The 124,760-nt window shown below is 42.7% G+C and overlaps 1 protein-coding gene across 1 annotated transcript; it reads left to right on the top strand.

The window, feature by feature from the left end:
- Window positions 1-31,116: 31,116 nt before the first annotated feature.
- Window positions 31,117-120,437, top strand: Nol10 (nucleolar protein 10). The gene is made up of 21 exons (XM_026394503.2): window positions 31,117-31,269; window positions 34,536-34,581; window positions 36,312-36,410; window positions 38,661-38,738; window positions 40,988-41,025; window positions 42,595-42,731; window positions 44,286-44,351; window positions 46,050-46,110; window positions 47,723-47,808; window positions 52,219-52,297; window positions 53,892-54,041; window positions 56,792-56,858; window positions 61,329-61,381; window positions 91,876-92,002; window positions 94,948-95,027; window positions 95,222-95,320; window positions 96,837-96,926; window positions 104,564-104,737; window positions 104,969-105,216; window positions 114,148-114,250; window positions 117,290-120,437. The coding sequence occupies exons 1-21, from the start codon at window positions 31,204-31,206 to the stop codon at window positions 117,407-117,409; spliced, it is 2,067 nt and encodes a 688-aa protein (XP_026250288.2). The 5' UTR covers window positions 31,117-31,203; the 3' UTR covers window positions 117,410-120,437.
- The last annotated feature ends 4,323 nt before the right edge of the window (window positions 120,438-124,760 follow it).

Below are 124,760 nucleotides of genomic sequence, written 5' to 3'. Positions count from 1 at the left end.
CACACACCTGGGAGAGGAGCGACTTTTCCCGTCGGTGTGGGCGCGAGCTTGTCACTTGTTACCCAGGAGAAACCCACCTCCCGAATTGCGCTGTGTGTGGAGAGGATATAAAGCTACTAGGATTGGGCTGGAGGGTTTGCCGGCGTGCACTCGGGTTCAGTCCCCAACACCCCAATAAATTAATGAATAAAATTGCGTTCAATTTCAGTACAACTAGTGAGGTCTAACTAGCCCAGTCCTATTTATTTTAGAATTTAGTCCCCAGCACCATACAGACATGCCTAGCTACATACATACAGAAAATAAAGCTGCTGACTTCGAGGGATGAATCCTGCGCTGCCTGAAACCAGGACAGGACTCTCAGGAGCTAACTAGGAATGTTAAAAACAAGACAAAACCTGAGGATTCGTCTTCTCTGGGTTCAAGGAGGAAACTTTAGAGTTGGCAATGTTTTCAGTGGTTTCTGGGAAAGATAATCTCAGGGCTACAACGGAGGGGTGTAGCTCCGTGGCCTCAGGCCCTGCCTTTGATCTGCAGCACTGCAAAAAGGAAAGAAAATAACAACCCCCTGGGGTTGTTCTTTGAGGGGTACTCTGAAGAAGGCACTCCTGGCTTCCTAAGAATGGACTTCCCCTACTATATAAAACTAGCCATAGCCATCTATCCTAGTGAATGCTTTCCAGTCCCTGGGGAAAGTGACATCATCTGAGACTTAAGCTGGAACCCCAAATGGTAGGATGGAAAGCCCAGATTCAAGACACAAAGGTGGCTTTGCGGTCACCACAGTGCTGTTGTGGCTGTGGAACTCCCAGCACCTGCACTGCATATCATTGTTATTGGGACACTAATGTGCATTAGTCAGTCCTTGCAACATCTTCCGAGGGAGGACACCTGAAACCCAGGGATGAGGAAACCCCACTTGCACAGGGGTTGAGTGGCTATTCCAGGGAAGGAGTGGCCTGGTTGGACATTAGAGTTGGGGTGGTGGCAGTCTTGGACTTTGAGTCATGCCATTCTTAGCCAGGGAAAACAGAATGGTAGATCTGGGGCCCCACATCGTCTATAAACAAGTGTAGAGGTGCCTGTGAGGCTGTGCGAACTGCCCAGTGTCAACTGGTCAATGGAAGAGCTGCGTGGAACTGGGGCCAGCCATCCCAGGATTGGGTGCTTCTGCTGCTCCCAGTGAACCTGCAGGAGCGAGGCATCACTCAGAGAGAACTTGAGCTGTCCCTTTGGTCAATATTTTTCTACCCTCCAACGTTCAAAATCATTGACTTGACTTGGATTCTCAGAGATTGGCAACACATTTAATGGTGTCTCCAATATTACTTATGGCATTGTGTGTGTGTGTGTGTGCGCGCGCGCATGCTGGGGATTAAACCCCAAAATATTCTATTTGTATGTTGAATTCTGCCTCCACTACTATTAAAAAAAAAAAATCAGATGCAAATAACTCCTGGACGTCTGCTGAAGAAAACAATAAAACAATAAGCTCCTTGTCTTCCTTCAAATCTTCTTTCTCAAAATCTGAAATTTTTCTGTTCTTTCACATCTTAAATTTCCTATTAAATATCTGAATTTATAATAGGTGATGTCCATAGCTGCAGAGGTAACTTGGCTTTTTCCATATAATCTTTCTTCCTGAGTATAAAGATAATTCTATGCTTATTATGAAGAAATTGGAAAATGAAAAAGTATAAAGAATAAAAATAGCCTGTAATTTTTATGATATGAGAATAACTGAAACTGGTAATCAAATTATTTTTGTTAATTTTAATGCATATTTGATTATACAGGTGTGGACTTTTTGCATGATTGACATTATTATATATTGTACAATATTGTATATTATATAAGTTTGGCAACCTGTGGTTGGTTGCTTTTTAAAGACTAAAAATTATCAAATGTATATTATCATTAAGGATAATTTAGAGTTATCAGCAATTTATCACAGCCCTGAACTTGAATCAGATTTCAAAGCCAAATAAAGATATCTTTTTGAACAATTTACATCTTGAGAAGGAGAGAGAATATCTTGTCCAAGAGATTTGAGGTTTTGTTACATTTTGTTTTCAAGTACTGAGGATTGATATAGCTTTACCACTATGCTATATCCTCAGACCCTTTTACTTTTTATTTTGAGACAGAGTCTCCTTAAGTTGCTGAAGCTGTCCTTGAACTTGTGATGGTCCTGCCTCAGCCTCCTGAGTAGCCAGGATTACAGGCGTGCGCCACTCGATGTTCTGAAATTTAACCACCTATGTGTTTAGATGAGAGTTGTACACGGACGGGAGATTTCCCCAAGCTTCCTTATAAAGCGAGATCAGACTGTGACACAGAGAAATCAGGAGAAATCCACCAAGATATGTGGCACTTGCTCCCATGGTACAGCAGGAGACTGGAGCATGTCATTTCCACGCTGTGATGCAGGCACTTCTCTTCTGTACTTTGGCCTAGAGTGGCAGTAAACTATCCATTTTCTATCCCCTTCTCACACATCTCAGTCTTTGACATCTGCTTGCTAAAAGCCTAAAATGTCACTGCTTTTAAAATACTCCCCAGGGCATAAAAAGATGAAGAACCAGGCATAATGAATACTCTCCCTGGGAATAAGGAATGGGGAACAAATCCGCCTTGAGTCATCTCTGTCTCCTTAGGAGCTTGACTCTGGTTAGATATTCCTCCAAAGTTTCTGCAGTTGGCACGGGTCATGCATTGAGCCTGCTGAAGTCTGCGCAAGAGCGAACAGTCCTGTCAGGTTTGGGAACCAGAAGGACCAGGCTGGCCCAGTCGCTCTGCTGCTCTCCAGCCGCTCCCAAATGGTGTCCCCTGTCAGACAGCAGCATCGGAGGGTGCTCTTTCGAAAAGCTCACAACTAAGGGCTTGTGGAATTTCCAAATGCATTTCCAAATGCAGCTTCAAGGGCTCGTGGCATTGTCTAGGTTTTGCTAAGAACCCAGAGAAGTTTTTCTAGAGGGACAGCTCTACGCAGGGGGGAAAATGTAAGTGGAATTGTCCCACGAGAGTTGATACGGCATTCTAGGGACAGATTAGGCTTTGGAATCAGACAATCGGATAAGCTGCTTACCCTAGCTGAGTTTCAGGTTTCCCATCTGAAAAAGAACACAATTGCGCCCACTTTGTAGGCCTGCTAAGAGGGGAAGAGAGGACAGCACTTTGCAAGGGCCCCTGAGTCCAAGTTCCCCTCTCCTCTCACTCTCCCACCTGTTCAGACACGCATTAGGGCTTCACAGATTATGTGTGATGTGCTATGGTTATGCCTTGAAAAGCATCCTGTTTTTCAAGGGGCCAAAGTACTTTGTTCTTTGTTTTCTTTCTGCCCAAAATGCTTATGGTTTTAGGAGAGGGACCATGACGGTAGTTTTTTGTTTGTTTGTTTTTGTTTTTAGCTTTGCAGTAAGGATTGAACCCAGGGGTGCTTAACCACTGAGCCACATCCCCAGCCCAATCTATCTATCTATCTATTTATTTATTCAGAAACAGGGTCTCACTAAGTTGCTTAGATCCTTGCTAAATTGCTGAGACAGACCTTGAACTTGCAATCCTCCTGCCTCAGTCTCCTGAGAAGGTGGGATTACAGGCATTGGCACCATGCCCTGCTTGGTTGTCACTTTTTCATTGGAGAAAGTAAGGCCAGGGAAAATGTAGACAGTTAAAGGAAAACTTCCTTATTCTCTCATTTAACAAGTTTTTTTTTTTTTCCCTCCCTTTCCCTAGTATCTGAAAGGCACAGAGGGGCATACAAAGACAAATCCATTTCCAGACTAGAGTTGAGCAAAGTAAATCTGGTAAACAGGAGAGTGAGCAGCTCCCAACTCACTAAGGTCTGAGTACAAAACACCAGCAGAACGTGATACCTGCATAAGAATGAGGAATAAACATTCACGAAATGCCACGATCCTCATTTCACAGATGAGGAAACAAGCTTAGGGAGATTAAGGGATCTGATCAGGAACACAGTTGGTGGTAGGCCTGGGACTTCAACTTCAAGTGCCTGCTGCCCTAAAGGTCTAAATCACTCCTCTCAGCCCTGCCCAATGCTGGTCACTACCTCTCTGCCTGCAGGTGGGTTCCTGGGCCTCCCAGTCATTCACTGAGGGAATGTACATGAGTCTCTTAGCTTGGGTGGACTTTTCAGTAAGCTGTAAAGTGCAGACAATAAAAAAGTTTCTGTCTTACGTTTTCCTAGGAATTAAATTCAGCAATAAGCAAAGGGGTGCTTTTAGTAAGAGCTACTTTTAAAGGTTCTATCCTTATCTGCTTCTTTCCTCCTCTTATTCATTTCCAAATTCCTGTTTCTCCTGCCTGGAGTCTTCAGGGAGGTACTGATTCTGCGCTGCTGTAAACATATGGCACTCTTGTCACTAATGAAGTTGCTTCAAACACACCTTTGATGTCATTAACCTGGAAGGTTAACCAGGCTGGGGGTGCCAGTGAGGGGATTATCACCTCAAGATCAGAGTCTTGAGCTGCAGAAAGCTGCAAAAAAACGGAAGTCAAGTGTAACCAGGGTTTTGGAAGAGTCTACGGGCTCCAGCGAAGAGTTACCCGCACTCCCTGCTCATTGAGTTTGAGCTCAGGCTTTGGAGTCAGAAGAAGGATCTGACCTCAAATCTCAGCGTTGCCACTTATTAGTTACTCAATCTCTCAGCGCCCCTCTACCCTCATCTATAAAAATGGGGACTTCAAGATCTGGTTAGAGCCAGGCCTGATGGTGCACACCTGTAGTTCCAGTGACTGCTGACGTAGTGGGATCAGAAGTTCAAGGCCACCCTGGGCAATTTAGCAATTTAGTGAGAACCTACCACAAAAAAAAAAAAAAAAAAAAAGGTGGAGGCTGGGGATGTGGCTCAGTAGTAAAGCACCCCCTGAGTTCAATCTTCAGAGTCAAAAAGAAAAAAGTCTGGTTAGAAGTTGCAATGAGCCCTGGGTTATATCCCCAGCACTGCAAAAAGAGAAAGAGTTAAATGGATTAAGTCTTGGAGTGGGATGTAGCTCAGTAGTTACCTAGCATGAGCAAGGCCCAGGGTTCAGTCCCCAGCGTTGAAGAAGTAAAGATTTGTGATGAAAATGGCATGAGAGAATGCACGCACAGCGGCTCAACGTGCCCAACCTGGGTGCGCACAGTGGGGCAACCACCACTTCACTCCAGGCTTCAGGAAGCTGAGAACCACCACGATTCGTTCAGTGTCAGGTTCTTAGTGCTGAGTGCTCAGGGCACAGTTTGGCTCATTGAATCTAAAACCAGAAGCTATTTAGTTATTTTAAAATTTTGGTGTCTCTCCTCCTAGTTTTAAATTTTGTTTATTAATATTATTTGGGGGGATATTGAGGATTAAACCCAGGGGCACTTTACCGCTGAGCTACATCCCCAATCCTTTTTATCTTTTTATTTTGAGAGAGGGTCTTGCTAAATTATACAGGCTGACCTTGGTCTTGTGATCCTCCTGCCTCAGCCTCCAGAGTCACTGGGATCACAGGCATGTACCACCCCATCTGCTTTGAAAGCAAGGCGTTTAAATGCTTGAGACTCTGAGAAACTAAGTGAGAGTGTTTTGTCCTTTTTAGATCTATCATGTTTTAGAAATTTCAAATGGTTTGAAAGGGTCATGAAGGTATATAACACAGTAGATCAGCATCAATTGTCTATTTATGGTTGGGTAACATTCACACTCAATTATGTTTCTAAGGCTGAAAATTGGAAATAACCTTTGTCCAACAAAAGGGGATTGAATAAATAAGGATATAATCATGATGTCATTAAAAATGCTTTAGGGCTGGGGCTATAGCACAGTGGTAGAGTGCTTGCCTAGCACATGCCAGGACCTGGATTTGAGTCTCAGCAACACACACACACACACACACACACACACACACACACACACACACGTTTTAGAAAAAATATCAAAAAACACAGCCCCGTGAGGTAGCACACACCTGTAATCCCAACTACTCAGTAGGCTGAGGCAGGAAGATCACCAAGTTCAATGCCAGCCTAGGCAACCTATCAAGACCCTAAAGGACTGGGAATGTAGTTCAGTGGTATAGTGTCCATGGGTTCAATTTCCAATGCCAGAAAACACACACACACACACACACACACACCAATTATCATAAAATATTGAGTGGAAATACAAAATCAAGATTTCGATTTTGTAAGAAATTCTATGTATAATGATGCTGCTGTGGTTGGAATATGTCTTGTCCCTTTTGAAACTCTAATTGAGCTGAATCCTCATTACGAGGCATCAGGAGAGTGGAAACAATGGTATTTAGAGGCGAGGCTTTGGGGACATATTGACACTGAAGGCTTTATAAGAAGTTACCAATGGGGGTCTGCAGAGGAGATTTTCTTCCTGTTGACTGGTAACTTTTTATTTTAATATCATTTCAATCTCATAGAGAAGTTGTAAGACTAGTATAAAGAACTCCCATTGATGTATAGATATATGATGGGACCACGTGCACAGAGTGAAAGATGTAGGTATATATTTATGGGTATATATGTGTGTGAACATCAAATAGTACAATTACCATGTGTATTAGATTCTATGTTACATTATTATCATTTTGAACCTTTCAAGAGTGAGTTGAAGGCATCATGAGCCTTTGCTACCTCCAGGTCTGGCATTGGAACCACCTGTGTCTCCAAGGTGTCCTGTTTCCATTTAGTGGACACTGATGTTTAGGAAACACCGCCTGGACCACTGGTGCATTCAGAGCTGCTGGTAAATCATTGCTCAGGGCCCTCGACAGGGGCGTCTCCACCCCGCGCCTGCCAGCACCAGTCCTGGCTCCTTCTTGTTCCTTCCAGGCCTTTCTCCTCACTCCACCCTCACCAACCACCCCACCCAGCTGTGAATCTGCAGTGCAGAGTCCAGTTGGGCCATTAGAACCTTCTGGGATGGCGGGACGGTTTTACATCTGCACCACCCAATAAGAAAGCCCTTTGCCTCCCGTGGCTATGGGCACGTCAGGGAGGCTAGTGAAGCTGGGTGAGAGTGGAGTGCAAGGCTTCACTTTAACTTTTTTTTAAAGATTTATCTTTTAGTTGTAGTTGAACGATACCTTTATTTTATTTATTTATTTTTAGTCCACACACGCACTAAGCGAGCGCTCTACACTGAGCCACAACCCAGCCCTAACTTTTATGTGCTGGCCACTGCACTAGACTAGGCAGCTTGGCCATGCCGCCCACCACCCCTCTTTTCACCATGACCTACAGAACCCCCAAACCACTTCTTCTCCCTTCAAATCCCCCACCTCGTGCCATCCCTACCCATGTCTTATGCTTGATGATGTCACCGCACACTGAAAGGACTCTGGCCACACCCTCGCCTCTTGTCTCTTTATATGTGTATCTTGTCAGGACAAAAAAATGGAAAAATGGAACTGTTCTTATTGCCAGAAGAGAGGGAGCACTCCAGACCCCTTGCCATCTGTGAGAGCATTTGCTGGAGAGAGTGTTTTTGTAGATTCTATGACTATCTCTTTTAAAATCTTTTAAAAAGCCAGCTAGACCTGCCACCAACACTCCAGTCCACAGATGTTTCATTCAAAGGCCTGGGGCTACTGCTTAGAAATGTAAGCTTCAGGAAGACAGTGCCCTGTTCCTTCTAGCCCCTGAGGGTCACAGAGGAGGAGAACTTTCATTCATTCTTCAGATAAAGGCAATTAACCAACACAGATGGCCACTGTGGACCAGTGAAAACATGTATAATACATAAAAATGAAGCCCTCCTTCCTGAGGACAGGTCTGGTCTTCCCTGAAAACATGCATGTAATAGATTCTCTCAGCTTGACTATCCAGAGGGTACATTTCTGTCAGCAGCTGACCACCTGTGATGTGAGTTACAGTCTGGTTTCATGATGATTAAATGGAGGCAAGCATTGTTGGTGCACACCTATAATCCTAGTGATTTGGGAGACTGAGGCAGGAGGATCACAAGATGGAAGCTGACCCGGGCAACTTAGCAAGACCCTGACTCAATATTAAAAAATAGATAAAAATAAGAAGGGCTGGGGTTCAGCTCAGTGATAGAGCACCCCTGGTTTCAATCCCCCAGTATTGATCAATCAATCAATACATATATAAATAAACAAACAAAATTAAACCGCTTTCTTTTTCTGTAGGGAGGGTTTTCTGGGCGAGTAGAATATTCTTTTGAATTTTTTCCCAATACAACCACACCCATTTCTACCTTCTCTAGTACTCTACATTTCCAACCCACCAGGATCAAAATCCATCCATCCTCCTCTGTCTGTCCATCACCCCTCATGCCTTCCCTCCACTCCTCATGCCGCATGGTCCTTGAGACTCTCTTACCTGAGCTTGCTTTGTTTTACTGGATGGCAAACATCCAACTCTAGTAAAACCCGACTCTCTTCTGCCCCATGCCTGCCCCATGCAGCTGCAGGGCTGCGTAAAGCATAACTCTGTACTGACAGCTCATAAGCTCTGTTTATGACTCAGAACCTAAATTTAGCCTTCAATGCAGTCCAGTAACCAGGTTGTTCAGCATTTCCCTGGTCCATTCCCTCTCCTGCCCTCTCAGTCTGCTCTTTGTCTCCTCAACCATCCAGTGACTCTCCTCCCAGCTTCCCCTCAGCAGAGGACTTTGCTTCTCAATTCCCCAAGAAAACTATGTCATAGGAACACCTCCACAAATTCCCATTACCATTTACAAAAATTAACTCAAAGTGAATGACAGGCCTAAATGTAAGAGGTGAAATGATGCAAATCTAGAAGAAAATATAGGAGCAAATCTTCATGATCTTGTATAGAGAACAATTCTTGGCTATGACCTCAAAACCCACAAACAACAAAGGAAAATAGATAACATGCACTTTAACAAAAAAAAAAAAAAAAAAACTTTTGTGAGCTGGGCCTGGTAGCATGTGCATGTAATCCCAGCAATTCAGGAGGCTGCGGCAGGAGGATTGCAAGTTCAAGGCCAGACTCAACAATTTAGTGAGACCCTCTCAAAAACAAACAACCTTGGTAGCCAGGCTCGATGGTGTACATCTGTAATCTCAGCTACTTCAGAGGCTGAGGCAGGAAGATCACAAGTTCAAGGTCAGCTTGGCAATTGCCAGAACCTGTCTCAAAAACTGAAAAGGACTGAGAATGTAGCTCGGTGGTCAAGCATTTGCCCTGTATGTGTAAAGTCCTGAGTTCAATCTCCAGTATCACAAAAAAAAAAAAAACTTAAAAAGTTTGTGCTTCCAAGGATGCCATTAATAAAGTGAGAAGCCAGTCCACAGAATGGGAAAAGTATTTGCAAATCATAGATCCAGAAATTTGTTGTGCATGTGCTAGGAATTATACCCAAGGCTCACATGCTAAAGAAGGGCTCTGTGAGAGGCCTGCCCCAGGCAGCAAATTCCTCATAATAGCCTAAAGTGAACACAACCTGAACGCCCACCAGCAGATGAAGAGATAAATAAAACGTAGCATATCCCTTTAATAAAATATTACCCAGCAATAAAAAGGAATAAAATATCAATATATTCTTCTACATGGGAACCCGGAAAACAGCAGTAGAGGAAGCCAGGAAGCCATAGTGTATGCTCCCCTTTACATGAAAACACTGGAATAGGCAAGTCCACAGAGACAGAATGCAGAGTGCTGCCTGTGGGGGAACATGGAGGGTGACTGCTAGTAAGTACACGGTTTCTTTTTCTTTTTTTTTTTTTGAGTTTTGAAAATGTTCTAAAATCAGAACATTTGCATACTCTGTGAATAGACTTCACAAGCATTAAATTGTACAGCTGAATTAATAAATCGTACAGTATGTGAATTATATCTCACTAAAGGTATTTTAGAAAGAAAGTACAGCCGGGTGTGGTGGCACACCCCAGTAATCCCAGAGACTGGGGGCCAACCTCAGCAATGACCCTGTCTCAAAATCAAAAATAAAGAAGGACTAGAGATGTAGCTCAGAAATAAAGCACCTCTGGGTTCAATCACCAGTACAAAGAGAGACAGACAGACAGACAGACAGACAGAGAGACAGAGAGAGAGAAAGAGAGAGAGAGAGAGAGAGACAGAGAGAGAGAGAGAGAGAGAGAGAGAGAGAGAGAGAGAGAGAGATACAAAGAGACGGAGAGACAGAGACAGAAAGAGGCTGGGGCTATAGCTTAATGGAAGATCACTTGCCTAAAATTCATGAGGCCCTGGGTTTGCTCTCTAGCACCGTTTTTTTTGTTTTGTTTTTTTAATAACAATTAAAACAACAACAAATGCCATCTACTGAAAAACATAACCTAACAGCAAAGGAAGCAAGCCAGAACAAGCATGGCCTAATTTTTCTTTCTTTCTTTTTTTGGTACTGGGGATTGATCCCAGGGGCACATAACACCTGAGCCACATCCCAGCCCTATTTTATTTAGAGACGGGATCTCAGTGAGTTGCTTAGGGCCTCACCACTGCTGAGGCTGGCTTTGAACTCGTGATCCTCCTGCCTCAGCTTCCCAAGCCACTGGGATTACAGGCGTGGGCCATGGCGCCTGGCTAGGTGGGCCATGGCGCCTGGCTAGGGCATGACCTACCTTTAACACCATATTTCTGGGCATGTCCCATCATCGAGGCTGTTGGTGTGGAGGCCACAGTCCTGCTGCCTCATCTGCCTCCACCCATGCTCCCTGAGCTACTGGACGGAAGAGTCACCCAGTCTCCTCTGTATTCAGGCTCAGCACTGCGTGTGACACATAGTAGGTAGCCAGCATCTGCTTGACGATGAGTGGGTTTTCATAATTACTTTGAAAAACACGATATTTAATAATTTAATAAATACATGAAATGTTCTTATATTTAAAATGTTCAGTATGTAAATATATTGCTTATTGTCCTAATAATGTATCTTCAACTCACCAGCAACTGGAAAACGTTGCTGACACTGAGGTTCTAAGAAGACACTGGTTACAGCTTTCGAGGTCAGAAATGCTGGAATCTCCACACACTTGGCCTCTATTTTGGTGACACGAGCAGCCAGCATTTCTGGGGAGTGAGCCACCATGTGGGTGGCTAGAGTCACTGTGCCTCAGCACCTGGACCCCCAGCCCAGCTTCTGGTGCCCTCCCTGGGCCCTCAGCCTGCAGCCAGTTATGATGACAATCCAGCTCACCCAGTCCTGTCGTGGAATCATCTCCGTGCCCCAGGGTGGGCCCAGTGTCCCACACAAAATGAGTCCTTGGGCAAGGCTTGCACTGTGGGCTGTCCCACCTGGCCTGACGGAGGGAACCCGCGCTTCCCACGGGCCAGTGGGAGGAAACCTGCAGGCAGAGCCAAGAACAGGGTGGTGCGGATGTGTTGGATCCTGTCACCCCTGTCCTTTTAGCCCACTGAAAGCTTCCTGCCAGCTTAGGGAGAGGCCCCGCCCCCTTCACTCCAGCACCTTGGGAGGACAACCCAGGCAGAGGAGGCTCCAACTCCCCCTTTCCTTAAAGAGATCTCCAACATCCGTTTTAGAACTGCTGCAGCCACCTGTGGACATCTGTGCCCCTGAGAGAGACCTCCGGCCTCCGGGTGCATTTGTTCTATGGAATAGCACGCTGATGGGTGGGTGTGATACAAAGTAACAAGTGGACAGCATCTTGGCTTTTTAGCATCATTTTTCAGGGGCATCCATTTGTAAATTGTATAATAATGGAGAACTTTATATACAAATATGAGAAAGGAACCTACACAAAAGCCATGGAACATGGGTCTGGGCCTTTACGACGGTGGTAAAGAGCTTGCCGAGCCTGGGCAAGGCCCTGGGTTTGAGCCTCAGAACTGCAAAAGAGCAACCACCATGGTGATAATAAAGCCGAGGAACCCTGGCCCCCACTTCCCACAGGTCTGCTGCTTCCTGGGAGCGGCACACAGTGAACAAAATGGAACTTCGAGATGTTTGAAAGCAGGGGTGAGATCTCTTCGGGGAATGTGTTTGTGGGTCTGGGTGGGGCCACAGCTGGAACTGACCAAAGGTGGTTTCTTCAGCCTGTGTCTTGCCCTCCTGCAGGTCGACCCTGCCTCCCCACACGCTGCTCTCTCACTTTCGTTCTTCCCAGAGTGCTGTGTCCTCCCTCCATCCCAGATCCCTAGGACTCCCTGGGCCATCTCCCAGCTAGGCCAACTCTCTGCTCCAGCCACTGGCCTCCACCTCCTGCCCTGCCCTGTGCCCAGGGACACCTCTGCACCAGACGTGCTTCCTCCAGGCCTGCCAGAAGCCCCGGCTTCCTAAGGGTCCTGCCCTCCTGCCAAACCCCTCTGCCCCTGCTAGAGTGGGATGAAAGAAAGCTGTGGATGTGACGTCAGGTCCCCGGATGTGATTCGCCATCAGGAGGGGATCGGGGGCTGCTGGGCTCATCCTGGGCTGAAGCTAATCTACACTGTTTCCTGAATGAATTTATGAATGGTGAGTGAAGGAAGGAAGGGTTGTCATCTGCTCTCTCCTGGCTCAGTGCAGACCCGGGGGTCTGACTGGTGCAGTATGTCTCTAGCCCAAGAAAGGGTGCTTAGTGTCCTGTGGACAATACCCAACCCCTGCCTCTGGGCTCCATCTCCAAGGACCTTTCATTTTTTTGGGGGGCAGATTTCTCAGAGATGCCTAACCACTGAGCCACATCCCTAGCCCTTTTATTTTTAAATTTTGAGACAGGGTCTCACGAAGTTTTTGAGAGCCTTGCTAAATTGCTGAGGCTGGCCTCAAACTTGCAATCCTCCTGCCTCAGCCTCTGGAGGCTCTGGGATTACAGGTGTGTGTCACACACCCCGAGGACCTTTCCTTTGTCCTCTTGGCTGCCTACTCCGGTGGCCACGCCCTGCACCTCGTCATTGCCTGAAACTGCTCCACCTCTGAAATCTTGAATTCCAGTGTCCAACTCTTACCACAACCTGCTGTGCTTCCCACCCGCTTGCCTACTTCCTTCTCACATGTTTGTGCACACGCCTCTGCTCTCCCTGGCTGTTCCCTCCTCCGGCTCTTTTCTGGCCAAGACTGAGCCCCTGGAGTGGTTTGCACCTCCCTCTGCCCAGCGTGTTGGACTGCCATGTCCCTTTCTCCCCTGCCAATCATGCCTTCCCTGAGGTCAGTGGAGGAGGGCCTCTTCGCCTGCACTCTCTGGCCCATCGGAGCTGGGAAGGGCCCCACAGCAGCGCTGACAGCAGCAATCTTGTCCCTTTCCTCGGCCACTCACCTTCCACACCATCTCCAATACGCACTGAACAAGTGCCAACCCCAGCTCAGGAGGGTCTAAAGCTGTGGGAACCGATCTTCAGAAAGACAGGCCAGTCCCTGATATCAGGGGACTTCCCTGCTAGTCGGGGGGACAGTAAATAGGTAAATGATTCTTGCCAAAAAACAAAATTGAGCCAGGTGCAGTGGCCCACACCTGTAATCCCAGCAGCTCAGGAGGCTGAGGCAGGAGGATCGTGAGTTCAAAACCAGCCTCAGCAAAAGTAAGGTGCTAAGCTACTCAGTGAGACCCCGTCTCTAGATAAAACACAAAATAGGGCTGGGGATGTGGCTAAGTGGTTGAATGGCCCTGAGTTCAATCCCTGGCACCCCCCTAAAAAGAAGACAAAGTTAGGGGGTGTAGTTCAGTAGTGGAGTGTGTGCTCCGAATGTGCCAGGCCTCGGGTTCAATCCCCAGCACCAAAAATACAAAACAAGGTGGTTTAATGTTCCAATGAAAAAAAGAACAAAATAATAGCAGTTTAGTGTGTTGGTCTTAATTGGCTTTGTTTTCCATTCGAGAACCAGGTGACCCAGGTGACACCTCATTCCGTGAAATAGAGTCAGAGTTCCCAGGGGCCCTGCTGAGGAGGTTTACTCTATAGACCAAGGCTGACAAAGCAGAAACAGAGCAAAAGCCATTGATCCTTGAAAAGTGACTTTCTGTATAAGGTGGGGACAGAACAATAGAAAAAGAGCTGATTGGATAACATCTGATTTCTTCAGGTTGTTTTTTGTAAGGCTCAAAGGCAAAGAAAACTTCCTTATCAGCCATTGAAAGGGGCCTGTAGGGGAAGGCTGGCTGTTCTCACTTCCCGGCTTGCTTGTCCTATGAACAGCTTAGTTCCAACTTGGTGACAGCAACCTTAGCTTGAGAGACCCCGTTTTGATTTTTAGCCTGGTCTGTTGGTGCCCAGTGCAGAGTTTAGTCCAAAACAAGGCCTCTCGGGATTGGGGTGTAGCTCTGTGGGGGCTTGAGCTGTGCGAGGCCCTGGGTGTGATTCCGGGCCCTGCAACAGGGAAACAAGTACCAAAAGAGAACAAGGGCCTCCTCTAGTTTGTTTCTAACTTTACCAAAATGATTTGGCTCATAGCATGCATGAGTTTCTAGAGCTCCTTCTCTGAGCTTCTGCCATCGTCACCGTCGGTGATCTCGCCTCCCACTGCGAGAAGTGTGACGCCTGTCCCAAGTCATTGCTCTCTAATTCCACGGTCTATGCACTTACCTCCCCACGCACCCCACCTGTTGTGCTTTAGATGAGGTGTCCCCCAGAAGCTCATGTGGGAGCCAACGCAAGGTTTGGAGGAGAAACGATTAGGTTCTATCCTTAACCCCATCAGTGGATTAATCCCTGGTGGGATTCACTGCGTGGTAATTGGAGGCAGGGGGTGTGGCTGGAGGAAGTGGTTCATTGGGGGTGGGGCTATGGGGTATATATTTGTATCTGGAGCGTGGAGACCTCTCCCTCTGCTTCCTGATCACCACGTGAGCTGCTTCCCTCTGCCACATTCTTCTGCCTCGCCTGGAGCTCCAAGGAATGGAGCCTGCTGCCCATGGATCGAGACCTCTGAAACCGAGGGCCCTCCCATAACCCTTTCCTCCTCCACACTTGTTCCGGTGGGTCTTTCAGTCAGAGCAGTGAAAAGGCCGATGAAAACACCACTCTGAACTTTCTTTACCCCCAAGCATGTGGGGTTTCCCTCCTCACACCAACCCGTTCTCAACCCTGCACCAACTGGTGTCCTAGGATTCAGCCCAGCTCTGATGCCAACTGCCTGGAGTTACCGCAGACCCCACAGCAGAAGGGCACAGTTCACAGACTGCCCCAGGCAGATGCCAGCCAGAGACCCCAGGTTTCCCCCTGTTTCTAAGGAAGTGGTTATGGGCTGAAGGTTCCTGTCAGCCCGTCCTCAGCCTGGATAGTGTGCTAGCATGGTTCACAGAACTCGGGCGGCGGGGAGATTACTTTCTATTACCGTTTTACTGTAAAGAACGGAAGACATATGTGGGGGGAGATGAGCTGCACAATTTCTATGCCCTCTCAGGGCACACCACCCTTCCAGAACCTCTCTGTGCCCCCTTCCCATACTACCCTCCAGGAACCTCTCTGTGCCCACTCCCCAGGAAGCCCTCTGCACCCCTTCCTGCAGGGGTTTCACGGAGCCTTCCTGAGAGGGCATGATGCATTACATCAATGACCACAGGCAGTGAGCTCAACCTGCAGACCTCACCCCTCCCAGAGGGAGGAGGGCACCAACCACAGTGCTGGTCTCTTTGGTGACAGGCCCATCCTGAAGCTGTTGAGGGTTCCCCAAGAGTCACCTTATTAGCCTACAAAAAGACAGCCTCCTCGCTCTGGGGATTCCAAGATCTTACAAGCTCTTGAGTCAGGAACCAAAGGCTAAGAGCAAACATAACCAAAGATGCTCCTATCAACGAGCTCAAGGAAGTCAGGCATCTGTGCCAGGAGCCAACGGCCACAGGCCAGGTATCCACATTGCTCATAGTCTCACCTCTGTATCACTTCTTTCATTAATTTATCTAACTATTTATTTATTTATTTTGGTAGAGTGCTGGGGGCCGCACACTTGTAGTGGGAGTGCCCTTGTCACTGAGCTGCGTCCCCCCTCTTTTTCTCATCTCCAAGGATGCCTGGCTGCTCTTTTCAGGCCCTCTCGTTTCTCCCACCAGTTACCTGCTTGCTCCCTTGTCTTGAAGGCCCCTGCTAGCCTCCAACCAATCTCCCCCCTTCCCTTCCCATCTCATCCCCTTGAGAGGGAGGCCTGGGTCACTGTCTCCACCCACCCCACCATGCCCAGGCCGACAGACCAGGCCACCAACCTCCTGAAGCTGCTGGTCAGGTATGGAAGACAGCAAAGAGGCCAGGGGGCAGGAGACCAAGAAGGACAAAGACTGTGTTCCTCTACAGTGCCATGAGGATGAGGGGCGGCAAGGCCACAACAACCAGGTTCTCTCCGGAGGAGCGACAGGGCCCGGGGATTCAGAATGATCCAGACAGAAGGGGGGCGGAGGGAGGCACATGTGGGGCTGGAGGACGGAGGCTGCAGGGCTGGGAAGCCTGCTTTGGGGAGCCTGGCTCAGCCCGCCGCCCACCCGGCCTCCTTGGAAACAATGCCCTTTCTGTGTGTGAGCCCAAAGAGGTGGGCGGCCGCTGTCGGTCCACCTGCTCCCTTCTGTGACTCGCGCGACCCCAGATCTGCTCGGGCTCCTGTGTCTGTGGTGACCACCAGGGTCCTCGTGGATGGTGGATGCTCTTTCCTTTTACATGTTGTCCCCAGGGTCCCTGCTGCCCTCCTACTCCGCACTAGAGGCTTAGACCTTTTGGAGGGGGGTGGCTAAGATGCCTTTGATCTTCTTCTGATCTCTCATCCCCCCACAAAAAACAGTGCATACTATACCCGTATGTGATTTTTTCATACAACATATTCAAGGAAGATTGGGGTCCCCCAAACCCATGTCATGGACTCCAGATTAAGAAGCCCTGTGTTCTGGGTGCACGCTGCAGGGAGATTCCCCCTGCTCCCACAGTACTGTGTATAACTTCCAGAAGCTGGAGGCGTGAAGAGGCAGCGCACAGATGTTCAGGGCAGTGAAACTACTCCTTGTAACACTGTGGTGCGGGGAGGTGCTGCTGCACGTTTGTCAGAAGCCACAGAATGCATCAGCCCAGGGGCAATCCTAACGTAAGGTATGGACTTCAGGTGGTCACGACAAGTCAGTGTTAGTCATCCATTGTGACAAAGGTGGCGCATGGTGGAAGTCAACGGTGGGGGAGGCAAAGGCATAGGAATTGCCTGTACCACCTTCTCCATTTTGCTGTGAACTCTTTTTCTTTTTTGCAGTACTAGAAATTGAACCCAGAGTACATGTTAGGGAAGTGCTCTACAACCCCAACCCCAGCCTTTTATATATATATATATATATATATATATATATATATATATATATATATATATATATATAGTTTTTATTATTTTTTTTTTCATACCAGGGATTGAACTCAGGGGCACTCAACCACTGAGCCACATCCCCAGCCTTATTTCATATTTTATTTAGAGACAGGATCTGTTATTTGCTTAAGGGCCTTGCTAAGTTGCTGAGGCTGGCTTTGAACACGCAATCCTTCTGTCTAAGTATCCCGAGCCTCTGGGATTACAGGCGTGTGCCACTGTGCCTGGCTATATTTTAAAATTTTTAGACAGGTTCTCACTAAGTTGCTGAGGCTGGCCTCAAACTTGTGATCCTCCTGCTTCATTCTCCCTAGTAGCTGGGATTACAGGCGTGTACCACTGCACCTGGCTGAGCCATCGTCACTCTTGTCAAGAATGGAGCACTAGAGAGGCCGGAAGCTCCTCTGCCCTCTTCCAGCCACTCCCCTCCCCCAGTCCCCATCCTGATCTCTCACCATGGATTCGTTCTGCCTGTCCCAAGAGAATCTCACAGCGTCTCTCTTCATGACCTGGCTTCTTCCGTCCAGCATCATGCCTGGGAGATTCCTTGGTCTTGGGTGTGACAATCACTTACATTTTCACCACTGTGTGGGATTCACTGTCTGATATACCATACTGTATTTTGGTGGGCTTCTGTTTCCAGTTTTGGGCCATGGTAAGTCACGCTGCTGTGAACATGCTCGTATTTGCCTTTTGGAGAACATACATACACATTTCTGGTAAGTGTGTATCTAGGAGTGAAATGCTAGGTCGTCTGGCACACATGTGCTCGACTTATGAAGATCATTCCTAGGTCTTCCAAAGTGACTGTGCTCAGTCACATACCCACCAGCACTGGGTAAGTACCTCTGCCTTGTATCAGTACTTGGTATTGCTGGCATTTTTAACTTTAGCTGTTTAGGTATGTGTGTAATGTCAGCTCAAGTTGGTTTAGTTTGTATGTTCCTGATGACTAATCATATGGAGGACATTTTCATGTGCTTATTGGTTATAATGGTATATTTATACTGGATTCTTTTTCTGATTATTTAGTTCTAGGAGTTCTTTGTATATCCTGAACACTGGTCCTTCCTCAGATGTATGTTTTGGGAATGTTTTCTCCCAGTCTCTGTGTATCTCCCCCACTTGTTTTCTTACCCCTCCCACTGGATGACCACTTGTGAGGTGACGGCAGGGTGTTCAACCAGGTGTGGGCCCCTCCAAGCAGGGCCTTGACACGCTGGTATTGCCTCTGTTTCCCTGGAGCTGACAGCTCAGAAGGCCCCAGGCAAGTCACCCGGGAAGCGAGTTGTTTTCTTCTGGAATCAATGGCTTTTGTCTTTTGCTACAACCTGATCATGACAAATGCTCTGAGAGAGGTGAATGTTCCCTAGCGTTACAGTCCAGTTACCCAGCTGTGAAAACCCATGACGACGAGGGAGACGCAACCTCAGTCACCAATTTCCTCACAAAGGTCAAGTCTATAAAAAGCATTCGGGCACTGTGAACTGTGTTCGCTCCTGGTGGCCAGTTTGTATACTGTACGGTACAGTTAGCCTGTGCTTATTCTCAGTAGATATCTGACAATATTCTTATTCAGAGGATTCTATACCTTAAACAACCCCAAATGTCTTCCCCCATGCAGACAGAAAGGTGCAGATGTTTGCATTTGGTTTTATTTTTACAGCTGATAGATTTGTGATTAAGGTGGAAAGTGGAACGAGGGAGTGTCCTCTGTTGGTGGCTGGGCTGGGTGTTCACTGTGGTCTGGTTTGGGGCCCGGGTCCTAGGAGGATCTTCACGACCAAGTCTCAAGGGTCTTCTAGGCTGATTATTGTCACGCTCCTTGGCCTTGTTTCTCTTTCTCTGAAACTCCGTGGACCTTGGGCTGTGTTCACTGCAGCCTTTCATTCCTAAAGTGTGCCAAAGTCCAATGTTTGGTCCACTGAATGTTGGGCTGATGAAAGGAAGAGAAAGAACAAAAATCAGGAGGGAAAGAAGTAGATTCCTAAAGTTGTTCTCTGTTGTCCTGTGAAAATGAGAGAACTAAGCTTGGCCAGGTGGTACAGGATGCAGTCCCAGCTACCAGGACTTGGAGCTACCTGGTTAACACTCTCAGACCATATCTCCATAATGAAAGAAGTGCCAGGCACGGTGGCGCACACCCTGTCCCCAGCAACTTGCCAAGCAAAGACAGGCGGATCACAAGTTTGAGGCCAGCCCAAGCAACTGAGAGAGGTCCTTTCTCAAAAGAAAAACAAGGGCAGGGAGCACTGAGAATGCAGCTCAATTATAGAGCATCCCTGGGTTCAAAGGAACAAACAGGCAAACAAGCAAAACAACAGCAGAGTTTTCCCTACTGTGTGTGGAGGAGATCCGGAGCCCCAGTCGGCTGGCCTGAAAGAACACCATGTGGGAAGGCTGGGAGAATGAACTCTGGGAGCTGCGGCACGTGGCCCCAGCTGACAGCTGGCCAGGAAGTGGGACCTTCGTCCTGCAATTGTGAAAGAATAAATTCTGCCAACAACAAAAATGAGCTGGGAAGCTTATTTTTCTCCAGATAAGAACTCACCTGGCCAGCACCTAGGCTTCTCTGCATCTGTCCCCTTAGAAGAGAATCCAGCGGTGCTGTGCCAGTCCTCTGGCCTCTGGAACTGTGAGCTAGCCAATGGGTGTTGTTTTTGGCCACCAAGTTTGTGGTCACCAGTTACATGGCAATAGAAAACTAGTCCAGTGGCTCATGGTATTTTGTTTTGTTTTTGCAGTGCTGGGGTTTGAACTCAGGGCCTCACACATGCTAGGCAGTACTTTACCATTGAGCCATGTGCCCAGCTCCTGCACATGGTATTTTTAAGGAATAGGAAACATTTAGGTTCCCAGCAAAGCTAAGTGATGATTCAGGGAAATGGAGGTGGGTGGGCTTGGAATCCAAGGTGGGCAAGCCTTGACCAGTTCTTTAGACATCCCAGTTCTCCAGGGATAATCAGATACAGCAGACAGAGGGACAGGGATCTGAGCAGCACAGAAAAGACTGAGATCAGCAAGAGTCGGAAGGACAGGAACCAGGTCTTTGGTGATCCCTTAGATCAGCATCTGCCTTGCATTCATCCAATAAATATGTCTATTTGTTCTGTTCTCAGCATTGCACTTGTAGTGCTCAGATAGACCAGGTGCCTGTTCTCACAGGGCTTAGAGCATAGAGGAAAGCACCAGGGTCAAAGAGCAATGTCATTTCCAATCAATAGTGCAAAGAAGACAATAGAACCTACCGACAAGATAGAGGCTGCTGGGCAGTGGGAGGGGACACTTTGGGTCTCAGAAGGCATCTCTGAGGGGGTGACATTTCAGCCGGGATCCGGATGGTGCAGAGTGGCCAGCCATGGAAAAGTTGGAGTCAAAGCCTGCTGGGCAGAGAGAACAGCAAGTGCTAAGGTCCTCAGGCATGGAAACTCGTAAACGGAGAAGGGAGCCTCCCAGGTGAGGCCAGCAAGACAGGCCGAAGCGAGGCTGTGCTGGGTCTTGCCAACACAGAAAAGAATTTAGATTCAAAGGCAGGTGCTCTGGGTTTTGCCCAAGGAAGCAATACCTGGTGCACTATTTTTTTCTTCTTGGTGCTAGGGATGGAACCTAGTTCCTCACACGTGCTGGGCACGTGCTCTACAACTGAGCCACATCCCCAGCATCATGCACTATTTTTAAAAGCTTCCTCTGAGGGGGCTGGGGTGAGAACTGACTGCCCCTGGGAGGAGTCAACACTGGCTGACCAACCAGCAGGCTCTGGAAGCAGCCAGGCCACAGGTGGGATAGCTTGGATGGAGCGTGACAGTGGTGATGCAGCAATACAGAAAGTCTGCTTTGGAGATAAAGTGGGTCAGACTCTCTGGTGGACCTGATGTGGAGGGTGAACAAGTGAATATGTTTGATGATCCCATTAAATGGTATAAAGGATATCAGGAAGGGGGAAGATTCAGGGTCTGTTAAGGGTGAAGTTGGAAGACCCCATAAGCTTCTTGTAATGCTGCCTGGAAAGAAAGCAGTTTCTAGCCAGGCGTGGTGACACACCCCTGTAATCCCAGAGGCTCAGAAAGCTGAGGTAGGAGGAACTCAAGTTCAAAGCCAGCCCCTGAGCAACTTAGCAAGGACCTGAGCAACTTAGTGATACTCTGTTTCAAAATAAAAGATTAAAAGCGGCTGTGGATGTTCTCAGTATTTAAGCACCCCTGGGTTTAATCCCTGGTACAAAAATAAATACATAAATGAATGAATGAATGAATAAGTAAATCAAGCAAACAAGCAGGTTCTAGAAGAAACAAAGGAGATCCCTGGGCTGGGTGACACCATCAATGACAACCTAACTGGCCTCGGTGTGAAGTGTTCCTTGGTGTGGTGTGGGCCTCTGAAGTTGGCTAGGGCTTGTTTCTTATTTGGGTCCCAATCCCTTGAAGAATCTAATGAGAACTTCATCTGTTCTCTAGGAAAAATGCACATGTATGGCTTTAGAACAGGAAATCAATCCCTGAGCCTGCAGCTCCTGGGGCAGTATGCTAAACAAGGAAGGGGACCAAAAGCACTCACTCACACTGACCACAGGCCCAGAGTGTATGGTAGTGGACACTGTCACCTGTGACTGCCCAGCATTTGAACCCCTCTTGCCCAACGTCCACAGAAGAATCTCAGGAAACGCTGCAAACACGGCTCTTGCTTCTCAGTTGCCCTGCAGCTGGCCGAGGAACAGACAGGAGCACTCTTCTGAAGCTGGGGCTGGGCAGCAAGCTGTGGAGCCAGGGCCTTTGGGGATGACAGCGGTGTCCTCAGGGTGGATTCCTGCCAGGCCCTACAGCCCCGCCTCCCTCATTTCTTCATGGATTCTAAGCCTGCTTCTGGGCCTTCCCGAAGGATCTGTGGGACACTCTACTTGCCTTCCACACCTTCTTTTCCTTTTGAATCAACCCGCGTGAGTGGTCTGCGATGGATAGCAAAAGGGCGAGAGAAAGAAGAGGAGAAGGCAGGGGGGGGGAGGAAGGAGGGCCCACGTCACCCAGTCAGCCTTTGAAATCTGCCTCTCTGGGGCACAGTAGGACACGTTTGTTTCTGTTTTTCTTTGTGAGCTTTCAAACCTATGGAAAAAATTGAGCAAATGGTATTTCTCATAAACTCCTTATAAAGATCCAACGATTTTAACGTCTTTGGGTAAGTTTCGAATTTGCCAACCCATGTCTCATTTTCCTCATGTGTAAAATTGGAAAATTAAAACCACCTCCCTCAAGATTGGGCCGAAGGTTAAATGAGGTAACTTGTATAACATTTGACTCAGAATGCCTCTGTGCACACAGTACACCCTGATTATTTTATTAGTGTCATTAATTCTCTTAATAGACACTTATGGAGCATCTACAGGGTGAGGCATTGTCAAAGTTTCAGAAGTCTGATGACAGATCTTGTGGTTTGGGAATCCACAGGCTATGGATAAGTAAGTAAAAGATCACAATATAAGATAGTATTCTTCAAACTTGAACCTAGTGCAGTCTTGTAAGTGGACAGCTCAGACTCTCAGTGGTGACTTAGTTCTTTCTTTAAACTTATTTTGAAATAATTTTAGATGTAGATAAAATCTGGTAAAAATACTAAAGAGAGTTCCTGTTTGTCCTCCTTCCTGTTCCCCCTACTGTAAACATAGTGGGTAAGATGGCATTATTTATCTAAACTAAGAAATTTTCTGTCACTTCCTGTCCATGGGCTGTGTGTAGACTGTTTCACATAGTAGCCTCCTGAGGGGACAGGTCTGGCACTGGGAACTCCCTGTAGCACCCTCTCAGGGATTGATCACCTGATGCCGGTGAACCTCCTTCTCAAGCTCTGGCAAAGATCTCACACAGCACCCATGATGGGTGTGACCTGCCAAGACGTCAATCAACCTGCTGACTTCAAGACATCCCCAAGAAAGACTCCACCCTTGAAACCTTATCCCTGCCTTTGATGTACCCCCTTAAATAAGCCACCGGAGCCATTTTTTCTTTGTCTAGTTCTAGAACCCATGTGGACTAGATCTATTGGGGGCTTTGCCTTTTGTAAATATATTTCTGAGTATTTGTATTTTGTTATTCTTTAATTATTGAGATTTAAAGTTTTAGGGTAGCTTGGATTCCCCTGGGCAAGAAGAACCCCCAATGAGATGCTGGCATCCACCCCACGATAATTTTCTGGGCATGGTGGCACAAGCCTGCGATCCCAGGCCTGTAATCCGGAGGCTGAGGCAGGAGGACTGCAAATTCAAGGCCAGCCTGGGCTATTTAGCAGGACTCTATCTCAAAATAAAGTGTCCCTGATTTCAATCCCCAATATCAAAACAAAAGTAAAACAACTAAGAAATTAACATTGGTAGAATTCTACTAACTAAAGTATACATTGTGTTGCACGTTTACCAATTTTCCTGCTAATGTCTTTTCTCTGTTCTGAGATCCAATACAGGACACTGTGTTGCATTTAAGACTTATTTGTTTGAATTTTGCACACCTGTAATCCCAGTGACTCAGGAGGATGATGCAGGAGGATCACAGGTTTGAGACCACCCTCAGCAACTTAGTGAGGCCCAAGCACCTTAGTAAGATCCTGTGTCAAAATAAAAAATTTTGTGACTCAGTGGTGAAGTGTCACTGGGTTCAACCCCCAGTACCACAAAAAAGACTTAATTGTTTGCAATTTGCTACTTAAAGATGTACAAATATGGATTAGGGTGTAGCTCAGTGGTAGAGCAGTGCTTAGCAGACATGTGTCCCTAGGTTCTATTCTCAGCACGCACACACAAATCAATAAAAATGAACTTCATTAGACAACTTATTATGCATTTAGCACTTGCATTATTTTCTGGGAAATCTTTATTACTTGTTTTAAAGCAAAATTGTAAAACTCCAAACCAATATAATTCAAATTAACCAATATAATTCAAATTGATGAAAGATTCACTTTTCTATTTTCAGTACTGGGGGTTGAACCCAGGGTTTCGCACATGCTGGGCAAGGGCTCCTTGGTGGAAGTACCCCAGCCCGGGCTCATATTGTTTTGATGAAAGACAGAGGCCTCTTTGCTAAATGGATAAGTAGCACTGCTATGACAAGAGACCTTTTGCTTTCTCTCTCCCTGTGACGTCCTTTGACTTTCTCTTGGCTCAGACTTATCCCTGTGATATTAATTCCTACCCATCCCCGTTTCCCATTGAACCAAGACAATAAAAGTAGTGGCACGTGGCATCAGTGACCTGGAACTTTAAATATGAACTTGGCACCGAAATCAAGCAGCAGCACTTCTTAGAACAAGGCTAAGCAGAGAATCAGACTCGCACATCTCAATTGCTAAAAGGATCATCAAAATAAAAAAAGACCCCTGAAGGTTATTTTGGGAACACACCTGTAAAACTCTGGTGGGAGAAACAGTGCAGCGAGATCATACATGGGAAGAACTTGGGCCTAGGGAGTCCTGGAGGTGACATGCCTGAGCATTACCCAGGTGGGTAGAGCGGGGAGTTTTCTCTGTCTCTTGCTGTGTTATGAGACGGGCTCTTGCTACCTAGGTGGGTCTTGAACTCTTGGACTCAAGAGACCCTCCTGCCTCAACCTCCCTAGTAGCCAGGGAGGGTTTTAGAGGTAGCCAGATGAGCAGGAGGAAAGGCATGAAGGGTATGAGGGAGGGTCTCATGGTTCCCCGACCCCCATTCTTCTTCTCCTTTTTTTTTTTTTTTTGGTACTAGAGACCAGGGGCACTGACCACTGTGCTACATCTCCAGTCTTTTTTTTTTTTTTCTTTTTTTGAAACAGGGTCTTGCTAAGTTGCTGAGGCTGACCTCAAACACGCCATCCTCCTGCTATGGCCTCCCGAGTTGCTGGGATTACAGGTGTGAGCCACAATGCCCAGCTCTCATGGTTTCCAAGCTCTAACTCTGATTTGGGGAGAGTGTAGTGAGTGGCAGGGGGTAGGTGGCAGCTTGGGACACAGGCTGGGCAAGGAAGAAGGGGCCATGTGCCGAAGGGTCTGGAGCCACCAAGATCCTCATGTGTGTTCCTTTGTCTGCAGGAGAACTGAATTGTGCCACCATCAGATGTGCTTGATGGAGACACCCGAAGTCCAGAAAAAAGGATTGCACAGGCCTCCCATGGCAGTGGGAGCAGACGAGACTGAATCTGATACCTGAATGAGTACACAGGACCTGGCCTCCCACTGGCCCCTCGTAGAGGAAGCCAATGTGATTTAAAGGTTTCTGGAATGGCAGCTAACACCAGGACATTCTAGGTTAGTTGGAATCTATGAACTAGTAAGTTTTTCTTCATGTTTTTGTTCCTTACTAGCCAAGACTTGCATAGTGCTTAATATAACACACTTTTTATTTGTACTGTGTTTTGCTAAATCTAAAAATCCAGAGGCGCAGTGATGGTGCCTGTAGTCCCAGTTGCTCAGGAAGGTAAGTCAGGACGATCACTTGAGCCTGGAGTTCAGCCTGGGCAACAAAGTAAGATGGTTCTCTTAAAAAATAATGCCAAAATAACCACTAATTATAATATGGACCCTTACTTCATATACCACCAGAGGAAAAAATACTGCCAATTAAACACACTGGCACACAGGGCACATCCTGATTTGTGGATTGTTAAAAACAGCCTGGAGCTGGGGCTGGGGCTCAGGGGTAGCTCACTTGCCTGGCATGTGTGAGGCACTGGGTTCCATTCTCAGCAGCACAAACAAACAAATAAAATGAAGGTCAATCAACAACTAAAAAATATTTTAAAAAACCAGCCTGGACTCAATGATTAATGGCAAAAACTTATAGATCTTCACAACAACCCTCTGAAGAGGGTATTGTTAGCATCCTCATCTAAGAAATGAGGATGGAGAGGCAGAGAGGGTTGGGTTAATTTGCTGTCCACAGGTAACAGGAGGCAGAGCCAGTGCTCAGACCCAGGCAGTGTGGTGCACCTTGCCCCAAGAGTAGCATCTAGTACAGCATTCCAGTCAAGTTCATTGGTGCCTGGGGACTGGATGCTGTGTTAGACATGATACGAGACACCCTGCATCCTGCATTACAGCCGTATCCTCGATGGAAGCAGCCCAGGAGAGAAGTAGGTCAAACCCTCAGGCCAGTGATTGAGGAGAGGAAGTTGCTCTGGCTCTGAGGACCCAGCACGACTCACTTCATCTTGGAGAAAACGCTGTGTCCCTGGAGTGTGTTTCCCAACACTTAACTGTACTGCTTTGGGAGAGACAAGGGTGGAAGTGGCTGTATTTGACACAGTAAGGAACCATGGGCCCCGAGCATGCCGTTTTCAATATCACTGAGGCCGAAATGCATGGAGTGTGAAGCAGGTCAGGATAAGGAGTGTTATGGCTTGAACCCCAAGGTGATGATATTGGGGGTGGTTCTTTGGAGCTTACTGGGCCCCTTCTAAAATGGGCCCAAGGGAGCTCATTGTCCCCTCCGCCCTGTGAAGTCATGGAGAGAAGACGTCTAGGAAGGAAGCAGGACCTCACCAGACACCAGAACCAAGGCATCATGGTCTTCGATGCCCAGCCTCAGCAACGGAGAAGCTACTGTTGTCTGAAGCCGTGCAGTTTAAGGAATATATATATTATAATATATATAATATATAATATTATAGCAACCGGAATGGACTAAGATAGGGAGACAACTGGTTCATTTTTTTAAACAAATATATATTTTTTAATATTGATTTTTTAGTTCTCGGCAGACACAACATCTTCATTTGTATGTGGTGCTGAGGATCGAACCTGGGCCGCACGCATGCCAGGCGAGTGCGCTACCGCTTGAGCCACATCCCCAGCCCAACTGGTTCATTTTTATCCATAAGTATTTACTGAGAATGCCCCCTATACCAGGCACTGGGCACACAGACCCAATCCTGTCGTCAGCTCTGTATGAAGGAGGGAGGTCACACAAGTACATTGTGACCCACAAAGACAACTGACACAGGTTTGCTTCAAAATCACTAGGATAATCCAAGGGTGAGGTGGGATGTGGTGGGGCATGCCTGCAGTCCCAGTGACTGGTGGGGTTAAAGGGGTGGGGGCAGGTGGGGGCGGAGGCAGGAGGATGGCAAATTTGAGACCAGCTTGGGAAACTTGGTGAGACCCAGTCTCAAAATAAAGATAAAAAGGGCTGGGGCGTCTAGCCCACTGGTAGAGTGCCTCTGGATTCAATCTCTAGTACCAAGGGGGAAAAAAAAAATCCAAGGATGAGAGAGTAATGAGGGAACATCTGAAACAAGATGGGTCTGTGTGGATTGCAGAAGCCCGGGTGGGGGGACATGTGAGCGCAGGACATCACTGTATATTCCTATAGAAACCAACAGGATGGGGAAAGGGAATAAGAGCGTGACAACACATTCAGAAAGAGCCCACCTGAAGAGCAATAAAGATTTGTGGGCTCTTTAAAAATGACAGTTTTATTAGCCTCGAGGTGATTTGTTGGCCTGAGGAAACCCCAGTGCCTGATGGCAACTATCCAGTGTGGACATTTAATAGAGTGCTACATTTGAGCTCACTATTAGTGCACTTGCAGGCTGTATTCTGGTAATAAAAATTTATCAGGAAAATCGTAATTGATGTAAAGGTATTTATAGAGTGAAGCATAAGAAAACAAGTCAATAATTTAGCAGGTGAGTTTTGAGGAGCTGGTGGGGCCTGGGTAGGAAGAGCTGGGAGGCATTTTAGAGTCTAGATCAGCAAGTATTCAAAACCAGAATAATGACACCAACACTAATGAAGTGGCAGGCCCATCTAGGGATTTGGAAATAGGATTGAATTGAGGGAGGCAAAGTGGTCTGGGGCCCTTGATTATCAAAATCAGAAGATATACCTAGAAATCTCACCTGCAACACTTCCAAGTGTTTTACATTCCAGTGGGCTTTTACTACACATTCTTGTGTAATAAAATATTGTGTGTGTGTGTGTGTTTGTGTGTGTGCGTGTGTGTAAAATCATTCAAGATTTCTTTAAAGCCATCCTGCATATTTTGGAAAATATGCATTTTCTATCGTTATGCCCTGTTTGACAAGCTGATTTTATCATTTCTACAAAGCCTGCGGTCTGTGAAGGTACACTGCCTCCTTAGGGAGGAGGGCAGGCCTGAGGACTTCCTTAAAGAAAGGCTCAGGCAGAAGGTAGAATTTGGATGAAAACTTCAAAGATAGTTGTACCATAAAAAAACAAAAACAACCAAACCTTGAGTGACATGGAGAGAGCATCTAGGCTGAGAATCTGTATGGTCAGTGGTTGCTGAAAAAAGCAGATGGTCAGCCCCGTATTGACCACCAGGCAGTTGCCTAGCCCAGAGGTCCTCACCCTGTTAGGTACCGATACAATATGGCATGTTCTAAAATTGACCATGGTGATGGTCGCACAACTCTGTGAGGCTACAAGAGCTCCTTACATCGTACACTTTTGTGTTTCTGGGGACCGAACCTACAATGCCAGGCAAGAGCTGTATCACACAGCTGCATCCCCAGCACTGTGTGCTTTAGATGACTTTTATGTTAAAAAAGGAAATGCTAATGGCATTTGGATAAATTTTATTTAGTTATGTGCATTTATTTTCAGCTTTATTTTACAAATGCTTCCATGATTATTATGTGCCATGCACTTGATTCCAAGCACTTTACAAAAGAATATATTTCATCCTCATAGTAACTTCTGCAGATACTATTGTTATTTCCATTTTACTCAGGCACATAGGCACACAGAGGTTAAGGTACTTAAGGTCATTCAGCTAAAAATCGCAGTTGGGATTTGAACCCTGCCAGACTAGTTCCAGAGTCTGATCTTCAATGTTCTATTATAATAATTTCACACTTAGTGGGCTGGGACTGTGGCTCAGTAGTAGAGTACTTGCCTGGCATGTATGAGGCACTGGGTTTGATTCTCAGCACTGCATAAGAATAAATAAAATACAGGTCCATTAACAACCAAAAATAAAAATAAAAAAAATAATTTCACACTTAGGTCTTTAAGGAACAACCAAATTGTTCTTTATAGCAGCTGCACTTTACATTCCTTTTTAAATATATATTTTTAGTTGTTGATAGACCTTTAATTTATTTATATGTGGTGCTGAGAATCAACCCAATGCTTCACACATACCAGGCAAGTGCGCTACCACTGAGCCACAGCCTCAGCCCAAGCAATTTACATTTTTACTAGCAATGAGGGTCCACATTTTTATTTTGCTGTTTTTTCCAGTGATATTTTTAACTGTAAGTGAGGGTCTTGGATTTGAGGAAAAAGGACAGAGCTTAGAAATTTATCCCTATTTATGATGCTAAATGTAAATATTTGATAATGCTTAATATAGGCCAGACACTGTCAGGTACTGGGTAGTGGTGGCTAGGCAGGGTAGAGAATGTGGATAAATGATATACAGTTCATGAAAAATGCTCAGCCTAATTCAGATGCAAGGGGGATGAAATGATATATTTGGGGTTTTAGGAAGTATGGCAGTGAAAGGATTTTCAAAGAAAGGATGTAGGGAGATCAGTTGGAAATGTGCTAATTCAAAAATGATGGATATTTGAACTTGGGCAGGAGGGGTGAAAATGGAATTGAGTTTTGAAGGAATATTTCAGAATTAAAAATGACACAGTTTAGATACTGACTGTGGGGACCAGAGATTGGAGTGGGTTGAGGGTGGTTGTGAAGACACTGCTAATACAATTAACCAAGAGAGTACAATAGAAGGTCAAGATGAGCTCAACTAAGGAAGGTAGTTGTAGACAGGCTAGGTGTGGAGCTGGTAAGCCATCCTGGTGATATTCAAATAGGCAGGAACTGGGATGTGGATATCAGAGAAGGCTCTAGTTTTGAGAAAATAAATGACTTTTAAAACCCCCCTTTGGATTTGAGGCACTATGTACTAAGTTATTATAAGCAATGACTATATAGAGTAGTAGAGCTACCATGCATTTTGGGACACTGAACCTTGAATCCACTCATTTCTCCAATCTATGGTTTGGAAGATGCCAACACTGCTTAGTAAGGGAAGTGGAGAATGTTCCGCTTTCAAAAGGACTAGTGTTAACCTGCACTTGCCCTGCAGGTTTCGTGTAAGAATTCTCAAGTCCTCCTATTAGACAACAGCAGAGGCAGTTTTCTGTGTATTAAAAGTCCGCATAGGAAGTTTGTGAAAACTTTCAGAAAAGGAGAAATATGGTATTGAGGAGTTGTGCTGTCACGCCGGCCTCAAAAGACATCAGGTTCAAACCCACTTTTCCCTCAATCATCATCATCTCCTTCTCTTTTTTTCTTTTTACTATTTTCCTTTTCTGTGTGCTTTCTTCTTTTACTTCCTTCATCAGAGGAATGTTAAGTACAGACAAAAACAACATTTAACACGCCTTTTCCCCCTTCCTGCTACTGGGGATCACGCAGGCCTCTGCCACCCTCCTTTTGGAGACAGGCCTGGTCAGGAACCTCGCTCCTACTGCCTCGGCCTCCCAGGGAGCTGGGAGCACAGGCGGGCGCCACTGCAGCTTTGAGAGCCAGCTACTCCCTACGGACAGAAACGCGGGAGGAGTGAAAACGGAACGGCGACAACAAGAAACCAACGCCCACTCCGAATCCGCAGCCCGGTGGGCTTCGCTCGCTGACCCCACCCGCCCCTGCCCAGGACCGCGACATCTCGGCCTGGCTAGCGGCAGCGACCAAAAGGCCACTTCCTGCACCTCGGGAAACTGAGAGGTGAAAAAGCAGAGTCTGGCCGTGCCAGCAACAGCGCAGCCGCCCGCCCGCGCCTCTTCGCCCGGCCTCGCAGGTTCTCTCCACTACACCGCCGCGGTGATTTACGTCTCCCACTTCCGGGAAGTGAGCGTCCCGGAGCCCGGAAGTGCGTCATCGCCCCGCGCCGGCCGCCGCACGCCGTGCGCCAGATCGCGTCGCGCTCGGGTTCTCTTGGGGTGCTGCTCAGGTGTCGGAGGAGCTGGGACTGCGGCAGGTGCCGTCGCTTCTTGGTGCAGCCATGCAGGTCTCCAGCCTCAACGAGGTGAAGATTTACAGTCTCAGCTGCGGCAAGTCCCTTCCCGAGGTGAGTCCGTCCACGCCCCTCACTCCGGAGTTCCTGGGGGCACTCCTCGCCCACCAGCCGCCGCTCTCCTTGGCCCTGGCCTTGGCCTGGCTTAGCGGGGCCTCTACTGGCCCCCGATTCGTGGAGGCCCAGGGGCGAGTGGCTGTGAGCTGGGGGTCTCGTCGGCCCTGGTAAATAAGGGCGCTACTGCCACCGCACCAGAACCTGGACCGGGAGGTGATCAGGGTCGAAGAGCTTTGCTGGAATTTTTGTGAGGTTCACCAGAACAGAGGTCGCGTCCCTTGGGCTTGTGTGCATGTCCACAGCCATTCCCACGCCGAGCAGGAAAACGTGGACAGATGGGTTGACAGAACTCTCTTCCCCTATTTGAATGTTCTCCCGGTTTTCATATCCGTTCGTTTTTGTTGAGCTCCTATTATGAGCGAGGTCCTAGGGTCACAACGGTGGACAAGGGAGATCCAGACTTTGCACCTGTAGCATTTATGGACAGTGTATTCGAATCTTGCTGAACTTGATTCCATGGTGTTAAAACCTCGAAGTCAGAAAGGCCTGGACAAATCGGTAGTACTAGTTCAGTCTTTTCATGTTTGAAGTTCAGCGAAGCTCTCGCCAGGGGAAAGATGATTTATCCAGGGTCACACAGTAGGCTTTGAAGCTTGGTTTTTAGTTCTTATAAGTGGTAGTTAAGCCTCTGTTCAAGCACTTCCAGGGAGAGAAAACTTTGTGGAAGCTCATTTCCTTTCGCAGGTGTCCATTCTTTGGAAGGTGAAAATTTACAGCCTTAGCTCAAAATTCTCAAGACTCTGCACTTGTTAGAAAGTGGTTTCAAAATGTACCACTTGACAGCATGCCACTATTGGGTGGAGTCTGGCCTTTGGAAAACAAAATAAAGGTAGCTCTACTTCAACGTAGATCTTCTTCAGTGTACCTGTCATCACTGAGAAATTTGGAACCAATGGTTTAACTGATTCCTCATCTTCCAGTTGTTCATAACACAGGTGATCTTTCTCATTTTGTTTTTTCATTTTGCTCATTTGTTGAGAGTTAGTATGTGCAGAGAGTTCCATTTTTGTTTGTTTGTTTGTTTGCTTGCTTTTCTGTCCTGGGAATTGAACTTAGGACCTTACCCATGCTGGGCAAGTGGCAAGTCCTCTATTATTGGGCCACATCTCTAGCCAAGGCAGCTCTAAGTGTTTGGGTACATGGTGAACGTGTTAGATAAAGTTCCCTGTTGGGGAAAAGGATAATGAACAAATGAGCAAATGAGAAAACAATTTCAGATGATAAAAAGTGCTTTTAGTGATGAATGGTTGGGAGTGGGGAAGTCTTATTTTTGATATGAAAGTTTGAAGTTCTAATAAGTAGCAAGTGGAACCTTGAGTAGTATATAATAGTGTACATTCTAGCTCTACCTCCTTCAAATGTAAGAGTAAATAGGGTCTTCCCCTGACCCCTTTCCAGCAAGAGAGAGGCACCTATGCAGTGAGAGTGAGGCCACCAGCCTTCCCAGAGCTTGCTTGCTTTTGGGGTGCAGAAGGGGGTGGGGTTAGGTTTCTGATTACATTATTTGGTAAGGTGCTTTTTTTTTTTTGTACTGGGGATGCTTTACCAGCCCTTTTTATTTTTTGTTTTGAGACAAGGTTTTTTCTAAGTCACCCACACTTGGAACTTGTGCCTCTTTCCTCAGCCTCCTGAGTACCTAGGATGGCAGGCATGCACTACCACACGTAGTACAATTCTTTATTAGTTATAACTTTATAGAATATTGAGAGGATGGCTTAATTTAGTGAAAGCTTTTGGTTCTTTCATGAACTTTAGAAACATTTTTAGGCTTCTTTTTTTTGTCCCATGATGACTCCTTTTCCTGTGTGCTGTCAGCTTTTATATAGAAACTCCTGAATGAACTTTTCTTCCTTCCCATCTTCACTGTGTGGAGAATTCCTGGCCTTCCAGGTCCCAGACCCCCATGTAGAAGTATATCTCAGTCTTCACCTCTTTGCCCCACACTCATTTGCTCAAAAGGATGAGCCCTATGATTCTATGAATGTTTGCCTTTGTAAGCAAAACTTCTAAGAAAATTGTATTCTAGTATATGGTGGGGGGGGCACCTTGGTAATATACCTTTGTTCTGCTTGTGATAAATTGATGTAAAAGAACACATTGAATGCCCCAAAATGTACTCAACAGAACCTTTAATTACAATATTACTGCCTAAAGTAAAATCAGAGTAATACAATCACTGGCATAAATCTGTGTCAGTCCACTAAGAAGATGGGAGGGAGCTCTGGCTCAAAATCAGGCTCTTCAAAGTATTATCTTGTTCCTCATGTAGACACTGCCTCAGGTGTCACTTAGGGACTTGAGTGGTGAATCTGCATAACCAGAGAGTCCTGAAGATTATTATGTCATAGAATAGGGGATATACATTGACTTGTGCTTTTAGAGGAGACATATGTTCATTTTTCTTTTGCTTTTCTTTCACTCCTTTATGGGAGGGTTTCTTCACCATTATTGACATATGGACATTTTGAGCTGGTCAGTTCTTGGTTCCTGGAGCCTGTCTTATGCATTTATCATAGGATGTTTGGCATTGTTCTGGTCTTGACCTGCTGCATGCCAGGAGGATGAACCCCCACCCCAGTTGTGACAACTGTATTTTCAGGAATTGCCAAATGCCCTTTGGGGAACAGAACTGCCCTGGTCAGGAGCCATTGCTTTAGGATAATCATAATTGACAAGTGCTTCCTCTTGTCACCCAGTTAGGCAACAGAATTGTGCTGCTTGCTAGGCTGGGGTATAGAACAAAACTTGGTATCAGTGAGTATGACTGTAAAATTACCATTTATTTATTATCCAGTCAGCTATTTGGCCAGTTATTTATCTGCTTTATTCTTTATGAAAAAAGAGATATTTCAGACTTTCTACTTTTATGTAAAATTTTCACTTAAATAGATGCAGTTATTCCATATATGAGTTACATATTTGAGGCTTACTATTTTCCCTTACATTGTTTAGATGAGTTAGTTTTCTTTCATGTGAAACATAGGAGTTTGAGAAACTCATTGTGTAATGTATGTAAGCATATACAAGAAAAAATCCACAACATCTCTTCACAGTAGTAGTATTAGGATCACAGAATATTTTCATCTTATGTAGGAGTATATATTCCTATCAGGTTTGAATTTTCTAATGTATTACTACTTTTGTAAGCAGAAAACAATTTAGGTGAATTTGTTTTAAAATACAATCTCTTTATTTTCTTTAAGTGGTTGTCTGATAGGAAAAAGAGAGCACTGCAGAAGAAAGATGTTGGTGAGTATTGTCTCTTTCTGCTTCAGTGATGTTAGTGATCCGTATTATAAAGCTCTGGCTCGCCTGTTGTAAGTAAGGAGTTACAAAATGCAAAGGGACTACTGTAGTGGAAAATAAACACTTTTGCCTTTTTCTTTTTAAGAAGCTTTTTGTTGTGATTGATATGTTCCTGGGAGGTGTGGGATTTGATTTTATTCTACTTAAAAACTAATAAATTAACCTCTTACTTCCTGGGTCAGAGGTAGAGACTTTATTACTTAGAGCACAGCAAATGCAGTGAGTGTCAGCATACTCATGATAATTTCCACCAGAGTCCCACGGGGATATTCAGCACCATGCAGATGGGTGCTCCCTAGACAGTGGATTTGCGTTGCAGCTGAGGTGCCCTGAGTTGGGAAGACCACTGCTTTTATAGCAGGCAGTAAGGAAGCCTGCTCTTTGTCTAAAAGGGACATATGATTGCATCTGTCAGGGTTTCCAGCTGTATAAATAACCCTGAAAAAATGGTCTAGATATAAGAGAAGCAGTGCCTTGCAGTCTTGCCACAATCAGCAAGATGTATGAGAACTCGAGGCCCAAGGAGGACCTCTTTGAACATTCCAACATTTTTTTTTTTTGAGGGGTACTAGAGATTGAATTCAGGGGCACTTGACCACTGAGCTGCATCTCCAGCCCTATTTTGTATTTTATTTAGAGACCATCTCACTGAGTTGCTTAGTGCAACTAAGCTTTTGCTGATCCTCCTGCCTCCTGAGTCACTGTGTGCCACTGTGCTCAGCAACATTCCAACAGTTGTTTTGTTCTCCAGTGTATCAGAATCTTTTTTAAGTTAAATCTATTTGTCTGTTTTTGAAATAAGGCATTTTTCTTTCTGAATGAAAGAATTATACACATAGAGTGTATGAACATAAACAGAAGATTTTGATTCTTTTGTAATATAATTTTTTCCCTACATTTTTTTATTGGTACATCATAATTATATGTATTAATGGGAATATTTTGATTCTTTAACTTAATGACAGCAGGGAAAAATCAGAATGTAAGATTTCTGATTATGAAATGAGAAATTGGTGGACAGATTTTCTTTACATTTTTCTTTACATTTTTCTCTATTACATTTTGTCATGGATAAAAAATTTATCTTTCCTTGTTTTTTCTTTCTTTCTTTCTTTTTTTTTTGGTACTAGGAATTGAACCCAGGGGTGCTTAACCACGGAACCACATTCACAGCCCTTTTAATTTTTTATTTTGAGACAGGGTCTCTCTGAGTTGCTAGGGCCTTGCTGAGTTGCTGAGGCTGGCTTTGCACTTGTGAGCCTCTTACCTTATCCTCCTAAACCTGGGATTACAGGTGTGTGCCACTATACCTGGCTTCCCTTATATTTCATTTAAAACTGAGTGTATAAAAATCAAAGATTGATGGGATGTGGGGTAAAGATCACAAGGTAAGAGTAGGTTTTATATAATACTAAAGTTAGAAAATTAAAATTTTAATTCAAAAGATAACAAAAATAACTGCTCTAATACTTACAGATTTTGATTTTATCTAATTCTCCCATTCCCTTGTTCTCTTGTGTAACAAAATGGATTCATGGGACTGGGGTTGTGGCTCAGTGGTAGAACTCTTGCCTAGCATATCTGAGGCACTGGGTTCGATTCTTAGCACCACATAAAAAATAAAGTTATGTTAAAAAAAAAAAAATCTGGTTATTTTTTGTCTCTCTTTGTAGATGTCCGTAGGAGAATTGAACTGATTCAGGATTTTGAAATGCCTACTGTGTGTACCACTATTAAGGTGTCAAAAGATGGACAGTATATTTTAGCAACTGGTAAGCATCTTTTTGGTTATGATTTACATACATTTCATAGCATGAAATGCTGTGGTGGAAAGGTCACTTTTTTTACCCTAACATTTTATTGTAAAAAAGTTCAGACATAAAGAAATATTGAAAAAAATTGTACTGTGAGCACCCAGTTATTTACTGCCTAGATTCTGCAATTAATAGTAGACTATAGTAATAAATAAATAAATCGTTTGCTATTTGCTGTCTCACCTATTTATTTCTCTTTCTGTGCATCCATCAATCCATCTTGTTTTTGTTGTTGTTGTTGTATTGGGGATTGAACCCAGGGGTTCTGTACCCTGCTCATCTCGCCCTTTTTCTGAGACAGGGTCTTGCTAAGTTACCCAGATTGGCCTTGAATTTGTGATTTTCCTGTCAGCCTCCCAATTAACAGGTTACAGGTGTGTGCCACTGTGCCTGGCTCTATCTTGTTTTTTGTTGCATTTCAGAGCAAGTAGTAAGTATTGGCTTACTTCACCTGTATGTACCTTAGCGTGTATGTCATTAACTAGAAATACATGGAGGTTTTGTATGTGTGCGTGCTTGGTATAGTCCAGGAGGTTGAGCTCAAGGCCTTGTTATGCTAGGCAGGTGCTCTAACACTGAGCTGCATTTCCAGCCTTGCATATGTCTTAGGTTTACAATTTGTTGAGCTTTGACAAATGGACATAACCTGTGTAACCCAGAATTGTTCTTGGGAATGAGGGGAAAAAAACAGGAAATAGAAGGACTGCTTTTATTTATGTTTATCTTTTTTGTCACATATTTTGTGATGGTGAAAGTAAAACATGTAAACCTTGTAAATGATAAAAAAAATAAAAAGCAAAAACAAAACCAAAACAAACAACATGGGAATGAAGGCCCCGCATATATTCATTCTTCCATATGGCCCTTCAGACACTCAAATGTACAGATCTTTTTAAATGGTCATCATATAACAGTGGGCTCCAAGTATATTTACTGTTTTTTCAACTTCTGTTTATTTATTTATTTTTTGACGGTATTAAGGATGGAACCCAGGCCCTTGTGCATGGTAGGCATACACTTTGCCAGCTGAGCTGTATCATTAGCCCTGAACTTTTCTTTTTTAAAATGAAATCTTAGGCTTTCTTGTGGTATTGAGGATTTAACCTAGGGACTCTCTACTGCCAAGGTATTCCCCCTTCCTTTGTGTGTGTGTGTGTGTGTGTGTGTGTGTGTGTGTGTGTGTGTTTTACTGGGGATTGAACCCAAGGCCTTCTGTGTGCAAGGCAAACACTCTACCAACTGAACTATGTCCCTGAAATCTTAGGTGTTGATTCATGCCAAAAAACAAAACTGTCTCATTTTCTTTTTTAAGATTTTTTGTTTCAAAAACCATCTTTTTTCCTCTCATTGCCAATATGATAAATTTATACAGAACACAAACTTACAGAAATACATAGCATAAAATGTGAAAGTCGTCAGAATTGCACTGCTCAGAGATAGACCATTCATTATGAAGTCAGTACTTATTCCTCCACCTTTTTCTGCACAGAGTACTACCACCACCAGCGTTCAGTTCTACAGAATGGAGTGCCTCTTCTGTGGCACTCCCTTCTGTTTTCTCCCTCTGCAGGACGTGTTATTTTCCACCCCAGGGGTTACGGGTCTGTTCCTCTCTATATGAGGTGCATAATGTTCCTTTGCGTAGATTTGCCACCGTTTGTTTAAGCATTTTCCTGTCAGGTGACATTTTATTTGCTTTCAGTTTCTAGCCATTATAAATAGTGCACCAGCAACTGCTCTTCCTATCTTTGGTACATTCTTGAGGATGTTTCTTTAGATTCAGTTTGTGTAAGTTGAAATGTAGTTTCAAGGTGCATAGACATGACATATCCTACAGGTATTGCCCGATTGTCCTCTGAAGAAGTTGTGACAGTTACACTGTTCAGCAGCAGTATGTCAGACCACTCCCACCAGCACAGATCTTTTTCATCTTTGCCATTGGGGTAGACAAAAACGGCTTCATGGTCTCAGTCTACTTTCATTAGCTCTTCCTGAGGCCTTTTATATGGAATTCATTTTCCATGACTTGCTTGTTTGTCCTTTGCTCATTTCCTTCTTGGAGTGCTTTTAAGTTAGTTCCTTTTGTTTGATTTGGTCACAATGAATACTGCCTACCTCTGAACAAAAGGTATCCTCACTAGTTCTACAGGATACTGACTATGAAAAGTCTATCTTTAGGTTTTACATCACTTTAATTTTTTTTTATAGGAACATATAAACCCCGGGTTCGGTGTTATGACACCTACCAGTTATCCTTGAAGTTTGAAAGGTGTTTAGATTCCGAAGGTGAGTAAGATAATAACTTTGAGTTTGTAAAAATAACTTTTGATATTTGTCTACTTTTCTGCCTTTCAAAATGGAAATTGGTGTTGTGCTAGTTAGTTTTTGTCACTGTGACCAAAGTACTTGAGAAGAACAATTTAGAAGAGGGAAAGTTCATTTTGGTTCCTGGTTCAGTGGTTGGCCATTGCTCTGGGCCCAGGGCAAGTCAGGACCTCACTGTGGAAGAGCATGGTGAAGTGCTGCCTACCTCATGGGGACCAGAAAGCAGAGAGAAAGTAGGGAAGGGGCCTCAGGGAAGATGCACCCTTCCAGGGCACACCCGCAGCGACTCACCTTCTCCAGCCACGCCCAGTTAGTCCATTAGAACTAGCTTGGGCCCATCAACCCACAACTCTCATAATCCAATCATTTCACCTCTGACATAGTCCCGCATTCACACAGGAACTTTTGGGGGACATCTCATATCTAAACCACAACAGTTGTATATTAGTTTTCTATTGTTATGTATCAAATTAGTACAAACACGGTGGTTTAAAGATCCATTTAGCAGCTTGCTGTTCTGTAAGTCAGTAAGTCCTTCCAGGCTCTGCTGTGTCCTGTGTTCAGGGCTGAATCAGGGTGCCGGCCAGCTATGCTCTTGTTTGTAGGACTGAACATAAGACTGTGCTTCCAGACTCACTCAGGTTGTTGGCAGACTTCAGTTTGTTGTGGTTGTAGGACTGGGGATCCCATTTCTTGCTGTCAGCTGGCTATGTTGGCTTGTTAAAGCTGCCTGCATGCCTTGTCCCGTGGTCACCTCCACATTTAAGCCAGCAGCAGCTCATTAGATCCTTCTAGTGCTTTGCATCTTTCTGACTTTCCCTTCACTACAAGCAAAAGGAAACTGTTTCTATAGGCTCATATGATTATAAATCTCCCATTTGATATATAAGGTAACATTTCAGAGGAGTGGTGTCTCAGCAAGTCACAGGGTCCTCCCACACTCGCAGAGGAGCAAGGATTGTACTAGAGTAAAGGTCACTGAGAGTCATTCTCAGGTTCTGTCAAGCATGGAAGGCACATTAAAATGGGGAAGTTCAACTTTTATTAGCTGGCCCTGTGTTGGGGGTTAAGGGAAAAGGAGTTAATGGGAGGTTACTAAGGGCCTCACTAAGTTGCTGAAGCTGGCCTTGAATTTGTGATCCTCCTGCCTCAGCCTCCCTAGTTGCTGGGATTACAGGTGTGTACCACCACACCCTAGGGAGTTTCCTTAGAATTACAAGCGCATTCTAACTTGTCTCACCCTTTGCCTTTTGAAAACTAGAACTTCTGTGTGCCACTAGTACAGTGGTTTTCATTCTTTACTTTTATTTAGCAGATAAACTATGAATAGGTAAAGAGTTACTGTTACCCTTTTTAAAAATATTTTTAGTTGTAGATAGGCACACTACCTTTATAGTCGGGAGCTGAGCGCCCCCTAGCTTTGAGCGATGGAAATGTGGAGACTGGCTTCCCTAACTGGGAAGCAGGAGGATCCCCATCTCCCCTCAGCAGAGGAGCAAAGCTTTGGAAGTGGGTGTTACCTGTGGAGTGGGCTGCCTTCTTGTTCCTTTGTAATATTACCCCTTAATCTTTTTTGGGATAGAGTGTTCCATGGAACCTCCCCTTGTGTGCCCCCTATGTAAGAATAAAGAATCCAGGTGGCTCTCTGTCTTTCCAAAGGACCCCTAAGGTCGAGAGCTGTCACTGGATCCAAAAAAAGGGTATTTTCTGTCTGTGTGTAATTATTTTCGTGCCAACTTAAATTCACCTTGAGTGACCCTGACTGATTTAAATAAAATAAAAGTGTCGTGGCACTTTATTTATTTATTTTTATGTGGTGCTGAGGATTGAACTCAGTGCCTCACATGCTAGGCAAGTGCTCTACCATAAGCTACAACCCCAGCTCTATTATCATTTTTTAATCAATATTTAAAATGTTTTTAAATGTATATTTGAAAGTCTTAAAAATTATTTTGAACATCTGGGTAAAATACTGACAAAATTTAGAAGTCATATTTTGTGGATTTGCTTCGTTCTATAAAAATCTAGATGGTTTATATTGAATTTTCCATTTGTCATTTTGGGGGCAACGTGGCAGTTTTATTCTTGTATGGGTTAAACAGTATTTCTGTATAATTTCTGCGTTGAATTAGAATCTTTGCCTCAAGATTTTTTTTTTTAAAAGAATGTTGATTGATAATTGCATTTTTCCCTTATTTCTTCTTTTTCAGTTGTCACCTTTGAAATTTTATCAGATGACTATTCAAAGGTATGTTTGACAGCATGGATTTGTGCTGGTTATATTAAAGGAATGAGTGAGTGGAATTTATAAGGATAAGGATATTCAATTTTCAGTTGTTAAAGAAGATTGTGTATTAGTAGATAACCTATCTTTTTTCTCTTAATATACTTGTAGTTTGGTGCATGTGTGATGTGTAGTATTTTTTAGGACAACTGAGGTAGAGATGACTTTTGGCCTGTCTAATTTAGCTTTCCATTGATAAGACTTTATCTCCACTTTTAAGAATTGGAAGCAGTCATTTTTTATAGACCATCTTATGTACTAGATTTGTAATTCTGATTTTTGAACTTAGGTTTGTTGCCAGGTTGTTTTTGCTCTCGGAATCATAAGAGTACATTAGCACTGTTGTACATTTCATTTTCTTGACCCAGCAAGTGGTTGTGGTGTCTTCTGGTATAATTCAGAACACAACTAAACAGATTTATTTGTTTGCTTTTCTTTATGCTGTTGATCCATCTTTCAATTCTTATGGTCATTTTCTACAATTAGAAAATGTTAATAAAGCCTTTATTCAATTTAAAGTGAAAAATTTTTATGAAACATCATGATGTCCCATTAATATCTATAATTTTTATGTACCAGCTAAAATAAATTTATTAAAATAAAAGCATTATTTAGTTATGTTAAATGGCATTGTGAGGAAGGGCTGGGGGTGCAGTTCAATAGTAGAGCATTTTCCTACTGTGTGCAAGGCCCTGAATTCAATCCCAGCACCATTAAAAAAAAAAAAAAGTCGACTTGAAGGAAAATTGAATTTTCTTAGCTGACATGCTTCATGCTAGGGGAGCGCTCTACCGCTGAGCCACAATCCTGGCCCCTGACATGGTTCGTGTATTGTCTTTAGTTCTGAGAACTGAGTTTTCGGTTTATCCTTTTATCTGTGGTAGCTTTTTTCATGTATTTTGGGGACATACAATTTTAAAATATATATTTTTTAATATTGACAAATTTGCAATTAAATGCTATCTGTAGGGTTTTCAGTTACCTTTGTAGTACATTAAAATTAAATTAAATGAGTTTATCAAACTGTGTGACTGTGTGGGATTATTAGAATGTGTTCTTCAGTGAAGCAGAAAGGTGCTCTTGCGACTAGTGTACATCACTCCACATTAGGATGTGCTGGAGCCATGTCAGCGAAAGGCATTTGTCTTAGTTCTGTTGGTTAGAAGGAAAGGCTCTCAGAGACGATGTTGAGGTGCAGGAAGGCATCAGGAAACAGAGATTCTTTTTCTTAAGTTTTTTTTTTTGATAGATATTTTTAGTTGTTAATGGGCCTTTTTTTTTTTTTTTTTTTTACTTATGTGTGGTGCTGAAGATCAAACCCAGTCCCTTTTACATGCAAAGCAAGTCCTCTGCCACTGAGTTATAGCCCCAGCCCAGGGTTGTGATTCTTAATTCCACTGGAGTGTGGGGGATGTCTGTGTGTTTAGAGAGAATAAGTGTGAGAGCGATCAGTTTTTTTTTTCTTGCTTTGGTGATGATGAAATAAAAACTTTATGTAGAAACCTAAGTAAAGTGATTTTCTTTTATTTTCAGATTGTCTTCTTACATAATGATAGATATATTGAATTTCATTCACAATCAGGTTTTTACTACAAAACCAGAATACCAAAGTTCGGGAGAGATTTCTCTTATCACTATCCATCCTGTGATTTGTACTTTGTTGGTGCAAGGTATTGGATCTACTCACTCTTTTTCTTTTTCCTTTTCACTTCACAAACAATTTCTCTTAATAAATTTCCTGTATAGTTTCTCTGTTTAAATAGCCTTAACAGATAAAGTGATACATGGTTATTATTTTAAAGAAAAAAATCTTTGTGGGGTGTGGTGGGTGCATGCCAGTAATCATCCTAGCTGCTTGGGAGGTTGAGGCAGGAGGATTACATGTTCAAAGTGGGCCTCAGCAATTTAGCGAGGCCCTAAGTACCTTAGTGAGACACTGTCTCAAAATAAAAAGGGCTGGGGATGTGACTCAGTGGTTAAGCACCCCTGGGTTCAATCCCCAGTACCAAAAAAAGAAAAAAGAAACCAAGGAATAAGCCAAAAATAAGTCTACTAGTTACACACTGGTGCGTTTTGTGTATAAGAGGTATCGTAACATTTTAATACCTGTTGTTCTGCTTAATAAAATATTCTAACATTAAAAGTATTTATGGTAGTTTTATGTTACAGTGGTTAAAGCAGGAAATGCTGTTAGGAAATATAAGCCTGTTCACTATAGCCCAGTTGCCACAATGTACAAGATACATATTTGTTTATTTTACTCTGTTTCCCAGATTTCTCTTTATTTTTCCAAACTTGTAGTTCTGCTTTAAGTTTTATTCAGTATCAGTAATGTATTTCTCTCTGAACCATTTTGTAATTGAGGTCATGTGTGGTTATGGACTCTAGTTAAAAAACATTGGGAGCAGCTTTACGCAAGAATAATACATACATGATCCCTGCTTTTAAGTTGCTTTATGTTTCAAGGAGACTAAATCATTTAGGATGTCGCCCTTGACTTCTGTTGCCTATTCTCTAAATACAGAGAGCTATATCTGCAACCTAGTAGGATAATTTCGTTGGTGAGGTCCATTTCTTAGCCCTGTTATATAGTATTCTAAAACTTCTTATCCTTAAGTGTCACCTTTTTATAAATATAAAAGAAAATTCAGGGGCTGAGGTTGTAACTCAGCAATAGAGTACTGGCCTAACATATGTAAGGCCTTGAGTTCAGTCCTCAGCACCACATATAAATAAATAAAATAAAGGTATTATGTCCAACTAAAAAGATATTAAAAAAAGAAAATTCCTATCCCTTATAGAAAATTTTGAAAATGTAAAAAAAGTATGAAAAAGAAAATTCATCCATAAACCCAGAGGAAACCTTTGCTAGTATTTTGTTGTATTTCCTTCTAATCTTTTATTTTATATTAGATATATATACCTTTGAATCTTGCATTTTCTGTGTTATTTGTAAATAGTCTAATTACTTTATGATATTTCCTCAACAAATAGTTTAACTTACCTTTATACATTACGGGTTTGTAAATAAGATGAATATATTTTAGATCTGAAGTAAATCTTTTTATCAGTTTTGCAAAGGAAAGTGATGAGTTATGATGATGATAATTAATCATGCATATATTTTATAAGTGATATATGTATGTAGTTCTGAAATTTACATTTATTTAAATAAAAGTTTATTGTAGTTTGCCATATTTTTAGCTTTCTTCATTTCTTTGCAGCTCTGAAGTTTACAGATTAAATTTAGAACAAGGACGATATCTGAATCCTCTACAAACTAATGCTGCGTGAGTATTGTTTGAAGTGATGCTGTATTTATTTTGACCAGGAGATGGTGCTAGGTGCTCAAGTTTTTAATCAGATAACCTGTATTATATTTAAGTAGAACTTTGTTCCACTTAGTTTAATTTTTTTTTTCTTAAACAAAACCTTCACTAAGAGACCTGGTGATTTCTTTAAAAATTTCAGTTCTCAATTTAAAACTTCCCCAGCCCTAAGCTGAGTCCTATTTCCTTTGAAAGGACTCAGCTTAGGGCTGGGGATAAGGCTCATTGGCTTCCTACTTGGGTCACATGCATGAAGCCCTGAATTAATCCCCCGAGCTCAACAACAACAAAACAGAAACACTCAGCTTAATGTTTTTATTTGCAGTGTTAAGTTTTCATTTATGATTTGGTTTTGTTCTACATTTTCTCACTTGGAAAATTTTGATTATTGTATAATTTTTTAAATTTTTATTTTTTATGTTATTAGCAGACATTTGAGATTTTAAAATTTTTCCTTTTATCATACACTATAAGCTACACTTACATTTTATTCAAAGAGAAATTCTTTAGGAATGAACTTATTGTTATCATCTTATTGAATAATAAATAACCATGAGAATGAAAACACCACATGCCAGGCATTATTCTGCCATTTTACTTATATCGGCTCATTTTAAACTGACATCAGATATTGTAGTAGGTCCCAGTGTCTTCACTTTACAGAGAGAGCAGCCTAGTATCAGAGGAGTTAGTGGTTTGCCCAAGGCCAGATAGTGAGTTCAGGATAGGAGCTGGATTGTTTCTCATTTGTGTGAAGGAAGAACCTGTTGAATTTGTCTTATTGCTTTGAGAATATTTTTAAAGATTAGAAGAGTATACAGTGATTTATGAAAACAAGTAAACTTGTTCCATGTTGGCCTGAATTGCTTTTCTTTCTTGAACCTAGGGCTCTCTACCAGTAAGCTACATATCCAGCCCTTTTTATTTTTTATTTTGAGACAGGCTTGCTAAATTTTCCAGGCTGTCTTTGAACCAGCTATCCTGATGCTTCAACCTCCCAAGTTGCTGGGATTATAGGCATTGCTGGAATTATAGTCTTGTGCCACCATGCCTGGTGTGCTTTTATTTTCTTTTTTAAAAAAGCTTATAGCTGCACAATACATTATTGCATAACAAAACGTTACCTGCTCTTTAGTTTCATGATTTCCTGTTTATTATAATAAAAGCTGGTGTATTGTGTGTCTTCATACTATGTATATTGCTGAACACTTTGCAGTCACTTTCATTTAGTCCTCACAACAATCCAGTGAGGTAGGTGAAATATCTACTTGATAGAGAATGAAAATGAGGCTTAGATCAGCATACTCGGGTCTCAAGATTGCTGTAGTGATAGCCTGTGTTCCTGAGACTTGCCTTGGAAGAAAGCAGAATGACCCTTTCTTTTCTAGATGGTGGAATAGTGTTTCAGAAGGAAAGCCTGTCTTGTCTGTCACCGGGTAAGCAGGGTGTTACCTGTTACCTTGGGGACTGGAAGCTCTGGTGGCTGCTAGCCCAGGCTTAACTCCTTCATTTTTCACTTGCAGGTGATGAGAGAATATGCACATCTTCTGTCTCCGTGGAATTTGTATTAAATGTTTATTTAGAAAGTTTATTGAATACCTCTTTTCTCAAAAATAGATGCTAACTAGTATTTTCTTCCTTATTGCTTTACTGTTTTAGGGAGAACAATGTTTGTGACATAAATTCAGTGCATGGCTTGTTTGCCACAGGAACAGTTGAGGTAAGCATGTGCTGACCTTATTTCTTTTTCCATTTCTCCTTTTTTTTTTCTGTTCTAGTCATACATGACAGAGGAATGCATTTCAATTCATTGTAAACAAATGGAGCATAACTTTTCATTTCTCGTTATACACAGTGTAGAGTTGCACGATATGTGTGGTCATACATGTACCTAGGGTAGTGATGTTCATCTCATTCAACCTTCTTTCCTGCCCCCATATCCCTGCTCTTTGCCCAATCACTGACTTTATTTCTTTTAGTATTTGTTTCACATTTGATTGTGAATGGAATTTTTATTTAAAGACAGTTGCTTGATTCCTCAGAGCAGAATGATAATGAGGTAATGGCCCTGGTTTGCTGTTTGCATATTACATTGACCTTTGTACACAGAGACATGGCTACTCCACAACTGTTGACTGTTCTGGTCATGCATGCATCAGAGTGGGTGCCACAGAGACTGTTCTGGGTACTTGAGGGAAGGTGTAGATAGCTAAGTCCAACCTGCCACTGCCCTGGGATTGCTGGCCCAAGAGGAGCACTGCAGACAGCTACGCTGTTTTTTATGGGAGGCAATATTTTTTGGAATCTCAACTCTCATTTATTAGATGGCTTCATGTCTGTGAATTAGTTGTTTTTCCTAAGACTTGAGTTTCTTCATTGCTGAGACAGTAATACAGTCACAAGCTGCTTAATGACATTTGTGTCAATGATGGACTCTATGGGCTATGTCCCAGCGATGCTGTAGCTGTCTTTGTGTTAGCATAAACTATAATGTTTATATAAGGATAAAATTCCCCAGTGATGTGGGTCTCAGATTGTATCCCCATCATTAAGCAATATGTGACTGTACTTACCTTAGCAACTCTTCAGAAGTCTGGATGACATTCATATGAAATAACCTATATAAAAACAACATAAACTAGAAAAGTATATAGAATGGTGTCATGTGTTATCTAGTAGCATTCAACAAATATCGAACACACACTGTACTTTTAAACTACAGTAACTTTGAATCAGGGTGCTTCATGTTTGTCAAGAATTTTTCTAGATATCTGGGCATGGTGGTGCACACCTGTAATCTCAGTGACTTGGGAGACTGAGGCAGGAGGATTGCAAGTTTGAGGCCAGCCTGAGCAACTTAGCAGTAAATAGGACTTGGATGTAACTCAGTGGCAGAGTGCTCCTAGTTTCAATTCAATTCCCTGTACTGGGGGGGGGGGATATATACATACATATATATATATATATGTATGTATGTATGTATATATCCCCCCTCCCCCCAGATTTGCATTTTTTCATTGGGATAATGAGAAATACTCAAGAGTTTAAAAAGATGCACATATATCAGAGGTATATAACAAAAAATGTATACTTCTATACCTTCCAGATACTAAATCCCATAATCTAGAGATAACTTATGACCAGTTTTTTCCTTAATTAAAAAAGGAAATCAGCTCATGAAATAATATTTAAACAGTACTAAAAAGGGCATAAAGTAAAAAGTTAAATTTTTATTTCCCATGAGATAATCAGTGTTAATAAATCTTATTTTGAATGTGTTTAAAATTCTTGTAGTAGTAACTTTCATTTAAAATTGGCTTTCATTTGTGTAGGGTCGAGTGGAGTGCTGGGACCCAAGAACTCGAAATAGAGTCGGCCTGTTAGACTGTGCGTTAAATAGTGTCACAGCAGATTCAGAGTGAGTAGAAGTTAATTTGATATAATTAATAAGAACCTTCTGATTTAAGCAAATGTATCAATATGAAATTACAATAAATTGCTACAGGATTAAACTCTTTAGGGAAAAATTGTAGTGACTGTAATTGTTTTACATAAAAATGCTCTCATGTAAAAGCTGACTAAGTGGCTGATTCAGATACAATTTCTTTTTTGCTCCTTTCTTTCCTTCTGCCTTCCATTCCCTTTCCTTTTTTTTTTTTCTTTCTTTCTTTTCAGTTCTAGGGATTGAATCCAGGGCCTTGCACATAGTAGGCAAGTGTCCTGAGTGTCCTCGGGCCTTTAAAAAATTTTTTGAGGGTGTTGTTCAAGTTGTCCATGCTGATCTCGATCATGTGATCCTCAGCTTTTGGAGTAGCTGAGATTCCAGGCATGCACCACTGTGCCTAGCCAAATAGAATTCCTTTCTCAATACTACACAGACGTCTTAGTTCTGTGGAATTTGTTAGCGTATTATAGAGATTTATATTCTGATTCTACTGTATGACCAAGGACGTACTACTCCAGTTAACAGGCAAAAAGATGTGCTTTGAATGCTAAGGTGAAGGAAAGCAAGTTTTAATTTTTTCTTGCTCGTATTTGTCTAATTCCTACGCTAAACACATTTAGAAGAGGAGTACATAGTTGGAGTTAAAAACCTCTAACACAAAAGAATAGAGACTTGAATTAAATAAGAAGAAAAAGCCCTTGTTTCTTCCCACTCATCAGAGTGGCAGTGGTGTCGTCCTGTGCATGTGTGAACTCGTGTAGAGAATACTCTTGGGCAAATCCTTAACACGGGATTTGTTGCCACAGTCAGTTGAGAAATTGCCTTTTCTCTGGGTTCTAGTGCCTTTACCAGTTCATCCTCATTTCAGTTCAGTAAGATTTTAGATATGTTTTATAGTCATATAATATGGAATGTGGGTGTTTGATGACTCCAGAATATAAAGACTGTGAACTCTCTGAATTATTACAAAATTTTGTGCACTTTCCTTTTTTGGGGTGGAAAGGGAGTGAAGAACTTATATATTTATTTATTTTTTATATCAGTTCATGTGAAACACCTTTGACCTAGGGGGAAAAAAATTTAAGAATCACAAAGTTAGGAAGATGTATCTTTCTAATATGTATTTCTTCTCTATGTGAGAAATAAAGAATAAATTTTTTCACCTTTTTTATTATTAGATTTAAAGTGAGCATAGAAACATTTTTTTTTGGTCCTGATTTTTATTGAGTCTTATTAAAGTAAACAAACAACTTCATTAATTTTGGTGTGGTATACAAAATATTAAGTAATTTTAAATTGGAAAATTCATTCCTATATTTACTAATAGAATAAATCAGTGTAAAATGCACATTAATATTTTATCATACAGGCATGAAAGAAAGCAAATCAGAAACCTGCTTATTTTTGGAAGGTAAAAAAATTGATTATAGGGGCTGGGGATGTGGCTCAAGCGGTAGCGCGCTCGCCTGGCATGCGTGCAGCCCGGGTTCGATCCTCAGCACCACATACCAACAAAGATGTTGTGTCCGCCAATAACTAAAAAATAAATATTAAAAAAAAATTCTCTCTCTCTCTCCCTCTATCACTCTCTCTTTAAAAAAAAAAAAATTGATTATAACTTAAAGATCTTTACCTACTCCCTAGAAAGCAGAGACTAATTTTCTCTCACTCTTAAACATTGACTGTTCCTTGAGGTAGAATAGAGGCTTGGGTTCTGGAATAAGTTCTGATTGTTACATCTAGGAAAAAGTATATAGAAAGACAGGTTGTTGTAATCTGTCTTAAGACTGTTCCTTCTTTTAATGTAGTGACTGCAATGGAGGTAACATTATAGAAAATCTAAGGAAGAGATGTGAAAAAAAAACAATCTTGCTGGGCAGTGGTGGTGGTGCACATGTGTAATCCCAGCGAATCAGGAGGCTGAGGCAGGAAGATTACAAGTTTGGCCAACCTGGGAGACTTGGCGAGACCCTGTCTCAAAATAAAATTATAAGGGGTGGGGGATGGGTTGGGGGATATAACTCTGGGGTGGAACACTTGCCTAGCATGTGCAAGACCCTGGGGTTCAATTCCTGTAACAAATATATTTTGTTAACTGTGGTCTTTAGAAACAAGAGGGTATTTATTCTATTTATTTAAAAAAATAGAATATTGATTCACAAACATTTTTTACTGGCTTCTTTTGTCTTAGAGGTAGGGTATTTTTAGCTGTCATGATGGAATTTTTTTTAATGTTATTTTAAAATTTATTCTTAGTGAAAAAAATTATTAAAAAGTTCTAGAAATACAAAAAGGAAAGTAAAAATGACCTGTGTATGTGTAGGAAGATATCTTTAAGTAACCAGACCACTGTTGCTATCAGCTGGGTGTTTATAATTTGGTAATTATTTTCTGAGGGAAAATATCTAGAATCTGAAATATGCTGAGTTTAACAGCATATTTTTAAGCCATTTGATATGTTGCTAAATTGTCTTTACAGAAAACCTAGTATCCATTTAAATGTCTGCTCACTTGCTCACTCTCCCATCTCCTCAGCCCAGGGCGTCCACCATAGCGCAGTTACTAACATCTCTCTCTTTTTTTAGAGATGGGTTTTTATATGTTGCCCAGGTTGGCCTCAAATTTCTAGGCTCTAACAATCCTCTTGCCTCAGTCTCCTTAGTAGCCGGGACTACAGGTATGGCTGCCACAGCTTGCTTTCTTGTTACTAATTTTAAAGTGTTAGAAAGAGCCAGAGGATATTGATGAAATAAAGCTTGGTAGAAATAATAGCAAATACATATTACTGGGCATTATTCTAAGTTCTTTCTATATAGAACAATAGTTTTTTGATCTAGTTGCTGTTATTGAATTTATAGATGAAAAGCATCCATCAATGGCATGTTTACTGTTCAGCCTTTTAAGAATTGTTTCAGAAGCATACTTAACAGGGAAGGATGCTTCAAGTATATGGTGCAGTGGGAAAGTAAATCACAGTTGCCTGTAGAATTTTTTCACATTTGTGTAAGAAGAACGATGAACATGTGTACAGCCAGAAGAAAAAATCTGGAGGTATACGAAAATGTTAAAAGTAGTTTTCTTACTGATTCAGTTTTAGGTGTTTTTATTTTTGTTTTTTAATTGCTTGATTTTATTTTTTTCCTACAAACCTTGTAAGCCACCACTTCCATTATTTAACAAGTTCTGGAAGGTAGAGTCCATACAGAAAGAAAGAAAAAAGCGTAAATATGCATGGGGCGGCAGGAGATCATTATTTGCAGGAGAAATTGTTGTCTGCCTGAGAAGCCCAACAGAATCAACTGAAAACCTGTGAGAATTAATTAATATGAAAGATAAATAAATTGGTTACAAAGTAAGTGAACAAAGATCAGTGACTTTGGTGTTCATCAGCAATATCCTGTTTTATATAATGGACCAAAGTTCTCATTCACCACAAAAATTGCAAAATACAATAATTCTGTAGTACTTTTTATGAAGACAATGGCAAAATTTTAATAAGAAACAAAGTTTGAGTAAGTAGAAAAAAAAGTATCAGTGTGCTAAAGAATTTTCCAAGGTTCACTTTGAAGAGGAGGCAAAGCCTCAGGCTTCCTTCTGATAGCCACTTCCGTGGCGGTTCCAGGCTGAGGCTCTGGGTGGCAGAAGAGGCAAAGCTGTTGCTCAGTGCCACAGCCTGATGGACCTGGGCCAAGGACACTCAGACATGGAAAGCAGGAATCCTTGTCCATTTCTGAGTCGTGTCCGTCACTATTTGCACTTGGATAATTGCTTTTTGTGCAGAAATTCCCAGTTGGTGGGTAAGAAGCGCATTCTAGAGATGTCTTTGATACTCTTAGAGATCCTAGGGTCCTTATTTGGAGATAATCTTTTGTTTTACCTGGATGTAGCAAATTATGAAATGAAAATGTGTATACCCAAGTCCAAAAATAAAATTGTTTTCTCCTTAAGTAAAAAACAGATTTTTTTCTGAGAATACCTTATCATGGTTTAATTAAAATGGAAGGTTAATATAGATTGCATTTGTATGTAAAATGTATTTCAAATTTTGATTATAAAAGTGTGGCTGCACTTACCCTCCAAACAAAAGGCTAGAAATTCCCCATTAGAATTTTTTTTGGTACTGGGATTGAACTTGGAGGTACTCTTATCACTGAATTCCATCCCCATCCCTTTTTATTTTTTGAGAAAGGGTCTGGGTAAGTTTCTAACGCTGGCCTTGAAGTTGCTATCCTCTTGCCTCAGCCTCCTGAGTTGCTGGGGTTATAGGTGTGCACCACTGTGCCCAGCTCCCTATTAGAGTTGAAGTGAAGTTTAGCAATGACTTTGTTACTTAGAAAGAGGTTTGACAGTATATTCATGGAACATGAATATTTTGCCTTTCAGGATAAACAGTTTACCAACCATCTCTGCTTTGAAATTTAATGGTGCTTTGACCATGGCAGTTGGAACATCTACAGGGCAGGTAAATAATGTTTAAGTTGAAATGTCATATGGAAGTTTGTCTTTCAGAAGCATGTGTCAGGAGAATCATACTGTGGGAACACAGAATGGGACATTAAAGTTTGGCCTGAGTGGTGAGGATACTCCAGAATGCTGGATTCTTCTAATACCTGAGGAAAGCTTGACTTAACCAAGCATGATGCACATGTTTGTAATTCCAGCTACTCAGGAGACTGAGGCAGGATGATCACAAGTTTAAGGCCAGCCTGGGTAACTTAGTGAGACCCCATCTCAAAAACTTAAAAGGGATGTGGGATTTTGTGCATGTATAATTTTGTCAAAATGAACCCAGCTAGCATGTACAAACAATGCTCTAATTTTAAAAAAAAGGTGTGTGTGTGGGGGAGGAGGCTGGTGGGGTGTGGCTCACTGGTAGAATACTTGTCTACCATGCATGAGACCCCGAGTTTAATCCCTAATACTACAAAACAAAACAAAAGAAGAAATATTTCCCCTGTGCGTTGTCTGAGTACTGTGGAGTTAGAGATAACAGTGGGGTGGGCACAGGCACTTCCCCCCATATTCTTCTGTTGGTGCGTTGTAATTGTACATAATGGTGGAATTTGCTGTCCCATGCATGTCTGTCAGAACCTGCACACAATGTAACACTGTAATTTGGCCGGGAGGGCCCAGGGGTTTTCTTGGTAGGGGTTTGGAATGGCATTTTCCAGAGAGTGTGGAACAGAGATCTGTGGTCAAGAAATGGAAATATAGAATTTTGCCCTGCTCCTATTCTTGGAAATTCATAGTGGGTTTAAACACATGTCAAAGGACCTGAGAATTCCTGCAAACAGGAAATGTGGTCAGGAGATACTTTCAAGATTTGTGTATGCAAGGGACCTTTTGGTCACATAGCACTGTTAGCCATATCCCTTGCAGTGAGACCCTCAGAACCTCCATCAGCAGGGCTACTCTGAGGTCTGTCTTTCCTTGAAGGCAGAGCCCACATGCTTGGAAGTTTTCTTTAAGTCCACAAGAGACCTGAAACCCACCTTTAATAGATACTGCCTCTATCATCCTGTGCTAGAGGGGGCCTGTCACCCAGGACTGAGATTCTACCTTCCCTAGGCCCCCTTGCCTCTAACAACAGGGGTTAGAAGAGATTTCCCTGCTACCGAAGTTGTGCCATGCTGCCACTGTCGGCCTTAACCTCCCAGGCCTGTTTCATTATGTCTTTCATTCACACATCAATTGCGATAGCAGCAGTTGGACATAGTAGGCCCTCAGTGTGTATATTTGTTGAATTAACAAATGAAAAAAATAATTATGGACTTCCAGTTATTTCTTTCTTAGTATAGATCAGAAGTTTTCAAGCTTAGTGTATGTAAAAAATGTCTCTCAGTTTTGAATTCATAAACTATACATTCTAAGGGTAATTTAAAAGACTTCACTAGATTATTGCTGGTAATGTTAGGACTCTGAGTAAGGGTGTTGATTGTGTTCATGAAACGGTAATGAAACAAACAAATGGCTATCATTCTAACTTCCATATGTTTCTTTCTAAGGTAAATGGTTTAGTTTGTTGCAACAAAAGTAACTTGTTTTTTTTCTTTCAGGTTTTATTATATGATCTTCGCTCTGATAAGCCACTGCTAGTTAAAGATCACCAGTATGGTCTACCCATTAAGTCAGTTCATTTCCAAGAGTCATTAGATCTGATTTTGTCTGCAGACTCTCGAATTATCAAAATGTGGAATAAGAACTCAGTATGTATTTTTTTGTTGGAATTACTCCCGTTTTTATTTGTGTGTGTTCCCAATGCTCTTGTGCTCCCATTGCCTCTTTTGAATGATGTGGGTTCCTGAGCAGGAGATTATGAGGATCCACATGGGAGCCCTAGGAGGAGGCCAGGTGCTTATGTGATGTCTGTGCTTAAGAGGAGCAGTCGTGCTTGCACCTTCTCCTGAGGTTTTCCAGGGTTGCTAGTCCTGGGGTGCATTTTTGATGTTGAGTTAGGTGGATAGAAAATCATTGTTTTAAAAAGTCTATACCTGAGATCCTAAGCCTTTGTCACCACCCAAGGAAGGATCTTCATGGACCATGAGTTATCTTTCCATGTCAGTGTTATTGTAAATCCCAGTTTTATACGTTTCCCACCTTGAACAGGTGGATTTTTAGAGGCGGCACCTTTATAACGATTTTTAACAATATTTTTCTTAAAAAATAATATTTTCTCTTGAATATTTTGATATCCCTTCCCTTGGTTCTTAGTGTTATTTAAAAAATAATAAAATTCAGTATAACTGGCTTTAACCCCCTTCTGCTTTTTTCATTGTATTTATTTATTTAATTTTACTTAAAAAATTATTTTTAGTTATAGGTGGACACAATATCTTTGTTTTATTTTTATATGGTGCTGAGGACCAAACCCAGAGCCTCACACATGTGAGGCAAGCACTTTCCCTCTGAGCCACAGTCCCAGCCCCTGCTTTTTTCATTTTAAATAGTAGAAGGTAAGTTTATCAAGTAAGTCAGGGAAAAAATGTATTCAGTCTATTAGTTTTTTTTTTGCATTTAATTAATTAGAAACCTATAATCTTAAATTTGTTTTTTAAAATAACATAATAACCGCAAAATAGCATCCGTAGTTTAAAAAACAAATTATCCCTGAGATGAGGGTGGGTGGAAGGCCCACGGCCTCTGCATTAATCACCCAGAGGTAGCTGCTGGTCTCACAGGAAGCTGCAGAGCTCAGCTCTGTCATCTTGTTCCCTTGTCTCTAGTTTTCAGACCATTACTTTGGTTTTTAAGTTCCACTTTTTGACTCCTGAAGTGTTGAACTTACTTACCTTTTTTCCCCCTCTGCATTTGCTCTGGAAGTTTAGAGCTGTTCTTAGGGGGTTTGCTTCTTGAGCCCTAGTTCTGTGAGTTCCTTGTGACTCTTGAAGTGACTCAGGGACAATTACCCTGATAAGTGCCCAGGAATCAGTTGAGCTGTGTGCACTGTGGGCTTTGAGTTTGCAGGAGGTTTGCTTTCTCAGGAAGATTCAGCGTGTCTTAGATCAGGATTTTCTCTGCTGCTTTTTTGGCAGTCCAAACTTCTTCAGTGTTAAAAACACTATTCTTGCAGTAGGGTGGCATCCCAGGGGCTCAGGATGCTAAGGCAGGAGGATTGCAAGTTCAAGGTCAACCTCAGCAACTTAGCCAGACTCTGTCTCAAAAATAAAAAACAAAAAGGGCTGGGACTGTCTCTCAGTGGTAAAGAGCCCCTGAATGAATGAATGAATGAAATAAAACACTTTTTTAATTACTATAAATGCATATGTTTTTATTTTAAAAAATCCATACATACTGATGCTGAGGAAGTTACTTTGGCCTGGCTTCTGTCCTACCTAAAGGCAGCAGCTTATCAATTTAGATATTAGCGTGTGTTCCCCAGACTCTTCAGCTGCGTCGAGTTTCCCACAGTGTGGATTTCTGTAACTTTGGTACCCCTTCTTTTTCTGTTATAGTTTCCTTTCCCTTCCTTTCTTTCCACTTCCTTTTTATCTTAGGAACCTGGAAAGGAAGAGAGAGAGAGCTGTGTGAGTGTCACTGTTGGCTGCTGCTGTTCACGGAGCTTGAAGTGACCCCCTTGCCTGGCTGCAGTGCCACTCCCTCCCACCCTGGGGACTCGTGTGGCCAGATATTGGTCTTCTAGTAAAAACTAATAGCTGCAAGAGCTGGCAGAGCTCTTCAGCATCGCAACTTAAAACTTCAAACCGTCACACTGTAATTGCTACAGTAAATTTTACTTTGGCATTTTTTGTTTCTTGTGACTAAATACTTCCTCTTGACTAACTCCCAGGTTGCTTGGCTTTGCGTGACTTGCCTGCCTTGTTTATCTTTCTCATCACCCTTCTCCACACCCACCTTCTTCTGTCAGTTTTTTTTTTTACTTTCCTCCTTTTTTAAATATAGCACACTACCTCACATTTAAAATAGGAATATTTTGGCCTTATCTACATAATAACTCGGGCCTTATGTATTTGTAGACTTCTTTTGTATTTCACATCCATTGTCTTGGTCCCCTGTGTCCTGAATTTGAAGTGTAGGAATGGCAGATGTCCTCATTTACCATGGTGGCTGTTCTCCTCTGGGTTCTTTGAGTACAAATTAAGTTGGGAATATGTCACAGATTTTTTGTAAAGTTGCAAATTTTTTGTAAAGTTGATGTGCAATTTATTTTATACTTTGCCCCTTTTCAACATATAGGTATCATCTTTAAAACCCTGGGGCTTTTTTTGGACAAGTCACCTCTCCAATTTGGGCTTCAATTTCTTCATCTCTAAAATGAGAACATTTGATAAATTAATACACAAATTCTCTAAGATTTTTTTAAATATAGATTTCTTCAGTTAGGTTGTTTTGTTTATGTAGCAGCAGGTGGTTGAGTTACATCTCCATTTTCTTTATGTGACATTGCTAAAAATTATCTTTAACTATTTAAATAATCCTTCTTTGCTTACTGTTTTAGGGGAAAATATTTACTTCCTTGGAACCAGAACATGACCTTAATGATGTTTGCCTGTATCCCAACTCAGGTACGTATGATGTAGCACACAATGTTTGGTGAGACAAATGTTGGCTTTACATTTTTTAGCTTTAAACTAATTTTACTTCTTAAGATAGAGTTTGACTTGGTATTGGGTATTTTATTTGGAAGAATAAAGAACAGGAAGTGATATGCATGATTCAGAAGAAGGTACTTTTAATGACTCAGTCCTCATCCCACCTAGCTATTAGTAGAAACTAGTAACAATATTTAGGTAGGCGGCAGGTGAAATGCTATTTTGGTGTGCTCCTTAACTCTTTTATGTGATTAGTAATAGTGGGTGGAAATTGAGGTTAGAGACTGGAGGAGGCTGGAATTGCCTAATAATACACATATGGCTCATGAAGCCATGGGGTTTGGGTTTGTTCTCTGTTGTGTGCCGTTCAGAAAACAATATGATAGATTTCCATGTTGAACAATACATTCAAGGCAATGTGAAGACTTTGGGGGTATGAGAGAAGAATGAGAACAATTTCTGCTCTTGAAGTGGTATATTCCAGGTGTGAGCACACACAAATAATTCTAATGCAGGTATACATAGCAGAGCACAAAGAGTTCTGTCATGTATGTGTGGACACACGTCAGAGGGAACACTTTTTACCCAGAGTACTAAGAGAAGAGCCTTAGAGGAGATTTTGTTTGGCATGAGTTTGGTGCAGTGAGTGAGGTTGAATTAGAGGGAGACGGGGTCGGTGATCCACTGAGGGATTGTATATAATCTTTGTGAAAGAATAACAAGGAGGATGGGGCCCCTAGGGCCTCAGTGGGGATGGGAGACTTCACACCTGAGTTGTGGTGACTCTGGGAGGACTTGTGGTGGGAACAGGTGGAGAAGGTCTAGAAGTGACATGCTGAGTGACTTGGGGTCTGTCTGTCATCAGAGCACTTGTTTTGGTAAAAGGTGGATTGGTTTGAAACTAAAATGACAGGAAGTGGTGCTTGGAGTTGAGACAGGGAGGACAGGTGAGCCAGCAAGTGGAGAGAAAGTTTATGGGTTCTTTTCTAACATTTGAGTGTAGGTGGTATTGGGACAATGGGAGTGCCTGGTGAGTCTCAAACCTGGTGGCCCATCAAAGTCACCTGGAGAGCTTTTCAGCTGCAGAGCCTTTGTGTCTTCTAGTTGTACTGACTGATAGGGCCCAGAAATGTGTTCTTAACATCCTTCCCAGGTGTCTCATGCACCAAGCCCTGCATTGGCCACAGACCTTCACCAAAGAGCTGCATCTGGTGTACTGTAGCAACTATCCAGAGATGAACAGGTATGCAGAGAGAAAGTTTTGAGGCATGTAAATAGAGATTATCTCAGAAGAAGCAGTAGTGAGTAAGATCACCAAAGAGGAATGTTTGGAGTGAGACAGGAGGATTGTTTAGAGAGAGAAGGAGCCAGCAGAGAAAACATCATAGGAGTGGACAAGTAACCCTGAACAAACTAAAATTTTTGAAGCTCAGAAGAACTTTAGGCATGAGAGTTTCAGTGAGCATTGATCAGAAAGTATAGGTATCACAGAGGTTGGAACAGGAAAGGAAGAACTGAGACTTAATTGAATCCTATGATACTGTCAATCTGGATACTGGATGCTGTAATATAAATTTATTATTTTTATAACCCTACATATTCAGTGACCCATAGTCTTTCTTTCTTTCTTTTTTTGGTGGGGCGGGTATTGGGGATTGAACCCAAGGGCGCTTTACCACTGAGCTACATTCCCAGTGCTTTTTATTTTTTAATTTTGAGACAGAATCTCACTAAGTTTAGGGTTTTGCTAAGTTGCTGAGGCTGGCCTCAAACTTGTGATCCTCCTGTCTTAGCCTCCCAAATTTTGGGATTATAGCTATGTGCCATTATGCACCTGGCTTTTTCTTTTTGTCTGTTTTTTCTTACCTCTTAGATCAAAGCAATTGGATAATTTGCCAGGACTGGTTACCCTGCTGGTGTGTGGCAGGGCTTTGGTTAGGATCTTTCTGAAATGGGTTTATCCTGGTTAACACGTTAAGAGAGAGAGAAGTAGCTAGGGATCTTGTTATTTGCATTTCCCCTGTGAGAGTTTGAAGGCTCTTATACAGTGGGAAGGTGGTTGCATCCTGGAGAGTTCAGAAATACGTTGCAGGTGAAAATGCTGCAACCCTAGTTGGGTTATTGAAGTGATAGGGGCTGTGGGTTGGGAAGGTAGCTTGGTGGTAAAGCACTTGCCTGGCCTCTGCGAGGCCCTGAATTCAGTTCCCAGTACTGCAAAATAAAATAAAGGATCTGGGCTCAGTGTGAAGTGAATGAAGCAGGTGAACTGAGGTTAGGACAGGGTCGAGGAGTGGGATTGGCTGGAGAGGGAGTGACAGTCTGAAGAGTGGCGGAGAGTAGTGAGAGAACCTCACTCCAGATCATTCCTCCATCTCTTTTTCCCTTTTCCATGACATTGACCTTTCTGAGATCAGGCCAGCAGTCTTGTAGAACGTCCCCCTCCTGGACATGTATGATTGATTCTCAAGATGTTGTTTAACTAGATCCTCCAGCTCTGTTTTTATCTAAAATGACAGGGAGGTCTAAAGGCTGAAGTTTAGGTTTAAATATTTTGATGAAAATGATGCAAGACTGCTACAGGCTGAGGTCAGTCTGCAGCTAGCTGACCGTCCCCGAATTGGTAAGGATGAGGCTGGTTCGCTTGTTAGCAGGAATCTCTATTACCAAGTATGGTTTTCTTAGATTTTTAGAAGTGACATTTTGGACAGAGGAACATTGTATTGTCAGATAACTTACAAGAGTCATCAGACATAAACCAGCTGGCCCAATCAGTGCGGGGCTCTGTGCGACGGCAGGCGCGGGCAGATGAGTCCCTCACCTCTTCTCAGTGGCTTGGGCCTGAGCGTGGTTGATTCACAGGCTTTGCTTTTTCTTGCTTTGCCACACCTTTCACCCTCCGCGCCACTCCATATGTTTTATGCTTAATCACTATGAGCTTAATCATATTTTTGAAAAGCTAAAACCTCCTTGTTTCTTTATCTGCTCACTTACTCATTTTGGAGTAATTAAAGCCTAATCATGGTGATTGTTTTGGAATGTTTTTCTAGTAGTAAGGTGCTCAGGATATTGAGAAATGATTCTGCCTTTCTGGTTCTTTTTACCGCCTCGCTCTTCTTGCTTATTCAGCCCTCTGTGCGGTTCTCATGTGTCAAGCAGCTGCTCTGTGCAGGTCAGGGCACTTACAGAGGCAGTGGGACTCTGTGACATTGATGTGCATCAGATTCATGACACAGGAAGCTTAGAAAGCTTACGTGTGTCTGAGTCCCTTCCAGACCTCTGGAAGAAGGATCATTGGTTTGAGAAACCATTGGCAGAGACAAAAGATGGGCTTTGGGCTCAAGAAAGACCTACTTCAGGGTTAATAATTACACCAATATCCCAGCCTCAGCTTTCTTGCCTTTTTTACAGGGCTGTCGGAGACCACGCATGCTGTTAAACGTAAAGTAGCTTTTTATCCTACAGCAGCGTCCTCTGAACTCATGGAAATCACGTGCTCACTTCAGTCAGGAGTTTACACAGGGGGATCCCATCCCTGCTGTACCTGTGGTGCAGTTTTGTTCTCAGAGCCTGAGCTGTTCAAGGCAGTGCTTCTGTGCTCCTCAAGTGTTTCTGGTAAAGGACTAGATGATGTTTCTTTTTTAGAGAGTTGTGTGTTTGCTGAGATACTCTATGTGAGAGTGCTCAGTATATTATCCTGGACCAGCCCAGTGTTTGCTGAGTTCAGTTTTAGAGTGCAGCAGTCTGGAACCGAGGCTACGAGGAGGCTCAGCAGGTGTGTCTCACCACATTGGGGAGCTGCCCCCCAGAAAACTTGGGAGGTGAGGGATGTGTTGAAAAGTAGAAGAGAAAAGATAACAAAACTGAGACATCTGAATACCCTGGTATCAAATAGTCTAGAGCCAAAGAATAATGGCTCTTTAGGTAGTCACTGCTACTAGTGTTACGGAGAGTCATTTACGGAATTCCAGAAAACTGGCCTTCCTTCAGTCGTGCTTGCTGACAGTGCTGAGCCCTCAGAGACTAAACCAATCATTCTTTCTAATTTACAGAAAGAAGTTTTTCTTAATTCCTCATTATTACTCTAATAAAATAGTACACCAAACTACCTTTAATTCATCTGTTTGAAACTAAGCATTTTGCTAAACTTGGTGTAACTCTAAGCACCTCATGGTGAGAACTTGTTGTGAATTTAGCTAGCACAGCCTGGTGTTTCCCAGATGGGGGAGTTGCTGTTCTGAAGATTGAGGTCCTGTGTCGAGGAGGGGCAGCAGCTGAAGCCAGGACCTGCTCCAGGGGAGCCTGGCTTCCAGGCGTGGTGCTTCTGCTGGACGCTGCACAGTGAGCACCGCAGGCCTTTCGGAATGAGACCCTGAGTAGAGAAGGGTACTGCCCCTGGTGTTTACTTCCCCGTGTGTTTACTTTCCCCCGTGTGTTTATTTTTAGGAATGCTTTTCACTGCCAATGAAACCCCCAAGATGGGCATCTATTACATTCCGGTAAGAAATACAAGTCAGAGTTATAATATCAACAAGGCGAGTGAAGGGGTCAGTTTTGAACAGGTGTGTGGGGACTGGGCTTTGTGTGGCTGTGTCAGTGACGCACAGCAGATTCACTCGTGGGTTGAGCTTGCCTCCTGAAACGGGTCAAGTCCAGACATTCTTACAGGAAACTGTTTTATATCGTGTTAAAGTAGACATTCTAAGTATTTATCCTTTAGAGTTATTCTTGGTTTCAAGCATTTCAGAATCTTAAACTTTCAGCTGTTGATCAAAAGACCTAAATCTGGAAGCCTGAACTTGTCCTGTCATACCAGCGCAGTTTGTGTCTAAAAGAAGCGAGACCCATCCGAGGTCGACATGGCCCTTGATAATCTGCCCTGATTCTTTCCTCCTTAAAGCATTCTTCTTTTATGCCAGAACCTTCCCCACTTTACCTCTTAGTTTATAGTGAAAAGAAACATAGAGGAATGTCATTTCCAAAGCAAAAGGATACAGAGTATAAAGTTGGGTTATTAAATTACTGAGATTTGGGGGGAAGGAAAATGGGGGATTTGCAGATCAGAACTTGAGGGAGGTGAGCTCTCCATGACCTCTTTCACCTCCATTGATGAAATTACTTTCTATTTATGATGGTTCTTTTGAAGTAGCTCAACTATGTGAAGTATTCCGCCTGACACTTGAGTTGCTGTGGTCTCAGGAAACCAATGTTGAAAGCACTTTGTGATACTTCTTTTGATTGGTAATGAAATGAAGGCCACTCATATTGGAGCCTTTGGGTTTACCTGTGTTCCTTTCTCCTGGGCTCAGCGGCTCCCGTATTCCCATCAGTTGACCTACCTTTCCTTGTGTTGGTTGTTGAACAAGTGTATGTTGGTTGCATCAGCTGCGTGTCAGGCACAGTACTGTGTGCTGGCAGTGTGAGTGCCCAGGAGAGGTGTGGAGAGACTCAAGGTTGGTTATGTGGGCCGGATGGAGGGGTGGGTTGAGTGGGATGTGGAAAGGGCGGGGATCTTGGCAGGAGAGGGAGTGGTGAGTTCAGTGCTCAGGGAGAAGAGCCAGGTGAGGAAGAGTCTCATGGCCAGGTATAGGAACAAGGGTCCGGAGTGCTGGCAGCGTCCTCGCAGAGAGTGATAGGATCAGATGTGTGTTTTAGAAAGGTTACTTTGGCTGCCACGAGGAGAATGGGTTGGACAGGAGTGGGCTGGGGTGGTCTACAGGAGGACAAGAGTGCCTGCCTGGCTGCGCCAGGCCTCCCTTTTTAGCGCTAAGAAGTCCAACCTGGCAGGCACTCATTTCAGAGGGTTCGTAATCCTTGAAGTGTCCAGTGGTGTATCTCAGAGGTGTTCAGTGGTTAAGACTTGTGTAGATCACAAGAAATGCCTCCCCTCAGCCCAGGGTTACCTCATTTTCTCCCCATTTCTGCCCCTTTGGGGAGCTGTGGGAAGAGGCAGAACACACCAGCTTGAGGTAAGTCAGGGAAGACAGCTGTCTTCATCCTCCTCCAAAGAGAGCTTACCATGTTCTCATCTTCGGCTTCATCTTAGGTCTCTTCCCCATGTCAAAAATGGACTAGCAGGAAGGTGAAGGCAAGGCTTTTTCCTCCTCAGAAGGGGCTGAGCAGGCCAGATCCACCTGTGTGGGGTGGAGATGGGCTTTGGAGATGGGCTTTGGAGACTGGCAGTAAACCCTCCATGAAGACACATGAAGCTGGGGCAGTGGGGTGGAAACGGAAGGGCTCTTGAGGCTGTAGGATAGACTTGATGATCATTTGGTGTGAGGCAAAGAAAGAGGAAAGGATCAAGGACGACACCCCGGTTTCTGCTTGGGCAAATGTGTGGATGCTGAGGTCATCCCCAGGCCACGAAAGGTGGAAGAATATTAGAAATTATTTTTTTTATATTTTTGCATTTTATAAAATGACCTTTTGTAGAAATAGACACAGCTTTTTTGATTTGCAAGCAGTCTATGCATTTTTCTATTCTCAGTGCTTTAAAAGTATATGGAAAGCAGTATGGAGATTTCTTGGAAAATTGGGAGTGGAACCACCATTTGACCCAGCTGTCCTTCTCCTTGGTCTTTACCCAAAGGACTTAAAAACAGCACACTGCAGGGACACAGCCACATCAATGTTTAATATCAGCACAATTCACAATAGCTAAAATGGAACCAACCTAGATGCCCTTCAGTAGATGAATGGATAAAAAAAAAATGTGGCATATATACACAATGGAATATATTACTCAGCAATAAAAGAGAATAAAATCATGACATTTGCAGGTAAATGGATGGAGTTAGAGAAGATAATGCTAAGTGAAGTTAGCCAATCCCAAAAAACCAAGTGCGAAATGTTTTCTCTGATATAAGGAGGCTGATTCATAGTGAAGGGACCATGGGAAGAATAGATGAACTCTAGATAGGGCAGGGGGGGGAGGGCGGGGAAGGAAAGGGGCGTGGAGTTAGAAATGATGGTGGAATGTGAGGGACATTATTATCCAAAGTACATGTATGAAGACATGTGAATATACTTTGTATACAACCAGAGATATGAAAAATTGTGCTCTATATGTGTAATAAGAATTGTAATGCATTCTGTCATAAAAATATTAATTAATTAAATTAATTTAAAAAGTACAAAAATCATCCTGATACTGCTATCACTACTAGTAATACTTGGATGTTATACTACTGTTAATATTTGAATGTATTGTCTTTCAATTTATATTTATAATGTTACACATGTGAAATTGTATTTACTATACAAATTTGTATCTGGGTTCCTTAAGTTAACCTTAGAAATATAGTACCAAGGTATTAAAATTACCAAAAGCATCTTTAGTTACCTCCATTATATTTCATTGCTTGGCTTGTGACGTATATGTTATGTTAGAACTGTAGGAGACTTCTGATTTCCTGGGTCTGTTTCTTTGGGTTCTTGTTGCTGTTCCAAATGATGGAAACTTGAAGCAGCAGGAGTGAGAGGAGCTGGTAATAGCCAGGTGGTGAGAAACTGCTCTCTAGATCAATGTAACATAGGACTCTTTAGTTTCAGTTTCATAACAGGAAGCTGTGACAAAAGTCCAGCGCCCTCGCCTGCTGCCTGTGCGTGTGGCTCAGTTCCTGCAAAGTCGAGTGCTGTGTGCAGCTTGCACTGCCATGCTCCCTCCTGACCAGGCCTCTGTCCTGCTGCCCCTGCATGTTTTATAGCAGCACTTGTCTTTGCTTGGAACCTGCTCTTTGTAATACTCCATCAAAGTGCAGAGAGCCCAGGGGTCTGAAAGGCTGCCATTTTTCATAAGATTTTATCAGACTTACAGAGCTGATATTTGGCTTGAAGTTTCATCTGAGGCCTATGGAACCAGAGAAGTGTGTGTTTAAGACATTGTGCCAAGTGTAGGCAGTCTGGACCGATTTGTATTAATATCTTATAAATCAGGCATGAAATACTCTCCACCCCACTTTTGGGCCATGTAAAAATGAAGACAGCTCAATGTACTTTCAGCCTGTTCAGTTTTGCCTTTCTGATACCATGTTTCTTGAATACCTGAAGTCTTTGTAGATTAAGGCAGTTCCTGATTTATACTACCTGCTGCCACTTCAGTAGCTAAGTAGCTAACTAGTCCTGGGCAACCAAATGGGGTTTTTTTAGCACTTGTCCCATTTTCTGAGTGACCTCCTTTTTTCCTTCAGAGGTGGGACTCTGAGGTACTGTTTGCTTGCTTGCTTCAGAGTCTAACTCATTTTCAGCTCCAGAGACTAATGCCAGGATATTTTGTTTTCCTCTAAAATTTAATTTAATCTCAGCTTAGTGTATCATAAGGGACACCTTTGGCAGCTATGTAGACTCCAGGGAATCCAGTCCCCTGTGGCACCCACCCCCAAACCCAGCCCTGAGGTTGATACTGTTGCTGTAGAAATGTTTGCAAGTTCCAAGCCTCTGATGCACAGTTAGCTTCTGCAGCTGCTGGGCACTTGGTCATTGGGTGTCTGCTTGCTTGGTAATGTGGATGTGTAGAAGGAAAATGTATTATTATTATTATTTTTTTTTATTGTTGGTCGTTCAAAACATTACATAGTTCTTAATACATCATATTTCACAATTTGATTCAAGTGGGTTATGAACTCCCAATTATACCCCGTATACAGATTGCTGAATCACATCAGTTACCCTTCCATTGATTGACAAATTGCCTTTCTAGTGTCTGATGTATTCTGCTGTCTGTCCTATTCTCTACTATCCCCCCTCCCCTCCCCTCCCCTCCCCTCTTCTCTCTCTACCCCTTCTACTGTAAATCATTTCTTCCATTTGTATTATCTTGTCTTACCCCTCCTTTCCTCTTATATGACATTTTGTATGACCCTGAGGATCGCCTTCCATTTCCATGCAATTTCTCTTCTCACTCCCTTTACCTCCCACCTCTCATCCCTGTTTAATGTAAATCTTCTTCTCAAGCTCTTCATCCCTACCCTGTCCTTGTTTACTCCCCTTATATCAAAGGAGTCATTTGGTATTTGTTTTTTAAAGATTGACTAGCTTCACTTAGCATAATCTGCTCTAATGCCATCCATTTCCCTCCAAATTCTATGATTTTGTCATTTTTTAATGCAGAGTAATACTCCATTGTGTATAAATGCCACATTTTTTTTATCCATTCATCTATTGAAGGGCATCTAGGCTGGTTCCACAGTCTTGCTATCGTGAATTGAGCTGCTATGAACATCGATGTAGCAGTGTCCCTGTAGCATGCTCTTGTTAGGGCTTTAGGGAATAGACCGAGAAGGGGAATGGCTGGGTCGAATGGTGGTTCCATTCCCAGCTTTCCGAGAAATCTCCATACTGCTTTCCAAATTGGCTGCACCAATTTGCAGTCCCACCAGCAATGAATAAGAGTGCCCTTTTCCCCGCATCCTCTCCAGCACTTATTGTTGTTTGACTTCCTAATGGCTGCCAGTCTTACTGGAGTGAGATGGTATCTTAGGGTAGTTTTGATTTGCATTTCTCTGACTGCTAGCGATGGTGAGCATTTTTTCATGTACTTATTGATTGATTGCATGTCCTCCTCTGAGAAGTGTCTGTTCAGGTCCTTGGCCCATTTATTGATTGGGTTATTTGTAATCTTATTGTCTAATTTTTTGAGTTCTTTGTATATTCTGGTTATTAGGGCTCTATCTGAAGTGTGTGGAGTAAAGATTTGTTCCCAGGATGTAGGCTCCCTGTTTATCTCTCTTATTGTTTCTTTTGCTGAGAAGAAACTTTTTAGTTTGAGTAAGTCCCATTTGTTGATTCTAGTTGTTAACTCTTGCGCTATGGGTGTCCTATTGAGGAATTTGGGGCCCGATCCCACAGTATGTAGATCATAACCAACTTTTTTTTCTATCAGATGCCGTGTCTCTGATTTAATATCAAGCTCCTTGATCCATTTTGAGTTAACTTTTGTGCATGGCGAGAGATAGGGATTCAGCTTCTTTTTGATGCAAATGGATTTCCAGTTTTCCCAGCACCATTTGTTGAAGATGCTATCCTTCCTCCATTGCATGCTTTTAGCCCCTTTATCAAAAATAAGATAGTTGTAGTTTTGTGGATTGGTTACTGTGTCCTCTATTCTGTACCATTGGTCCACCCGCCTGTTTTGGTACCAGTACCATGCTGTTTTTGTAACTATTGCTCTGTAGTATAGTTTGAAGTCTGGTATCGCTATACCACCTGATTCACACTTCCTGCTTAGCATTGTTTTTGCTATTCTGGGTCTTTTATTATTCCATATGAATTTCATGATTCTTTTATCTATTTCTACAAGAAATGCTGTTGGGATTTTGATTGGCATTGCATTGAACTTATAGAGAACTTTTGGTAATATCACCATTTTGATGATGTTGGTTCTGCCTATCCATGAGCAGGGTATATTTTTCCATCTTCTAAGGTCTTCTTCTATATCTTTCTTTAGTGTTCTGTAATTTTCATTGTATAAATCTTTCACCTCTTTTGTTAGGTTGATTCCCAAGTATTTTATTTTTTGGTGGGATATTGTGAACGCAGTAGTTTTCCTCATTTCCGTTTCAGAGGATTTGTCGCTGATATACAGGAATGCCTTTGATTTATGCGTGTTGATCTTATATCCGGCCACTTTGCTGAATTCATTTATTAGCTCTAATAGCTTCTTTGTAGACCCTTTTGGGTCTGCTAGGTATAGAATCATATCATCTGCAAATAGTGATAATTTAAGTTCTTCTTTTCCTATTTTTATGCCTTTAATTTCTTTCGTCTGTCTAATTGCTCTGGCCAGTGTTTCGAGGACTATGTTGAACAGAAGTGGTGAGAGAGGGCATCCCTGTCTTGTTCCAGATCTTAGAGGGAATGCCTTCAATTTTTCTCCATTCAGAATGATGCTGGCCTGTGGCTTATCATAGATTGCTTTTACAATGTTGAGGTATGATCCTGTTATCCCTAATTTTTCTAGAGTTTTGAACATAAAGGGATGCTGTACTTTGTCGAATGCTTTTTCTGCATCTATCGAGATGATCATATGGTTTTTATTTTTAAGTCTATTGATGTGGTGAATGACATTTATTGATTTCCGTATATTGAACCAGCCTTGCATCCCAGGGATGAATCCTACTTGATCATGGTGTATAATTTTTTTTGATATGTATTTGAATCCGATTCGCCAGAATTTTATTGAGGATTTTTGCGTCAAGGTTCATTAGAGAAATTGGTCTGTAGTTTTCTTTCTTTGAAGTGTCTTTGTCTGGTTTCGGAATCAGGGTGATGTTGGCCTCGTAGAATGAATTTGGAAGTTCTCCCTCTTTTTCTATTTCCTGAAATAGCTTGAAAAGTATCGGTGTTAGTTCCTCTTTAAAGGTTTTGTAAACTCTGCTGTATACCCATCCGGTCCTGGGCTTTTCTTAGTTGGTAGTCTTTTGATGGTTTCTTCTATTTCCTCTATTGTTATTGGTCTGTTTAGGTTGTCTATATCCTCCTGACTCAATCTGGGCAGATCATAAGACTTAAGGAATTTATCTATGCCTTCACTATCTTCTATTTTATTGGAGTATAAGGATTCAAAATAATTTCTGATTATCTTCTGTATTTCTGAAGTGTCTGTTGTGATATTGCCTTTTTCATCCCGTATGCTAGTAATTTGGGTTCTCTCTCTTCTTCTCTTCGTTAGCATGGCTAAGGGTCTGTCAATTTTATTTATTTTTTCAAAGAACCAGCTTTTAGTTTTGTCAATTTTTTCAATTGTTTCTTTTGTTTCAATTTCATTAATTTCAGCTCTGATTTTAATTATTTCTTGCCTTCTACTTCTTTTGCTGTTGTTTTGCTCTTCTTTTTCTAGGATTTTGAGATGAAGTATGAGATCATTTATTTGTTGGTTTTTTCTTTTTTTGAGGAATGAACTCCAAGCAATGAGTTTTCCTCTTAGAACTGCTTTCAATGTGTCCCATAGATTCCGATATGTTGTGTCTGTGTTTTCATTTAACTCCAGGAAGTTTTTAATTTCCTCCTTAATGTCTTCTAAAACCCATTGATCACTCAGCAACCTATTGTTCATTCTCCAAGTGATGCTTGATTTTTCCTTCCTTCTTTTATCATTGATTTTCAGTTTCATTCCATTATGATCAGATAAGATGCATGGTATTATCTCTACCCCTTTATATTGTCTAAGATTTGCCCTGTGACATAATATATGGTCTATTTTTGAGAAGGTTCCATGTGCTGCTGAGAAAAAAGTGTAACTACTTGATGTTGGGTGGTATAGTCTATATATGTCAATTAAGTCTAGATTGTTAATTGTGTTATTGAGATCTATAGTTTCCTTATTTAACTTTTGTTTGGAAGATCTGTCCAGTGGTGAGAGAGGTGTGTTGAAGTCTCCCATGATTATTGTATGGTGGTCTATTAGACTCTTGAACTTGAGAAGAGTTTGCTTGATGAACACAGCTGCACCATTATTTGGGGCATATATATTTATGATTGTTATGTCTTGTTGGTGTATGGTTCCCTTGAGCAGTATGAAGTGTCCTTCTTTGTCCCTTTTGATTAACTTTGGCTTGAAATCTATTTTATTAGATATGAGTATGGACACTCCTGCTTGTTTCCGCAGTCCATATGAGTGGTATGATTTTTCCCAGCCTTTCACCTTCAGTCTATGAATATCGTTTCCTATCAGATGCGTCTCCTGTAGACAGCATATTGTTGGGTCTTGTTTTGTGATCCATTCTACTAGCCTGTGTCTCTTAATTGGTGAGTTTAAGCCATTAACATTTAGGGTTATTATTGAGATATGGTTTGTTCTTCTATCCATATTTGTTTATTGATGTTACTAACCCTGATTTGTTATCCTCTTTGACTACTTTCCCCCCTTTACTGTCCTATCTCCCATTGTTGGTTTTCAATGTTATTTTCCATTTCCTCTTCCTGTAATGTTTTGCCAAGGATTTTTTGAAGAGATGGTTTTCTAGCTGCGAATTCTTTTAACTTTTGTTTATCGTGGAAGGTTTTAATTTCATCTTCTAATCTGAAGCTTAATTTCGCCGGATACACGATTCTTGGTTGGAACCCATTTTCTTTCAGTGTTTGAAATATGTTATTCCAGGATCTTCTAGCTTTCAGAGTCTGTGTTGAGAGATCAGCTGTTATCCTGATTGGTTTACCCCTAAATGTAATCTGCTTTCTTTCTCTTGCAGCTTTTAAAATTCTCTCCTTATTCTGTATGTTGGACATTTTCATTATAATGTGTCTAGGTGTGGATCTCTTATGATTTTGCACATTCGGCGTCCTGTAGGCTTCTAGGATTTGGGATTCTGTCTCATTCTTCAAGTCTGGGAAGTTTTCTTGTATTATTTTACTGAATAGATTGCTTAATCCTTTGGTTTGGAGCTCTGTGCCTTCCTGTATCCCAATGACTCTTAAATTTGGTCTTTTGATATTATCCCATAATTCTTGGATGTTCTGCTCATGGTTTCTTAGCAGACTTGCTGAGCGGTCTATGTTCTTTTCCAGTTGAAATACTTTGTCTTCATTGTCTGATGTTCTCTCTTCTAAGTGATCTACTCTGCTGGTAGTATTCTCAGTTGAGTTTTTAAGTTGGTTTATAGTTCCCTGCAGTTCTAGAATTTCTATTTGTTTGTTTTTTATTACCTCTATCTCCCTGTGAAATTGATCTTTTACTTCCTGGATTTGTTTGTCAATGTGATCTTTCATTGTCTGATTTTGCTGTCTCATGTCTTCCTTGAGACTCCAGATCATCTGAAGCATATAAATCCTGATGTCTTTATCTGACATTCCATCTGTTGCAGCTATTACCTCTTCTAAAGTTGAGTTGACCTGCATTGCTTGTGGTCCTTTCTTTCCTTGTCTTTTCATACTGCTGGCGTTTCTTTCTGCTTGGTGCCACTGTTGTGTTTTTGAAATTTACCCCCTATTTATTTATGTTGCTCTTTTATAGTTGGGAAGTCTCCCTTGCAGGCCGGGTATTGGCTGTGCTCCTCCTCTAATTTTGGTGGTCTGTCTACCCCGCTGATCGGTCGCAGGTCTGCCCCCGCAGCGGGCACGGGTGGTGGCTTTGCTCTGCCCCCACTCCAATTGTGGTAACGTAACTACCACACCCTGGGATCGTTGGTCCTGATCTGGATGTGGGTGGCGGCTCAGCTGGGCCCCCACTCCAATTGGTGTGACGAGTCTACCCTGCTGGCAGACCTCTAGGCCGGTGGGTCGCAGTTCTGCACCGCCCCCACTCCCAATGGGGGTACCTGACTACCTCTCCAACGGGTCGCTGAGCCCCCTCCGGACCCGGGCGGCGACCCTGCTCCACCCCCACTCCAACCAGTGTGACGCGACTGCCTCGGTGTTACGTGTCCACCACGCTGGCAAGCTACCTGGCCTGTCTTGCCAGTTGGCGGCAGGTCTGCCCGCCCTGCTTGCTCGGATGGCAGCTCCGCACAGCCCCTACTCCAAATGAGGTTACTTGGCTACTGCGCCGTGGAATCGCTGTTCCTATTCTAGGCGTGGGCGGCTGCTCTCTTCAGCCCCAGCTGCGTTTGGGGTGTCATGGTACCACGCCGGCGGGTCACTTGGCCTGCTCTGGGCACAGGAGGAAGCTCCACTCTGCCCCTACAACACCCTGCCGGACCCTGATTGAGAAGCAGTCACCGCCGGTTCCCTAGCCTTGGGCCAAAGCAGCTTAGGTAGCCGGAACCCCGCCTCTCCGATCTGATACACTCTCCGCTGGGAGCTGGCTCCAGGGAGCGACCCCCACGGGTTCCCCAGCCCCAGGCCAAAACTGTTCCAGGAGTTAGAACCCAGTCGCCCCAAGCTTAGCGCACAGCTCCACTTGGAGCTGGCCTCCGCCGGCAGTCTCCGCAGTTTCCTCAGACCTGGGCCAGGTTAGCCCCGGGAACCCGAATCCAGCTGCTCAGTGCCTGGCGCACGCCTTGCCAGGCACGAGCCTCTAGGAGTATTCTCCACAAGAACCCCCGCCCCGAGCCTGAGCAAGAAATCTGTCTGCTAGACGCAGGCAAATACCAGCCTGATATCACCTGTTCGTAGTTGAATGGGCTGAGATCAGTAGAACACGGGGATGATTACATCATCTCTCCGAAATGGCGGCTGCTGTCCTCCACTGTGGTCCGACCGGTGTCTGGAACCAAACTGGGCCGCTTCTCTCCTCTGTTTCAAAGCCGGAACTCAGCACTAAGGGCTCCGATGTACCACTGGCGGGAGCCTCCCTGGATCCGTATCGCTGTTCCCCTGCTCCGGCACCCTGCCGCTCCCCGGTGCGCGCCACAGACTGCAGCCGCGGGGCGATCGCCTGTCAGGCTATGCGACCCTCCGTGCGGGGAAATGGAGCTCTCAGAGCCAAACTTCGCACGATGGAAATCTGTCCACTAGATTCTGGAGCACCTCAATTTCACTGGAACTTCCCAAAGATAGCTTTCAGCCGTTTTGCATCGTCTTTCTCCCACTTAGTGACGCGGCGCCCTGGGGTGATGCAGTCCCTTCGCCGCCATCTTCTTTTTTTCAGGAAAATGTATTATTAATTGTTTTGAAAGCTCTTTGATTTAGAAGAACAAAAAGGATTGAGTTAGCAAAGCATGTAAGTTTCTGGTTTTGTTCTAAACATATAAATTTAAGCTGCTATAAAGATCATATGCAGTGTCTCTGCACCCAGGTTTTATACTGGTTGTTAGGTATTTATTTTAAAACTTTTTCTTAGGAAAAACTTGTATATTATATCTGCTAAAATGTTTTATTTATAATGAATCAACAAAACATAATGATTGATTATTTTAGCATTTACTATTTAATTTAAAACTTGGAAAGTACTTTTGGAACCAAAGACCCTGCAGATGGGGCAGAATTAGAAACAGGAAGGATGATATCTAACCTACACTAGTACTTTTGTTTCTAGTATGAAATGGTCCTTGAATTCCTCCAGCATAATTCATAAAACACCCCAAACTCTCTCTTGAAAATAGAGGAGACTGAGTGTGGAAAAAGATGAAGTCTTGGGAAACACTTGCTTACCTTAATTTTTAACTACACAGAGCTGGGGTGCGGCTCAGTGATAGAGTGCTCCCCTTGCATGCATGAGGCCCTGGGCCGAATCCCCAGAACTTCAAAACACCCCCCCACACACACACACAACCCTTCTGGAGACATGCAAAGCCAAAGGCAGTGCACAGCACATGCTGCACAGTGTTGAAGGTGGCAGGGAGCAATAGCTTAAGAGCATCTGGAAGCCATTTGTAGACAGGTGACTGAGAAATGTTGTGGTAAATATATGGATAATTGCAGTCTCGAACATTTTTTGTTGTTGCTTAACAAAGAAACAAAACTAGGTGTTGGAATTTGTTTGTTTGTTTTTTGATCAGTATTTTTTCTCTGAGTACTTTTGTGCCAAAAGCAAGTTTGGGTACAAACGATTTTAACTGCCCTGTATGTAGTGAAATGAATTTGTTTAGTTGTAAACTCAGTCACTATGTCAGATTGTCTCTTTGTGGATAGTTTTTGGTCATATCTGTGGGATCCTCTTTATAGATGACATCTTTTTCAAGTCCAATATTTAAAATATTCGTTTTCTGGCATGCTGTGATGTACATTTCCTGAAGGCTAAGAACACAGCCTCACTCTTTAACTCTTAAAGCAGATGTCACTTTGCCAGCCATCCAAATTAAATGTTGGTTTAGTTTAATATTAGGTTTGACAATATCTTGAAATTAAGTATCTGAAAATCCTAGGTGGATAACTTCTCTGCTCTTTTTCCTATTTTTATTTTGGATTTTCCTATATTATAAAGTAAATATGGGAGGCCAGCGTTTCAGCAAGGATGCACTGAGCACTGTGCCCTGGGAATGTGCTGGTGAGTTAGTCTATCCCTTGCCCTTGTGAGCTCGCGGTATGGGAGGGGCCAGCAGACATACAGCTAGGTGCTAAGAAAAAGGATGCTGGGGTTCAGTGGCCAAGGAAAATGCTTAGGGCAGTCCAGGGTCAAGTACTTAATATCAGTCTTTTTTTAGGTAGATATTTTATCATTTTACTTCTTACATAGATATTGTATATAGGTATTGTATATGTATATATTTTTTCCACTCTTTGAAGTTTAAGACCAAGGACTCAGTCTTCTAATGATGATACACACCTAAGGAAAATGGTAAATGACACTATTTGGAAATTTTGGAGAACAGCAGAGTGAGTAGTGGCCAACAGTGCAGTTTTGCTTTTCCAAGACAGTTGATCAGTTGGAACAGCCAGCCAGTCTCTCTTTCCTCACTGACATATCTCATATGCCTATTGCTCTAGTTTATGTCCACAGTTGACCAGGCCTCTGTGCCTCTTAGCAGCACAGATTAACCAGACTCTTTCCTAGAAAAATATGAAAGGAGAATATGGAAGCAAGGGCTTTTGTTGTAGCTTTTCTGGAATTTGTGAAAAGTTGCCTTTACTTGCAGGGCACAATAGACTTACCTGTTTAAAAGATTGGAAACAATACCTGTCACTTTTCTTCCTGTGCTTTCCAAGGGAGTGCTAGAAGTGCTGTGTGTGTGTTCCTCCTTAAAATTTGGGTGAAGGCTGTGGCTCGTGCCTGTAATCCCAGCAACTCAGGAGGCTGAGGCAGGAGGATCACAAACTCAAGGTTAGCCTCAGAAACTTAGTGAGACCCTGTCTTAGCAAATAAAAAGGACTGGGTATATGGCTCAGAGGTAAAGTACCCCTGGCTTCCCCAATACATTAAAAAAAAAAAGGATTTGAGTTCAAATGTGACCACTAACCATGATGGGTTCTATCGATCCCTGCCCTCTCAAAGCCAACCGTGGCTCGTGCATGTTTGCTCATAAGATACTGTGCAGAGTGCCCAGGTGAGTGGTCTTATTGGCCTGCTGGTGTATGTTGAAATGGCTCTGAGTATATAGGTGTCCATGTAAAATCCTAAAAATTTCTACCTAAAAATGCTCATTTAAGCAGATAGATGTTAGACATGGTGACAGAAGTAATTTTGTTAGAAGTTACTGTTTTATAGTTTATTAACAACATATTCTCTTGAAGTTGTACCAGATGCAAAGAAAACTATCCCTGAGGAATTGACCAGTATACAAAGAATATCCAAGACAGAGCGTAAATTAGACACATAGGAAAGGGAAGCTTTTGAAGTGTAGAACATTAGAATTGGAAAGGATCTTTGAGGTCCCCTAAGCCAGGATTCAAGTTGTTTGTTCAGGGTCAGATGACACGTTGGTGCAGAACTGGATCTAGGAGGCATTTCCTTACCCTGCATCACAGCGAAGAACTTAGATACTGGAATTAGAATTAGTTGGACCAGAGTTTGAAAACCACCTTTGCCACTTAGAAATTTTGTAACTTTAAATGAGTTCTTAATCCTCTCTGAACCCTAGTTTCTTGGACAGGGAGAGAGGGAGAGCAGGAGCGGGTTTGAATGATCAGGCCACCTGTGCCTTTCCATGGGCATATTATGTCTTGAGAGGGGAGAGCAACCGCCATGTGCTATCAGTTTCCTGTGCCTGCTGTGTCTCCAGTGGTGCTAGTTATGCATCCTATGGGGAGCGCACCGAGAAAGCAGTTCTCTTGTTCTTTCTAGTGTTCTGTGCTGAGGTGAGGAATACTGTTTAAAAAGGCTGTTATTTCTCAGCGCATGGTGATGCCACCTTGAGTGTGCTCTTGGTAACTTGCAACGTGGGATATTTTTTTTTTGGTGTGACATGGTCACAGGATGAAAGTTATTCATTGTATCTGGTGTCACTCCAACGCCAGAGGAAACTATTCCAAAGGGATTCTCAAGTTTATTTTAATTGTATTCCATTTAGTCCTTCTGCTTGATTTAGAACCCGATTTCTATAAGAGGTTAAACCAATGAAATTGAACTTGAGAAACATTAGATACAATGGGTAGAATAGGAGAAGGGGAAAGATTCACAACATAAGTTAGCAATGGGTGAAATGGGCCTTAGGAGCAACATGTTAATTACAAAAAAGAGAGAGATGTAGGGGTTTTTCTTGCCAGCAACCTGCACTGATGAGATGAGCTGGGATCAGAAGAGCTGGCTGCAACATTAAGCTAAGAAAACAGTGAGAAAGCATAGGACACAGAGGATAGGACAGCTCTGTGACCTTAAGGTCAGCTTCCATGCTAGAAGACAAGAGAGTATGCCCCCGGAATCTCTTTATTTTTATGGCGGGAGGTGGGGAGACACACAAAGGAGTTTCGATAGAATATTCTTCACAAATAAGGCAGGGGATAAGGTTTCAAAGCAGGGGTAATGCCCAAGTCCAGAACTGAAGCAGACTTCTTTGCGGAGTGAAGGTGAAGGCCACTTACTTCGAACAGCAAGTCGCATGCGATGCCAGACAGACACTCACTTTACACAAGGCTGAGAGGGGATGCTTAGCTCCTGGGCAGGTGGCCTCCCACAGGCTTTGGTCTTAAGCCCAGGGTATAATATTAAGTAGGATTTGGCAACAGTCCCTCCCATTAATGGGGTGGAAAAGGACAAAATGCTACCCAGGCTGTCCTGGTTGTTGTGAGTTGAAGAAAGCTCAGCCAAGAGTTGTGTTATCACAGGATGTAGGGAAAAAATAAAATCCTGAAAGAAAGGCGCTGTAGTGAGTTGGAGTGAACGCTGGGGCATTGGGCGAAGAGGTTTTCTATTACTGAGTCTCTAGGAAGAGCTATTGGTCCAGGGCCAGGGAAACACTCGCCTCTCAGAGCTACTTACGGAAGAAAAGTCAGTCTGAGTGAAAAACATGATTCACTTTAAACTGAGTTCAGAGATGCATATTTTTTAGATGTCTTGATTCATAGTAATGCAAGGGGACATATGCTTCATTTTATGATCCAAGAAAGGGATGTTTGATGTAAAATCAAACCTGTAGGAAAGATCTGGAAGGATAAGACACCTTATGGAAGGTAAAAGATCTAATTTTATGGAGAAAAAATGTGGGGTACTTACCAGCAAACCCAGCAGGTTAGATTCCAAACTCGAAACATTTTCACTCGCTTTTCCTGATTAACAGAAAGGGAAATGTATCGCTTTTTAGTGTTTTTCCATACTAACCCAAGTTCACAATAAACCTGTCATAATGGAATTTTATGTATGAAATTGCTATGTAAGGCAGTGCTGCTCTGTCTGGGGTTTTTCACTTACATATTCATGACTGTGGAATGGGAAGTAAGGCACAGAGGCCAGGTGGCTGTGCACATGCTATTGCAGTGCAGACAAGTTGTTTGTGACTTTACAGAGGGGAAATGGGGCTTCCTATGTAATCTAAACACTCTCAGCCAGTAACAGTATCTATGGCATTTTTTCCAACAAAGGAAATCCTCTCCATTTCCCATCACAATTATTGGGGCACAAGAATGGTAAATATACAGAGAGCACTAATGTGTGAAAATCAGGAAATAATCTTCTGAGCATCCTGTCACATATTCTAAAGTTTATTTCAGTTCTGAGTGGGCAAAAATTCATGTAATTTCCATATGGAAATATTTGATGTACATATGGCATATTGTATTATGTTAGTTTAATATATCAAATGATAAATTTTTTTTGCTTTATTAAACAGGTGAATGTCTAGCTGTCCATTATCTTGAAAATAAGTGACGACCTCCTGTTCATTCACTGGTTTGAATCTATTAGTGGCAGAGGCCTGGCTTCTAGCCTCTGACTTTTCCTCTCCCTTTGTGCTCCCTTAGCTCTTCTTGTTTTAGATAAGATAGATTGGGAAGTAAACTCCAGATTCCATTGTCCTGTTGGTGTGGCCAGTCAGGTGGCAGGGATAGAATATTGTGCTCACGTAGTGATTGGTTTTTGCATATGAGAATCATGTGGCACTCTCTTTGATTAATATGCCCATTACCTATTTTTTGTTTTATTCCCTTAACAATAGAAAGCAGGTAACTGGGCATGGTGGCACACATCTGTAATTCCAGCTACTTGGGAGGCTGAGGCAGGAGGATCGCATTTGTAGCCAGCCTTGTCAACTTAGACTGTCTCAAAAGGCTGGGGATATAGATCAGTGGTAGAGCACCCATGGGTTCAATTTCCAGTACCACAAAAAAACGGGGGGAAGTGGGGGCAGCAAGGCAGATTATACAGATAGGCAAGACATTTGCGCCCTGTTCTTTGAAAATATCCAGCTTGTATAGAAAATAATAAAGTCTGAGGACTTGCAGTGCCTTTACTTTGATTCAGTGTTCTCAGATTCTAAGAAAGTTTGCCTGCCGAGACCACTGCTGGGCGACCACTGCTGGGCGACCACTGCTGGGCGACCACTGCTGGGCGCAGCCCCTGTCGCAGCAGCAGCTTTGTGCCCCAGGTGCCTGGACTGCTGCAAGCGCTCATTAAGTCCGTGCTGGTTTGAGGAAATGAAAATACTGTTAACACTTTATTTTTATAAACTTTTTATGAAAAAGTGTCAAATATACATAAAAGTGACAGGAAGTATGTGGAACCCTTCATCTGCCCATCCCATTGCCTCTCTGTTCAGCTCTCCTTCATGCTTGTTTTGGTATTGGAAGTGGGCTTGACCTTACTAGCGCTTCTAGAAGGAAGTTGTTGAAATTGATAAAATGGGAATAAATGCTTGATCCTTATGTGGGTACATATCTTCAGCTAGGCTTATTTATGTATTTACCTTCTTGAGAAAGAGGACAGTATTCTTGGGTGGGCAAAAATTATATATGAATGTTTGTAGTGCAGCATACTGAAAGGAGGATTAGATCTACCTACCCATGCTTCTTGTATATCTGCACATGATGACGACATCCCTTCATTTAGTCAACTGCAAAACCTTTGTTCACAGCACAGTTGAGTAGATCGTAGAGTTTTTATGCACCCCCCCCCCCCACGGGGAGGCGGCCAATACCTCATTAGGGGGTTCTTATTCCTGCCAAGGAGGTGTAAGCCACCTAAGAAATTAAGGTCTAGAATAATTAGTGAAGAACAAAAGACAAAGTTGGAAATATAATTTCAAAAAGGTGGATCCTCTGATAGGCCAACAGGAAATGGCTCCCCTGGTTTATTTAAGAGGGTACATCAAAGGCAGGGATAAGGTTTCAGGATGGAATCTTGCTTTGGGAAGTCTTGCAGTCAGCAGGTTGATTGGCATCTTAGGTCATACTCATCTTAGAGGGGCTATGCGGCTATAGCAGGTCACCCCATCCCCAGTGCTGTGTGGGACCTTTGGCAGAGCTGAGGGGGAAGTTCACCTGCATCAGGTGGTCTAACCTTGTGGGGGTACCACGGGACATGCCTAGTGCCAGACCTATCCCCTCACTAGCTGCGATGTCGATAGGCCACATAGAGCCCACAGATGGATCTCTACACCCACCCACCATCAACATTCTACAGTAGAATGCTACGTCTGGTATACTTGCTCCAAGTCCACAGCCTGTGCGTGTTGTGATTTTGACAGTGTGTAGACACATATCCACCATTACAGTATTATTCAGCATCATTGCCCTACCTGGTCAGCCCACACATACACCCGGTGTCCCTGACCTTTTGCTATCTCCCTGATTGTGCCTTTTCCAGAATGTCATAAGTTGAAATCATAGTATGTGGTCTTCTCAGATGGGCTTCTTTTACTTAGTATCATGCAAAAGCCTCTTCCTTGCCTTTTTGTAACTTAAAGGCTTGTTTCTTTCTTATTACTTAATCTGTTGTATGGATGCACCAGTTTGTTTACCACTCACCTATTGAAGGCCCGCTTGCTAGCTTCTAGTTTAGGCAGTAGACATAGAGCTGCTCTAAACACTCAGGTGCAAGTTTTTGTGTCCACATAAGCTTTCTCCTCTTTTGGGTAAATAGTCAAGGAGCCTGCTTGCTAGATCATATGGTAGTATTATGTTTCTTGTGAGAAACTGCCAAACTGGCTTCCAAAATGTCTGTACTATTTTGTATTTCTTCTGGCAGCAAATGAGAGTTCCTGTTGGTCCGTATCCTTGCTGATAGTTGATGTCCTCAGTGTTTTGCATTTTGGCCATTCTGGTAGGTGTAGAGTGGTATTTCAGTGTTGTTTCAATCTGTAGGCATCATTTATTTTTAAATTGATCATTTTAAAAAATGCTGTCTGTGTTTTCTTTGTGGGCTTGGTGATAGCCTATGTTAATTAGTTAACAACTTTGGTCTTTGGAGGGACTGGGTCATTCATTACATGGGCAACTTGGTGGGCGTCTTTCATTTGCCTGCACTAAGGCCTGGGGTATCAACGACATTTTAATGTGCACCTTGCTGCCTAGGCACTTATGATCTAGTAAAGGAGCAGACAGCGCAGGTGGTGTGAGACTTGAATATAAAGGCTCTTACAAGAGCACACAAGAAAGTCACCTTCCCTTAAGTAGGAGGGCTAGAGGAAGTAGTAAGGTTTGGATAGAATTTTAAAGCACATTTTAGAATTGGACAATAAAGGTGGGAAAAACTGTGGTAGAATTGAAGAGACCATTCTCTACACCGGAAATTAAAATAAGACAGATCAACCTTAATCAGTTCAGTCTGTTTACAAGAAACTTGGGTCTTTCAGGGGGTGGTGAGGGCAAGAGATAGTACTGGAGAAGTATCAGGGCTCAAATCTCTGCCTTTTGTGCCATGTTGAAATTTTTACTTTTGATTTTAGGTAAAGCAGCATACCTTTGGAAGGTTTTATTATGGGGGTGTGAAATCATATGTATTCATTAGATTATTCACCTGTGGCTAACTTTGGAAGTAGGTGGTAGGAGAACACATCAGAATTGATTAGGACAAGCAGTGAGAGAGAAAAGAGGTATTGAGGAAGGACCTTGGTAGTGTTTGTTGATTCACTGAGATGGTGAGTGAGGAGGAGGGGAATTTAATGGCTACAGTGGCATCATTCACAGAGATGAGGTAGAGCAGATGCTACACTTGGTTTTGGAAATGTTAAATTGTCAAGTTCTCTGTCCTTTTGAGAGAGTTAAACTGCTTTCTGGGAGGGAATTGTCCTCATTTTTCTGATTTATCTACATGGAAAGATGAAAGGTTGTGAGTTAGGTTCTTGACTTCTCTGGAGGAAAAAAAATCATCTTTATTATCTGAACTCTGAAGGTCTCATCTCATTAATAACATAAGTACTGATCCTGATGTTCACTGATGGCCTTAGTCCCAAGTCATGGCATGGGTCTCTGCTTCTTTACCAGAAGTATTTGAAAGGGTGTTTCAGATTGGCAGTGTAGCAGTTTGTCAACTTGCCCTCTATGTCTGTACCCGTGGTACCCATGCCTGAATCCTTTTAGGTGTTATTAGTTTTGTTTTAGGCAAAAAATGCTCTAATAAAAAAAATTGCAAAACTACATGTTCTAGAAAGGAGGAGTCCCTCATCATTGCTCTTCCCAGTGCCATTAAGAAGTCCTTGGTATACATTCTTTGCAGAGGGAAATCTCATACAACACACCCTCTCGCATGCATAACAAAATCCAGCTATTGTCATGCTATTCTTCTGAAAGACTTTTTTTAATCATTTTAAAAATATCATTCTGGTCATCAAGCTGATTTTTTTTAACCTGTATTTATTTATTTTTATGTGGTGCTGAGGATCAAACCGAGCACCTCACACATGCTAGGCAAGTGCTCTGCCACTGAGCCACAACCCCAGCCCCAGAGCTGATTCTTTTTAATAGTTGCATAGTGTTTTGTTGTATAGATGTATCATAATTTATTTGCATGGTTTCCTAGTAAGGATACTAAACACCTGCATTTTTCAATTCTCTGAACCAAAGCAGATCACCAGTGTTTCTGAGCAGATTCTTCACCTACCCTGTCCTGTATGGTAGCTGCTTAATCACCGGTGGCTGTTGAGTTCAAAGTATGGTCAGTGTGCCTATGGGGCTGGTTTCAAATTTTATTTCATTTTAATTTTAATTAGTTTTAATATGAATAGCCCCATGTGGCTACTGACTACAGTGTAGGAGTGTTGGACAATGCAGCTCTAAACTATTCCAGAGTCACGTTCAGTCTTTAAGCTACTTGCTATGACCTTGGGGAAAAAAAAAAGTTTCTTGGTGTTGAAAAGTCATGATTTTTTTTTTTTTTTTTTTTTTTTGTAAACCTGTCCTAAAGAGTGCTGTTCATTATTGGAGCCCCTTCCAGGTCTGTGATGTGCTGCTTGAGTTTAGCTCTGAGATTGAATTTCTCTTTCCAGACCTATCACTGTACCCCTTATCAAGTCAGGGGGTCTTTCTTCCTTATTGCAGATTTTATTTGATTAAGACCAAATTGAGTTATTTTCAGGCTCTCCTTTGCCTTTATGTAGGGGACATGTGGGAAATCTTACTTTGTTTGAATTTGAAGTGTGTTCTTCAGGATTTCCTAGTTCCGTACCTGACCCTTGGAGATAACAAATTACTGCTAACTGATGGCAACATGTTTTTTGACCTTCTTAGAATAGCGCTGTGAAGGTGTGGAGCCTTCAAGTGTTCATAGAACCTTTTTAAAGTTTTAGGCTTCCGTTGTTTCTGCCTAGTTTCCGTTCCTGGGTATTTTTAAATATTACGATAGCCTTATTTTTTACATAACCTTCAGAATTAAGATTTAGAAGGCAATAAGAATACACTGAAAATTTATTAATCAACACTTTGCCTGCAAGGAAATCGGCTTAAACCGGAACTGCTGATGTGCTACCCAAGGGTAATGCATTAAGCCATCTGTGACTCTTGGCAGGAGTAAAGTAACTAAACAAGATCTTGGAGAGTGCTCATTACCAGGTGTGTGATCAAAGAGATAAGTGCATTCTCCTGTGATAAAATTGGCTTAGTGCCTTTAGTACCCAATGTGTGTGTGCGAGGTTAGCATTTTAGTGTAATTAGGAAATTGGAAGAGGAAAAGGCTAGAGGCAGAGGACTTTAACATTGCTTAGAGTCATTGTTAATGCAGACCCTAGGAAGCTGCTCTGGAATTTCAACTCTTATATGAGATAAACATCAAATGGTTGTTTATACTGAGGTGTAAGGTCAGGCTCTTCAGGAAAGAATGGATGAGAGGGCTTAAAAGAAACATCTGTTTTTCTTATTCAGCTAATAGTGGACTGTGAAGGAGATTGGGACTGTGTTAGTCTTTGTTTTGTTTTTCAGCGTTGGAGGAAAATGGAAGCTGAGGATTTTTCAGTGTTATTTAATGTATTGTTTATGCATTTCAGTACTGAGGATTGAACCCAGTGGTGCTTTGACACGCAGCTACATTCCCAGTCATATATTTGACTATATATACATATGAATATGTATATGCAATACTGAAAATGCATCTGCATATATATGACTATAGTATGAATATATATGTATGTATATGAGACTATAGTCATATATACACATGCATATCCTTTTTTAAATTTTTCTTTCTTTCTTTTTTAATTTTTTTTGGAGACACGTTTGAGGCAGGCCTTATCCTCCTGCCTCAAGCCTTCCCAGTTGCTAGGATTATAGGCATGTGCCACTGTGCCTGGCTTGTTTATACATTTCTACCTTGAATTAGAATAACTTAGGTTAAATAAATCTAATTTGGAATACTTAAGATAGAACTTTAAGAGATTTTTTTAAGAAATTTCATGATTTTGAATAAAAGTTTTGCTCATATAAACTGTAATAGTTCATCCAAGGTTAATTTTGTTTCTCCCTTTCCTAAATTTAGCAGGAGTGTCTGGTTTTCTCTAAGCTTGCCTGTTCTGAATGTGGTGAAGGTCAAAGTTCCTAAACCACCAGTGGATATATGAGTTTAGTTTTCAATAAATTGTTACTTTGGTTTCCCCAAAGCTTCCTTTACAAATTCTATCTCTTCAAGTAAATGTTAAAAAGTTAAAGGAAAAGGAGTAGATTGCTTTTAACCTCTTTTCATTTGGTGAAATAAGGAAACAAGATTCAGTCTTTTCAGATAAGTATGCTGAAAGGTCATTTCTTATCATCTTCTGTTGAAAAGAAATGAGGTGTGCCCACCCCTTGCCTCCCTGTCTTTGCAGTTTATTTACGTGTGAGCAGGTATTTCCTGCATCTTTCTGGCCTCTCCTCTGTATAGCGCAGGGTAGCTTAGGAACTTAAGCCTAACTGGCTCTCGAGAGAAGATCCCCAGACAACCCTTGTTAGACTCTCCTTCCTGGAACCTCATTTTATATCAGAAATTCAAAACTAATGAAAAAAAATACAAAAGTATAAAGATTTATGAAAATAAAATGATAAACACATGACTTCACAAATATTAATCATGCAGAGCCACTTACTGAAGAAACAGTTTCAAGTGTTCTCTTGGCATAGCATCCTCTGCAAGATTCTTGCCAGAAACTCTTAACTGGCTCTGGTTATGAGGAGCAATTATGAGGAAAAATTCACAATCTGGGGAGCTGGCAGGTCAGCTGTCCTGACTCCTAGCCAGTGTAGATGACCCTACAGGCAGGAAGCTTGAGGGGACCTTCTAGATAAGAGGCAGCTAAAGAGATATGATAAAGTAGTACAGTGTGATCCTTAACTAAAATTTTTAAAAACAACAGCTTATTAAGATATAATTTATGGGCTAGGGATGTGGCTCAAGCGGTAGCGCGCTCACCTAGCATGCTTGCGGCCCGGGTTCGATCCTCAGCACCACATACAAAACAAAGATGTTGTATCCACCGATAACTAAAAAATAAAATATTAAAATTCTCCCCCACCTCTCTTAAAAAAAAAAGATAATTTATACTACAAAGTTTGCCCTTTTAAACTGAAAACCTATAAATCTAGTGGGTTTAGTATACCGTGGGCACCGCTGTCTAATTCCGGGTCATTTCATTAAACACACACACACACACACACACACACACACACATACACACAGCCCCTTACCTGTTATTCCCTGTTCACCTACTCTACCCCTTCAACTTCCATCAACCCCTGATCTCCTTCAGGTCTCTGTGGATTTGCATTTCCTGACGTCTTATTTAAATGGAATCATGTGACATGTGGTCTGTTTTTGCTTACCTTTTTTTTGATCATTGTGTGATATTCCATTGTGTGGCTACAACACATCTTGTCCATCCATTCATCAGTTGCTGAATGTCTTTCTGACTTACTAAAGGAATCTGCCTCTTATAAATAGCCTGTTGGCTCTTCCCCGACTCCTGTACATGGCTATGCTTTCTTGATTTTTTGTGTGCCTTGTAATTTTTTGTTGAAAACCAAATGTTTTAAATCAGGTAATTTGGAAATCGTTGAACTCCATCTTTTCCCTACCCAGGGTTTGTCATTGTTTGTTTGTTTAGTATCCCTGCTGGACTAATTCTGTAAACCCTGTCTTCTTTGCTGTATGTAGCCACTTTGCTGTATGGAGCCTACCCTTGGTTTGCTTGACTGTCAGCTGATGATTGAATGCCTGAAACAAGCAAGTCCCCAGCCTTTGCCAGAGTGCTCCCTGTAAATACAAGTCAGAACACATTACTTTTGCTTGTGCCCAGAGCCCTCTGGTGGTTTCTGTCTCCCCCAGAGTTAAAAGGTGAAGGCTGCAGTGGCCTGTGGGACCCCACGTGATCCAACCTCTACTTTCCCTGGCTCCCAGTGGAAGCCATGCTGGGCTGGTCTTTTTTTGACAAGCAGTTCTGACCTCAAGTCCTTTGCAGTTGCTAGGTCTCTGGGTCACTCCCCCTGAGGTCTGTGTCCAGTCATCACCTTGGTGTGTGTCTCCCTGTCCGCCCCTCCTCTCCTTCCCCTCTGCTCCCCCAGCTTTCTTCACTTCATTTTCCCCAGTACTTACTTCTGACCCACCCTGTGACCTCCCCTGTCTGCTGTTCCCCTTTCTGGAATGGAAGTCCTTTGAGGGGTTCTTGCTTGTTTTGTTCACTATTCACGTGCAGTGAAGGAAACAGTGCCTCACAGTTTCTCTAGATTGAGTAAGTGCACAGGGACCATTGGTGGACTGTATTTTGTTTTGTTTTTCCTCTTTTCAGCACTGGGGGATTGAATTCGGGGCCTTAGACGTGCCTGCAAGTGCTCTACCACTGAGCTACATCTCAGCCCCTGTTATTTTTTATTTTGAGACAGGGTCTCACTGAGTCATTGAGGCTGCTCTCAAATTTGCAGTCCTCCTGCCTTGACCTCCTGGGTTGCTGGAATTACAGGCATAGGCTTGGCAGTCTGTTCTTTTTTTTTTTTTTAATTTAGTTTTTAGTTTTCGGTGGACACAACATCTTTATTTTATTTTTATGTAGTGCTGAGGATTGAACCCAGCGCCTTGCGCGTTCCAGGTGAACGCGCTACCGCTTGAGCCACATTTCCAGCCTGTCAGTCTGTTCTTAATTGTTTTTGACGAGGAGGCACTACACTGCCTGTTGGAGGTCTTGTCCACTTGCAGTTTTCATTCTGACCCTCAGCTATTGACTGTTCTGAGTTGTCAGTGTCTTGGGGTGTCTTCCAGGACCTTCTGTTTTCTCCTAAGTCAAGGCATTAGGGGTTCAGCTGCGTGGAGTGGAAGCACTACATACACTTGGTTTCTGTCATTCCAGGAGCTGAGAAAGGGAACCGAGGGGCACAGTCTGACTGGCAGACACTTATCCACAGGTTGGCCCCACTGCTCAGATCACCTGTACCTGTAGTTACCACTTCCCCCACCATGTGGGCAGCTTTTGTTCCCCCTGTACAGAGAACTGTCCCCTGGTCTCCACTGGGGTGGTGGGAACAAAGTGCTTGTCAGCCCCTGTCACCTGCTTTGTTTGAGCCTGGGATTCCACCCATGTGCCCACACCTGGGGCCTTGAAGTGATGGCCCCATATCCTGAGGGAGCTTGCTGTCCTCCTGAGCCCTCCTGCCCACCAGTGGGATCTCTAATCCACTGTACTCTTCTCCTATTTAATTCCTTTTCATAATCATTTACAGTGCTTTTAACAAGCTTGGGAGAGGTAGGATGCCATTATTAACAGAAAGCTTTGTAGTTCTAAATATTGGTTTTAATATTGTATTAAAGTGTTTGCTTACACATCTAGTCAGTCACCCCTTGCTGTTACGTCCCAGGCACATTGTGCCTGTTTGTGCTCACAGAGCCTCTTGATGACCGGTTCCTCCATCTGCCGACCAGGAGACAGTGGCATAAACAATTTACTTTTAAAAAAAAATTTAGTCTCATTTTTCTTGTTTCACTTCAGTGCCTATTTTTGCAAAAGCTAAATCAAAATCAAACCAGAACACAAGATATTTTCCTCCTTCTAAAAATAAGTCTTTAAAAGCGTTGACATTAAATTGCTCCTTTGCAAATCTGATTTTTAGGAACAGAGGATAAAACACAAGTAGAGTACCTTTAAATGACTCATAATTGCGCAAATGCATGTAAACTTGGATGTGCAATTAGGCAGCTCATTATGCTGCAAGGTAACTACTTGCCTAAAGACATGGCCACTCCCTCTGGCTCTCACTAGTTTCTCTAGTCCTAGGATCAGGATCCTTTTTAATAAAGACTTGGCTTTCAGGATTTGAAAATATGCACTAATGCTAGTGGGTCTTTCAGCCGATAGTAGAGGAAAAGTTGGAAAAAGAAATTTTCTTTTAAATTTGTGTTGTAGAGTTGATCATCTAATTTTGCAAAATCCCATTCTCCCCCTGAGAAAGGCAAACTGTACAATTAGAAAAATTATCATTAATCATAATAGTGTTCCATTACTTACAACTGAATTCAGTATGTATTTACTGTATATAGCTTTTTTTTTTTTTTTTTTTTTTTTTTTTGTGGTGCTGGGGATTAACCCAGGACCTTGTGTATGGGAGTCAAGCACTCTACCAACTGAACTATATCCCCAACTCTACCTATATATAGCTATTTTTACTATGTATATTTATATATAGGTTCATCATCTCTTATCTACAGTTCTCAAATTCTGAAATTTATTTTTGTAACTCACTGGTGGCAAAACCTGACCTTACCTGACCTGATCTGAATTATTAGGACTGAAACCTGAAACGAAATGGTGAGGCTCTTGCTAGCCTTTTTTTCCCCAAAACTAGTGGTGCAGTTATATGGGTTCTGCTGCAGACATGATGGTAGGTTTGACTGTGGACCACTGTCCCAGGTTTCACCCAATATTTTTGTATATGGCCCTGGGAACTGAACCTAGGGCCTTGGACATTCTAGGCAAGTGCTCTACCACTGAGCTGCATAAGTGTTGTATAATTCACATCTTGGGCAGCTGATAGTCTTGTTCTGATGGTATCTACTTCAAAATTGGTTCTTCTCCCTGAACGAGTTGGGACAGCAGATAAGAGGCTGCATTATAGCTGAGACCTTCCCAAAGTCACCTTGATAAGTATATATTCTTTTCATGTTTGGGGATCAAGCATTTCCAGTTAGATTGTTGATCAGATTATCATTGTTCCTTTCTAACAATCTGATGAGTCACTTTTTAGTTTTTTACATTTATTCTCCTGTGACTTTAGGAAATTCTTATAAATTAAAAGTGGAAGGTCATTAACAGATAATAACTTTAAAGTAGAACAATCTCCCAGTTTTCTGAACCAAAATTCTTAAGGTACATTAAAATATAGATAAATAAGCAATAATCCGTTTTGGCTAATGGATAGAATATAGCAATTTGATGACATATAGGAAATCTAGATTGATTGGTTGGTTGACTTGGTGTGCTGGGGATCAAACCCAGGGCCTGATGGGTGCAAGGCATGCCTGTACCTCTCCACTGCATCCAGCCCAGAGAACCTGGAACATTTAATGTGGTAATTATAGTCCATCAGTTGTTAAAACAATGTTTTCTTCAATTTGTAAACAAAATTTAAGAAGTAAATTAATATATTTCCAAGAATTAGTTGAGGTTTAACACACTATGGCTTTGTAGACAGCAAGGAGTTTTTGCACATTAATATGTGGTCAGTGTAAGCACATCAGAGTTAAGCCCTCCTTGTTGGTTAAGGTGACCACTGTTTTTGCAGCTTTATGGTAGGCCTCTGAGGAAAACTCTAGTGCAGATAAACCCCACAGTTAATCCCAGTCTGAATCAGTAATTTCCACTTTGATATGTTGTTTTTCTCTCTGAAAAGGCATAAGGGAAATGTGATTAATAAAGCCAACCACTAGTTTTCATTTTGTTTTTGATGGAAATATTTCCTCCCATAAAATTTAATGGCTATGAATCTGATTTCAAAGATTAGTTATCATAACGAGACCTGTCTCCTGAGAGGCAGTTTAGAACAATTTCATTAAAATCAGGTAGCTACTCAAAAAGAATGGAACGTTATCAAAGAAGACTATATAAAAATAAATTCAGATCTGGTCTGATATTTTGTTACTCCTACCCCTCACCCTCAAAAGAAGTCAGTACACACAGTGCAGTCTTTTCATTTTCTTTGAAGCCCATGTTTATGACTGCTTTAAAGATGAAGCTGCAGTTGCCCTTTATATCTGTGGGTTCTGCATCTGCAGATCCAAAAACCACAGATTGAAAATATTCTAAAAATAATTATATCTGTACTGAACATGTACAGGTATTTGGGGGATTATTAACCTAGAAATGACTTTAAGTCCACAGGAGGATTTGTACAGGTTATAAGCAAATATTATGTTAGTTTGTATGAGGAACTTGAGCATCTGTACATTCTGGCATCTGCTGTAGTTATGGCCATTCCCGAGAATACTGAGGGGGAAGTATTGTGTCCCCTTGCATAGGAATCAGAATAGATCTAAATTCTGCCAAAACACTTAAAAAAATACTTTTGCCAAAGAAAACCTTCTACATTTTAGTATCTTGTATATATGAAATTCATATGTGCCCTATATAATATGAATCGGTTTATTTGTTCAAATATATACTGAGCATCTACATTTTGGCAGGTACTGTTCTAGGTGCTGGAAATCCAGCACTTAGCAAAGCAGACATAGTTTTCACTCCCCAAGAAGACTGTGTCTTGGATCATGATATTCTAGAAAAGTGATAATAGTGTGCTTTCATACTGTCTAAAAGAAAGTCTTGCTGTTTTAGGTAGTAAGCATTATCTGGTAGAGCTTAGCTCTTACAGATTTATGACTGACTGACACCCCCCGTGGTGGCAAGTGCGTGCATGCATTTGTTCTCAGAGGCTGCCCAGTGACATTTCCAGCTTGCCTAAGTGTTCATTCAGACCTGAAGTCCTTTCAGACACACTTGCCTCTGCCTAAGTGCAATCTCAGTTCATTGCTATACATGACTCTGTGATACACATGTGTCACATACACACAGGCACACACTGGTCTGCTGATTTCTTCTGTTCTCCACAAAGGTTAAGCTAGGTTTTGTATTCCTTCAGAGAGATCATAGTCACATGGCCAGTGTTCTGGTTTAGTAAGTGCTTTATATGTGGTAGCATTGGGTATAAATATTTGTTGACTTCAAACTGCTGTCCTAAAACTGCATAATATAGCAGGTCCTTTAAAAGTGTTGTGCGTTGGATTTTTAAAAATACTTTGTATTTCTTGAAGGTTTGTCTTTTATTGAGTCAAACCACTTAGTGTGTCAAATCTTGTTTTTTAAAAATGGTACAAATTGCACCAATATGAAACTTCTAAGACTCCTTTTATGCTCATTAAGACTTAGTATTCATGTTCATGGGCCCTATACCCTTTGTGGTGGAGGCAAAATAATATAATTAAAATTAGTATGGCCATGTCTAATGTCTACTTTGTTAAATTGAAGAGAATGTTATCAGGGGCTGTTTTCCTTTAACTCTTCCTCCTGCCTCTTTTCTCAACAAAGGTTAAGCTAGGTGTAATGATTTCCATTATGAACCAGGTTTTTTCCTGTTTGATTAATTGCTGCTGGGATGGGCAGGTAGGTCGTCAGTGGAATTCCCTCTGGTCTGTGCCCAGCGTTCTCTTGGCAGCAGCGTGTCTGCTCCATGACCCAGCAGACTTGCCTTGGAGTAAGCGTTGATCTTGAGGGTGGGCATTGCAGAAAAGATTTGTATCAACAAAGAGTACTCAACAATCACAGAGTTAATGGAAATAGTGGGATTACAAAGTTAACTACTCATGTTTTGTTAGTTGGTTATAAATTCTGTTCAGGCTTTAGTTCTTCAGCCTTTCATTGGGACAACTTGTGGGACCTGGCCACATTATGTTACATTTGAAGAATTTCATGTATGGAAAAAAGTATTAATTAATTATTTTTTAATTGACAAAAAATAGTATATATTGTATGAATCATGTACAGCATATTTTGAAATAGGGGTACTGTGCATTGTGTAAAGGATGTATTAAACTAGTTAACATGCATTATCTCACACTTGTTTTTTTGTGATGAGAACACTTAAAGTCTCTTAAAGATACAGCAGTTTCAGTAATACAATACATTGTTATTAACTGTAGTCTAGAATTTTAATTTTTTTTCTAGTACTGAGGATTGAACCTAGGTCCTTGCGCATGCTAGACAAGTGCTCTACCACTGATCCACTTCACCAGCCCCTACCTCTTGATTTTATTTTGATTCAGGGTCTTGCTAAATTGCCCAGATTGGTCAAACTTGTGATCCTCCTGCTGCAGCTTTCTGAGTTGCTAGGATTACAGGTTACCCCCACAGAGCTCCAGATTTTTAATTTTTAATGAATTAAGTGAAGCAGGCTGTAAGTATGGAATATAATTAAGTAGTTAGTTGAAAAATCTTAAAAGAAGGTAATTCTCACTTGAGACTTTTATTTATTATGAGTGATAAATTTTTAAAAAAATGATATACAAAATATATTTTTGCATAATTCTAGTACACCTTTGAGTGAGGGAGGTGATGGATGAATGGGTGGAAGTTATAAGTACCTGAATTATGGATCTGTATTTTGACAGTTCTAATGTAAGAATATCCATTAATATCTTTGATTCTCAGACTGAGATTTTTTTTTTCCATTATATACTTGTTCATTACCTGTTGTTATTTTTCAGTTCTTCTGATATAAATAAGAATCTAAAATTGTATTTAAGGAAATGAATGTAAAGTAACTAAGTCTGGACAGATGTGGCGAGAATGTGCACTTGCTAACCTTTAATAAACACCCACAGGTTTTGGGTCCTGCTCCGCGGTGGTGTTCCTTCTTAGACAACTTGACGGAAGAATTAGAAGAGAACCCAGAAAGCACAGTTTATGATGATTACAAATTTGTCACCAAGAAAGATCTTGAAAATTTAGGTAAAAAGAATTATAACATCTTTATGAAAATTTTCTCACTTCGCTTTAGTTTTGAACATTAAAGGTGACTGGGTCAGGTTTATCTAATTTTCAAAATCTTCCCTCTCTATCAGATCGGATATTTAAAGTGTTATGAATTGCCAAATTTGTAATCTCTGCTTAGACAAAGTTTTAGGTAAATTCAATCTCCAGATTTTTTTTCTATATGTTAAAGGAGAAATGATTTTTTTTAACATACTAGCCATGTATAGAAAAATTACATCAAGAAAAGAGTGATTCTGGGCTGGGGATGTGGCTCAAGCGGTAGCGCGCTCGCCTGGCAAGCGTGTGGCCCGGGTTCGATCCTCAGCACCACATACAAACAAAGATGTTGTGTCCGCCAAAAACTAAAATAAATATTTAAAAAAATCTCTCTCTCTCTCTCCTTCTCTCTCTCTCTTTGAAAAAAAAAAAAGAGTGATTTTTTTTCCAAGTGCTAAGTTGCAAATAAGGTTTTGAAAATATTTGCCTATCATCCAGTTAGTACTCACACCCCCACAGAGTAGGTATTATTATAATTCCATGTTATAGATAAGGAAGCTAAGCACAGGAAGATAAAAGGAACTCTGCAAAGGGTTCTGTGTTAATATACTTCAGAGTTGGGACTTAAACCCAGACCCCATGCTTTTTACCTCAGTTAGGCCAGTCTCTTGGGAGGGCATATTTATCCTGTTGCCCAGCAGTCCTTTGTAGGATAAAGAGGGTAGATTTTGCTAATCTTGTTCTGTTGTTGGCAGAGAACTACGTAGCAAATTATTGAGAGTAGGAAAACTTAGAGGATCCCTTCTCCACAAGTCTGGGCAACTTCATTGCCTTTAGAACAATTAGATGAAAACAGCAGTTGAATATTAAAAGAATAGAGTCATGTAATAATTAGATTAATTGAGCAGTTCTTAAAGCATTATTTATAACTTGTATCTCATAGCAGTTAGTCCAGACAGAATCATTTTATACCAGTTAACACCAGAATAGTTATTTAACTTTTAATGTGTCTAAAAAGGAAGGAACAACATTCAGCCTTTAGTAAATAAATGACTGAGGAATGAAATAGGGTGACATAGCATCTTCTACAGAAGTACCTTCGTAAGTATCTCCAACATAATTACTCTTTGTAATGTCCTGTGTCACACTCAGCTACACCCTTAAGTTGGAGGGGGAAAAGTCATTTTATTTTGTGGGTTTTTTTTTTTTTTTTCTTTAAACTGTCTTCAGTATGTTTTGGGTACTTTTTCAGTCTTCACTATGTTTGAGTGAGGAAAGCGATTAGTTATAAGTTTAGATACATTTTGTTCAAATGTAACTTTATTGCCCATTTAAGAAAAACTATAGAAATAGATACATTAGTCAACAAAATAACAGTTATGCTAGAAAGCATGGCAGATGAGTTTGGTGAATGTTAGGTTAAGCAAAGTTCAATCAATTCCTTAACTTGCAAACATCTTAGACCTATTAATGTGGAACATTATAAATCCTGGGGGAATTGGGAGGGGTATATGAAACATTCCTCAGTTTTTTTCTTTAGAAGATCTCTCAGGACCAGTACTCTGTGGAGCTATCTTTGGAAAATGCTGCTTCTGTCAGATTGTATTTAGAAATATGAAAAGCTTTCTGCTGTTTTTTAATTTATGACCTTATTTGATACTGAAATAATCCTGGGCTATAATAGAAGTTTTATACACTTAATGTAATAAAGGAAACAGATTATTTTGCTGTAACTTATAATAATAATTTGACAATCAGACCAATTATTCTGAGGAAAGATTAAGTATAATCATAATGGGTACAGAAATTTAGGTTGTTAACATGGTACATTTTGTCATAGTTCAGCCCTCTTTTTGTAAGAATCCACTGTGAAGTTCCAACTCCTGGGGTTTCATTAACCTAATGAATTCCAGGGAAAGAGTTCTCTGGCCAAGTCTTATGATTACTTTATGAAATCATCCTAAAAGGATATTAAGTATTCCCTTTTTATATTTCTCTGTACTGCGTATTGTTTTGTACTGCCAGGTGACTTTGCCTAGTACCTGATTTTCAGAGGTGTGGGTATATGTTCCTAAAATTTTGAAATCAGAGTAATGTTTCTCTTAGAAATACAGTAACTTGTTATTATACAAAGTTACTTTTCTTGTAGGTATATCATATGGTCTGTCTTTGAGATAAATACTTTTATAACATTATTCTGTGTGAGTATTTACAATTAATAAATAATATCTGTGACATTTGCAGAGAGTCCTTATGTGCCCACCAGCACCACTACTCCAAGTGTAATCTATTAGGAAACCCTACAAAAGGTGTCATTTAAGGCAAGGTTTCCAGACACTGATTGGCAGTGAACCTTTTATGTGTCTATGATGAAGTGGGTATGTAATGTAGGTCTTAACAATATAAATAAATATATTTATAATATAAATAAATAAAGTAGGTCTTGGTGTATATTAGTGTGTTTGATACGTGAACATACGTTTGTCCACTGTTCTTTCTTGGGAATACTTAATATCCTTTCTACATTTCTGTTGTGACAGTGTCCTTTGCTTTAGGAAATGATGGGAGATGATATTTCTCCTTTGCAGTACAAAGTTGCAACTTATCTGTTGATTACCAATATTCCTTTTTAAGTTAAATTAGCAGAATCCTAAAATCTGAGAATCACTAATATAAGGAACCCTGTTTGCCAATTTGTCACAGTTCATAAAGACCTTTTTTTTAAAAAAAAACATTGTTATGCTTAGTAAGATATTTAAAATGATACTAATGAAGTAGATTAAATTTTCTCCATAGATATTGAAAATTAATAATTCTGATTCCTAAATTTTACTCCAAAGTGAAATCATATTACAATCAAGTTGTTGTTCAGTTTTAATCAAGGCTTCATAAAGACTTTCCCTCTTCTGATTAACTTTTCCCAGGACTTACACATCTCATTGGATCACCTTTTCTTCGGGCATATATGCATGGATTTTTCATGGATATAAGACTATATCACAAGGTAAATACAAAGCTACAGTTGTTTTAGGGGCTAATGAGCAATCTGTAGCTGTTTCTTCTCTACGTGCACTTTCATAGAATATACTTAACGACTTGTAAGGGCTATGTCTGTCCTTTGGCATAGTAGTCCCAGCATATATGAAACATGTTGCTAAATACCATTCTTTCACTAATTTTTTTTCTCCCTTTGAAAAGGTGAAATCGATGGTAAATCCGTTTGCTTATGAAGAATATAGGAAAGATAAAATTCGACAGAAGATAGAAGAAACACGTGCACAGAGAGTGCAATTAAAGGTAAAGATTGTACATAACCATTGAATTTATTGGAGAGGAAAGTTGATTTCATTTTGTGTGTTCTTCCCAGAAAATCTGCCATCCTCTCCAGTGCTTTTTGTTTGTCTTTAATTTACATATTTTATTTATACTTTGGTATGTTTTGTTCACTATGAAGGTGGACACTCAGTCTTGCCATTATGACCTCTATGGGAATGGAGTTGTCAGAAATAATATAAAATGCCCAATATTGTCACCCCTACTAAGAAAATCCCATGGTGTTTTTCAGACAACTGCAGGTTCGCAGACTGGATCATGGGAATTCTCATTAGGTTGTCAGGAAACAAACTACACCAGTTATATTGGTCAAGCGAATTTAATATAAATATTAATCAGGTGTTAGAGAACACTGAGGTGTGGATAGGAGAGGCAGTTACCACTTCAGAGCTGTGCAGCAGGGAAGAGGAGAGTCCTGTGGAAGGGAGACCCAGGCTTCTGCAGAAGGACTGCCGGCTGGTCCCTTTGAGTATAATGAGGATGGACTCGACATATTGGGAACTGCAAACGGGCATCCAGCACCATTGCTGGAGCCACCTGCTGCTTCCATGGTACTGTGTGATACCAGCCCTGGCAGGAGCTTTCTGTCTGGCTGCTCCTACCTTCCACTGTCTCTGGTCACCATTGATTAAGTTCAGTCACCAAGTCATACAAATATTTATAACTGAACATTGGTAAAAATACCTGTTTGTGTATGCATGTGTATATAAAATATGCATGTACCCTTACAGGATAAAACTAGTGACTTGTTTGTTGAAATTACCTCAGTGTTTCTTTTTTCTTTTCCTCTGTTGTTTAAAATATGTGTATGTTTGTGTGTGGTGCTGGAAATCACGTCAAGGACATTGCACATAGAAGGCAGGTGCTCTCCCTCTGGCTATATCCGCTACCCTCAAAAAGTTTAAGAGGGGTTCTTTTGCTCTGGCCTTTTTTACTACTTGTCAGAGTTGTGTTTTGCCTGATGTGATGTGGAACATAAAACACTGAGTGCAAGAGGACCGTAGATATCCTGTAGCTACCAGAGAGTTGTCAGACTCACATCTAGAATTCCTTTTGAAATCTATCATGTGGGAACAGGAAACCGTGCAGTGAGCATTATTAGCATTTTATCATTAGCAGTATTAGCATTTGAGTTAGAGGCTTCATTGCCAGACCTGCTGGCCTCCTGTTGATCAGGATGAGTCCTAGGCCCTCTATGGCTAATGTTGGTCAAATACAGCATCTCCCTGTTTATTTTGCACATGCTGGGAAAAGGCATATGGAGGGCACACGCTCCCAGTAGCCGGCGGAGGCTGCCATTTTTGTACCTCGTGGCCTACCTATAACATCCCTTGTGTCTGTGTTATTTCTTCTAGTGTAATTGATTTTAGAAATAAGAATTCACTATCTCCTGTTTGTGAAATTATACTCCTTACAGAACTACTAACCTTTTTTAAAGTGAAAATATAGATGTCTTTGCTTTTCCCCCCCTCTTTTCTAGAAATTGCCAAAAGTTAACAAAGAACTCGCTCTTAAATTAATAGAGGAAGAAGAGGAGAAACAAAAATCTACATGGAAAAAGAAAGTTAAGGTAAGATTTCATAAAGCTTAGGAAATATTGATAGGTTTTTTCCCTATACTTTTCTTGATAGTAAGTTTTATCTTTTTGTTGTTGTTGTTTCTTTTTACTTTAAAAATGCATGTAGTTTTTTCTTTTTTCTTTTTTCTGCCTAAAACATGGTACATACTCAGTATGGGAAATTTGGAAGGTAGAATACTCAGGAGAAGGCTGCCGTGGTCTTCTATCCAGGGAAAGACATCATTAATATTTTAGTGAATTTCCTTCTTGTCCTCTCTTGAAATTATAAACTATAATAGCAAGCACTGTAATCAAAAATATAATAAAGTATTTATCCTGGGTATATAAAATAACACAGGTGGTTCCCATTTTGTTAGAAATTCTTTGTGAATACTTTTAATAGCTGTATATTGTCTTGTGTATGTCTTATAATTTACTTACTTTTATTGTTAAATATTCTGATAGTTTGTTTTTCTTCATGCTTACTATACTTGTTTGTGATTCTGGAGGTAACCAGCTCTTACTTAACCTTGCACTATTGTGTGTGCAGGCTGACATGTACCTGCTGCCTGTCTACCTGCCTTTTTCTGGTGTGAAGGTAGACACACATCAGTTGTACAATGAATGAGGGTTGGCACTTTGCCTAACTGACACTGTGCAGAAGTGAGAAGACTTTTCTAGTTTGTCCTGAGACTTGAAGTCCTGTTTTCTCGTGCATGTAGAGCAAGCAGGCAAGGCACAGGTGTGGCTGGGCACTAGCCTGAGTTGTGGGAGCTTAGACCCGACCTTGTGCCCTGGGCCAGCCGTGAGGAGCCCTGAGTAGGTATTTGTGTATTTATTCTGTTCTCTGATTTTTAACCAGATAAGTGAATGCGAGATAATGGAGCTCTTATGCTTATTTTTGTTTCACTCTCCTCTTACCCAATACACAGGGACTTCAATGACAGGGTCATTTCTGGGCATCTCGCTCACTGGTTGTGTGATATTGGGAGGTTCCTGCAGCTTCCCTGGGCCCCTGTTTTTCCATCTGTAACATGCAGGGATAGATGAGGGCATTCTGGGTGCTATGCTTTCTGCATGGATCAGGCTCACTACATCCTTGCCTCCCTCTCTTCCTTACTCTCCTAATTCTCCTAATACATCCCTTCATCCAGTTTGCTTCATTCTTTTAATATATTGTTTGAATCTTAATTTTACTTACTTCCTTAAGTAAACAGATGACTTTTATGCTTCCTTTTTCATTACATGAATACTATATCAATATTGAAAGGAAAACTTACTAGTATTTAAATTTACATCTATGTACTGTGGCTGTACACCTTCCTAACTGGATATGTATACCTTGAAATGTCTAAAACATGAGCGCTTCCTGAAGCATCCACTTTGCTGCTGCTGTTACCCAGGCCTGAACATGACAGGGCCAGGTCCTTTCCAGCTTCCCTGTGTCATTTCACAAGTGGAGTGGAAGTGGTTTTTGTATATACGTGCCCTAGAGCGTTGTTTTTATATATAAAAGATTTTGATGGATATTTATTTATTTATACGTGGTGCTGAGAATTGAACCCAGCAGCTCACACATGCCCTCTAAGTGCTCTACCACTGAGCCGCAGTCTCGGCCCCTGTCCTGGAGCTTCTTCAGAGAGAGCGTGGGGCTGCCTCTGCTGAGATGTGTGCGCTCCGCATGTGATCTGTGCTTAGGAGTCCTCACCCAGATGGAGTACTGCAGAAGGTTGGTCTTGCAGCGTGGTATGCTAGAGCTTTTTCACAAGACCCTGTGAAGATAAAGGTGAAGGAGAAATCATCTCTCTTGCCCCCATTTTCTTTGGGAGGTTTTTTTTGAGGTTGGGAGCAACTGGAAAAGATTGAGAATTCATAGTAACTAGGAAGTAGAAATGAACTTGAATGCTTCATACACGCAAAGTGATCTTCATAGTCAGTGGGGAAAACTGCCATAAAGTGAAGACATTAAAGATCACTCATGAACTAAGGAAGAATCCTTTCTTCTAACTGTAAAGAGTACTTGAAAGAATGGTTAACTCTCTCAGCAGATCATCAGTCTTGCTTTTGAACTGTGTGCTCTTCAAAACCCCAGGAACTCTGATATCTCCTGGTTGTAAGTGAGTATCTTGTGGGGATGTTCTGCTTTGTCTACAACTGAAATTTAATGGAGGCAGACAGTGAAGTGTGTTCCTGAATATCACCAACCCTGCAAACATGATAAAAGTCTAGTAAGATGATTACTGTACAATTGATGTTGAACCTGTGGTGGGAAGTGGCCCACCACATAGTGTCAATAAGCGCTGTCTGGACTTTGTCCAAACCTCTAAACTTGGTGTTGTGGATTCTAACTAAGAATTAATACATTGATTCTTTCAACAAATACACAGTGAGCTCTAGGTATGCATGAGCAGCTTCGAGAAGTACTGGCATCTGTGATCAATTTTGTTTGTAAGGGTTTGATTTGGGTTCAAGCTGTGTCTTTCTGCAAAACTTTCCTTTTTGCCAGTTTTTCACTGTGCTGCAAAGTCTTGTGTAACTGCACCTTTTCTTGGATCTGCAGCAGCTCAGTCAAGGCAGTGTGTGAGTTCCCAGGCCATGTGTGCTCTGGCTAGGAGGACATTGTGGAAGAGGCGTCTTAGCCTTAGGAATTACTGAATACCACTGAGAATTTATATTAAAGTAGTATCCACCTCTTTAGGAAAAAGGCATGTTTACATACAGACATTTGTATGTAACATTAGATCAGATAGTTTTAACGTCCTAAATATTATTTTTAATATACTATTTTTAAAGCTTCTTTGGTAACCAGTTTTTAAAAATTGTGTGTGTAGTTACATTTATACATAATAGTTTAAAAATAAAACATTTCTCTGGGCTCTGTTAAGATCATTGGCTAATCAGAGTGCAGTGGCACACACCTGTAATCCTAGCAGCTCAGGAGGCTGAGGCAAGAGGATCACAAGTTCAAAGCCAGCCTCAGCAACTAAGTGAAACCCTATCTCTAAACAACATGTATAAAAGGGCTGGGAATGTGGCTCTGTGATTAAGTGCCCCTCGTACAAAAAAAAAGATCATTGGCTGTCCATTGTCTCTTCCGCCCTACCCTCCCTCCTTTCACCTCAACTTTTTACTGTTGGGCATTATTTTTTTTTTTTTAAGAGAGAGAGAGAGAATTTTTAATATTTATTTTTAGTTTTCGGTGGACACAACATTTTTATTTGTATGTGGTGCTGAGGATTGAACCCAGCACCGTGCGCATGCCAGGCAAGCGCGCTACCGCTTGAGCCATCATCCCCAGCCCGGCATTTTTTTTTAAACAAACCTTTGCTCCCGGTAAAGGCACATTGTGATTTTAGTTTTGTCGGTGTTGGACATGTACACTGTTATAACTATATAAAATAGTATTTCCAGACAGGTAGATGGCAACTTTATTTCTCACATAATCTCTACCCTGGAGTTTGCAGTTGTTTCTCTCACATGCTGTGTAGTTATCACTGACCAACCACTAACTAGTTCTTTACCAGATATCTTCGTCTCATCTCAAATCATCTCCATAGGTCGGATATTGTGTTAATTTTACCTTCCTAAAGAAGTTGCTTTTAGGGGCTGGGGGCTGGGCTCAGCGGTAGCATGCTTGCCTGGCATGTGTGAGGCACTGGGTTCAATTCTCAGCACTGCGTATAAATAAATAAAGGTCCATCAACAAATTTTATATATATATATATATATATATATACACACACACACACACACATACATACATACACACACATACATACATTTTTTTTTTAAGAAGTTGCTTCTAGATCTTTCTGGACTGATCACCTGATCCTGGGATCTCCCTTCCCATTTTTCTGGGGATTCATACCACCTCACTCCGATGTTGGACAAGGAATTAGACGAAATTTGTTTTCTGAAGGAGTAGAGTTTCCAACCTGATGTTTTATATACCCCATACAAGGGGTCTGTCCAGGTGAGAGTATAGTAAAGGTGATGTTAAAATGCAGTACTCAGTCCTAGTGGCAAAGTGCCCTTGCGTGCTGCTTCTCCCCAGGAAGTGACCAGAGAAGCTGCCCCTCTGAACAAGAGAGGTAGCCTGGGAAGCAGCTAGGAAACCTGCAGGCAGCGAGCATGCTGGGCTGTGTGCCCACTCTGAGCTAGACTCTGGCCTGCATTGTGGCTGCTTGGTAAGCCCTTCAGACTGGACACTTGGGCTTGTTGTGCCAGGGGATTTTCCTGAAAAAAATTCAAATAGCTTTTACTTTGTGACCCTTGTTTACTTGTTCATAGTGAAGAGTGAGGGAGTTAGCAGTATGAAAACTCAGAGGTGGGCAGGCCGAATGTCTGGCGAAGGCTCAGCATCAGTCAGTATCTTAAGTCTTCTCTCAGCTGCTCAGGTCCCCCTGCTTGGAGGGTGGCTGTCCCTCTGGCAACTAGCATTCTGCAGGTGCTGAGCACTTGGGGGATACCATGATGGACAGGGCAATACCTCGGGCCTCGGGTGCTAACCTTTACATCCTTTCCTGTTGCTAGCACGCTTCCCTTGCCCTCCCCAGTCCCTCTTCTCTGCCTTTTCCTCTGGGACAGGGACAAGTGTTGAGGCAAGCATTCCTCTGTGTTACTCCAGTGAGACAGTGTTAATGGTAGCCACCCTGCTCAGATTGACAGATGCAGTTCTTTGGGCTTTGGTCTGAACACTGCTTTCAGATGTTTTTCACACGTTGCTGGTAGGTGTTGAGCATGTGTATGTGTGTATTTATAGGGAGATCACTAGCCAGACACTTGTCTACTACTACAAAACATCGCTAACTATGCCTTATCCTGCACCCCCCTGTTTTAAAAAGACAGCTGTGAAAACAATTAGACTAAGAAAAGTCCCTGAGGGAACTATTTTTATAGCTAGGTCAGGAGTTTTTTTATTTTATAATTGTTCATCTAAAGCATGCCTATCTTAGGCAATGCAATTTATTTTAAATTAAGAAAAGTATCTCAAAAATACCAGCAACAGAGGCTGGGGTTGTAGCTAAGTGGTAGAGTGCTTAAGAGTGCTTATCTTGTATGTGTGAGGAACTGGGTTCCAGCCTCAGCACCACATAAAAATAAGTAAATAAAATAAAGATATTGAGTTCTGCTACAACTAAAAAAATTATTTTAAAAAAATCAGCAACATTCTTTTTAACATTTTCTCTCTTATTAAATGTGATTATTACTTTAGTAAATATTTTTACCATTGCTTTTTTTTTTTTTTAACTCAAAGTCAGGGACATGGCTATTGACTTGAGATTATCTGGCTCTTTGGCAGTGTCACCTTCCCACTGCCTGAGACACTGCCTGACACCTGATGAAGTCCTCCAGCGTCAGATGACTGTCTATTGTCGCACCCTCAACCAGTCTTAAGTGGAGCGTCAGTCCTTACCCTTCACTCGCCCATGCCCTTTTTCCAGTGCTCCCGTGGTGCTTCCTAACACAGTAGCACAGCTGTCTAGTCCAGTCGCAGCAGTGAGATGCTGGAGAGCCATTTCTAACCCTGCTTTTTGTGTGTGTGCCAGGGATTAAACCCAAGGGTGCTTACCTGAGCAACATCCCAGCCCTTTTTATTTTCTGTTTTGAGACAGGGTCTTGCTGAGTTGCCGAGGCTAGCTTTGAGTTTGTGATCCTCCTGCCTCAGCCTCCCATGTCACTGGGATTGCAGGCATGTGCCACTGCACCCAGCTTCTAAACCTGCTTTGAACCCTTGACCCTCCTGTGTCGCCCATAGCTGTAGCTCTTAGTTCTGCACCTCAGAAATGTGCCTCAGTTAGTCTTTCCCGAACAGTGTCTGCCCATCTTTTATTCCCATCACCCTTGTTCAGACCCTGCCTCTTTTCCTGTTTCCTAGGGTGGCCTCTTGGTCTTCCTCACCAGCCCACCTTACATTCTTAGAGCACGGTTCTATTTGTTGGCAAAGACCCCTGAAGAGCTCCTTCTCCTCGTCCTCTCCTTCTCTACAGTGGCTCCCCAAAACCTTTAGAATAACAGTCATGGTGTTTAAAATCCTTGACCGTCTGCTTGGTCAGAAATGCCTGTTTAAATTACCCAGCTTCTGATGTCATCAGAGGACTTGCCACTCCCCAGTCTTTCTTCACGTTTCTGCCTTTTGAAACCCACTCGTCCCTCCAACCTCCTCCCAAATGCCGTGTCCCCTGGAGCCTTCCTGGGTGTCTTGTGGGTCACTCCACCTCTCTGAGCACCTTGTCTCTGCTGGACTTCCTCGTGTGGGGCCTTGTAGCACCCTTGTTGCAGGTTTTTTTTTCCCCTCACGAGATTGTGGTCAGGAACTAGATCTTTCCTGTGGTTTTTTCCTTAGCCCTCAGTTTGTTTTAGAAGCAGCTTGTAATCAGGGAAGACTTGTTGAAATCTCTCTCTCATGCATTTTTAGGTAAGGCCTTACCAGTTTTTAGGTATATACAAGCATTAAGCCACATTCCTTAATATCTTAAACATCTCCAGGTGTTTGTGTAGGTCTGTCACAAATAGTGTTCAGAACTCAGGTACAAAACAGTCGATAAAATAAAGCCCGTTCAGTGGAGCGGATTCCACCACAGGCTGCTTAGCCCCGTTCTACTTAAGGCTCTTGGCTCTGGTTTGCCATCTGTCCTCAGTCGGTGATGCAACCTGGTTTCCAGGCCTGTGGCTTAAAGGTAAGGAATAGTAAGAGCCCCAGTCTGAGGTTGCTGTCATCTGTTTCAGTGAACAGGTAAGTTTGTAATATGTTTTAGGAAACTTTCTGTTTAAAATGATACAAATAGGAGGTTATGTCAGCCCTGAGCTATCCATGTGGGTCTCCATAGCCACAGTTATGGGGAATACACTGCATTCTTTGAGAACAATTCAGTGGCCCAGGGAAGAGATCCGGTGAAGTTATCCTATAAGGACAGAAACATCCTTGTTTTTTCAAGAAACTTACTGGAGTTCAGTAAATTCATACTGCGCCCTGTCCTCACCCACTGTGTCATCTGAACTCATTGGCGTATTTCTACTTGTAGAATATGAAGGTGGAAGACTCACGTAGTTCAGTGTCGTAGCTGTGCTTTAGCCATGTCGTCCCCCGACCCCCCCCCCCCAGATACATTTCTTTGTAAGGTGTTGTGTTTTGTTTTGCAGTGCTGGGGACTGAACTCAGGGCCTGATGTGTGCTGATTAACTCTACCCCAGGCCCTTTATAATTTGAAACAGGGTCTTAACTGAGGTTGCCTCAAACTTGTGACCCCCGTGCCTCAGCTGCTGTCTGGAATACAGGTGGCACCACAGCCCCCATCTGAAAGTGCTTCTTGGCACTAGAAATATTAATTGAAGAAAATTCTTTCTGATGTATTGAGCATGAAGTTAACCAAAAGAGTTTATTCTTAGCTCGTTATATATAATGGCCAAGTACCATAGATCAGTCGCCAAGTAGATCAGTAGAATGTGTTTTGTTGGTAGGAGATAAAACCTAGAGTCAATTAGAAAGTTCTGGAAATTAGTTCTAAAGAAATTACAAGAGATTATAATTTATGCCTCATGTAGTTTATTAACTTTACAACAGAATGAATTGTAAGCCATCTTTCTGGTCAGGTTTTATTTAGATTTTAACTTAAATTTTTACATATTTTTTTCTGTTTTTCTTATAGAACCTTCCTAGTATTCTCACCGATGATCGATTTAAAGTTATGTTTGAGAACCCTGACTTCCAAGTAGATGAAGAAAGTGAAGAATTTAGGCTTTTGAATCCACTTGTTTCAAAAATTAGTGAGAAAAGGAAGAAGAAACTAAGACTCTTAGAGGAACAAGAACTTCGTGAAAAAGTAACGTACTCTTTGCTCCTGTTTCTTTAGTATAAAATTTTTCATGTAAATTAGGAATACTTGAGGTATCATTAATCTAGGAGTGTAGCTATTTAATTAAAGGTACTTGTGCAGTGTGCTTGATGGGGTGGTGTCTCGTACTCTAATGAACTAATGCTATTTTTTAAAAAATGGTGGGACAGGTATTTGGTTGGGGAAAAGGAACTCTCTGCTTACCATTTTTAATTTCAGGAAGAGGAGGAAGAACCAGAAGGAAAACCCAGCGATGCAGAGAGTTCCGACAGTTCAGATGATGAGAAAGACTGGGTGGAAGAAGTCAGGAGGCAGCGCAAACTCCTGCGGCAGGAAGGAAAGGGGACATGGCAGCACCAGGTCCAGGAGGACCAGCAGACAGTCCTGCAGCCCCAGTTCTATGAGATCAAAGCAGGGGAAGAGTTCAGAAGCTTCAAGGACTCAGCCACGAAGCAGAAGCTGATGAAGTGAGTAGTGCCACATGAGTGCCACCTGAGTGGCAGCCAGCCTGTGACACCCTTGCCTCCCTCACTGCTGACAGGCGGCCCTGGAGACGGCGCGTCTCCTCGGGTGGTGGGACTGCAGGTCTGGGGCAGGGGTGAAGGGCCGGGCAGCCTGTGAGGAGGTGAAGCCACAGAAGCTGAGCTGGTCCCTGGCTAATTTGTTCATTTAACTTTTTGAAATGTAGTTACCGCAGTAAAGCACAGGGGATGTGGATGTGCACACCTGAGAGAGCACTTCAAGCTAGAAAGGCACACCCTCCTGTTGTCCTTTTCTCCCATCAGCTTCTCTAACCTACAGGTACTTTTGTCTTGTTCCAAATTTTACAGACCCAAGGTTTGAAACCTTTGGAAATAGTAAATTAGAGGTAACTAATTATTTGCCTCTTTTTTTTAAAAAAAAAAAAAAAGAGAGTGAGAGAGGAGAGAGAGAGAGAGAGAATTTTTAATATTTATTTTTTAGTTCTCGGCAGACACAACATCTTTGTTGGTATGTGGTGCTGAGGATCGAACCCGGGCCGCACGCATGCCAGGCGAGCGCGCTACCGCTTGAGCCACATCCCCAGCCCCAATTATTTGCCTCTTAACACAAAGTTATTTTTAAAAACCAGAACCACAGTTATTTTTATCCCATCTCAGCTTTTTTGGTTATTGAAAAGTTCACTTGGAAAATTTGCTAGAAATTTTAAGCCTTTTTCAGGAAAATAGGTTTAAAAAAAAAAAAACAGTATTCTAAAATAGTCAAATAGCAGTGGAGAGCAGAGGGTGGCTGCCCAGGGCTGGAGGAGGAGTGTTGGGGGCTTCTGTGTCAGGGACACAGCATTGCAGTCTGGGATACTGGAGGTGTTCTGGAAGCAGATGGAGGTGATGGCCGCACAGCAGAGGACTAATGCTACCAAACTGTCCCTTTGAGATGGTTAAAACATTATGTTATAAATGTTTGTCATCATGGAAAAAAAATCTAATTTCAAAAAGAAGTGGTATTGTTTGAACAATTTTCAGTTGTCAATGTCTCAGCAAGGAGTAGGCTAGGTCCTCAAGTCCGTTGGAAAATCTCTAGGCAGGAGCTTTGATAGACAAAGTTTGGTTGTGCTTGACGGTCACAGGACATGTCTTGAAAGAAGAGCTGAGCCGTCCTGCGAGAGGAATGGGTAGGGCAGGTGGGTGGTAGGTGAGGCCAGTACTATCTCTGTGCCTTGTACTTCTCCAGAGTCAGGTTTCCATTCAGAAGACGGTGAGGAGGTGAAGGTGGGGAGGACATGGTAGACGGGGCCGAGACATGCCTGTCTCCTCTTCACTTCCCCCAGCTTCTAGCACAATCGAGGACACCAGATGATAGGGTCCTTCCATTTAGATCCATAAGCTTCCCAGGATTCTGGTTCTGATTAACTGAAGACTTGTTGGTGAGTGAAGAAGCTGGGAATATTCCTGACATCTTTCAAAGGTGTTTTGGGTTTTTTTTGTTTTGTTTTGTTTCGTTTTTGTTTTTGTTCTTGCCTACCTGCCTCCAGTTTTTGAAGTAACTTTCTGGAGGTGTAATTTATATTTCATACACTTCACCTGCTTAACACATGCAGCTCATGGGTTTTTAGCAACTGTCACCACAATGGTAGAACACTGTCATCACCCCAGAAAGAAATCCCGTGCCTTCACTCTCCCCTCTCCCAGACCTAGGGAACCACTAATCTGCTTTCCTGTTTTCAGGGATCACCTATTCTGATATCTCCTAGAAGTGGAATTGTATAGATATGTAGCATTTTGTGTCTGACTTCTTCCTCTTAGCATAGAGTTTGTATGTCCATCATGTTATAGTGTGTATTTTTATGATCAAGTAACATCCTAGTGTATGGATAAATCACATTTTATTTATCCATTTATCTATTGACGAGCATCTGGCTTTTGCCCACTTTTTGGTTGTGAACACATGGGTATACTTTTGCCTGGCCATATGTTCTTATTTATCCTGGGTTTATACCTAGAATGGAATTGCAGGTCATGTAGCAATAGTTCAGCCTTCTGAGAGACTGCCAAGTGGTTGTGCAGAGAGCTGTGCCATTTTATATTGTCGCCAGCAGTTGTGCAGCCTCACTGGGAATGCTGTTATTCTTAGGCATTTTATGTAGAGTCTCCTCAGAAACAGGGGAGGTCTTCTGTTTCTAGTGGATCTGTGGAGTGAGTTGTTAGGTTATATGATATTTTTGTTTCGCTTTGTTTATTCCTTTGTTTCTAGCTCCTGTTTTAGTACTTAGAATAGACACTTGATAAACACTCATTGAAAGGGTGGCTCTTCTGTGCCCTGAGTACACGTCAGCCAACTCGGGAACTCTCCCAGTCAAGATCTGCTGAAAAATAGTTCGTTTCCCTGATATCTCGTAAAGCATAGCCATGGTACTGGTATTTGGGGTGATACCTCACGGAGCATAGCCATGGTACTGGTATTTGGGGTGATATCTTACGGAGCGTAGCCATGGTACTGGTATTTGGGATGGGGCTATGACTATTGACACGACATTCTTCCTTCTGCCTATGGGTTGGAGCACAATACTAATGTAAAAATGAGCAAGATAGAAGTGTCGTATTAAGAATAAACAATAGCTGAGTGAACCTTCTGCAATTAAGCACTCTTACTTAGTTAAGCACTCTTCTTGAGAAGAAGAGCTGCTTAAGAAATGATACTTCTGTGAGCCAAGAAGAAAAATCCTGTTGTTTGAAGTAACAACCCTCTGGTATGAATAGCCTGCCATTTACTAGCCTTTGGCACAAACTGCTTATTGAAGTCTAGTCATGACTGGATTATTGTGGCAGATCCTGAATTTGCAGTATCTTAATATTATTTAATGAAGCATTGAGCTATTATCCTTCAGAGAACTGAAGTTATGTGTGTTCTGCGAGTTACCACAGGCGACAACAAAAGGCGGCATGGAGTTGAGTGCATTGTGTGTAAGTGTTCACTCAGACCTGCCCAGCTTGGAAATTATTTCTGTGAAGGAAAAGCAAATAGCACATGGTGGCTCAAGTGAGTCGTCCTCTCTGCTCAGCATCCTTATGTGCCTTCAAATAAACCCATGCGTCTGTCGGCACTTGTTTTTGTGCCTTGCAGTTAGGTAACTGTATTTCTGGACTGTTCATCCACTTCTCAGCCTCCCCACCACCCTGTGTGTGTGAAACATTCCTCGGGAGCCTGCGTGAGCCCAGTGCCACCCTAGACCCAGGGACTCATGCCTTAGCAGGTATACTCAGAACTGTGAGGAGCCCTGGGGGAGGGCAGAGGGAAAGGGGGACTTAGTTTGGGGAAATTAAGGAAGTCTTTGTGAGAGGTCACATTGGAATGGTCTTTTGAGAGGCTCAGGCCTGAGCACTCAGCACAGGGTAGGAGGTGGGAGGGAGGAACTTTCCCGAGAAGAACAGGAGCATGGGCAGCAGTGGCTTGGCCCGTCCTGGAAAGCCATGAGACTGTTCCAGAGTAACATGGTTGCATCTGTCCCAAGCCCTCTGCCAATCATGTAGAGACTTTTATAATAAACACAGTATGTGTTTGTTGTAAAAACAGAGGTACAAAAGATCCCTATTTCCAAGAAACCTGTAGCAAAATATCTCAGTTTTAGAAAAACAGAGGGAGAGAAACTAGACACACAGAGATCAGCTCACAGATGTCACAGTAGTCCTAGACAGAAGAGAGGGGGCCTGAGCTGTGGGGAAGGGGTGTGGAACACATTGATCACAGAACCATGGGAGAATGAGAGATAGACAAAGATAAAAGGCCTGAAGCTCAGTGGTGAGCTGGGGGGAAGCCGAGGCAGAAATGCAGTCTGGAGTCCAGTAAGCCATTTACTTCTCTTGAGAACAGTACAGGTGCGTGCAGAGTAGTGAATTGAATCTCGGAGCTGTCCCACGGCTACTGGTTGTTGAGAGCTGACTTCAGACTCAGAGGCCAGGCCGAGGAGTAGATGGGCAGTGAATCCTAAGGAGCTGTCCGGGGGCCGCGGGGACATGGAGTGTGGTCTCCCAGGAGAGAGCTGTGCAAGCACCTGTGCAGAGGGGTGGAGAGTGGGGAGGATCAGCTCCTCGAGACCATTTCTCAGGCAGACCACAAGTCTGACGACAGGTGGGAGATTTAAAGAACATTGTGGACAATTAGTGTACATGATGCTTCCCAGAAGCCTAGAAGTGAAAAAGGAGTCAATCCAATGACTTGAGGGAGGTGATTTGCCAGTGGGCTGAGAGGATCACCACAGTAAAGGGGCAAGTGGAGAAAGGAATGGAATCCACTGATGGGTGGGGTTTAGTGAGGAGTCAGGTAGAAATTGGACCAGCAGCCCTAACCAGGGAGACGGCCACCAAGAGAGGTATAGCTCTTCAGAGCCACAGGGGAGAGAAGTCAGCACGTGTGGAAATAATCATGACAAGGAGCGAGGATTGGCAAGTCCATGCTTGCTGGCCTGAGTTAGGGTCTGGGCACTTGGCCCTTTTTGGTGCCCTGTGCACTCCCAGCAGCGTGCCACATCCCCTCCTCCTAGCAGTGGGCATTAGCAGTCCTGGAGCAGCCTTGCAGGACCTGCAGGTAGCATTGATGATGCCTGTGTTGTTGAACCAAGGACGCGTCCTTAGAATGCCCAGCATTGCAGTCAGTGAGCCTATCTCCTCTTCCTGGGTAGTAAATACTAGCTGCTGGGTGGCCCCTTCAGTTCTCTTATGAAAGCAGTCTTTGAAGTGTCTACCCTGTGGTAGGTCCTAGAAATTCAAAGATTTTAAAGACAGTTCCTGCCTTTGAGGACCTGTCTTCACTGGGGAGCTCAGCAGCTCCTGGTGGCACGTTTTACTCCTCAGCTCATTTTCCACACTGATAGTGGATAAAGCTGAAGTTATGTATAAAGCATTTTAAACATCTTATTTTGAAAATAATTTAATTCAAAACTTTAAATGTTTAAAAAAAGAGAATCTTCTGTCAAGTTAGTGTTGAAAGTGATCTGTCAGCAGTCAGCCTGTGTGCTGAATGGTGAGCTCTCCCGAGTCCTTGCCATGTATGGCCATTCTCCCAGCCTGTCAGCTGCATGCACTGCCACGCAGATCCCCACCCACCCATGTGTAGTTGTGGCTTTTCTTATGACGAATGCATCAGGTTATCATATTGTTTAACGTGCCCTTTTCATTTAAAGTACGACTTAGGGCTGGGGACTAGCTCAGTTGGTAGAGTGCTTGCCTCGCACGCATAAGACCCTGGGTTCAATCCCAGGGTCCACACACAGAAAATCCCAGAACAACGCACAGAAAAAAAGATTTGGACGTCTTTTTCGATGGCACGCTTTTTCGATGAGGTCTGCTGCGTCTGCACAGACTCCATGGGGGTGTGCCCCCACTGAGGTAATTTTCCCCTAGCTGCAGTGGTCAGGCTGTGTCTCGTTTTTCTCTTACCTTTTTCACAGTTGTGAATTCACAGCGTATTTCTTTGCAGTCTATTCCAGTGATGGACTTAGCTGGATCAAAAGGGGGGTGTGATGCCGCCAGTCACCCTCCAACGGGGCTCGTGCCCTGTGCACTCCCAGCAGAGTGCAGCATCCCCTCCTCCCAGCAGTGGGCATTAGCAGCCCTGGCAAATTTTAGTTATGCTCAGAGGTGAGGGTCAGATTCCATGGTCGCTTGAGTTTACATCTCTTCAGTAGAGCCTTTGAAGTACCTGTGCAGACTGAAGGCATTGCAATAGTTTTGGGGGCTGAGGTTGTGGCTCAGCGGTAGAGCTGGGGGAGGCACTGAGTTCTATTCTCAGCACCACATAAAAATAAATAAATAAAGGTATTGTGTCCAACTAGAACTTTAAAAATATATATTTAATTAAAAATTTTTTAAAAAGAAAAGAGTTTTGAACAGCCTTTATAGCATAGAGAAAGATTTTTCTACTTAAGGTTAAATTTTTAAGACGTAGGTTTCGTTTCTCCACTTAAGTCCCCTGAACTCTGAAGAATGTACTTTTATGTTGTCTCCTGCTCCTCTGCTTCCTCTTCCCTGCAAAGTGATTAAAAACTTCGTTGAGGAGCATAATTTTTAATTAAATATTTCTAATTAAAGACATTATAGAGTGTATATTTTAAAACCTCAAAGAAGTAAGTCCCTCAGCTTTCCTGGGGCATCTAGTATCTGGTTTGACTTTTTTTCCCCTTGTAGTTGATGCCCATTTTTCCTTATTATTTTAAGACAGCCCTACGCCTGGGAAGCCCTCTCCATTGGGTACTAACTAATCTTACTTCACCTGCAGCCTTTTAAACCCAGAACTGTTTTCTTAGTGTGTCACCATCAATCTGAAGGGGTTTTGTTGTCATCCACCTTGTGCCAATTACGTTTTTCCCTAACATACTTTACCATCAAGTAGAGAGTGCCCACGTGCCTGCTGACCTGCAGCCTGAGCTGGAGGAGACAGGAGAAGGGCCAGAGGCATGCAGTCCTCCTCACTGTGCTCCCCTGGGGGTTCTGAAGAGGTGTCTGTCTCCCTCTTAAATCAGCTGTACCAGAGCCACTCAAGCAGAAAGCGCTGAGCCACTGGGTAGAAGCCACATTCAGCAAACTGACTTTGAAAGGGAGGAAGTAGAACTTTCCTATGTAGAAATCTCCACACAGTCCCCGTCTGTGTCTGATCTCCTGCCATGGCTCATTCTAACACTTGCTTGTCTCTCCAGGCAGCCTAGACAGAACAAGTTTTTACAAGTGCACGTCGCAAGCACATTGAGCGAAAACGAGAATTTATATGCTCTATCATGGAGGAAATAAGGTCATTCTTAAAAGAGTAGTAATTTCCCACAATTTACTTGAAAAGTCTTTTTCTTCCCAAATTAGTGTTCTCTGTGTCCCACTTTGTCTCAGTGGCTCCATAGCTGTTCAGGATCCCTGTGAGCTTTGAAGCTCAGAGTTTATAGCTGTTAAAGGAAAGAACAAAAATGAGATGAGCGGGCTGAGGAATTTGCTGAGGCGACAGTGCACCCGCGCGCTGCGGGCGGCCCAGCACGTCACTTTTGAATTCTTGTTTTTTTTTTTTTTTTTAAAGGCTGCATTAAATCTTAATTTTGTTCTGTTAGTCATGTGGAAACTTGTCATTCAGAACACTTAGTGGACAAGTTTCCTGAACAGAACTTTATAAATCAAGTGTGGTCTGACAGTACTGGGAAGGAGAGGTCCTGCCATTGGAACCTGGTTTTAGAATCTGGATCCTTGCATGGCCTGGGGCGAGTCATTTCACATTTTACCTCCCTTTTTCCATCTATAAAGGATAAATACTTCTGTCTCAGGGATGTTGAAAGGATTAATTAGTTTGTCTGTAAAGAACTTTGAAGATGAAAAGTGCTTTAAAAGTGCTTCTTAATAACATTATTGCTTAGAAAAGAGTGCCACTTTTATGCTAACCACTTTATGTCTCAAATTACATAAAGAAGGTATGTGTTTAGTACATTACTCGTAGTTATAAACTAGAAATAAATTTCTCATGGTGTGAACATCAAACATCAGTTTCAGAATTTCAAAGGAGCGTTGCTTTGTCCCATGGATCCTCTAGGAGCTGTGTTCTACTCAGTTACTAGTTAGGAAAGTCATATTTCAGGGAAAAGAACCATTTCATACAAATCAGCCCTTTTTTAATTCCATCAAGTTTTTTAGTGTTTATTCCCGACACTGAAAGGCTCATTCAGCTTGGATTGGCACAAGGGGGGAGTAGGGACGAAGGGGAAGTGTTTGTCTGAAGAGGAGATAGAAAAGAAAATTACATTCTTCCCCTTTTTCTTTCCTGTCCTCTCCCAGTCTCATCACAGGGATGGGCATGTGTCCCTTTAGCTAGTCTAGAAGAATCAGCTGTCTAATTGTTAGGCTTCATTCAGGTTTCTTCTCCTCTCAAGGAAGTTAACAAAAAGGCCAAAGTTCTGATTCATAATTAAGCATTATTATAGCAGCATGCAATGGCATATTGTATAACTGGTTTGACATTCAAATTTAACATCTTTATTAGAAAGTACAGTCCTCCTCGGTTACTCTAGTGATCATGAACTGAAGGGCACAACAGACAGTTGCAGGCATGGGTTGTCTGAAGTGGCCCAGAAGAGTCTGGAAAACATGACCGAGAAATGAAGTGTTATTTAACTCTAGGATAAAGTATGTCGGGAAGAATAATTCAAGTTAAAAGACACTAGAGAACCAGCAGCGAGCACAGCAGGATCAGGTAGCATCTGTCCGGAGTGTGGTTGCTCCGTTTTCTCGGCGTGCCATGTCTGAGCTGCTCTCCATATGAGACGATGACTTGTCAGGGCTGAGTGAAGGGGAAGTCAGAAGGACCATAGCTCTTCACGGCGGCTTGACCTGGAAGCCTAAGATTGCATTCATTCCGTTGTAGAAAGCTGGCAAGTTGCCAGAATATTCAAATACCTCCATTGTGCATGGCCTAAGTAAAAACGCTTGGAATCAGCATGCCACCAACCATTACAGTAAGTTACAGGCTTCAGAAATAGATTGCTCCTTGCATTTATTTGGCCTCACAAATATGTTTTAGTAAGATAAGTAGCAATCATTGAAATCTTTGGTACTGCCACTTACAATTTTTTGGAGTCTGGGCTGGAGAAGCAGGAGGGGCCAGAAGGCGAATGGTCCTCCTCACAATGCTCCCCCCGGGGGTTTCTGCAGAGGTGTCTGTCTCCCTCTAAGTCAGCTCTCACCAGAGCCACTCAAGCAGAGAGCGCTAAAGCGCTAAACCGCTGGGTAGCAGCCACGTTCAGCAAGCCGACTTTCAAAGGGAGGGAAGTAGAAGTTCCTAGGGTGTATTTTTTGTTAGTCTCCTTAAAAGTCTTTTCCTCATGAGCTCGATCTTAATTAACACTTGATTCAAATGGAACATAATGCTAATTAATATGTCATTCTTTTAAACTACAGCAAAACCCTTGAAGATCGTTTGAAACTCGAAGCCAAAAATGGGACATTGAATGTATCAGACACCACTGTTGGCAGCAAACAGTTGACATTCACATTAAAGAGGGTGAGTTTTGAGTTTTGTGATCATTTTTGTTTGTTTGTTTATTTTTAATTTACAAAGGAGCAGCCTCCAGTAGTGTCCTGTGTGCTCTGTCCTCAGGCCTGCCTTCCCAGGCTTTCCCCAAGGAGGAAGGTATATTTTGCCTTTTCTAGAATTTTCCCTACGGCCAGAGCCCCTGCTGGTCCACAGCCAGGAGAAGCAGTGCTGGGAAAATACCGGTGGCCTGAGGCAGGCAGGCCTTAGTGACCCAGAGTGGCTGTGCTGGTGCCAAGCCAGCCATGTTGTGTTCCCGGTAACTGTGGGGCCTGAGGTGTGTCCTTATAAAGCAGAAGTCCTAACCGCCTAAGGGTATGAACCACCTGACACTCTGGTGAACTTCAGAAAAGACCAGGAAGCAGCTAGTTCTGACCCATTTGCTCACTAGGGCACCCTGGCTTCCCAAGGCGAGTTCTTGCCACTGGTGATCCTGTTCTGGGTCGTTTCTAGATGGAGGTCTTTAACTGGCTGTAGGAAGGCCTATTACGAACTGTGGGAGGAATAAGCTGCTTGTAACGTACTGTGGGAGAAATAAGCTTCTCAGATACTTTTCTGTTATCTGATGGGTGAAATGACATGGTTTTATTTCTCTGAAAAATTTTCTCATTCATACTCTGTCCTAAATATAGGCACCAAGTAGAGAAGAATGAGTTTCTACCTCTCATTAAAATACAATTTATATACCAAAGACACTCTTTTAAAGGTCACTAATTTTTAATAGACTCATTACATTGTGTAACCATCACACTGATTCTAGACAATGTTCATGACCTGAACAAGAAACCAGGTACTCTTTGGCAGCAGCCCTATACTCCCATCCCACCAACCCCTGGTTGTGACTGCTGATCTACTTCCTATCTCTGTAGATTTTCCTGTTCTGGACACTTCACATAAATAAAATCATACAGTGTTTTCTTTCCTGTTTTGTTTTTTTTTTTTTTGTACCGGGAATTGAACTCAGGGGCACTTGACCACTGAGCCACATCCCAGCCCTATTTTATATTTTATTTAGAGACAGTTGCTTAGCGCCTCACTTTTGCTGAAGCTGGCTTTGAACTCACTATCCTTCTGTCTCAGCTGCCCAAGACACTGGGGTTACAGGCACGCACCACCGCGCTCGGCTGTACAGTGTTTTCTTTTGCAGTTGGCTTCTTAGCACAGTGTTTTCAAGGTCTATTCGTGGTGTGTCATGAGTCAGAACTTCTATCCTTTTTGTGGCTGAGTAATACTCCATTGTATGTTTATGCCACATTTTGGTTTTCTGTTCATCCATTGACACACACTTTGGGGATGTTTTCCCTTTTTTTCTATCACGAATAATGCTACTATGAAAATTCTGTGTAAGTTTTTAGATGAACATTTTTCATTCTCTCGGATACATATCTAAGAGTAAAATGGCTGGTTCATGTGGTTAACTATTTAACTTTTTGAGAAACAGACTTTTTCCCAAATCCTCACCAGTACTTGTTATTTTCTTATCTATTCTAATAGCCATTCCACAGGGCAAGTGGCATCCCTCTATGGTTTTGTTTTGCAGTTCCCTAATGACTCAGAATTTTGAGTGTCTCGTCTCATGTTCAGCAGCCATTTGTACGTTTCCCTGTCCTTCATCCATTCATCTATGGAGCTTTCCCTGCCTGCAGCCAGAAGGCTGGCCAAGTGATAAAAGCTTTTTCTTCTCAGTCAAGAACCTCTTCAGTTTACTCGTATTTTTATCCCTGAAGCCAGAACTGCATTCAGAGTGACTCTTGGTGCCTGTTCCGAGTTTCATGTAAACTCTCTCAGTGCCATTGAACATTCCTAATTCCCTTTTCGGTTCAGCCAAGTCGAGTGGGAGAAATCGAGTGGGAGTGCGCAGGAGAAGCACTGCAGCCCTGCTGGGCTGTGCTGAGGGAGGGACAGCTGCTTTCAGGAGGGAGGAGACTAAGCATCTCCTCCTGTTTTTAAATTGGAAGGTACTGGGGTGATTGTCACTTTTAAAATAAGATGGCTCTTAAATCCTAAGAATTTCTTAAAATGACCTTCGAGTTGAATTGGGATCGTTTTGTATTGCACAGCAGGAAGGTGGTCAGGATAGAAGAGAGAGCAGCTAGTTAGGTGTGCAGGTTTCCCGTGACTGCGGGACGGCCTTTTCCCCTGCACCCTCAATGCGGCAGAGCCTCCTCAGGCAGAGATACACACTTCCACCAGCTGCCTGGGTTAGCTGGGTTCCCATGCAGGGTCTGTGTCATCTGAGCCGTCAAATGTGAGGCAGCTCTGGGACTGAGCCCAGGGCCTCGTGCATGCAAGCTACATCCTCTGTTCCTGAACTGCATCCCCAGCCCCATCAAATGTGAGGCTGTGGGGCTGGGCTGGGGCTCAGCGGTGGAGCGTTCATCTAGCCCATGCGCGGCCCTGGGTTCGATCCTCAGCACCACATATAAATAAATAAATAAATAAATAAAGGTATTGTATCCAACTCAACTAAAAAATAAATATTTAAAAAGAAAAGATGTGGGGCTATGTATGAGCTCATTGCTCTAACTTCTAGCAGAAGGCTTCTGGGAGAGGAGGCCTGTGAGAAGCAACGTACCTTCTTCTAATAGCTCTTGGGGCCTTTTTAAAGCACACCAAGAATGTTCATGTGGGTTCATCAGATTAGTGTGATGGGGCACTTCTCTTCTTGCCTGGCATTTAGAATTTCTGCTTTCAAAGTGACAGTGGAAGATGGTTGGCTGCAGTGTGCAAGGCCCTGGGTTCATTCCCCAGCACATGCCCCCCAGGCCCCACCCCCAGCAAAAAAAAAAAAAAAAACATAGTGAGAAGTTGGACTTTGTCCTGCCACTCCTGTCTGCAAAGTCAGCTCCAGCACTTGTTGGAACCAGGTCCAGCAGCCACACCAAGTGGCTGGGCAGCCTTAGCTGGGAGGCAGGCCCTTGCCCTGGGGTGCTGCTATTGCATTCTGAGGTCACAGAAGAGGCACTGGCCTTTTTTTTTTTCTCCACTCATCTTATTTTCTCCATTTAGTCAGAACAGCAGAAGAAGCAGCAGGAGGCTGAGAAGCTGCATCGACTAGAGAGGAAGAAACTCCGTCGTTCTGCCGGTCACTTGCGATCCAAACCCAGAAGAGGTCGGTCGCGGCATTGAGCGTGGAAATGGCCTGCATGTGATTCGGAGGGTCTTCCTAACTGATCCTCTTGAGGACATGAAGTCAGATGAGGGAGTGCAAGTGCTCAAGCCGCACATCAGGGCTGGTGTGCGCTGGTCAAAGTTTGATGCCAGGTCTTCCATTCCGCCACTCAGTAGCCCCCAGGGTGCTTTTCCTAAGTTGTCACTCCTTATAATATTGTTATTTTCACGCTTAATCAAGTAAACCAGGTGGTTGTTTTTAATGTTTTTAAAGGTGTGTCATGAAATGAACAGTTTTCCTGTGCAGAAAAAAAGATTTATCATGTTCTAGGGGTTTTTTCCTCATCCTGTCTACTGCCATTCTCCAGTTAGCCACCTGGAAAGACTGTTCCCATGTTACCTGGTGCCTGTGTATTGACCCTGTTTGAGTTGATAAGTTGGTATTGACAGGTCATTTTCTGGCTTATATATTAGTTTGGGATATTTTTAAACTATTTTTATACCAACAGCATAAATTAATTTTAATAATAATAAAAAAGAAATGGAAGCTACTGGTTATTCTTTTAACTTGATACAAGATTGAGTAGGTTCCCCGCCCCATCCTGAGCCCCCATACAATTAGAGATAAGCTTGCTGGAGGAAACATGTCAAAAAATAAACATATCTGAAATCCCAGAAGCTCAGGAGGCTGAGGCAAGAGGATTGCAAGTTCGAAGCCAGCCTGGGAGACTTAGTAAGACCCTGTCTCAAAATAAAAAAGAAAAAGGAGACTGTGGCATAGCTCAACAGTAGAGTGCTTACCCAGCGTGCTTGAGGCCCTGAGTTTCATCCCCAGCAACCCAAAAACAAACAAGTAAATAAAAAGGGCTAAGGACGCCTCTTGGTAGTAGAGAATCCCTGGGGTCAATCCTCAGAACCAGAATAAAATCAATAAAATATTTTCATTCAGATAGCTTCTTTTAGAAAAAGACCCATTCCTTAAATTAATTTGAAACTAACTTTGGTTCTGTAGTTCTTCACATGTTGTGGTCTTAAAGATGTTTTTATGGAGGTTTTGTTTTTGTTCTTATGTACAAGCAAAATTGTGTGAGTCTTTGGACTGTCGTGGGTAGAGTTCTCCTTGAAATGGTGCGGGCCACGAGGGCAGGGTTCGGGCCTGTCCCCATGCTCTGGGACGCATGGCTTCAGGAGCCCCTCGGGCAGGCTGTAGGACTCAGTCGGCCCTCTCCCGGTCTTTCCTTCCTCGTCAGTCAGTGTGGTTCTCTGCTGTTTAGGTGTCCCCTTCTCTTTCCTCCCCGTCGTCTCTGCTGCTGCATGCAGGCTCCCCAGGCAGAGGACATGTGGGTCACATGTCCACTTCTATGGCCTGTGAAGTGCTGTCTGGCACAGTGGGGGTGTGGACAGGCGCAGTCACCAGACCACCCGCCCAGGCTGCAGTTCTGGAGTCCCCTGGCTATTTCAGTCCCTGCGGCCACCGCTTTCCTGTCCATCATCTTCCCCTGGAGCTCCTGTCCACGCTCCACCCCAGAGGTCAGGACCTCGGCCTCCAGTTCTCCTCAGTTTCCCACACGGCTTCCTCCTGGGGTGGGAGCTTAGAAGACCTTGGAGAGGGAGTCGCAGGGTGGGACGGTGCTGCAGGTTCAGTTCCCGAGCCCAGGCTCCTCCCAGGCCCTCTTCCCTCCTTCCTTGGGGACCTCCTTGTTCTCTGGTGACAGGTCCAGGAGCTGTGCTGTGCTTAGCAGAGGACATGCGTCCACTCCGTTCAAGAGGCTCCTGTGAATCAGGGACAGACGAGCAGCAGAGTTCAGGGACTGATTCTGGACCTGGAGGCTGGTGACATGGGCAAGGCTGGGATTTGGCCCCACTGACCAGGGTTGAACCAGCTTTGTCAAGGATGCTCTTTCAGTCACCTCTGCACCTGTGAAGGCCCCCTAACCCCAGAGGAGATGAGGCTAGAGGCCTTCCGGCCGCAGAGGGAGCACCCTGTACAGCCCACGGTGCTCCAGCCCCAGAAGCACCTCCCACACCCTCCACCCACCTCAGGCCACACATGCACCTCTAAGCCCAACTGTCTTTTTTTTTTAATATTTTTTAGTTGTAGTTGGACTCAGTATTTTTATTTATTTGTTTTTATATGGTGCTGAGGATCGAACCCAGGGCTTCGCACGTGCTGGGCGAGCGCTCTGCCCCTGAGCCACAACCCAGCCCCCAACGTTCTTTAAAACCTGGGTTTTCAAGAGCAGAAGTTCCTCTCTGCTTTGGTTCTGGGGAATCCCTGAAGGGCAGCTGGAGGGACTGAGCCGAGTCTGTGGTGGACAATCGAGAACTTGCTGACCAGCAGTCCCATAAATATGCCTTCCAGGCCCCACTGCTCCCGCTTATTGCCCTGATTTTTCTACCTATTGATCCCTTAAAACAGACCTCCTCCTCAGGATGATCCCTGCAGTGGCTGGCAATCCACAGGCCTTTGACGTTTCCTGTTCTAAAATTGTTAGGCACATTTTGTACCCTGCTCCATCATTTTTCTATGCCTGCGATACATTAGTTGCCAGCCTCGGAAAATGGCTTTGTTTCTCCTGGGTCTGTGTCAGCAAGGTGTCCCCAGGAGTGTTCATGAAGTAGCAGGAGAAGCTCGGCCTTAAACCTGGGGGCGCAGGGGCTGGTTCCTGTGTTAGCACCGTGCTGGGGTTCTAAGTGGCACTCTTGTTTCTGCCTTAGAGCCATGGCTGACTCTGACACCACACACCTGGAACCTGAGTCTCTTTATTTACCCCAGTTGTTGACTTTGGGAGAGGGGAAGATGGTGGAAAGGGCGTGGCGGGACGTGAGGACCCAGGTTAGTTCTGATCTCCCTGCAGTTGGTGGTCTCAGACCTTGTACTTAAATTAGAAAGTGTCATTGAAAGTGAATTATTTTTATCAGAGTGACATGTACCCATCATAAATTCATCCCCCTCCCCAGAGGTAACTTGTAACATGGTAATAAGATACATTCTGTTGGGCTGGGGATGTGGCTCAAGCGGTAGCGCGCTAGTCTGGCATGCGTGCGGCCCGGGTTCGATCCTCAGCACCACATACCAACAAAGATGTTGTGTCCGCCGAGAACTTAAAAATAAAATAAAATTCTCTCAAAAAAAAAAAAAAAAGATACATTCTGTAGACAACAGGACACACATCTGTTTTGATAATGTACATGGTGTCACCTTATGAGTGCTGTTCTGCAACTTGATTTTGTAACTGATGTACATTTTCCTATATTGGGAAACCTGCCTCAGTCTTCTCTATGAGCTTCAGGGTGTTTCACTATATGACTGAACTGTAATTTAACTCTGCCTGCTTATGATTCACCCTAAAAAATGTAAAGAAAAGACCTTTTAAAAATCCCTTGTATAATGAGTAAAACTTATTTTTTAAAAAATGAACATAGTAACTTTAGAAAACATCTGTATGTGGTAAAACAATGAAAATGTCATTTCAGTTTTCATTTTCTTTCCCTTTGTACGTGAGATTTTAGAGAGAATTTCCGTTATTTGGCTTCTTTTTCATCCATCATTTGTTATAAGAGCAGAAACAGAATTTTGTAACATACTTGAGCTAATCTTAATAACATCTAAGTAGCATTTATGGGGTGTTTTGTTTTGCCTGCAGTGAATTTATTGAGGTTCCTAAGACAGTTGTCTGGGTTTCCCCATCTCTTGTGAATGGCCCACAGCATTTATTCTCGAGGCCCAGAGAAGAATGGGCCATGGGGGTGCAGTATAGGAAGGCCCAGTGGAGCGGAGGCGGCCTGGCTGGGGGAGCCAGTGCAGGCCCTGTGGGGAGTGAAGGTGTCCTTCCAGGATTTTCTGTGGCATGAATGTGGAGGATGCAGGAAGGAAGAAGAGTCAGGCGTGACTGCATGGCCTTAACAGGGACAGGGAGCTGCCCTCGACGACCTGGGAAGCCCTGGCAGAAGCAGGCTGCGGGGGTTGGGGGTAAGGAGGGATTCTCAGTAGAGATTGTGTCAGAGCGTGTCTGTCTTTCCAGAATTCCCCAGGGTACGGCAGAATCCAGCCCCTTACTGGGCTCTCCTCTGCCTGCTGGCAGTCAGGGTCCTGACCTTGCTATTTCTAGAACATTCTGGGCATTAAGCCAGAGCCTTTGTGGTTACAATTCCCTCTGCCTGGAGTGCTCTTCCTCCCCATCTGTCTCGTGTGGCTCTCTGACCCGCCTCAGGCCAGGACCACCCTATTTTAGTGGCTACACCACACTGCCAGCATGCACCATTGCCTGGATTGCAAATGATGCCTGACATAACAGTGCTTTAAAAAAAACTTTCTAGGGAGAATGTCAAACACATACCCAAGGTAGAGAAGAGTTTAATGGCTTCCCTGTCCCCGGCGCCAGTGTCAGTAGTTCACGGCTGATCTATTTCCTCTTTATTCCCCCCACTGCCCATCACTTATTTGGTCTCAGACATCAGTGGTCTCGCCATGAGTATTTGCAGAGGTCTCTTGTTTCTCTTTGGGTCCTCTGCAAGGGTGGGGAGGGATTTGGGGTCTGTTCTAATCAGTGTTGGATATCTGATGTCTAAAACAATGCCTGGCACCTAGTAGCTCCTTAGTGAATATTTACTAAGTGAATAACTCAGGTAAGTTAAAAGAGGACTACGGATTGAATTGGTCCTTAGGGGATTTAATACCAGAGAGGTATTAAATTTTATTCCAAAGAGTCAATTCTCACTTGAGAGCTGTTTCAGAGGCTGGAGTGCTGAAGAGCCTAAATTGACGTAGTTAAGGGATGGGGGGAAAGGAACCAGAAATGATCAAGAGGAGTTTTAGATATGTGGGGACAGAAAATAGGACTTGAGGTCCAGAGAGCATTTTTAAGATGAGAGAAATTCCAGCATGCTCATATCCACTGGGAATGATCCAGGGAAGGAGAAGGTGAAGACCAGAGTGAGTGAGGACAGTTCCTTTAGTGACATCCACAAATGGTTATATATTCTGCATAACAAATCAACCCAGAACATAGTGGCTTCAGATTGCAGTAACAGGGTCAGTGGGTCAGGAGCTGAGAAGCAGCTTAGCTGGATGGTTCTGACTCAAGGTGTTTTTTATTCTTCCCTGTTCTAAATCCTTTGCCCCCTTCCCCACCACCACCACCAGGTTTACCCATTAAATTGATTTCACATCCCACAAATGGCTTTAAAGGCTGGGATGTAGCTCCATGGCAAAATGCTTACCTCACATACAGGAAGCCCTGGGTTCAATCCCCAGTTCCAAAAGAGAATAGCTAAAAAGGAGACCCTAATCACAAATGGCTCCAAACCCAAGTTGAGGATCACTGCTTACTACCCGAATAGACTGATTGTAACTCTTGGACTCCATTTCTGCTTACACTCCCCAGGTGACCAGAAATCTTCACAGGAACTCTCCTCATGCCTTATCTCCCTTCCTCCCACCCCTCAGGGTTCCACGGACACGTTTGCACCCGGTGGCTGCTCCATCCCTGTTGGTAGCCCACCTTGAGTCCCCAGGCGTCCACCCCAGCTCTCAGAGCAGGGTTGCCTGGCCTCCTCCTCCACAGCACTGGCCTCTTGTCTGCTCGCTTGTCTGTCCTCGGTTCCCATCCGGCGTCTGTGGCTCCTCACTCCCCCAGCCGGTTGTGCTCCAGGATTTCTTCCTTAGGCCTTTCATCCTCCTGGGGTCACCTCTCCAGTGTTCCACCTACCAAATGTGGCCGGTGGCATCTCCATCTCGGTGTCCTCAGAACAATCTTCCTGCCACTCACCTTCCAGACTCATTGTCTTCCTGGCCCCCAATGACCTGAGGCAAAAGGCACTGTCAAGTGGCTGGGCAGAGGGTCCTGCTCTCCTGGAGCTTCCCTCTGCACAGGGAGACAGACAAGTCCTGTCGTCGCAGGGCCAATGGGTGCTGCGGGTGAGGAGAGCTGCCACGGGCCTGAATGAATCGTGCTGGCACCAGGATGGGCTGGAGGCAAAACGTGGTGGCCACAAGGCCAAGGAGAATGTTCTAGGCAGAAAACTAGAGCTGCTCAGAAGCCCTCAAGGGCTTGTGGAACTTGGTTCTGGCTCAGTGGGTCTGAGGTAGGTCTAAAGAATGAGAATGTCTAGCATCACGCACAGTATGGCTGCCCGGGTCCGCCTCCTGAGGGCCATGAGGCTGCAGCAGAGGCCCAAGACGAGGTGTACCTATGCTAAGGAATGGGCTTTGGCCACTCTGGGTGGCACAGGTGGAGAATTCATAGGAGGGGCAGGGGCAGGTGCAGCTGGGTTTCAGTTTCTTGTCCCATGAAATACAAGGGTACGTGCTGGCCTCCTGGGCCTCTGCGGGGCTCTGCAGTCTTGGTCCTGCCACCCTGGGCGCCGGGTTCTCTGCACAGATCATCCACCTTGGCGCTTCCCACCGCTGCCACCTCTGCTCCCTCGACAGCTCCTGACCCAGCAGCCTTCGCACACAGATGACCGCACAGTCTGGGATCCCCAGCCGTGGCTGATCCCCAACCCTGGGAAACGCTAATCCTTTAATGATGGAGGACTTTCAAAATTCAGGATGGAGTCTGATTCGTAAAAACAGAAGGAAACAGAGGAGACTTAGGTCTGGCCTGGACTTGCTCATGGCTGATCTGCCAGTTAGTGGCAAAGTCACTTAACTCACCCGTTCCTTGGTGTCTGCATCTGTAAAATGGGTTTAATAGTATCTGTCCCCTAAGGACTTCAGAGGATGTTTGTGAGCTTAATGAGTGAGGCCCATTAAGCTCAGAAGAAAGGTGTAGCTAAATACAAAGCTCTGTTATAATTAGCTCTCAGGTTCTCCAAGCCAGGTCACATCTTGTTTTAAGAGGGTTACCATGACGACACGTTTGTTTGAAAAACGCATGTTTAAAAGGCATGGCCATAAATCTCGCCATAATAGGTGAATTTCACTGGTTTCTCTTAATTGGGAGCCACATCGTCCCTTACTAGTTGTCACATGGCGAAAGCTAGCTGTTGCTGCTGGCTGCTAACTTCTGTCTCTGCACCCTGCAGGGGCAGGACCTGTGGTCACTCTCCTGAGCACATTGTAAGCATTGTCCAACCAGTGAATTTACTCTGTAGGCTCAGGGTGACTCTGGGCTGCCTGGCATGAAGCCAGTCCTGGTATTGATGCTGATTGTGCTCCAAAGAACCAACAGGAGACATATGTATAGGAAGAAATTTATTGTAAGGAATGAACTCAAAATTATGGAGGCTGAGAAGTCCCAAGACACAAGCTGGAGACCCAGCAGAGCCAACAGTTAGGTTGAATGAATCGTGCTGGCACCAGGATGGGCTGGAGGCAAAACCAGGCTGAAGACCTAATGTCTCAGACCAAATCTGAAGGTAGGAA

Source organism: Urocitellus parryii, chromosome 12 (genome assembly GCF_045843805.1).
Source record: "Urocitellus parryii isolate mUroPar1 chromosome 12, mUroPar1.hap1, whole genome shotgun sequence".
Taxonomy (NCBI): Eukaryota; Metazoa; Chordata; class Mammalia; order Rodentia; family Sciuridae; genus Urocitellus; species Urocitellus parryii.
The sequence above is the reverse complement of the archived record's forward strand: the minus strand, read 5'-3'. Positions and strand labels throughout refer to the sequence as shown.

Excerpts from the sequence above, each read along its gene's own strand:
- Nol10 (XM_026394503.2), top strand. The coding sequence starts at position 31,204 with ATGCAGGTCTCCAGCCTCAACGAGGTGAAGATTTACAGTCTCAGCTGC. Across the intron at positions 56,859-61,328 it reads TTGCCTGTATCCCAACTCAG|GAATGCTTTTCACTGCCAAT; the intron begins GTACGTATGATG and ends GTTTATTTTTAG. Across the intron at positions 92,003-94,947 it reads GAAAGATCTTGAAAATTTAG|GACTTACACATCTCATTGGA; the intron begins GTAAAAAGAATT and ends AACTTTTCCCAG.